Source organism: Choloepus didactylus, chromosome 3, assembly GCF_015220235.1.
Source record: "Choloepus didactylus isolate mChoDid1 chromosome 3, mChoDid1.pri, whole genome shotgun sequence".
NCBI classification, from domain to species: domain Eukaryota; kingdom Metazoa; phylum Chordata; class Mammalia; order Pilosa; family Megalonychidae; genus Choloepus; species Choloepus didactylus.
In genome coordinates, this window is record NC_051309.1 from 122856 (window position 1) to 244751 (window position 121896).

The window sequence follows — 121896 nt, forward strand, 5'->3', positions numbered from 1 at the left end:
TTAATCATCATTTTATTGAGATATATTCACATACCACGCAGTCATACAAAACAAATTGTACTTTCGATTGTTTACAGTACCATTACATAGTTGTACATTCATCACCTAAATCAATCCCTGACACCTTCATTAGCACACACACAAAAATAACAAGAATAATAATTAGAGTGAAAAAGAGCAATTGAAGTAAAAAAGAACACTAGGTACCTTTGTCTGTTTGTTTGCTTCCCCTACTTTTCTACACATCGATCCATAAACTAGACAAAGTGGAGTTTGGTCCTTATGGCATTCCCAATCCCACTGTCACCCCTCATAAGCTACATTTTTATACAACTGTCTTTGAGATTCATGGGTTCTGGGTTGTAGTTTAATAGTTTCAGGTATCCACCACCAGCTACCCCAATTCTTTAGAACCTAAAAAAGGTTGTCTAAAGTGTGCGTAAGAGTGCCCACCAGAGTGATCTCTCGGCTCGTTTTGGAATCTCTCTGCCACTGAAGCTTATTTCATTTCCTTTCACATCCCCCTTTTGGTCAAGAAGATGTTCTCCATCCCACGATGCCGGGTCTACATTCCTCCCCGGGAGTCATATTCCACGTTGCCAGGGAGATTCACTTCCCTGGGTGTCTGATCCCACGTAGGGGGGAGGGCAGTGATTTCACCTTTCAAGGTGGCTTAGCTAGAGAGAGAGGGCCACATCTGAGCAACAAAGAGGCATTCAGGAGGAAACTCTTAGGCACGAATACAGGGAGGCCTAGCCTCTCCTTTGCAGCAACCGTCTTCCCAAGGGTAAAACTTATGGTAGAGGGCTCAACCCATCAAACCACCAGTCCCCTATGTCTGTGGTCATGTTAGCAACCATGGAGGTGGGGTAGGCGAATACCCCTGCATTCTCCACAGGCTCCTCAAGGGGGCACTACATCTTTTTTTTTTTTTTTTCCTTGTTTGTCTTTTTTCTTTTCTTTTTTTTTTTTTTTTTAACTTTCCCTTCTTTTTTCAAATCAACTGTATGAAAAAAAAAAGTTAAAAAGAAAACAAACATACAATAAAAGAACATTTCAAAGAGACCATAGCAAGGGAGTAAGAAAAAGACAACTAACCTAAGATAACTGCTTAACTTCCAACATGTTCCTACTTTACCCCAAGAAAGTTACATACTATAGCAACATTTCAGTGAACTTGTTCCTACTACATCCATCAGAAATTAACAGACCATAGTCATTTCTGGGCATCCCCAGAACGTTAAATAGCTTATCTGTTCTTCTTGGATTATTGTTCCCCCTTCCTTAATTGCTCTCTACTGCTAGTTCCCCTACATTCTACATTATAAACCATTTGTTTTACATTTTTCAAAGTTCACATTAGTGGTAGCATATAATATTTCTCTTTTTGTGCCTGGCTTATTTCGCTCAGCATTATGTCTTCAAGGTTCATCCATGTTGTCATATGTTTCACGAGATCGTTCCTTCTTACTGCCGCGTAGTATTCCATCGTGTGTATATACCACATTTTATTTATCCACTCATCTGTTGAAGGACATTTGGGTTGTTTCCATCTCTTGGCAATTGTGAATAATGCTGCTATGAACATTGGCGTGCAGATATCTGTTCGTGTCACTGCTTTCCGATCTTCCGGGTATATCCCGAGAAGTGCAATCGCTGGATCGAATGGTAGCTCTATCTCTAGTTTTCTAAGGAACTGCCAGACTGACTTCCAGAGTGGCTGAACCATTATACAGTCCCACCAACAATGAATAAGAGTTCCAATTTCTCCACATCCCCTCCAGCATTTGTAGTTTCCTGTTTGTTTAATGGCAGCCATTCTAACCGGTGTTAGATGGTATCTCATTGTGGTCTTAATTTGCATCTCTCTAATAGCTAGTGAAGCTGAACATTTTTTCATGTGTTTCTTGGCCATTTGTATTTCCTCTTCAGAGAACTGTCTTTTCATATCTTTTGCCCATTTTATAATTGGGCTGTCTGTACTATTGTCATTGAGTTGTAGGATTTCTTTGTATATGCAAGATATCAGTCTTTTGTCAGATACATGGTTTCCAAAAATTTTTTCCCATTGAGTTGGCTGCCTCTTTACCTTTTTGATAAATTCCTTTGAGGTGCAGAAACTTCTAAGCTTGAGGAGTTCCCATTTATCTATTTTCTCTTTTGTTGCTTGTGCTTTGGGTGTAAAGTCTAGGAAGTGGCCTCCTAATACAAGGTCTTGAAGATGTTTTCCTACATTATCTTCTAGGAGTTTTATGGTACTTTCTTTTATATTGAGATCTTTGGTCCATTTTGAGTTAATTTTTGTGTAGGGGGTGAGGTAGGGGTCCTCTTTCATTCTTTTGGATATGGATATCCAACTCTCCCAGCCCCATTTGTTGAAAAGACCATTATGGCTCAGTTCGGTGACTTTGGGGGCCTTATCAAAGATCAGTCGGCCATAGATCTGAGGGTCTATCTCTGAATTCTCAATTCGATTCCATTGATCTATATGTCTATCTTTGTGCCAGTACCATGCTGTTTTGGCAACTGTGGCTTTATAATAGGCTTCAAAGTCAGGGAGTGTAAGTCCTCCCACTTCGTTTTTCTTTTTTAGAGTGTCTTTAGCAATTCGAGGCATCTTCCCTTTCCAAATAAATTTGATAACTAGCTTTTCCAAGTCTGCAAAGTAGGTTGTTGGAATTTTGATTGGGATTGCATTGAATCTGTAGATGAGTTTGGGTAGAATTGACATCTTAATGACATTTAGCCTTCCTATCCATGAACATGGAATATTTTTCCATCTTTTAAGGTCCCCTTCTATTTCTTTTAGTAGAGTTATGTAGTTTTCTTTGTATAGGTCTTTTACATCTTTGGTTAAGTTTATTCCTAGGTACTTGATTTTTTTAGTTGCTATTGAAAATGGTATCTTTTTCTTGAGTGTCTCTTCAGTTTGTTCATTTCTAGCATATAGAAACATTACTGACTTATGTGCATTAATCTTGTATCCCGCTACTTTGCTAAATTTGGTTATTAGCTCTAGTAGGTGTATCGTTGATTTCTCAGGGTTTTCTAGATATAAGATCATATCATCTGCAAACAATGACAGTTTTACTTCTTCTTTTCCAATTTGGATGCCTTTTATTTCTTTGTCTTGCCGGATTGCCCTGGCTAGCACTTCCAGCACAATGTTGAATAACAGTGGTGACAGCGGGCATCCTTGTCTTGTTCCTGATCTTAGAGGGAAGGCTTTCAGTCTCTCACCATTGAGTACTATGCTGGCTGTGGGTTTTTCATATATGCTCTTTATCATGTTGAGGAAGTTTCCTTCAATTCCTACCTTTTGAAGTGTTTTTATCAAAAAGGGATGTTGGATTTTGTCAAATGCTTTTTCAGCATCTATTGAGATGATCAATTGATTTTTCCCTTTCGAGTTTTTAATGTGTTGTAATACATTGATTGTTTTTCTGATGTTGAACCATCCTTGCATGCCTGGAATGAACCCCACTTGGTCATGGTGTATGATTTTTTTAATGTGTCTTTGGATTCGATTTGCAAGTATTTTGTTGAGGATTTTTGCATCTATATTCATTAGGGAGATTGGCCGGTAGTTTTCCTTTTTTGTAGCATCTTTGCCTGGTTTTGGTATTAGATTGATGTTAGCTTCATAAAATGAGTTAGGTAGTGTTCCATTTTTTTCAATGTTTTGAAAGAGTTTGAGTAAGATTGGTGTCAGTTCTTTCTGGAAAGTTTGGTAGAATTCCCCTGTGAAGCCATCTGGCCCTGGGCATTTATTTGTGGGAAGATTTTTGATGACTGATTGGATCTCTTTGCTTGTGATGGGTTGGTTGAGGTCTTCTATTTCTTCTCTGGTCAGTCTAGGTTGTTCATATGTTTCCAGGAAATTGTCCATTTCTTCTACATTATCCAGTTTGTTGCCATACAGTTGTTCATAATATCCTCTTATAATTTTTTTAATTTCTTCAGGATCTGCAGTTATGTCACCTTTTTCATTCATTATTTTGTTTATATGGGTCTTCTCTCTTTTTGATTTTGTCAGTCTAGCTAGGGGCTTGTCAATCTTGTTGATCTTCTCAAAGAACCAACTTTTGGTGATATTTATCCTTTCTATTGTTTTTTTGTTCTCTATGTCATTTATTTCTGCTTTAATCCTTGTTATTTCTTTTCTTGTACTTGGTTTAGGATTGGTTTGCTGTTCATTTCTAGCTTCTTCAGTTGATCCATTAGTTCTTTGATTTTGGCTCTTTCTTCCTTTTTAATATATGCGTTTAGTGCTATAAATTTCCCCCTTAGCACTGCTTTTGCTGCATCCCATAGGTTTTGGTATGTTGTGTTCTCATTTTCATTCGTCTCTATATATTTAGCAATTTCTCTTGCTATTTCTTCTTTAACCCACTGATTGTTTAGGAGTGTGTTGTTTAACCTCCAGGTATTTGTGAATTTTCTAAGTCTCTGATGGTTATTGACTTCTAATTGTATTCCATTGTGGTCAGAGAATGTGCTTTGAATAATTTCAATCTTTTTAAATTTATTGAGGCTTGTTTTATGTCCCAGCATATGATCTATTCTGGAGAAAGTTCCGTGAGCACTAGAAAAGTATGTGTATCCTGTTGATTTGGGATGTAATGTCCTGTAGATGTCTGTTAAATCTAATTCATTTATCAGATTGTTTAGGTTTTCAATTTCCTTATTGGTCTTCTGTCTGGTTGATCTATCTATAGGAGAGAGTGATGTGTTGAAGTCTCCCACAATTATTGTGGAAACATCAATTGCTTCCTTTAGTTTTGTCAATGTTTCTCTCATGTATTTTGTGGCACCTTGATTGGGTGCATAGACATTTACGATTGTTATTTCTTCTTGCTGAATTGCCCCTTTTATTAGTATGTAGTGGCCTTCTTTGTCTCTCAAAACATCCCTGCATTTGAAGTCTATTTTATCTGAGATTAATATTGCTACACCTGCTTTCTTTTGGCTGTAGCTTGCATGAAATATTTTTTCCATCCTTTCACTTTCAGTTTCTTTGTGTCCCTGTGTCTAAGATGAGTCTCTTGTATGCAACATATTGATGGTTCATTTTTTTTGATCCATTCTGCGAATCTATATCTTTTAATTGGGGAGTTTAATCCATTTACATTCAACGTTAAAACCGTGAAGGCATTTCTTGAATCGGCCATCTTATCCTTTGGATTATGTTTGCCATATTTTTCTCTCTCTCTATTAATATCCTTTATTGTACCCATACCGAATCTCTTTAGTACTGAACCTTTCTCCAAGTCTCTCTGTCCTGTCTTTGTTTCTCTGTCTGTAGGGCTCCCTTTAGTATCTCCAGTAGGGCAGGTCTCTTGTTAGCAAATTCTCTCAGCATTTCTTTGTCTGTGAAAAATTTAAGCTCTCCCTCAAATTTGAAGGAGAGCTTTGCTGGATAAAGTATTCTTGGCTGGAAATTCCTCTCACTCAGAATTTTAAATATATCGTGCCACTGCCTTCTTGCCTCCATGGTGGCTGCTGAGTAGTCACTACTTAGTCTTATGCTGTTTCCTTTGTATGTGGTGAATTGCTTTTCTCTTGCTGCTTTCAGAACTTGCTCCTTCTCTTCTATGTTTGACAGTGTGATCAGTATATGTCTCGGAGTGGGTTTTTTTGGATTTATTCTATTTGGAGTTCGCTGAGCATTTATGATTTGTGTATTTATGTTGTTTAGAAGATTTGGGAAGTTTTCCCCAACAATTTCTTTGAATACTCTTCCTAGACCTTTACCCTTTTCTTCCCCTTCTGGGACACCAATGAGTCTTATATTCGGACGTTTCATATTATCTATCATATCCCTGAGGTCCATTTCGAGTTTTTCAATTTTTTTCCCCATTCTTTCTTTTATGCTTTCATTTTCCATTCTGTCATCTTCCAGGTCACTGATTCGTTGTTCAACTTCCTCTAGTCTTGTACTATGAGTGTCCAGAATCTTTTTAATTTGGTCAACAGTTTCTTTAATTTCCATAAGATCATCCATTTTTTTATTTAGTCTTGCAATGTCTTCTTTATGCTCTTCTAGGGTCTTCTTGATTTCCTTCATATCCCGTACTAGGGTCTCATTGTTCATCTTTAGTTCTTTGAGTAGCTGCTCTAGGTGTGTCTCTTCTGGTCTTTTGATTTGGGTGCTTGGGCTTGGGTTATCCATATCGTCTGGTTTTTTCATATGCTTTATAATTTTCTGTTGTTTTTGGCCTCGTGGCATTTGGTGACCTTGATAGGGTTCTTTTAGGGTTTGTAGACCAGTTGAAGTCCTTATCTCTAATTTATCAGATCTACAGCTTCGTGGAGTACACTTTCTCTAACTAACCAGCAGGTGGCGTCCACGAGCCACCTGTTCTCCACAAGCCAGATCTCCCCTGCTTAGCCTTTTTGGTGAGTGGGGGAGTGAGTCTTGTGGGGCCCAATTGGTGTCCCAAGCTTGCATGTGTAGTTGGTGCTGCCTGCCCTGTATGTGGGGCGTGTTTCTGGGCAGTCGGGGAGGGGGGGTGGCCCTAACAATCAAATCTCCCTGATGATCCTAGAGTTTTAAAGCTACTGCAATAGTCTAATCCTTCAGTTCAGTCCTGCCACAGTTTGTCTCTGCCACTGACCCACAAGTCTTTGGTATTGGCGTATGGCTCCTGAGACTTGCAAGTGGGCCCCTCTTCCAGGCTGTGCACCCCGGGTCCTCTGTTGAGGGATGACTGTGCTATGTCACAGGTGAGTGCCGTCCCCCCAGGGCAGTTCTGGGCTGCTGGGCTGTGTTGGGAGGCTCCCAGTCTGCTCAAATGATGGCTGAATGGGGCTCTGTTAATTCACACTGCTCCCCCTTCCCAGCTCTGGGACATTCAGCTGAGGTTGCAGGGAAGGCTAATGTCCACGCCCAGTTTTGTGGTGTGTGCCTGTTATTTGAAGCACTTCCGTCACACTGGGTTGTCTGGGGCAGCTCTGGGCTATGGGGCTGGCGATGGGCAGGAGTGTTTCCTGTCCACCAGGATGGTGGCTGTGAGCGGACACCCCCCTTTTCTTGGGAAGTTGTGTTGTTTAGTGAATTTTCTCAGCCACTGGATTATTGCCTTTTGTCTCAGAGCTCTCTTAGTTCTGCTCTTGACTTAACGTGCCCAAATTTCAATTCTTTGAAGCTTTCTGTATTGAGCTTCTTAGAGTAATTGTTTTAGAAAAAGCAAAAAGGATTTAAAAAGAAAAAAAAAAAAAAAAAAAAAACGGCCCTCCTCAGAGATCTAATGGGTTATTGAAATGCTAATAGACAAAGCAACCAGGGCCATTAAGGAAAGGTGCCCAAGGCAGAGAGATCAGCCTTGCTTCGGGATTTGCATATGCGCCTCAAGGCCTGATCTCCGCCCTTCCCCTTTCTGTGTTCACCAGAACTCCAAAAATCCTCTGCTTTTACTTTGGAGCTTCTCGTGTTGTTTTCCTTCTATGCCCGTCTCCTCTCTGCTGGGCTGGCTGCTCTCAGAGTCTCTGGTGTCTGGCCTCAGTCTATCTATGGTTGGAGTTTGAATCAGTAGAATGAGTTTCCGATAAGAGCAGCCACTGCAATTCTCCCTTCTCCTTCCTGGAGCTGACAGCCCCTCCTCCCCCGGGACTGACCCTGGCAGGGAGGGGCGCGGGTCCCCTGGCCGCAAAAACTTACAGATTTCGCTGATCTCAGCAGTTCCACGTTTTCATGAGTGTTGTATGAAGTATGCCCAAAGACAGATTGCTCTGTGGTGTCCAGTCCACGCAGTTCCTGGCTTTTTACCCACTTTCCTGGAGGAGTAACTAAAACATACAGCTCACCAGTCTGCCATCTTGCCCCGCCTCGGGCCTTTGTCTTTTAAATAAATATTATAATCAGTTTGTCAATGTTGTTGGATATTTGGTGTGAATTTTGGGTGGAGTTTCATCATATTAATTTGATAAGTGGCATATTGCAAATATATTGAATCATATTCTTCATGTTTGTAGAACTGTGTAAATTTCTAATTATATTGCTCCTTTTACACATTGGAGGAAAACAATGAATGGCCCCTGTCTACCTCATTCTGTAGGATGGTGAAAACTGGGAAGGGTAAAGGACAAAAAGTAGATGAAGATTAAACTTGCCATTTATTACTACAGGGCATGTGAAGGACAAGTTTTGGATGTACCTCACTTCAGAGCAGACACCTCAAAAAGAAATATTTGGATACAGTAGACAGTGAGATAAGTTTTAGTATGTGTAATAGAGTCACAGCCATAGTTTTAAGATAATTTTGGAAATTTTTTATCATAAATATTTGATTCAAAGAAAATGAAGCTAATGACAAAATAATGCAAGAAAGAAAATTGTATAAAAAAGAAATTTATACACAGCCAAACTTAGAAATAAATAATGTTGGCATAATAATGCAAAAACGAATGAAATTAACTAAATTTATGTTATAATTATTTTGGAAGTATTGGGATCTGCAAAAATACTATGGGGGTGCTACATAGATGTAAATCTATTGAGAATTATTTGGGAAAGATAAACTAAAAAATGAATGCATGTAAAAAAATAAAATAAAAATTTTAAAAATGAATGTACATAATATAAACTTGGGATATAGACAAGAAGAATTTAAACTGTTAGGGCTGGGAAGTATGGCTAGAAATGTGGGGAAACAGCACAGATTCCTCTTTGTCATTCGAAGTCTGGTGTATTCAGTATTTTCAATGAAGAGTACTTTATTTTGAGCCTATACCAAAACCAAGTAAAGAGTTTGGTAATCTAGGGGACCTGGAACCAAGATCGGGGACATGATTGCTACAGTATAGGCGAAGTCCCTGAGATAAACTTACTTGAAGGTGTCTTGTTTGGATATGATCGGAATGAAGTAGTGGCAGAATCTTCATTGTTCCACACAGGATTTAAGCATGGGGAAATGGAACACTGGAATGAATTATGAACCAGTGCTGTTCATTCTTGAATGTACATATGAATCCCCCGGGATGTTGTTAAAATGCTGATCCTCATTTAGGAGGCCTAGTGTGGGGCTTTGGGTTCTGCTTTTCTACCAGTCTCTATCATGCCCATGCTGCAGAGCCACCGTGCATTCTCAGGCCTTGTTTGGGGTCTCAGCACCTTAAAGAAGTGGTTCTGCACATTGTATGTATTTTTAATAAAAATAAAATGATTTTCATATATATTAGCCTAGGCTTATATTTCTCACATTTTTATAGTGACATTTGCAACTGTATTCAGACCAAAAAAAAAAAAAAATCCACTAATACCAATTAATAAAAGTGAAATTCTTGAATTCCACTCAAGTATAAATTTCAGTTCTGCGATGGCATATAAAGGTATATAGTTCCTTGTGGTGGGACTTACTTAAAATTTAACTCTTCCTCATTTTTTCTCAGTGGACTCCAATATGCTTTAAACTGTTATCATTTAATTCTGCTACCCTTGAGAGTCTGGTTATCTCCACCTCAGTGAATCCCCTGAATGCCATGTCATCCTACAAGATTCTCCAACAAATACCCTGATTCCCTTCTTCAGCAATCTTTCTCTGCCCTGGTCTCCCAGCTCACAGTATTCACCTGGATTTCCCTGGCTCCACTTTCCAGGTGTTTGTGAGCTTTTTCTGAAACCTTAATTATTGGGACTCTGCCGGCCTCAGTCTCAGCCTTCCTTTCCTTCTGCCTCTCTTCCCAGGCAATATCTTCCATTCTTTGACCTCAGATATCATCTTTGTGTTTATAACGCTTATGTTTCCAGTCTGACTCTTATACCTGACTCCCAGACCGGAACATTTATTTTTCTAGTGGGATATTTCAGTTTCCTCTTCAGTAACAGAGATGGGCTCATCATGTTTTGAAAGCTGGCTCATCTGTAATAATTCACACTTTAGTAAGGGGCCTGACCTGTGACCAAGCACTTCTTTGTACAAAATACCTGCATTTCTAGGACAGTTTTCCATCTCCCAGTATGAAATAGTTCCAGATCGTGTATTCAAAGCATCCTTGATTTTTTTTTTCCTTTAAATGATCTCTTCTAATGTAGCTCGTAAAATCTACAGTTCTGGGCTGTTTTATTTGCTAGCATAACTTTGTACCCTTGGACAGGCCTAGTTCAGAGTCAATCTGCAACATCAATATATTCACATTTCTGACAAAAAAAGATCATCACTTGCCTCAAGAATGTTGTGGTGTAAATATGCTGAAACCTCCTAGGACTATATAAGAACTCCATGAAAATGGAGTCATTGATTACCAAAATACATACTAATAAAATAATAAAGAATACAACTTGTTAAATTTCAGAACAGTAAGTTTAAAAAAAGACAAAATATTACTTTAAAATCAAGTACCTGTATCTAAAATAAAGATACATTGCTTGATTTTGCTCCTGAAATATTTTTTTCTCTGTATCTCAAGATATGTCTGAAGTGTTTCATACCTTTAATTTAAAAGAAATGGTGCTGGATTATGATTTCTGTTTAGGGTGATTGGAAATGTGCTGTTAAAGGACACTGATGGCAACACAACATTTTGCATATGATTATCCCACTGAATTGTAAGCTGGGGAGCGGCTGAGATTGGAAAGTTAATGTTTTTATATATGTTTCCACAATTAAAAAAAGAAATTAAATAGACAGTGAAAATTAAATGCAATACATGATCCTGGATGGGTCTAGTAAAAATATCAGTGCACATCCTATTCGTAGGAAAAGCAATAGTAAAACTAGATAATTTACTCTGGGAATCTTAGTATTTTAAGGTTTATAGGATTTTAAAGTTTTTAGAACATCAGCTAAATCTAAGATGAAGAGATATGGTCTTTCCTTTGTTCAGCAGTAAAATAAGTATACTTAAAATCAGTGAAAATACTTTTCCTTGAATATATATTTGCAGAACTAAATTTATACTTACATGGACTACAATAATGCTCACATCCTTAGAGATTGTTGGAAGATTGCAAGTCCTCTTACAGATGAAGAGTAGTAAGGACCTCTTCCTGTAGATTCTCTAGAGTACTTGCACAGCATATCAAAATCCACAAAACGGTGAGATGTTTTGGTTCATTTGCAGACTTTTAAAGGAATTAAAGGACATGTGCGTGATTTATGTAATTTGATGGTAAAGATTGTGTTAAAGAATGCATGCTTCTATACTGTCATCTGAATTAACAAGGGTGTGTCTTCTGGATTATAGGACTGATGACACTATCAGCTGCATTAAAAGAGAGTCCTCCATGAAAATGGTGCTTTTTTGAGAGTGAGAAAGAACCTCTGAGCACTGGAATTTGGTGAAAGCATCATCAATAAGTCTTGATTTACTTGCATTTTTGGTCTATTTGGGCTCTGTTGAATAAGGAAGAGAATTTTTTTTCATTTTTTTATTGTGGACTATAACATATATACATAAAAGTGATAACTTTCCAAGTCCAATTGAACAAGTAGCTAGAGAGCAAATTTCAAAGAATGTTATGGGTTACAGTTCCACAGTTTCAGTTACTTCCTTACGTGAAATATAACATACACAGAGAGCTGATAACATTCAACATACAATTTAATGAGTAGCTATGGGACAAATTTCAAAAAATGTTTAGTTATAGCTCCACAATTTCAGTTATTCCCTTATTGTAAAATATAACATATATGCAAAAAGATGATAAGTTATAAAGTATGATTTAGCAAGTAGTTTTATAGGAAATTTCAAAGAATGTTTTGGATTAAAGTACCATAGTTTCAGTTACTTCCTTATTGTTTTTTTTTTTTTTTTTTTTTTTTTTTAATCATCATTTTATTGAGATATATTCACATACCACGCAGTCATACAAAACAAATTGTACTTTCGATTGTTTACAGTACCATTACATAGTTGTACATTCATCACCTAAATCAATCCCTGACACCTTCATTAGCACACACACAAAAATAACAAGAATAATAATTAGAGTGAAAAAGAGCAATTGAAGTAAAAAAGAACACTAGGTACCTTTGTCTGTTTGTTTGCTTCCCCTACTTTTCTACACATCGATCCATAAACTAGACAAAGTGGAGTTTGGTCCTTATGGCATTCCCAATCCCACTGTCACCCCTCATAAGCTACATTTTTATACAACTGTCTTCGAGATTCATGGGTTCTGGGTTGTAGTTTAATAGTTTCAGGTATCCACCACCAGCTACCCCAATTCTTTAGAACCTAAAAAAGGTTGTCTAAAGTGTGCGTAAGAGTGCCCACCAGAGTGATCTCTCGGCTCGTTTTGGAATCTCTCTGCCACTGAAGCTTATTTCATTTCCTTTCACATCCCCCTTTTGGTCAAGAAGATGTTCTCCATCCCACGATGCCGGGTCTACATTCCTCCCCGGGAGTCATATTCCACGTTGCCAGGGAGATTCACTTCCCTGGGTGTCTGATCCCACGTAGGGGGGAGGGCAGTGATTTCACCTTTCAAGTTGGCTTAGCCAGAGAGAGAGGGCCACATCTGAGCAACAAAGAGGCATTCAGGAGGAGACTCTTAGGCACAAATACAGGGAGGCCTAGCCTCTCCTTTGCAGCAGCCGTCTTCCCAAGGGTAAAACTTATGGTAGAGGGCTCAACCCATCAAACCACCAGTCCCCTATGTCTGTGGTCATGTTAGCAACCATGGAGGTGGGGTAGGCGAATACCCCTGCATTCTCCACAGGCTCCTCAAGGGGGCACTACATCTTTTTTTTTTTTTTTTCCTTGTTTGTCTTTTTTCTTTTCTTTTTTTTTTTTTTTTAACTTTCCCTTCTTTTTTCAAATCAACTGTATGAAAAAAAAAAGTTAAAAAGAAAACAAACATACAATAAAAAAACATTTCAAAGAGACCATAGCAAGGGAGTAAGAAAAAGACAACTAACCTAAGATAACTGCTTAACTTCCAACATGTTCCTAATTTACCCCAAGAAAGTTACATAATATAGCAACATTTCAGTGAACTTGTTCCTACTACATCCATCAGAAATTAACAGACCATAGTCATTTCTGGGCATCCCCAGAACGTTAAATAGCTTATCTGTTCTTCTTGGATTATTGTTCCCCCTTCCTTAATTGCTCTCTACTGCTAGTTCCCCTACATTCTACATTATAAACCATTTGTTTTACATTTTTCAAAGTTCACATTAGTGGTAGCATATAATATTTCTCTTTTTGTGCCTGGCTTATTTCGCTCAGCATTATGTCTTCAAGGTTCATCCATGTTGTCATATGTTTCACCAGATCGTTCCTTCTTACTGCCGCGTAGTATTCCATCGTGTGTATATACCACATTTTATTTATCCACTCATCTGTTGAAGGACATTTGGGTTGTTTCCATCTCTTGGCAATTGTGAATAATGCTGCTATGAACATTGGCGTGCAGATATCTGTTCGTGTCACTGCTTTCCGATCTTCCGGGTATATACCGAGAAGTGCAATCGCTGGATCGAATGGTAGCTCTATATCTAGTTTTCTAAGGAACTGCCAGACTGACTTCCAGAGTGGCTGAACCATTATACAGTCCCACCAACAATGAATAAGAGTTCCAATTTCTCCACATCCCCTCCAGCATTTGTAGTTTCCTGTTTGTTTAATGGCAGCCATTCTAACCGGTGTTAGATGGTATCTCATTGTGGTCTTAATTTGCATCTCTCTAATAGCTAGTGAAGCTGAACATTTTTTCATGTGTTTCTTGGCCATTTGTATTTCCTCTTCAGAGAACTGTCTTTTCATATCTTTTGCCCATTTTATAATTGGGCTGTCTGTACTATTGTCATTGAGTTGTAGGATTTCTTTGTATATGCAAGATATCAGTCTTTTGTCAGATACATGGTTTCCAAAAATTTTTTCCCATTGAGTTGGCTGCCTCTTTACCTTTTTGAGAAATTCCTTTGAGGTGCAGAAACTTCTAAGCTTGAGGAGTTCCCATTTATCTATTTTCTCTTTTGTTGCTTGTGCTTTGGGTGTAAAGTCTAGGAAGTGGCCTCCTAATACAAGGTCTTGAAGATGTTTTCCTACATTATCTTCTAGGAGTTTTATGGTACTTTCTTTTATATTGAGATCTTTGGTCCATTTTGAGTTAATTTTTGTGTAGGGGGTGAGGTAGGGGTCCTCTTTCATTCTTTTGGATATGGATATCCAACTCTCCCAGCCCCATTTGTTGAAAAGACCATTATGGCTCAGTTCGGTGACTTTAGGGGCCTTATCAAAGATCAGTCGGCCATAGATCTGAGGGTCTATCTCTGAATTCTCAATTCGATTCCATTGATCTATATGTCTATCTTTGTGCCAGTACCATGCTGTTTTGGCAACTGTGGCTTTATAATAAGCTTCAAAGTCAGGGAGTGTAAGTCCTCCCACTTCGTTTTTCTTTTTTAGAGTGTCTTTAGCAATTCGAGGCATCTTCCCTTTCCAAATAAATTTGATAACTAGCTTTTCCAAGTCTGCAAAGTAGGTTGTTGGAATTTTGATTGGGATTGCATTGAATCTGTAGATGAGTTTGGGTAGAATTGACATCTTAATGACATTTAGCCTTCCTATCCATGAACATGGAATATTTTTCCATCTTTTAAGGTCCCCTTCTATTTCTTTTAGTAGAGTTATGTAGTTTTCTTTGTATAGGTCTTTTACATCTTTGGTTAAGTTTATTCCTAGGTACTTGATTTTTTTAGTTGCTATTGAAAATGGTATCTTTTTCTTGAGTGTCTCTTCAGTTTGTTCATTTCTAGCATATAGAAACATTACTGACTTATGTGCATTAATCTTGTATCCCGCTACTTTGCTAAATTTGTTTATTAGCTCTAGTAGGTGTATCGTTGATTTCTCAGGGTTTTCTAGATATAAGATCATATCATCTGCAAACAATGACAGTTTTACTTCTTCTTTTCCAATTTGGATGCCTTTTATTTCTTTGTCTTGCCGATTGCCCTGGCTAGCACTTCCAGCACAATGTTGAATAACAGTGGTGACAGCGGGCATCCTTGTCTTGTTCCTGATCTTAGAGGGAAGGCTTTCAGTCTCTCACCATTGAGTACTATGCTGGCTGTGGGTTTTTCATATATGCTCTTTATCATGTTGAGGAAGTTTCCTTCAATTCCTACCTTTTGAAGTGTTTTTATCAAAAAGGGATGTTGGATTTTGTCAAATGCTTTTTCAGCATCTATTGAGATGATCAATTGATTTTTCCCTTTCGAGTTTTTAATGTGTTGTAATACATTGATTGTTTTTCTTATGTTGAACCATCCTTGCATGCCTGGAATGAACCCCACTTGGTCATGGTGTATGATTTTTTTAATGTGTCTTTGGATTCGATTTGCAAGTATTTTGTTGAGGATTTTTGCATCTATATTCATTAGGGAGATTGGCCGGTAGTTTTCCTTTTTTGTAGCATCTTTGCCTGGTTTTGGTATTAGATTGATGTTAGCTTCATAAAATGAGTTAGGTAGTGTTCCATTTTTTTCAATGTTTTGAAAGAGTTTGAGTAAGATTGGTGTCAGTTCTTTCTGAAAAGTTTGGTAGAATTCCCCTGTGAAGCCATCTGGCCCTGGGCATTTATTTGTGGGAAGATTTTTGATGACTGATTGGATCTCTTTGCTTGTGATGGGTTGGTTGAGGTCTTCTATTTCTTCTCTGGTCAGTCTAGGTTGTTCATATGTTTCCAGGAAATTGTCCATTTCTTCTACATTATCCAGTTTGTTGCCATACAGTTGTTCATAATATCCTCTTATAATTTTTTTAATTTCTTCAGGATCTGCAGTTATGTCACCTTTTTCATTCATTATTTTGTTTATGTGGGTCTTCTCTCTTTTTGATTTTGTCAGTCTAGCTAGGGGCTTGTCAATCTTGTTGATCTTCTCAAAGAACCAACTTTTGGTGATATTTATCCTTTCTATTGTTTTTTTGTTCTCTATGTCATTTATTTCTGCTTTAATCCTTGTTATTTCTTTTCTTGTACTTGGTTTAGGATTGGTTTGCTGTTCATTTTCTAGCTTCTTCAGTTGATCCATTAGTTCTTTGATTTTGGCTCTTTCTTCCTTTTTAATATATGCGTTTAGTGCTATAAATTTCCCCCTTAGCACTGCTTTTGCTGCATCCCATAGGTTTTGGTATGTTGTGTTCTCATTTTCATTCGTCTCTATATATTTAGCAATTTCTCTTGCTATTTCTTCTTTAACCCACTGATTGTTTAGGAGTGTGTTGTTTAACCTCCAGGTATTTGTGAATTTTCTAAGTCTCTGATGGTTATTGACTTCTAATTGTATTCCATTGTGGTCAGAGAATGTGCTTTGAATAATTTCAATCTTTTTAAATTTATTGAGGCTTGTTTTATGTCCCAGCATATGATCTATTCTGGAGAAAGTTCCGTGAGCACTAGAAAAGTATGTGTATCCTGGTGATTTGGGATGTAATGTCCTGTAGAAGTCTGTTAAATCTAATTCATTTATCAGATTGTTTAGGTTTTCAATTTCCTTATTGGTCTTCTGTCTGGTTGATCTATCTATAGGAGAGAGTGATGTGTTGAAGTCTCCCACAATTATTGTGGAAACATCAATTGCTTCCTTTAGTTTTGCCAATGTTTCTCTCATGTATTTTGTGGCACCTTGATTGGGTGCATAGACATTTACGATTGTTATTTCTTCTTGCTGAATTGCCCCTTTTATTAGTATGTAGTGGCCTTCTTTGTCTCTCAAAACATCCCTGCATTTGAAGTCTATTTTATCTGAGATTAATATTGCTACACCTGCTTTCTTTTGGCTGTAGCTTGCATGAAATATTTTTTTCCATCCTTTCACTTTCAGTTTCTTTGTGTCCCTGTGTCTAAGATGAGTCTCTTGTATGCAACATATTGATGGTTCATTTTTTTTGATCCATTCTGCGAATCTATATCTTTTAATTGGGGAGTTTAATCCATTTACATTCAACGTTAAAACCGTGAAGGCATTTCTTGAATCGGCCATCTTATCCTTTGGATTATGTTTGCCATATTTTTCCCTCTCTCTATTAATATCCTTTATTGTACCCATACCGAATCTCTTTAGTACTGAACCTTTCTCCAAGTCTCTCTGTCCTGTCTTTGTTTCTCTGTCTGTAGGGCTCCCTTTAGTATCTCCAGTAGGGCAGGTCTCTTGTTAGCAAATTCTCTCAGCATTTGTTTGTCTGTGAAAAATTTAAGCTCTCCCTCAAATTTGAAGGAGAGCTTTGCTGGATAAAGTATTCTTGGCTGGAAATTCCTCTCACTCAGAATTTTAAATATATCGTGCCACTGCCTTCTCGCCTCCATGGTGGCTGCTGAGTAGTCACTACTTAGTCTTATGCTGTTTCCTTTGTATGTGGTGAATTGCTTTTCTCTTGCTGCTTTCAGAACTTGCTCCTTCTCTTCTATGTTTGACAGTGTGATCAGTATATGTCTCGGAGTGGGTTTATTTGGATTTATTCTATTTGGAGTTCGCTGAGCATTTATGATTTGTGTATTTATGTTGTTTAGAAGATTTGGGAAGTTTTCCCCAACAATTTCTTTGAATACTCTTCCTAGACCTTTACCCTTTTCTTCCCCTTCTGGGACACCAATGAGTCTTATATTCGGACGTTTCATATTATCTATCATATCCCTGAGGTCCATTTCGAGTTTTTCAATTTTTTTCCCCATTCTTTCTTTTATGCTTTCATTTTCCATTCTGTCATCTTCCAGGTCACTGATTCGTTGTTCAACTTCCTCTAGTCTTGTACTATGAGTGTCCAGAATCTTTTTAATTTGGTCAACAGTTTCTTTAATTTCCATAAGATCATCCATTTTTTTATTTAGTCTTGCAATGTCTTCTTTATGCTCTTCTAGGGTCTTCTTGATTTCCTTCATATCCCGTACTAGGGTCTCATTGTTCATCTTTAGTTCTTTGAGTAGCTGCTCTAGGTGGTGTGTCTCTTCTGGTCTTTTGATTTGGGTGCTTGGGCTTGGGTTATCCATATCGTCTGGTTTTTTCATATGCTTTATAATTTTCTGTTGTTTTTGTCCTCGTGGCATTTGCTGAACTTGATAGGGTTCTTTTAGGGTTTGTAGACCAGTTGAAGTCCTTATCTCTAATTTATCAGATCTACAGCTTCGTGGAGTACACTTTCTCTAACTAACCAGCAGGTGGCGTCCACGAGCCACCTGTTCTCCACAAGCCAGATCTCCCCTGCTTAGCCTTTTTGGTGAGTGGGGGAGTGAGTCTTGTGGGGCCCAATTGGTGTACCAAGCTTGCATGTGTAGTTGGTGTTGCCTGCCCTGTATGTGGGGCGTGTTTCTGGGCAGTCGGGGAGGGGGGGTGGCCCTAACAGTCAAATCTCCCTGATGATCCTAGAGTTTTAAAGCTACTGCAATAGTCTAATCCTTCAGTTCAGTCCTGCCACAGTTTGTCTCTGCCACTGACCCACAAGTCTTTGGTATTGGCGTATGGCTCCTGAGACTTGCAAGTGGGCCCCTCTTCCAGGCTGTGCACCCCGGGTCCTCTGTTGAGGGATGACTGTGCTATGTCACAGGTGAGTGCCGTCCCCCCAGGGCAGTTCTGGGCTGCTGGGCTGTGTTGGGAGGCTCCCAGTCTGCTCAAATGATGGCTGAATGGGGCTCTGTTAATTCACACTGCTCCCCCTTCCCAGCTCTGGGACATTCAGCTGAGGTTGCAGGGAAGGCTAATGTCCACGCCCAGTTTTGTGGTGTGTGCCTGTTATTTGAAGCACTTCCGTCACACTGGGTTGTCTGGGGCAGCTCTGGGCTATGGGGCTGGCGATGGGCAGGAGTGTTTCCTGTCCACCAGGATGGTGGCTGTGAGCGGACACCCCCCTTTTCTTGGGAAGTTGTGTTGTTTAGTGAATTTTCTCAGCCACTGGATTATTGCCTTTTGTCTCAGAGCTCTCTTAGTTCTGCTCTTGACTTGACGTGCCCAAATTTCAATTCTTTGAAGCTTTCTGTATTGAGCTTCTTAGAGTAATTGTTTTAGAAAAAGCAAAAAGGATTTAAAAAAAAAAAAAAAAAAAAAAAAAAAAACGGCCCTCCTCAGAGATCTAATGGGTTATTTAAATGCTAATAGACAAAGCAACCAGGGCCATTAAGGAAAGGTGCACAGGGCAGAGAGATCAGCCTTGCTTCGGGATTTGCATATGCGTCTCAAGGCCTGATCTCCGCCCTTCCCCTTTCTGTGTTCACCAGAACTCCAAAAATCCTCTGCTTTTATTTTGGAGTTTTTCGTGTTGTTTTTTTTCTATGCCTGTCTCCTCTCTGCTGGGCTGGCTGCTCTCAGAGTCTCTGGTGTCTGGTCTCAGTCTATCTATGGTTGGAGTTTGAATCAGTAGAATGAGTTTCCCATAAGAGCAGCCACTGCAATTCTCCCTTCTCCTTCCTGGAGCTGACAGCCCCTCCTCCCCCGGGACTGAGCCTGGCAGGGAGGGGCGCAGGTCCCCTGGCCGCAAAAACTTACAGATTTCGCTGATCTCAGCAGTTCCACGTTTTCATGAGTGTTGTATGAAGTATGCCCAAAGACAGATTGCTCTGTGGTGTCCAGTCCACGCAGTTCCTGGCTTTTTACCTACTTTCCTGGAGGAGTAACTAAAACATACAGCTCACCAGTCTGCCATCTTGCCCCCTGAATCACTTCCTTATTGTTAAATATAACATACATACAAAGAGGAGATAAGTTTCATTTTGTTTTTTTAGCTTGAAGGTTATATATTTTTGAGATACATTCACATAGAATGCAGTCATACAAAACAAAGCATACATTCAGTTGCTCACCGTACCACCACATAGTTGTGCATTCATCACCAAAATCAATCCCTGACACCTTCATTACCATACTTACAAAAAATAACAAGAATAAAAATTAAAGTGAAAAAGAGCAATTAAAGTAAAAAAAGAACACTGGGTGCCTTTTTTGTTTGTTTGTTTGTTTCTCCCATTTTTCTACTAATCCACCCATAAATCCAATCTCAATCACATTGTCACCCCCATAAGCTATATTTTTATAAAATCGTCTTCAAGATTCACTGGATCTGGGTTGTAGTTCGATAGTTTTAGGTATTTACTGCTAGCTAGCTACTCCAATTCACTAGAATCTAAAAAGGGTTGTCTGCATTGTGCGTAAGAGTGCCCACCAGAGTGACCTCTCGGCTCCTTTTGGAATCTCTCTGCCGCTGAAGCTTATTACATTTCCTTTCACTTCCCCCTTTTGTCAAGAAGATGTTCTCCGTCCCACGATGCCGGGTCTACATTCCTCCTCGGGAGTCATATTCCACGTTGCCAGGGAGATTCACTCCTCTGGGTGTCTGATCCCACGTAGCGAGGAGGGCAGTGATTTCACCTGCCAAGCTGGCTTAGCTAGAGAGAGAGGGCCACATCTGAGCAACAAAGAGGCACTTGAGAGGAGGCTCTTAGGCACAATTATAGGGAGGCCTAGCCTCTCCTTTGCAGCAACAGTCTTCCCAAGCCCCTAACCCTAACCCCTAACCCTAACCCTAAATTAGAGACTATAGTTAAGAGAAACATTGCATTATGCTTCCCTTAATGTAACAAAGGCAATACACTAAAGCTAAATGCCTTTAAGAAGGTGACATAAGGGAGTGGTACGGGACTGTCACACTGGTGAAAAGTGATGAAAATGTTCCATAAATTGAAAAAAAAAATAATTGTGGTGATGGATTCACAGCTGTATGATGGTACCATGGGCAACTGATTGTGCGCTTTGGATCTTTGGATAATTGTATGGTATGTGAACAATATCAATAAAATTAATTTAAAAAAAAAACATATGGAAATATGCTCAACTTCACTGGCTATTAGGGAAATGTAAATCAAAAGCACAATGAGGTATCATCTCACACATATCAGAATGGACATTATAATAAAACAGAAAATTACAAGTGCTGGAGAGGATATGGAGAAAGAGGAACTTATTCACTATTGGTGGGACTATAGAATGGTGCAGTCACTCTGGAAGGCAGTGTAGCAGTTCCTCAGGGTGCTAAGTATAGAACTGCCATATGATCCAGGTATCCCATTACTAGGTATATACTCAGAGGAACTGAAAGCTAAGAAAAGAACAGACATTTGTAAACAAATGTTTATAGTGGCATTATTCACCATCGCCAAGAGGTGGAAACACCAAAAATGTCCATCAATGGATGAGGGGATAAACAAACTGTTGAATATACATACAATGAAGCATTGTGCAGGTGTAAGACAGTCACAGAGCGTATAACAACAAGGATGGTACTTGAGGATGTTATGCTGAGTGAAATTAGCCAAAAAGAAGCACAGATACTGTATGGTCTCACTAATATGAGCTAACATTAATGAGCAAACTTGGAGAGTTAATGCTGAAAACATAGATTATCAGGAGGTCAAAAGAGGGTAGAGATCAGGTATTTGATGCTGAAGGAGTACATAATGTTCAACAGGATTAATTGTATAGATACAGAAATGGGTAGCATAAAACTGTGTGATGGTAGCACAATATTGTAATTACACTGAACAAAAATGACTGTTAGTAACGTTGAAAGAAAAAGGCTAGGGACATGTATGACACCAGAAGGAAAGAGACGATAAAGACTGGGACTGAAAAATTTAGTGAAATTTAGAGTGCTCAATAATGGTGATTAAATCTATAAATATAAAAATGTTTTTACCTGTGGGAGAACAAATGAATATCAACTTTGCAAGGTGTTGAGAATGGGACGGTATTGGGGATAAAATATAGTCGAGTCTACAGTTAACTGTACCATTGTAATATGCTTCCATTGTAACAAAGGCAATATACCAAAGCTAAATATCTTTAAGAGGAGGATATAAGGGGGGGCTATGGGATTCTGGGTGGTGGTGGTGGTGTATGAATTTTTAATTATATTTTATTTTATTTTTATTTTTTCTTTTATCCTTATTCTTTTAATTTTTCTGAAGCAATGAATGTGTTCAAGTGGTGATGAATGCAAATGATATAACACTGTGAACAATTGATTGTACACCATGGATTATTGTATGGTATATTAGGGTTCTCAAGGGAAACAGAATCAACAAGAGACATCTGTAAATACAAGATTTTATAAAAGCGTTTCACACAAATGTGAGGATGCATGAGTCCAAATTCCATCGAGCAGGCAGCAAATGGGCAAACTCCATTGAACATGTTCAATGAACTCAAGAGACACTGGCTAGCCAAAGAAGTGAAGGTTCTCTCTTTCACTTAAAAGTCTTCAACTCATTTGATTAAATCCAGATGACTGAGTTCTCTCACTGCTGAAGACAGCCCTTCATTGAACTAATCAGTTCCAGATGCAGTCAATTGACTGATGATTTAATAAACCAGCCTTCTAGTTTGTTAATCAGCCACAAATATCCTTGTGGTAATGGATAGGCCAGTGCTTGCTTGATCAGAAAACTGGACACCATCACCTGGCCAAGTTGATACATGAACCTAACCATCACAGTCACCCCTTTCAACTTGGCAGTTATACACATCACCTTAAACTATACTTAATCTCTAAACAGAGCACAATAACAGACATATATTGCACCTAACACCAGCTGTCCTGCATACAACTGGAAATGCATTAAATCTCTCCAGAATAGGATACAAGTCCTTGGGTAACATTCACTCTTGATTTGCTATAACAAATACTGTGAAATTAACAGTACAGCCTATGTCATATGATAAGGGGATAAGATAGAGAAGAAAACAAAGACACTTGCATTATGGACAAATACAAAGATACTCATTACAAAACAAGGAGGAAATATTCATGCCATCATAATCCTCATTAATGTAACTGGTCATGTGGTCACAGTTCATATTTATCACTATCTTCTTCATTACCCATTCCATATTCCCTTTATGCTCAGCAAGCTCTTCAGCTGGCCATGGTTCTTTGCCTGGTGGGGTGACCCAAACCTCATTCCTGAAGTTTCTTGGCCATTGGTAGTCCTGCCTGGATTGGGTTGCAGTTTTCCATTGACTTGAATCACAGGGCATGGCAGTACTAAGAGATGCCCTAGGGGATATCCTGTATTCCAGGAAAACTCTTCTTTACTTCCATTGTGTAGTTGCAGTTCTCTTTCCCCTTAATATTCAGGGTCAGTCACCCCAGCCAGTACAGTAATCCCCTTCCTTGCCTATTGATTCAGAGGCATGGCCCAAAGTGGCCAGGTGGCAGTCTCAACTTTCAGTTCAATGAAATTATTGTTGTATCTCCTGGTGGAAGCACTCCTCCTTTTGAAACTAATACTTATGCAACAGCAGAGCTTAAGATTACAGGGACAGGAAGCAAAAATTTTCCTACTGGATCACTAGGAGTGATAGTGGTGCCACACCTGTTTCACACCTTGATTCCTGGACCCATGAATACTGGCTATGGGAGAAAGAGCCCCACACCATGGATGCTGATTCAGAGTCACACCTCCATAGAAAAAATCCAATGAATAGTCTAACTCACAGCCGACTGAGTCACATCTCATGAGAACACTGAACCAATAGGTTCTAAGCTAATCAACACTAATGTGTCTGCCCCCACAAGATGGCACCAGAGAATGTTTTTCCTGGGGGACATAATACATACAAACCAGCACATTCCACCTGCTCGACCCAAGGAAAATATATTCTTTCTAAATACAAAATAGATTCATCCCACCACAATATCACAAAAACTTAAATCCTGTCAGTAACAATAGGTGAATACAAGATGCCACCAAAATCAGTCACATGTGTGGTCTTGTCCTAAAGCAAAATTCCCCTCTGGCGGTGGACCTGTGGAACTTAGAACATGTTATCTGCTTCAAATACACAAAGGAGGGACAGTCAGGATAAACATTCCCATTGCCGTAAGGAGAAACAGTAAGGAAAACAGGGTTTAAGGGACCAAAACAGTTCCTAAAACCCACAGGACAAACTGCATTAGATTTCAAAGTCAGAGTCATTTATAGAACGACATTGTATCCTTGTGGCTTGAGAGAGCAGCAGTCCAACTATTTCCAAAGACTTATGTCGCAGGCCATTTCCTCTCCAAACATGGGTGAGTGCTCCAAAATATTCACACAGTGGAGAGACAACACTTTTTAGGCCCTACCCTCCTCAAACACTGGGGTGCCACCTGGACTCTGCCTCTCCAGGGCAAAAGCTCTCCCCTCTCTGAACAGTGGGGTGGCGGCCAGGCTCTCCCCAATCCCCAGGGAAAGTGTTTCACCCTCTCTGGGGCCTGGGGTGGCAGCACTCTTCCTGAGCACCAAGGCGGAAGGCCCGCCCTCAACCTCTGGAAAACTCCCCCATTCCACGTGCGTGGGCTGCTGCATTCTCCCAAGACCACTTGACTCCAAGCCTCAATCTCCATGGCCCTGTCTTTGAAGACATTTCTCCTTCAATTTGTTCCTCTGTCCCCTCCAGTCCAGACCAGCCATGGCTCCAGCTATACTGTTCTCTCAAAAATCTCATTGGTTTATCCTAAAGCACACAGGGGTCAAAATGATCAGACAATAGGACTTTCCACAGATCCTTTCTGGGTAACTCCATCTCCAATCCTGGCTTGTACTGAAATGGTGGTCGGGTGCCATGTTTGGTTACGTCCTCACGTGGGGCTGTAGTCTCTGGGGTCTCACTTTCTGGATGCCCACAATTCTCCAAACTGCCAGTCTCTGGTTTCTTTGTAGACAACAGTCCAGTTCTTAGTTTATCTCCCTCCACTCACATTTTACTATAACCTGCAAGGAGAAGCCAGGCCACACTCTTGATATTAAATGTCAAAATTTCTTCAGCTAAGTATCCCAGTTCGTCACTTTCAAATTCTGCCTTCCATCCAATACCAGGACACAGTTCTGCCAAATTCTCTGCCACTTTAAAACAAGGATCACCTTTCTTCCAGTTTGCAATGACACATTCATCATTTCTGTCTAAGGACTCATTAGAAGTATCTTTAGAGTCCAGGTTTCTGCCAACAGTCTCTTCAAAGCAATCTAGGCCTTTTTTTATCAAGCTCTCACAGTTCTTCCAGAATCTTCCCCTTATCCATTTAAAAAACTGTTCCAACATGTTTGGTGTTTGCAAGTTCAGCAGTACCCCACTTCCAGTACCAAAATCTGTTCTGGTTTGCTAATGCTCCCGTTTTGCAAAACACCAGAAATGGATTGGCTTTTATAAAAGGGGTTTCTTTGGTTACAAAGTTACAGTCTTAAGGTCATAAAGTGTCCAAGGTAAGGCATCAGCAAAAGGGTGCCTTCACTGAAGGATGGCCATTGGCATCTGGAAAACCTCTGTTTGCTCAGAAGGCACGTGGCTGGTGTCTGCTTGCTTCCATGTGGCATTTCAAAATGGCATTCTCCAAAATGTTGCTCTTGGGGTGTTTTGTCCTCTCTTAGCTGCAGCTCCTCTTCAAAATGTCACCCTCAATTGTTCTGCATTTGGGTTTGTGTGGCTCTTTTTTAAAGTTCTCCAGTGATCCAATAAAGACCCACCCTGAATGGGCAGCATAACATCTCCAAAGAAACAATTCAATGAAAGGTCTCACCTGCAGCCAACTGAATCGTATCTCCATGCAAACATTGAACCAATAGATTTCAACTTAATCAACACTAATACATCTGCCTGCACAAGACTGCACCAAAGAATATGGCTTTTTCTGGGGGACAAAATATATACAAGCCAGCACACCAGATCAATAGCTGCATACCAGGTACCATGGGATGTGTTGATTTCCTCAAGCAATGATACCACATCTGGAACAGCCGGTGCAATTGGGAGTCAACACCTGGTTAAGCTTACGATAATCCACTGTCATCTTCCAAGACCCATCTGTTTCCTGCGCAGGCCAAATAGGAGAGTTGAATGGGGATGTGTTGGGATTCACCACCCCTGTGTCCTTCAAGACCTTAAGAATGATATTAATCTCTGCAATCCCTTCAGGAATCTGGTGTTTCTTCTGGTTTACTATGTTGCTAGACAGGGCCAGTTATAATGGCTTTCACTTGGCCTTTCCCACCATAATAGCCCTCACTCCATGAGTCAGTGAACCAATGTGGGGATTCTGCCAGTTTTTGAGAATGTCTGTTCCAGTTATGCATTTTGAAACTGGGGAAATAACCACAGAGTGGGTCTGTGGACCAGCTGTACCCACTGTGAGATGGACCTGACCTAATACTCGATCAATCACCTGACCTACATAAGCCCCTCCTCTGACTGATGGACCAGTGATATTTCAGCTCTCCTTGAATTAATGTCACTTCAGAGCTAGTGTATAATAATTCCCAAAATATTTGATCATTTATTTTTTCCCAGTGCAGTTACCCTAGTAAAAGACCATAGGTCTCCTTGGGGAAGGCTGGAAGATTAACAGTATAAATTTTGGGCAGTGTAACAGGGTTCTTCCCCAAGGCACTCAGCCTTCCCACACTAATTCAAGGGGTTGTGTCTATAAACTGTCTCAATTATGGTAATTAAGGTGCCATGACTCTCTGTTTCTGTAATTCAGGTTAGACTTTTGTTCATTTGACCTAGAGTTCTGCTTATACAGATCAAATAAGAATTTAGTAGACTGCCCATCTATTTTACTTATGGGTACTCCATGATCTACTAGCCAACACCATAAGACTCTGGGAGTCAGATTATTTTGACTGCTGCTTTAAGCCTGATTCCAATTACGGTAGCCTTGCCCACCTTGTCTTTGGCAATTAACTGTTGCCCCATGGGTTCTCCAACTCGGGACCCAATTATCTCCATTGTGTTTAAGGATTCCTGCCCACTGACAGCAGTTCCTACAGTAATATCTGACCTACAGAGAAGGGCGACTACAGAGCTCTTCAGGGATGATGGAGCTAGTCTCACAAATTTATTCCTCACAGTCCTGGTAAAAGGTGTGTCCTCTGGACATTCCAGGGGTGTGTGAGCAGGTCTTCCAAGATTAATCCACTCTAACATTCCAAACTCGCTAAGCCTTTGGATCCCCTCCTCTTCATTATAACAGGGCAGTTCTGGCATTTTGACCTAAGTTAATGTCAGCTAATCCTTGTTTCTGCCAACCACACAGACTGTTAACACCCTTTCTAACCCCTTGAGCTACATCACTGAATGCAGAATATCTGCTTAGTGGACATGTATCAATAAATTCAGCTGATCCAATTTTATACTCCTCCCACTGTTATGCCACACCCTTGATATCCATTCCCACACATATTCCCTTGATTTCTGTTTATATAAATTTGAAAACTCATGCAGTTCTTTTGAAGTATAGCATACTTCTTCATGGGTCACACTTTCTACCTCACCCTTTGGGGCCTGTTGGGACTTTAGTTATAGGTCTTGAAGAAAAGAGTGGTGGGGGGAGTAGGTCATGAGAAGAATTAGGAGTACTCCTCAAGCCAATTACCTCAGGACATTTCATTGCGGTTTCATCTTGTGAAAGAGGATCATCTCCCGACAGTGGAGTAAGGGCTTGTTCCTCAGAGGCGGTGATTACAGGTTTAGCAGGGACTGAAAGGTTAATCTCTGTTTGTGGAGGTTTGAAAGCAGGCTCCTCAGGGTAGACTGGAGTTCAGGAAGCTGCTTCCTTAAAGCAGGCTGGAGGTTGGGTAGCTGTCTCTTCAAGGCAGACCTGAGGTGTGGGGCTGTTTCCTCAGAGCACACCACTACAGGTATATCTAGGAAAGACTCAGCAGATTGCAGGGTTCCAGTGTTCTCACTGTCATTATCATCAATCCATATGTCCCCATCACAAGTTTCAGGATCCCATTCTCTTCCAATCAATGCCTTTACTTTGACAGCTTACACCCTGCAAGACTGAGATTTTAGTTTATGTTGTAAACCTGCTACTTGCCCAATGAGACTCTGGGCCTGGTTTTCAGAAAACTCAAGTCTGCAGCCACAGGAAATAAGATTTTCTTTCACGGGATACAGAAACCTTTATATCTGTCATATGGCATTTAAGTTTCAAATTTGAAGCCTTTAGCGTATCCATTTCTAACTTTATCCAGCATATCTAAGAGCAGTAAACATCATTATAGCTAACTCCACAAGTCTGTTAAGGTGTCAAAAAACACTGTCACCCAGAGCCTTGCTTCATACAAGAGAATGATTAGGAGAATCAAATGGTGATATTTTGCATATCTCCATTGCCAAACTCATGCCATGGACTGTCAATGTCATGTTGATTATTGGAAATGCAGTCATTATTGCCTTTGAATCTACTCAGAGTAGAAAACCAACTATAAAAGTCCATTTTAAGATTCTGTTTCTAAAGAACCATGCCCAGCATCTAGATGTATTAGGGTTCTCTAGGGAAACAGAACCAACAAGAGATATCTGTAAATATAAGATTTTATAAAAATGTCTCATACAACTCTGGAGATGCATGAGTCCAAATTCTGTAGGGCAGGATGCACAAGTCCAAATTCCATAGGGCAGGCAGCAAATTGGCAACCCCAGTGAAGATGTTCAATGAACTACTCAGGAGATGCTGGCCAGCTAAAGAAGTGGAGCTTCTCTCTCTTTCTTCTTTAAAAATCTTGAACAGATTGGACTAAATCCAGTTGATTGAACTCTCATTGTGGAAGACATCCCCTTCATTGATGTAATCAGTTACAGGTGCAGTCAATTGACTGATGATTTAATAAATAAACCTTCTGGTTTATGAACTAGCCACAAATATTCTTGCAGTAATGGTTAGACCAGTGCTTACTTGACTGGAGACATGGACACCATCATCTGGCCAAGTTGACACATGAATCTAAACATCACATAAGGTATGTGAATATATCTCTATAAAATTGCAAGGGGAAAATAAACAGAGGGATACAAGTGCTGGAGAAAACATAGAAAGAGGGATGTAACTATTCACTGTTGGTGGGGAAGTAGAATGGCCAGCTGGAAGGCAATGTGGTGGTTCCACAAGAAGCTAAGTTTAGGGTCACCTTAAGATCCTGCAACCTCATTATTGTGTATATACTTGAAAGAACTGAGAGCAAGGGTACAGATGCACATTTGCACACTGGTATTTATGGTTGCAGTATTCATGACTTGCAATGAATGGAGGTGGCCGAAGGGTATACTGACTGATGAACAGAATGGTGAACTGTGGTGTATGCATAAAATAGAATACCTAGCAGCTGTAAGAAGTAATGAAGTTGTGAGGTATGCCACTAGATGAATGGATCTTGACATTTCGAGTGAAGTGAGCCAGAAACAAAAAGACAAACATTATAAAGCATCATAATAAGGACTAACTATAATGTGCAAACTCTGAGAATTGAATCTTAGAGCACACATTATCAGGGGAGGCTTATTTTCAAGTTCCCTATATTGTATGCTATTAGAGCAGTCACATTTGTTCCTGAGTTGTAATGGTTACCTCTAAAAACTGAGATGCTGAGCTCTTTTTCTATAACCTGTCTGGCCCTAGAACTTCAAGTATCTGTGTGACACCTAAGACTCAGAGCTAGAATTTGGCAGCTATGAATGTTACTATTATCCCATACAGCAACTGTTTTAAAAGCTGAAAAAGTTTAGAATTCAGTTAGATACTGTTTGTACCTCTAACTGATACCAAGCAGATCTGGGTAGTACTAAGGCAAGTCAGACTAAAGAGTAAAGGACGATATTGACTGCGTTTTAAAACTACAGAATCTGTGTGAGACCAAAGGCATAAATTTTTATTTGGTGCAAAATCTATATATTCTGTAGCACACCAGATAATTTAACTTGTACAGTAAGTTAACCCAAACTACGTAATTACATGGAGCTTTCAATATGGAGTGAGGCCTTGATGGTTTATACAGGTTAGTGTAAAACCCCAACACATCCCAAAATAATTTGGGAAGAGAATAAAAATGTGTTTGCAAAGCCCCCCTGAGGGATTTGGGGAAAATGCAGAAATATAAAACTTCCTCACCTGGGGTACTACTGATATTCTCATAAGCATTGGGGACTACTGATCTAGAAGGCCCAAGCACTCGATCTTGGGGCTTACCCTTATGAAGATTGTTAATGCAAATGGGAGGGAAATTCTACTTATAACTGTGCCTAAGAGTCACCCCCAGAGAAACTCTTTTGTAGGTCATACGTGGCCTCTCCCTCTAACCCAAATTGGCAGTTAAACTCACTGCCCTCCCCACATGGGACATGACTCCTAGGGATATAAATCTCCTTGGCAATGTGGGAAGTGACTCCCAGGAAAGAACCTGGACCCAGCATTATAGGACTGAGAAAACCTTCTTGACCAAAAGGGGGAAGAAAAATGAAACAAAATAAAGTTTTAGTGGCTGAGAGATTTCAAATGGAGTTGAGAGGTCATTGTGGAGGTTATTCTTATGCATTATATAAATATCCCTCTTTAGTTTTTAGCATGCTGGAGTAGATAGAAGGGTGTATCTGAAACTGTAGAACTGCAATCCCAGTAGCCTTGATTTTTGAAGGTTATATCACTATGTAGCTTACATGGTGTGATTCTGCAATTGTGAAATCCTTGTGGCTCACACTCCCTTTATCCAGTGTGTGTCAGATGTGTAGAAAAGTGGGAACAAAAATTAAATGTATAATGGGGGATGGGGTATGTGATGTTTTGGGTGTTCTTGTATTTTTATTCTTGTTTTTATTTTTATTTTTTTTTCAAGTAATGCAAATGTCCAAAATTTGGTTTTGGTGATGAATATTCATCTATATGATGGTACCGTGAGCAATTAATTGTACACTGAGGATGACCGTAGGGTATGTGAATGTATCTCAGTAAAACTGAATAAAATATAGAAATGGTATATCTAAGAGCAAGCTTCAGCAGAACCTCAGGGAGTTAAGTAACATGGAATGAAGAGCAATGGGATTTTAGAGCACAAAGCTACTAGGTGCAGCCCAGCACTACTCCTAAGAAAGACAACTTCTGGCATGCCATTGGGGCTTGCTGGAAATGGAAAGGAATTCAAAGAAGGGGAATCATATCTCCCTGAGGCTAAAAATCCTCAGGCAGTGCCAATGACAAAGTATCATCAAATGGAAGTGGTAAATTCAGGACTGAGCTTACTCAGATCCCCAGGAAGTGGCATGCTTGCATGAGGAGTTGGCAAAGGCACCCATCAAATGTGAGTCTACAATACAAGGACCTTCCCTGCATAGGAATCTAGAGGATCCTGATGTATGGACACCCCACCAGATGCTCAGGGGTTGTTCACTGATGGGTCAGCCAATCTGAAACCATTGGGAAGCAGCCACTTCCCTTACCTTGGGTCAGAAGATGTACCACCAATGGCACTGGGAAAAGAGACCAATGGACTGAACTGTGAGTGGTCCTAATAATCCTGAACACTTGGATCTAAGCACCCTGGTATTAGGGTTCTCTAGGGAAACAAACAAACAAACAAAAAAAAAACAGGAGATATTTATAAATATAAGATTTTATTGAAGTGTCTTACACAGCTGTGGGGATGCATCAGTCCAAATTCCAAAAGGAAGGAGACATGATTGTAAATTCTGTAGGGCAGGCAGTGAACTGGCAACTCCAATGAAGGTGTTCAACAAACTCCCCAGGAGATGCTGGCTAACAAAAGAAGTGAAAGTTCTCTCTTCTCCCTTAAAAGTCTTTAATTGATTTGATTAGATCCAGCTGATTGAATTCTCTCATTGCAGAAGACACACCCTTCATTGAAGTAATTAGTCAGAGATGCAGTCAGTTGACTGATGATTTAGTAACCCAGCCTTTTGGTTTATTAACCAACCACAAATGTCCTTGAAGTAACAGGCCAGTGCTTGCTTGACCAAACACATGGGCACCATCAACTAGCCAAGCTAACACATAAACCTAACCATCAAAACCCCCAAGTACATGTATTCTGCCTCATGGTAGACGTGATCACCAATGGCTTAGCAGTATGGTTAGCCTCTTAGACAGCATGTGACTGGAGAATCAAATATTCCCTACTATAGCAAAGGAACCTTTGTAAACAACTGGTGGTGTGGAAAGACACCATATATGTTACTCGTGTTTAAGATGTGGCAAGAGTCTTATTAGGATGGATATCTTTGGAATGACATAGTCAATGTGGGATACACTAAACTGCTTTTAACAACCTATGAGGCTGGAGATCCTGTTGGGAGAAGCTGAGAATGATCACCTCCTGGAACAGGGGGATAATGGACTTAATCTCAGTGATATCCACCAAACTGCTGAATTTCCAACGACAGTGTCCACGGTAGGTGGAACCACCACTGATCTGGACATGCAAATTCTGAGGACATGGAATTTGGAGCCCAGAAACATGGATACTTCCTTCTAACTATTCTAATAAACTAAAAACTAAAAATGGATATCCACGTAATGCACAACGGTTACCTCCAGAATGACCTCTTGACTCCAACTGAAATCTCTCAGACACTGAAACCATTTTGTTTCATTTCTCATTCTCCTTTTGGTTTGGAAGGCTTTCTCAATCATATGATGCAGGGTCCAGGCTCATGCCTGGGAGTCACATTCCACATTGCAAGGGAGATTTATATGCCTGGCAGTCATGTCCCACATAGGGGGAAAGGCAGTGTGTTTACCTGCTGAGTTGGCTGAGAGAGGACACATTTGAGCAACCAAAGAGGTTCTCTGGGGGTGACTCTTTAGGCACAATTACAAGTAGGCTTATCCTCTTCTTTGCAGTAACAAGCTTTGTAAGGGCAAGCTCCAAGATCAAGGTCTTGGTCCACTAAGCTGGTAGTCCCCAGTGCTTGTTAGAATATCAGGAACTCCCCAGCTGGGGAAGTTTAATATATCCACATTTTTCCCCAGTCCAAGGGGGCTTTGCAAATACTTTTTATTCTCTGCCCAAATTACTCTGGGTTGTACTGGGGCTTCATGCTAACCTGTACAAGCCAATAAGATCTCACTCCCTAGTCAAAGTTCCACATAATTATGATATTTGTGCAAACTGATCATACAAATTAAATTATATAGTGTGCTACAGAAAATATAGATTTTGCACCAAATAAACATCTCTTGCTTTGGTCCCACACAGAAGCCACAGTTTAAAAACACAGGGATTCAATTTTCACAGCTTCTTCAGGAATAGTCAGTATGCCCCAATTCCAATTTTCAGGATTTCATTCTTTCCCAAACTATAAATTTAAGAACAGATAACCTAAGAAGTTGGGGTTTCAATGTGAACTGTAATTCATATACTCACAAGATAGGACTCCAGGTTTAGTATTTGAAAACCTCAACTCAATTGCTAAAGGAGAAATGAGTATCTTTTAAGGCACACTCAACGTGCAGGACATTTTTGGGGCAAACAAGATCTAAATTTGTAGCCCTGAATATACTATTTACTTCTTTCACTTCCTATAGCATACTTAGAAGAATCCAAGCAATTTCATTTAATTGCTATTTTCCAGCCAAACTCTGGCTCAATGACACATTTGGGAAAGTGCTTCCTCAGCTGAGCCAGCCCTCCAGCCATCCCACGGCCAGGAAACGGCCACCATCTGCTGCTTCCCTCCAGGGTCAGGGAAGTGCTTTCAGACCCAGGGCTGGAAACACAGTCTCTGTCAACATTTTCTGTCTCTTTGTCCCTCACTGATCTGGGCCTTGATATGCTCTCCCCTGTCCACCAGGTCTTCAAACAGTGAGGGTATTTTTCAGGAAAGTAAGGGTCAAAGGTCCCAAATAGTTCCAAAACCTGCAGATAAACACTGTTAGATTTCAAAGTCTGAGACTCATCCATAGGAAGATGTTCTATCCTTGGAGCCTGAGAAAGTGGCAGTCCCACCCATTCTGAGTGCTTATACAGAAGCCCTGCTCTCTCCAAATACTGAGGTGAGGGTTCCCACATCTCCAAACTTTGGATAGACCATTATGTTGTCAGCTCCCCCACCCTGAAGCATCAAGGTAGTGCCCAGACTCACTGACATCTCCAGGGAACCCTCTCAACCCCCTTAGAACAGTGGAGTGGTGGCCAGGCTCTCCCCAGTCCCCAGGGAATGTGCTCCTTCCACTCTGAGACCTGGGGCGGGAGCATTCTTCCTGAAAAATTGGGCAACTAAGCTCCCCTCAATTCCTCAGACATCTGACAGACCTTGTGTGCTGTGATGATTAGGTTCATGTATCAACTTGGCCAGGTGATGGTACCCAGGTGACTGGTCAAACAAGCACTGGCCTAACCGTTACTGCAAGGACATTTGTGGCTGGTTAATAAACCAGAAGCTGGTTTATTAAATCATCAGTCAATTGGTTGCAGCTGTGACTGATGACATCAACAAAGGGCATGTCTTTCACAATGAGAGAATGCAATCAGCTGGATTTAATCCAATCAGTTGAAGACTTTAAAGCGAGACAGAGGATTTTCACTTCTTCTTCAGCTGACCAGTGAAGCGTTTCATAAGGAGTTCATCAAGTTGCCAGTTTGCTGCCTGAGGATTCACCGAACATCTTCATTGGAGTTGCCAGTCTGCTGCCTGCCCTATGGAATGTGGACTCGTGTATAACCACAGTTGCATGCAACAGTTTATAAATCTTATATCTATAGACATCTCTTGTTGATTGTTTGCCTAGAGAACCCTAATTAATACATGTGGTAACACTCTTCCTGATCAACTGGGAGGAACTCCTACCCTCTGAAAACTCCAGGGCAAATTCACCCTCTACACGTGCATTCATGAGTCCACTCTCTTGGACTGAGGCTTTTTGACTCCAGACATAAGCTTTGATGGTTCTGCCTTTGAAGTCATTTTTATTTCAATCTGTTCCTTTCTCTTCCTTTTTGTCCAGACTGGCAGTGGTTCCATTTATACAGACCCTGCAACAAACGTGTCAGTTTTGCATGCAGCACACAGATGTCCCAGCTGCCAGACAATAGGACTTTCCACAAATTCTTTCTAGATAACTCCTTCTCCAATCCTCATTTGCACTGAGATGGCTGACTGCTTAAATCCTCACATTGGACTCTATTGTCTGGAGACCCACTTTCTGGAAACTCAGAATATTCCAAGCTATCAGTTTCTGGTTTCTTTGTAACCAAGAGTTCAATTTTCAGCGTATACCTTTCCTCTTGCATGTTACGGTAAGTGCCAAGGAGAAGTCAGGCTGCACTTTTCACACTTAACGTGGAAATCTCCCCTGCCCAACATTCCAGCTCATTTCTTTCAAATTCTTCCATTAATATGACATCAGGAATCAATTTGTTTTTTTAAACATGATTTTATTGAGATACACTCACACACCATACAATCAATCCAAAGTGTAAAATCAATGGTTCCGAGTATCACCACACATGTGTGTACTCATCACTATGATTATTTTTAGAACTGCATTACTTGAGAAAAGGAAATAAAAAGAAAAAAGAGGACCCTAAACATCCCATACCCCTTAATCCCTCCTGGTTATTGATCACTAGTATTGCAATCTACCCAGTTTTAAGTCTTACAATAGAAGTAGGTTAAGTAAGACAGTATAGTATCGTCAGAGATAAATACATAGGTTAGTGGAAGAGAACAAAACATCCAGAAGTAGATCAATACAGACATGGGCAACTGACTTTTTAAAATTTTGCTATATAGTTCTACAGTCATTATCAAAGATCAAGGCTACTCAATTACAGCTCAACAACTTCAGGTATTTCCTCCTGGCTATTCTAAAACACTAGATACTAAAAATAAATATCTATATAATGAGTCAGCATTTGCCATCATTTGTTAAATAAATTGAATCATTTGTAAATTAAATCATTTGTAAAAAAAAATCATTTGTAATTTAAATCATTTGTAAATACACCTGCTCTCTCTCATTTGTTATTTCTCTCACTCTTCAGGGGTATCTGGGCAATGACCATTTTAACTTATTGCTGCAAAGGGGTGTTGACCTTATGGGGTAGAGGCATGTAACTGGTTTATGATCTTGGAGAGACTGGTACCTCTGGGTTTCAGGGTTTATCTGGAATAAGATAAATCTGGAAGCCTTAAGTTTCTGCAAATATAAACTTAAGAAAAACTTTTATGGAGATTTACAGCCCTGTGCATTGCACTCACTAGGGTCCTCAGAAATATTCTTGGTTGGGGTTTGGCATATTGTGATAGTTTGCAGAACTTGGTTTTGCCAAATTCTATGCCACCTTAAAACAAAGATCACCTTTCCTCCAGTTTGCAATGACATGTGTATCATTTCTGTCTAAAGGCTCATTGAAAGTGCCTTTAGCATCTCTATTTCTACCAACAATCTCTTCAAAGCAATCTAGGCCTTCTCTATCAGGTACCTCACATTTCTTCCAGATTCTTACCCTTATCCATTTATAAACCCATTCCAACATTTTGATATTTGCATCATGCAGTACCCCACTTCTCTGGCACCAAAATGTTTCAGTTTTCCAAAACTGCCAGAATGCAATATACCAGAAATGGGGTGGCTTTTTCACTGGGGATTTATTAGGTTACAAATTTACTGTTCTAAGGTCATGAAAATGTCCAAATTAAGGCATCAAGAAGAATATACCTTCTCTGAGGAAAGGCTACTAGCGTGGGTGGTTCCTCTGTCCCATGAGAAGGCACATGGGGTTATTTGCTGCTCCTTCTCTCCTGGGTTCTGGTTTCAATGGCTCTCTCTCTTTCTCAGCTCCTGTGTGTCCTTGCTTCTCAGGGCTATTCTCTCTGTAAGCATTCTCCAAATGTCTCTTTTAGCCTCTCATAAAGGAATCCAGTAAACAATAAAATCCACCTTGAATTGCATGGGTAACTTCCCAATTGAAACAATCTAACCAATAGGTCCCACCCACAGTAAGTCTGCACCCACAAGAATGGATTAAAAGAACATGGACTTTTCTGTAGTATATAACAGCTCCAAACCACCACAAATGGAGAGCAAAGGAAACTGAGTTATAGATATACATGAAAACAAAGAAGATAATTATTTCGCTATTTGTTCAGTGACATGGGAGGAGGAGTTTTGGATCAACACAAACAAAAAAGGTAAAGAATTATTTCTCCTATGAATGTCAGTCAGGGAGCTTCCACCTCAGAAGTGGTGAACAAGGGGTGCATAGGATGCTCAATGGATATAATGCAGCCATCATTTTGGCCAGCATCATGGCTTGCATGGTAAGTAATTGAGAGACCAGCCATGGCATCAGGCAATGCACGAGCTGCACTAGGGTTGGCAGGACTCGATGCATCCTCCAGTTCAGCATGTGTTAAAAGGAAAAGATATGATATATAGGTGGGACAGGGCAAGAAAAATTGCTTTAGATATTTTCTGATGTAGGTTTCTGTTGTAGGCAGTGAACTGATAACTCTGATGAAGGAGTTCAATGAACTCCCCAGGAGATGCTGGTTAGCCAAACAAGTGAAGGTTCTCTCTCTTCTCCCTTAAAAGTCTTCAACTGATTGGATTAAATCCAGTGGACTGAATTCTCTCATTGCAGAAGACATGCCCTTCATTGAAGTAATCAGTCACAGATTCAGTCAATTAACTGATGATTTAATAAACCAGCCTCTGGTTTATTAACCAGCCTCAAATGTCCTAGCAGTAACAGTAGGCCAGTGCTTGCTTGACCAGACACCTGGGTACCATCTCCTGGCCAAATTGACACATAAACCTAACCATCACAACCCCCATGTACATGTTTACTCCCTCATGGCTGAAGTGATCAATGGCTTAGCAGTCTGGTTAAATTTGTAGATAGAATGCAATTGCAGAATCAATTCCCTATTTTAACAAAGGGACCTTTGGAAACAACTCATGGTGTGGAAAGACACTGTATGGCGAGGGTCTTATTGGGAAGGGTATCTTTGAAGTGACACAGTCAATGAGGGATACACTAAACTGCTTTTAACAACCTATGAGGCTGGAGATCCTGTTGGGAGAGGCTGAGAATGATCACTTCCTGGAAGATGAGGATAATGGACTCAATCTCAGTGACACCCAAGAAATTGCTGAATTTCCCATGACAGTGTCCACTGAAGGTGGATACACCACTGATCTGGACATGCAAATTCTGAGGACATGAAATTCTGGGACCAGGAACATGGATTAACTCTCCTAATAAACTTCTAACATACAAAAATTGACTTTTATTTTTATTTCAGACACTGTGGCATTCCTAAAAGTAATAATGGCCTCTAGTTTTCTTTTGCAAATTTAATAGTTTCTATATACCAAAACATGTCATCTGCAAACAAAAAGTTTTGTTTTTTCCCCAAGTTTTCTGCTTTTTCTTTCCACTCTTTGACTTATTACACTACATAAGTCCACCACTATGTCCATAAATAATGGAAATTATGAGAAAAAAATCCTTTTCTTGCTCTCTTTTTAGGGTAAAGCTGTCAGTTTTTTGATATTTCATAAAACATAAGGTTTAGTGATGAGAACAGAAATACTTCTGGTGTCCCCAATTTTAGTAGCAAAAAATTCAGCAATCTCTTAAAATTATGAAGTTAGCTGAAAAGTTTTCATATATGCATGCTCTGTATCATACTTTTCCAAAATTAATGTCTAGGACTGGATTCCCACATCTGGACCATCATGACAGCATTGCCTATGGTCCCTGTACATTTTGGGACCTCTTTGGTTATTAAGATGATTCTTTCAGTGTGTTCTGAGTGATACTCCCTAATGGGCCATTAGTAAGGGGAAATGGGAATTATCTGGACCTCTGCTTGACTCAGCCAAGTACTGTGTGCAGAACCCTCTCACCCACTGATAAATATTGTTACCAAGATGAAGTTCTGTTCCCTCTAAGATCAAAAACAAACATATCTGTTCCTACACTTCAGATATTTAATCACTGACCAAAAAAAAAATGCCCATTACTGATCCATTGGAGGCAATAACAGAAGTATATTCATTTACCCTAGAAGACTCCAAAATGACAGGATTCACATTCTATCCCCTCACCAATAGTATTTCCACCAGTTATCTCCATAACTCAGCCACCAAATATCCAATAATTTGCCCAATCCCTTCAAACACTATCCCTCACTGAGACACAATAACTCATGAACACAACCACCTAAATTTCTAAGTAAATAATTTCCCCTGAATTTAGATTAAATACATTCCACATCATGAAATTTCTGTATCTCTCCAAAGGGGCACAATCCTCCTAATAAAGACTTTTCCCTCTTACTTCATGTTTTCATGATTTTCCCATCTTATTTCATGTTTTCATGGTTATTCCTAAATCAAGTATTTTTTAGCACATTAAGGCTTGTTTTTCACTGAATGATAGTGCATAGTAATTACAGACTTAATGTTTCATTCCTACAGAGACCACTTATTTTACTTAAAGGATGAATTACAAATTAAGGCACTTCTACATTGAGTACATAGAATTCCTCACATGTAATTTCTCTGGCTTGCTTATCAGTTAGAGTGGTAGATGAGGACCCTCCACTTCCATTAGATTTATATTATGAGTTCTCTCACATAACATATCAAACCATCCATTAAGGGTTTTCTACATAGATGACATTCATAGAGATTCTCTCCTGTATGAAATTCCTTATGTTAACTGAAATACTACGGGTGGCTAAAGGTACCTAGATTACAAACAGTATTTCTTAAGTATGTGAGCTCTCTGGTGTGTTTAAAGGTTAAAGCTATGTCGGAAATATCTTCCATATTCAAAATATGTGTAGTGTGAATCCTCTCATATCATCTAAGGTCATAATATTGACTGAAAGCTTTCCCACATTGATGACACTCACTGAATTCCTCTCAAGTTTGAGTAATTTCATGTTGTCTAAGAATATAAAAATTAAGATTTCCCATATAGATTACATTCTTATGGCCTCTGTCCACTATGTGTTCTCTTATGTTGCCTGAGGCTACTACGTTGAGCGAAAGCTTTCCCACATAGATGACATTCATAGGGTTTCTCTCCAGTGTGCGTTCTCTCATGTTCTCTGAGACAACAATATTGACTGAAGGTCTTCCTACAGGTTTGGCATTCATAGGGTTTCTCTCCACTGTGAGTTCTCTCATGCTGTCTAAGATATGAAGAATCACTGAAGGCTTTCCCACAGGTATGGCATGCATGGGGTTTCTTTCCAGTGTGTGTTCTCTCATGTTTTCTCAGATAACAACATTGACTGAAGGCTTTCCCACAGGTATGGCATTTATAGGGTTTCTCTTGACTATGAGTTCTCTTGTGTTTTAGTAGGACAGAAGAATTATTAAAGGCTTTCCCACAGATATGGCATTGATAGGGTTTCTCTCCAGTGTGTGTTCTCTTATGAACTCTAAAATAAGAATTATATCTGAAGGTTTTCCCACAGGTTTGGCATTCATAGGGTTTCTCTCCAGTGTGAGTTGTCTCATGTTCTCTTAGGACAGAACAATAATTGAAGGCTTTCCCACAGGTATGGCATTCATAGGGTTTCTCTCCAGTGTGTGTTCTCTCATGTTTTCTAAAATCAGAATAATGTCTGAAGGTTTTTCCACAGGTTTGGCATTCATAGGGTTTCTCTCCAGTGTGGGTTCTCTCATGTATTGTAAGACTATAATGGCTACTGAAGGCTTTCTCACATAGATGGCATTTATGGGGTTTGTCTCCACTGTGAGTTCTCTCATGTTGTTTGAGTTTAGAACAATTAATGAAGACTTTCCCACATGTATGGCAGTCATAGAGTTCCTCTCCAGTGTGTATTCTCTCATGTACACTAAGACGATAATATTGAGAATAGGTTTTACCACATAGACGACATCTGTAGGATTTCTCTCCAGTGTGAGTTCTCCCATGTTTTCTAAGACTAGAATGTTGACTGAAGGTTTTCCCACATAGATGGCATTCATGCGGTTTCTCTCCAGTGTGAGTTCTCTCATGTCGTCTAAGATTAAACTTTTTACTGAAGGCTTTTCCACATAGATGGCATTCATGAGGTTTCTCTCCAGTGTGAGTTCTCTCATGCCGTTTAAGCTGAAAATTTTGACTGAAGGCTTTTCCACATAGATGGCATTTAAGGGTTTTCTCAATAGTGTGCGCTTTTTCATGTCGTCTAAGTCTGGAATATTGACTGAAGGCTTTCCCACATAGATGACATTCATAGGATTTCTCTCCAGTGTGAGTTTCTTCATGGTGTCTAAGTTGAATAGGTCTAATGGAGGTTTTCCCATATAGAAGGCATTCATATGGTTTATTTCCAGTTTGAGTTCCATTGTATTGAAAAGATGACTGATCACTGAGGACTTTTTGAAGTCGTTTGCTTAAATATCGTTTCTTTCTCATGGGAGTCGATGCATTTGGAGTCACTGTGGATCTGAGAGTGGAATCTTCTTGCAAGTAATTACATTGAAAGGAATTGTTTTGAGTGTGAAATATCTGCTGTGGGGAATTAGATGAGAGACTGTAAAACATGTGTCCATATATAAAAATTTCTTCATTTCCCAACATGAATTCTTGACTAACCCTTTAGTGATACTCTCCAATTAAAGTTTTTCCCATGTTAGTTTCATATACACATCATTCAATCAGGCATTTATAAGAACTCAGTTTAGAGGTTTATGTTCAGTTTAATTTTTCCCTAAATTCAAACTATCACAGATTTTTATTGGATTATCATTTAACCCTACATTAATTACAGCTAAATTCTTAATTTATTCACTCTCCAGGTTTCTATTTGGAAAACTAATGTTCACACCAATGAAGCTTACCAATAACACGATGTAAGAATTGTCTTTCCTGCAGGCAAGGTGCATGAATGTCATTTCTTGCTTTTTATACTCACTTCTCCTGCCTATAATTATTGGGGAAAAGATACAGTAATTTGTTAGAGTAGCATTATGAGAATGAAAACATTGAATCCTCCCAACTATTCCTGTCAGTATGTTCAAACACAGATACATGGCTGGAAAGGAATATCAAATTAAGGAATACTCTAGGCAGAAGAAAACAGAAGATTTTCAGGATTAAAATGAGAAAAATTAAAAAGTTGGAATTTCAGGGAAGCAAAAAGGGAGAAAATCTTACAAGAGTCAGACCAGGATAAGGCTCATTATGTGAAAGTTTAACTCCAATTGTACATGAATATGGGTTTCCCAAAGCCAGACACTTGAATAGAGCTTGATAAAGTATACAAATTGACCACATATGAAGGAGATTTAGACCTTATGCTTGCCTATGTCTCAGAAATCATATTTTGCTTAAGGAAAACTGAAGTTGATATTTCCAAGGACTTACTCACTAACTGATGAGACTCTCCATTACCGATGCAGTTTCCTACAGCTCACCTGGACTCTGGGTTTGGAGAGATCCCATTTCTTCTGTCCATACTTCCTTTCCTTGTGACAACTGGGAAAGCACTTCTGATGTGCAGACCTGACATCCAGTTTGGAGGGAGATACCTGGATTTTGAGTTAAGTGTTAATAGTGCAGTATCAAGTCCATGGCAAGCTACCAAAGAAAAAGGTAAGCACTGAAGTTCAGCCAGGCAAAAGTACTTTGAAAACAGAACATTGATAATATTTCAGCAGCAAAAGGGTAACTCTTGATCGTCTTCCCATGGTTCCTGCTGCCCATGCACACATTCAAAGAGAGACTTTAGAGTCCTCAATAAAGGGAAGAAATTCTGTTTCCACAGTTGTTGATTATTTTCAAAAATAATCCAATAACCATAAATTCCACCAAAAAATCTAAATTCTATGTGGAAAACAATATATGTGGTGTTTTTACTAGTGTTCTGAACCCTCAGCATAGCCCTTAGAGCAGAATAATTATTTCAAAATATTTAGTCACCTATTTACCTATTCAAAAATTATTCATTAACTTCTCAGCACTGCTCTCAGTGTTGGAGACTGAGATTCAAGAAAGACATTAAGTTTATGTCAAAGAAAATTAGAGTCTACGGAGGTAATACAGATGTAAGAAAAAAGTTAGAAAACATTTCATTTGATTGTTTTTATGTGTTTTAAAATAATTTAAATGAATACACAATATAAAATATAAAACAAAAAATATAAAAATGTCATATAACATGGAGAAGCTGATTTAGATACCTGAAAGAAATAGAAGATGACATAGTAGAGATATGATATACATATCAAGGATAGATAAATTTTCAGAGACTCACCTACGGAGATCAGGTGATCGATATTCTCCAGCATCACTTCTCTGAACAGCTGTCTCTGGGATGCGTCTAGCAGTGCCCACTCTTCTTGGGTGAAGTATATAGCAATATCTTTGAAGGTCATTAACTCCTTAAAATATCACAGAAATTTGGGTTCACACAAAGCCATTGTTACTAAACTCCTAAAGCTCAAAGTGACAGCACTGATGAAGCAGAGACTTTGCTTATAAAGCTTTGTGTTGTGTATTGTGACATATACCTGGAAATTTCCCAATAGATTTACAGTTATGATTTCCTGATGCTAATTTTAATACGTGCTCTAGAGCATCCATAATTAAAATACTCTCTCCACCAATTACAATTAAATGTACAGACTCATCATAAGTTAAGAAATATCCATGATAGATCACTTTTTAAAAATGACTGTGGTAAGTTTTTTCTTGTGTATGGATGACCTCACTTGTTCTCATTTCCAAAATTGTTTAACGTTATGTTATGCATTTGAACAGATTCATGCACAATTGAGTAAAGTGCATTCTATCTAAATTCAATTCACTGGTCTATTATTCATAAAAATGGCAGAAGACTTTGAAGCAATGTCTAGAATTCTGGAGAACTGAACAGGTTTCAGACAAAACTCTGGGTCAGTAAGCACTGCCTCCCTCAAACCTATATAATTCAGTTGTTTGCTATACAGCTGGTTCAGGAATGCAAATCAGGGACCCTTGAGACGGTTGGACTGAAAGATGGCACTAGTCTGACCATTCCTGTGGTAGACCACCCATTCTCAACATTTTCTGGGGCCTATAACACTAGTTTTCACTTTCCGTCATATCTTCATTTCATCTGTCTGTCCAAGATTAAAATTAGCCCCTTCATTGCTTTTGATCTCTTCAAATCTTGAAAAATTTTCACAGTGCCATAAATTTTATTGGCCCTAAGGGAGCAATACTCCTACACATTGAATCCATTTATCAACTCTGAATAAAGTTGATTTACAAAATTTCCAGGTGGGCAACTGGGAACAACAGTTGTAAGGAAAATCATTGTTTTCTCTGAATATTCAAAATGCGCAAACTGCCCCATCTGCTGGCAACAGTGGTGTAATGTCAAAGAATTCCCTACTTACCTGTGGTTGCATTGTCAATAGCTCAGCTGACAAATGTCCTTCTCTGGATTTTCACTCAAAATGAGACAAAGAGAAGATCAGCAAGGCTGAGAAAGGAGATAGAAGCCTTCAGACTCACGTTCTGATCACAATTTCCCAACTCACATGTCATGAATCCAAACCCTTTACCTGGGAGTAAACCCAGGCCAATCAACAGGAACATGGAGTGTGCTCCAAGAGCAATATGGGGAGGTCTCTCCCAAGGTGAAGACATAGGAGTTCCTGGCTTCTCTAGCACATAATGAAGACATGGACATCTTGATTTTATAGATAAGAAAATAAAAATCACTGAATTGCAGTATTAATTATTCCTTGGTGTTCAGAGACTTTTAATTTCCTCCCTGATTACCAAATACAGAAACTCTTGGTTGATACACTAGCATTGGTTCTCCAACATCCATTTCTGTACCCTGAAATCTCCTTCCCTGCTTTAACTGGCACTTACCCTTCTAGGTATACTTGTCCTAAATGATATTGGTTGTTTCACATATCATGTATAACAATATAACACCCTCAACATTCAGTTCCAGATCTCAGCCCAAAGGATTTGGATATGAACCAAATGAATATGGGGTTGACCTATTCAATGTCTTGATCAATTTGGAGGGATCAATGGCTCCCATCATGCAAATCTAATCATGAATATCCCCTGCAACAGAAAAAGCAGAAGTATATAATGTCATTGTCATATCTCAAAATCCTCATAGGATAAGGAGGCACAGAAGATATAGAATGAAGAGATTTGGGAGAAAATCTATTTCCTGGGTCTGATAATTTTGTGACGTGGTAGCTGAAATCTTCTTACGTTAATCATCAGCTCCAACATCCCAAACTTCATTACTTACAATATGTGAACTGATATATATATAATGTAAATTTTCTTCTGAAAAATCATTAATAACTACATGCATTTCATGTACAAATAGTGACAATGTGTCACTAACAGAGGCAGGATTAACATCCATTTGTACCTGAAGTCCAGAGAAAAAAATGGTTGTATTAAATATACTTGGAGAATTACATATTTTTAAAAGTTTAATCCTCATTCTAACTCTGATGATAAAGGTTAATTTGCTTTATATACTTCCTGAGAACAATATTTCTGATGTCCCTGTATTTACCCTATCTGTCATTAAGCATCTGAGCATTTACCAAATGACTCTGATTATCAGTCTTGTCCATTACTGCATCTGACACAGCACATTACTAAGCTATTGCTTTAGGTTGAAATGCAGAGTCACGATTTCTAGGGCTTTCAGATATACTTTGATAATCGAATCATTCTTACACATTACATAATCATTTCAAGCCCTATAGTTTTTGAATCTCACATACTCTCATATTTCATATTTCAGTGCATAGATTAAACTCATAATAATCAGATGAATGATGTAATTTGCCAAATCACCTCAGTTTAGCACCAAAATCTCTACAATTGTTCCATCATTGGTATCTATTAGTTATTCTTTCTCATTGAAGGGGCAAGTTACCCCTGATTAAGTTGACTGTCTGCAATTGAATACCTGTCTTTTCTATTTCTTCAGAAACATATTAATGATTAAAATTGAAATCTTTACCAGCAACCTCTAATCTTATCACAATCAATCCCCTCATGACTTTAACTCATTTTCTCTTCTATTTTGAAACAAAATGTTCCAGTACAAATTTCCTCTTATGCCTCATACACTGTTCCTGCTTTCACAATCAAACAACACGAGCAATTTACCATTTCTTCACACTGCTTTAAATGATTTATTAGCATCACTAAAGATTCCTCTTCAAAACATCATGCGAACAGCTCAAATGACTTCCCCATAAATAAATCCAATCCATGGGTCTCAGTATATAATTTGGAAACAAAGAAGAATTGGAACATAACCTCCCTTTAGTAACTTTCTTTTTCCCAGAATTCTCTGACATCTCAGTCCTCTGAGTGTCTATTCTAGTCACTTCTTCCTCTTGTATTCTGCATTGTGCTCCTCAAACAATATCAAAACATCTCAAGACTCAAAGCTATCCTCTCTTCTCTTCCATTTCTAGACATTAACTGGGGAAGTAAAGAAAAAAAAAATCACATATCAATAAGATTTACATATTTTAAGATACTACTTTCATTGAAAAATATAAGGAAATTGATAGCAGCATTAATAAAATGGAAATGGGTAAGGCAAGCTCACATCTCATTGTTTCGGAAAATCTCCAAAATTCAAAAATAATAAGGGACATTGAAATCTACCCAATTCTGAAGCAAGTTTCACAGAATAGTACAACTTTGCTTTCCTCCCAAAGTTCTGAACTATTCAGCTTATTTCTCTATGGGAGAATTCAATCTGTATTTGCACTCCCTTTGTACAGGGAAAATTTAATAAATCTGAGTGGTACATTCCAGGGAACAAACCTTGATTGCAGATATCAAGCCTAATCAGCGTTTCATTTGGGGTACATCCTGTTCACCTTGAATTTACAAGATAAAAATTAAATCCTGATACAAGGTTGGAAAAGCTAATTAATTAATTAAATACTCTGCAGCTCATTCTTTGAAACAGGAAATTTACAAGTCTTGGAGATACAGCAGTGAACTAGATATGCTGGGTCTACATGGAGAAAGAACTAGAATTCCTGAAGGAAGTCTGGGATTAAAAATAAAGGGAAGATGAAGATATATGAAAATTTGTGATGGACATAAATGTAACAAAAATGACACAGATTACTGACATGGAGGATGGGAGAGGGAAGTGGTAGGGCAGAGGCCATATAATACTCACTAGAACTTGTTAAAGATGTTTCCTAACTCTCCCAAGATAAAACATAAGTGTTTTTTGCAGTGGTAAAAATTAAAATTTAAGTACCCACCACATGTACTACATACTTTGTTTTCTAAGGATTTGAATTTATATTTAAGTAGAATTCAAGGGTTCATTTTTATTAATACCCTATTTGAATACATTTTAAAATCTACACATTAGCAAATATCACTAGAAAAACACTGAGATATAAAAGCCTATGCTAATGTATACATGAAAGTAATTTTCCTTTATCAAAAAATAGGCAATTGTTTTCTTATGACTACTCACATATTTAATATAGAAGTTTCCCATCCTGCGTTGTATATTCTAAGGAATGCACTTCAGAAGCTACCTGCACAATGAAAACTGTATGCATTTTATTTCATTTTCTTTCCTAACTGCTCTGGCTAGAACTTTTCCTAAAATGTTGACAGGCAGTGGTGAAAGAAGGGATCCTTTCGCTCCTGACCTAGGGTGAATTCTTGCAATCTTTCACTACTCAGTATGCTACCTGTGGGTTTTTCATATATGTTTCCAATCATGTTGAGGAAGTCCCATGACTTTTCCAGTTTTTTTTGTTGTTGTTGTTATTTTAATATAGAAAGATTTTCCATGTCAAATGACATGACCATGTTGTTTATTCCTTTCATTCCTTTAAAGTGCTTTATTTATCGATTTTATGTTGTGCCACATTACATTGCTGGGATCAAGCCAAGTTGGAGATAGTGTATAATAATTGTAATGTGCAATTGGAAATGATTTGTGATAATTTTGCTGAGGATTTTTGTTTTACTATTCACTAGAGATATTGGACTATTGTTTGATTTTCTTGAGATGTCTTTTACTGACTTTATTATTAAAATGATGTACCTCATAGAACTATAAGATGTTACAGAGGGGGTTTATTTGGTTACAAAGTTACATTCTTAAGGCGATAAAGTGTTCAAGGTAAGTTATCAACAATTGGGTACCTTCACTGGAGGATGGCCAATGGCGTCCGGAAAACCTCTGTTAGCTGGGAAGGCACGTGGCTGGTGTCTGCTTCAAAGTTCTGGTTTCAAAATGGCTTTCTCCCAGGACGTTCCTCTCTAGGCTGCAGTTCCTCAAAAATGTCACTCTTAGTTGCTCTTGGGGTGTTTGTCCTCTCTTAGCTTCTCTGGAGCAAAAGTCTGCTTTCAATGACTGTCTTCAAACTGTCTCTCAACTGCAACTACTCTCTCAGCTTCTGTGCATTCTTCAAAGTGTCCCTCTTGGCTGTAGCAAAGCTTGCTCCTTCTGTCTGAGCTTATATAGTGCCCCAGTAATTTAATTCAGACCCACCCTGAATGGTTGGGGCAACACCTCCAGGGAAATTATCCAACCAAAGGTCTTATCCACAGTTGACTGAATCACATCTCCATGGAAACACCCAAAGGATTCCAAAATCTAATCAACACTAATATGTCTGCCCACACAAGACTGCATCAAAGATAATGGCATTTTGGGGGACATAATATATTCAAACCAGCACAGATGTTAATCTTTACTAATTTGGAAGGTTTTGAGAATGACAGACATTAGTTTTTTTAGAATATTTAGTAAAATTCACTGGTGAAGGGTTGGGCAATATAGCAGTAAGTTATCATGTGGAATTTAGTTATCCTCTAGGGCAGCTGGTAAATAGCTAGGAACAGTCTGGAACAACTGTTTCAGGGACTTCTGTGACCAGACACACATTGTACATAAGTATGGAAAGGGACAAACAGCTGAGATCACAGCAAAGAACTGGAAACTTTATATGGATTACACCCTCCTCCTGAGATCTTGGCCTGTCCAGACAGGGAAAATCTGAGTGGTGTCAATCATATTAGGGGGAACCTCCTCATAAAAAAGGTTATATAGAGGCAGGGCAAGAATCAGAAAAAACAAGAGCTGAAAAATTCTGATCAACTAATCAGAAGCTATGCTTGGTTCTAGAATAAGGTGAACCAAACACCAAAGAACAGAGAACAAAGCCAACCAACAAGAAAACCTTAGGTAAAGGGGCGCAAATGAGCTCCAGAATAAATTGATCAGGAAAATCAGATGCCTAAAAAACAAAAACTCATGAGCCAAACTCAGAAACATGAAAATATGGACCAGCCAAAGGAAATTAACACTACAAGTGAGATAAAGGAGTTGAAACAACTAGTTAAAGATGTTCAAAGAAATTTGCTAAATCAATACAAAAATCATATAAATGAGTTCAGGGAAGATATGGCAAAAGAGACAAAGAATATAAAGAAGACACTGAGCAATGAGGAAAAATTTATAAGTTTGAAAAAACAAATGGCAGAACTTATGGGAATGAAAGGCACAAAAGAAGAGATGAGAAACACAATGGAGACATACAACAGAGATGTGAAGAGGCAGAATAAAGAATCAGTGACCTAGAAGACAGGACATCTGAAATCATACATACAAAAGAACAGACAGGGAAAAGAATGGAAAAACACAAGCACGGGCTGAGGGAATTGAATGACAACATGAAGTGTACAAATATACATGTTATAGGTGTCCCAGGAGAAGGGAAAGGGAGCAGAAAGAATAATGGAGGAAATAATCACTGAAAATTTCCCAAGTCTTATGAAAGACATAAAATTAGAGATTGAAGAAGCGCAGCATACCCCAGACAGAATAGATATGAATAGACCTACTCCAAGACACTTATGGATCAGATTTTTACAAAGTCAAAGACAAAGAGAGGATTCTGAAAGCAGCAAAGTGATCCATCACACGCAAGTAAAGCTCGATAAGACTGTACCAATTTCTCCGCAGAAACCATGGAGGTGAGGAGGCAGGGAGATAATATGTTTAAGATACTGAAAGAGAAACAATGCCAGCAAAGAATTCTATATCAAGAAAAACTGTTCTTCAAAAATGAGGGGGAATTTAAAATATTTTCAGACAGACACTGAGAGAGTTTGTCAAGAAGAGATGTGCTCTAGAAGAAATACTGAAGATGTGCTACAGGCAAATAGGAAAAGACAGGAGGAAGAGATTTGGAGAAGAGTACAGAAATAAAGACTATCAGGAAGTGTAAGGCAAGACAGAAGAAAATAAAATAAGATATGACATATAAAACCCAAAAGACAAAATGGTAGAAGAAAGTACTGTCCTCATTAATAACATTAAATATTAATGGATGAAACTCCCAAAGACATATACTAGCAGAATGGATAAAAATCCAGATCAATCTATATGCTGTCTACAAAAGATTCACTTCACACACAAGGAGAAAAATAGGTTGAAAGTGAAAGGCTGGGAAAAGATATTTCATGCAAACAACAAACAGAAAAGAGCAGGGGTACATATATTAATAACAGACAAATTATAATTCACATGTCAAACATTGAAAAGAGACAAAGGACACTATATTAATAAAAAGGACAATTCATCAAGAGGACATAAACAGTAATAAATATGCACTTAGCCAGAGTGCCCCAAAATACATGATGCAAACACTGACAACACTGAAGGGAGAAATGGACACCCCTAAAATAATAGTTGGAAACTTCAATACACTGCTCTTGCCAACACAAAGAATATCTAGACAAAGGATCAATAAGGAAACAGAAATGTTGAATTGTATGATAAATGAACTAGACTTGACAGTCATTCATAGAACACTACACCTGACAAGGGCAGAATAAAGATTACTGTCACGTGCTCATGGATCATTCTCCAGGGTAGACTACATATTGGGTCACAAAGCAGGACTCAATAAATTTTAAAATACTGATATTATACAAAATACTTTCTCAGATAATAATGGAATGAAGTTGGAAATAAATAACAGGCAGAAGGCCAGACAATTCACAAATATATGGAGACTGAGCAACACACTCTTAAATAACAGTGGGTAAAGGCAAGATTTACAAGAGAAATTAGTAAATATCTTGAGGCAAACAATGGAAACACAACACATCAAAACTTATGGGATGCAGCAAAGGCAGTGCTGAGAGGGAAATTTATTGCCCTAAATGCCTACATCAAAAAGAAAAGCAAAAGTCAAGGAATTAACTGCTCACCTGGAGGAAGTAGAGAAAGAACCACAAAGGAAACAGAAGAAAAGAAATAACAAGAAAAAATAAATGAAATTGAGAACATGAAAATAATAGAAAGAACCAGAAATTGTTTCTTTGAGAAAATCAACTAAACCAATGGACCCTTAGCTAGGCTGACAAAGAAAAAAGAGAAAGGATGCAAATAAATATAATCATATACGGGGGCATAACTATTGACCCAGTAGAAATAAAGAAGATAATGAGAGGATACTATGAGCAACTATATGCTAACAAATTACACAACTTAGATGAAATGGACAACTTCCTAGAAAAGCATGAACAACCAACACTGACTCAAGAAGAAACAGATGACCTCAACTAACCAACAATAAATAAATAGAGTCAGTCATCAAAAAGCTACCAAAAAAGAAAAGTCCAGGACCAGATGGCTTCACATGTGAATTCTATGAAGCATTCAAGAAAGATTTAGTACCAGAGGCGGGGCAAGTGGCATAGAGAGGAGTGGAAGCTAAGTAGTCCCCCTGGAACAACTACAAAAAACCAGAAACAACTAGTAAATAATCCAGAATAACTGCGGGGGGACAAACAAGACCATCCACTCATCATACACCAACCTGAATTGGGAGGAATGCCCAAGAACACAGCATAAAATCTCTCAGTGGAGAAAGCCCCAGTCATATTCAGTTTCCAGGGCTGTGACTCTGGGAAGGGTGGAGACAGCACAAGCAGAGAGAGAGGCCATTGAAATGCTAATGACCTCCACCTGGGGGCTCTGTCTTCTCTAGGAGGAAAGGGGTGGGGCCCTTTCCATTCAGAACCAGACCCCAGAGCATGGGGGAACACGGCCATACCTCCTCACACCAGTCAAGAATTATAGGCTAACAGGCATCACCTGCTGGGCAGAAAAGCACAGTGACCTGAGGCATCAAAGGGTGGAGCAATTTTCTAAGACACACCCTCAGGGAAACCAGATACTGAATATTTCTTCCCTCTGGGACCTGAGCCTGTTCTGGTCTGGGAAAACCTGATTTGGATAACCAAGGAAACCATGCCTAGACAACAGAAAATTACAACCTACACTAAGAAAAACAAAGTTATGGCCCAGTCAAAGGAACAAACATACACTTCAGCTGAGATACAGGAATTTAAACTAATGCTAAATCAAATAAAAAAGTTTAGAGAAGATATTGCAAAAGAGATAGAGGCTGTAAAGGAAACACTGGACATATATATGGTAGAAATCGAAAGTTCAAAAAAACAACTAGTAGAATCTATGGAAATGAAAGGCACAACACAAGAGATGAAAGACACAGTGGAAACATACAACAGCAGATCTCAAGAGGCAGAAGAAAACTCTCAGGAACTGGAAAACAAAACACCTGAAAGCCTACACGCAAAGGAGCAGATGGAGAAAAGAATGAAAAAAAATATGAGCAACGTCTCCGGGAACTCAAGGATGAAACAAAGTACAATAATGTACGTATCATTGGTGTCCCAGAAGGAGAAGAGAAGGGAAAGGGGGCAGAAGCAATAATAGAAGAAATAATTAATGAAAATTTCCCATCTCTTACGAAAGACATAAAATTACAGATCCAAGAAGTGCAGCGTACTCCAAACAGAAGAGATATGAATACTTAATAATCAGATTATCAAATGTCAAAGACAAAGAGAGAATCCTGAAAGCAGCAAGAGAAAAGCGATCCATTACAAACAAAGGAAGCTTAATAAGACTATGTGCGGATCTCTCAGCAGAAACCATGGAGGCAAGAAGGAAGTGGTGTGATATATTTAAGATATTGAAAGAGAAAAACCGCCAGCCAAGAATCCTATATCCAGCAAAGCTGTCCTTCAAATATGAGGGAGAGCTCAAAATATTTTCTGACAAACAGACAATGAGAGACTTTGTGAACAAGACACCTGTCCTACAGGAAATACTAAAGGGAGCACTACAGGGTGATAGAAGACAGGAGTGCATGGTTTGGAACACAATTTTGGGAGATGGTAGCACAACAATGTAAGTACACTGAACAAAGGTAACTATGAATACGGTTGAGAGAGGAAGGTGGGGAGCATGTGAGACACCACAAGAAAGGAGGAAAGATAGAGACTGGGACTGTGTAACTTGGTGAAATCTAGAGTATTCAACAATTGTGATAAAATGTACAAATATGTTCTTTTACGAGGGAGAACAAGCAAATGTCAACCTTGCAAGGTGTTAAAAATGGGGAGGCATTGGGGGAGGGATGCAATCAGCATAGACTAGAGACTATAACTAATAGAATCATTGTATCATGCTTCCTTTAATGTAACAAAGGTGATTACCAAGGTAAATGCAGATAAGAGGGGGGATAGGGGAGGCATGTTAGACACTTGACATTGGTGGTATTGTCTGATTCTTCATTCTACTTTGATTTAAGGTTATTTTTCCTTTTGCTGCTTCCTAGCTGTCATTTTTTTTTCCTCTTTCTTTTGCCTCTCTACCTTGACTCTCCCTCCTGCCTTGTGGAAGAAATGCAGATACCCTTATATAAATAGTGGTGAAGGTGGTGAACACATAAATATATGACCATACAGAAAACCATCGATTATTTACTTGGGATGGAATGTATGGTGAGTGAACAAAACCATATTAAAAAAAAAATGGGTTGATGACAAAACCTCAAGGGCAATATACTGAGTGAAATAAGCCAGACACATAAGGACAATTACGGCAGGGTCTCACTGATAGGAATTAATTATAATATGTAAACTCATAGACATGAAATATAAGGTACCAAGATACAGGACGAGGTTTAAGAATGGGGAGTGGTTGCTTAGTATGAGCAGAATGTTCACTTAGGATGAACTTAAATGTTTGGAAATGAACAGGGGTGTTGGTAGCAAGATGTGAGAATAACTAACAGCGCCGAATGGTGTGTGAATGAGGTGGAAAGGGGAAGCTCAGAGTCATATATGTCACCAGAAGGAAAGTTGGAGGTCAAAAGATGGGAATGTATAAAACTGAATCCTATGGTGGGTAATGTCCATGATCAACTGTACAAATACTAGAAATCACTTCCATGAACCAGAACAAATGTATGACAATACAATTAGAAGTCAATAATAGAGGGGCATATAGGGAAGAAATATATACCTATTGCAAACTATATACTACAGTTAGTAGTATTTCAACATTTTTTCATAAACAGTAACAAATGTATTATACCAATACTACCAGTCAACAATTGAGGGGGGTTGGTTAGGGATAGGGGAGGATTAGAGTTTCCTTTTCTTTTTTTCTTTTTTCATCTTTCACTTTATTTCTTGTCAGAGTATTGAAAAGTTTCTAAAAACTGAACAAAAATTAAGTGTGATGGATGCACAGCTGTATGAGGGTACCCAGGGGCAAGTGATTGCACACTTTGGATCTTTGGATAATTGTATGGTGTCTGAACAATCTCAATAAAAATGAAAAAAATAAAAAAATAAAAAAAAAAGTGAGCATCAAAGGCGAAGAATCTTGGAGACACTGATGCACAAACTCTTATCAGTGATGGAACAGGCTTAGGCTGGTGGCAGCCTCCCTCCCTACATCCAGTGTTCTAACCCCTGGCCTGTTTTGGGTGCTTTAACCATAGAGGTAAAGGACAAGTGCTGAATGGAAATTCCACAGTTAGCTCCCAAGAGAACAAAGCAAGATCATCAACACCATCTGGTAGTGTTGGGTCCTTGAAAAGTTAGGTAGAGCTTGAGTGAAAGTGATAAAGTAATTCCTGTTTCAGATTAGCCAGGATGAAGGACTACAGATCTGGTGACCTTACGTTCTGTTTTGTGCCTGCTGCTGAGACATCCAGACATCACACTCTTTTACTCTCAAAAGGGATCAAGTCTGTCCAATTAATCCAACTATCAGACTTCTGGCTCCAGTCAAGACGGAGTAGCCCCATTCCTTGCTAGTACTCCCTCTTACAACAAAAAACCTTGGACACCATACAACAAATAAATATAGGAAAGAATACGAATGGTGGAAAGAAAACGGTGACTTGGTTAGGGACCTCAGAACTTGAGGGAAAATGTGGCTGAGTTCCCTGTGTCTCCCACATATCCCAAGTGGTGTGCCAGAGAAGCCTACAACCAAGAACCAACAGATGCAGAAAAAGAAGCCTGCCCCTCTTGCCAAATGACCAAGAAAAGGCACAACAAAAACATTTTTGATAATACCCACACACCCAAACAACAAAGAAAAGCTGTCCAAGTTGTTAGCTGGGCTGAACAGGGATCTGAATGTCCACCCCAACCGGCAACAAGCCAGAGTGTGGCGGCAGGGGTCTGTGGTCTTCTACTGCAGGGGCGGTGTCAGCAAGGCCCATTTGGGACCCGAACTTCCACCCTCAAACAGCAACAGTGCGGCAGAACGACTCAGGGCGAGGCAGTGCTAGGCAGACCTTTGCATTCCCCACCTCTGCCCACTTGCTCCCTGGTATCGTAACAGAAAAGTTAGGGTTAAAGGGATGATTATGATTACTGATTTACTGAACAGAGATTCCATTTTACTTCTTGGTATAGTAGAGTACATAGAGGGAAATACCTGAAATGTCTGAACTGTAATTCAACTGCCTTGATCTCTGATGCCTGTATAGCCTTTATCTTATGCGCTTGTGATTCTAAAAATCTTGTGACTAACTTTCACTTGTACCCATTTTATACAGTTTTTGACATACTCACTAAAGAAAACTCCTAATGTTTATTAATAAAGGGTCTTGGGTCAGCCCAGAACTAACCCACCACAAGTCCAAAGTTAACTTGATAACCGAAGCTGCAACTAACCAAAATGGGCCTGCCTTACATGTGCAGTAGCTCAGACTTTAATCTACAAGTCACCAACACCTCATTATATTACTAAAAATCATGGCCATCATCACATTAAGTCTGCCATTTTCTTACATACATTCTGTGATTAAGCATATAATCAATCTGCCCATGCTCAATAATTAGATTACCTCTAATTACATCATCTGGGGCCATTGTGCTCATTATCCTAAAACCTGCCCATCTTTTAATACTATAAAACTATCAGAATTATTGCAATTTTGGGGAGACAGATTTTGGGCTGATAGGCCATCTGCCCTCCTGCTTCGCACCTAGCAATAAAACTCTTTCTCTCTTTGAAACCCCAGTGTCTCAGGAATTGATCATTTGAGTGCATCAGTCAAAGAATCCATTGCCTTAGTCCATTAACAGTATCAGCAAGATTAAGCAGGGAGCTGAACATACCATCTGTTCGGGTTTGCTAATGCTGCTGGAATGCAAAACACCAGAGATGGATTGGCTTTTATAAAGGGGGTTTATTTGGTTACACAGTTACAGTCTTAAGGCCATAAAGTACCCAAGGTAAGTCATCAACAATGGGGTACCTTCACTGGAGGATGGCCAGTGGTGTCTGGAAAACCTCTGTTGGCTGAGAAGGCACGTGGCTGGCATCTGCTCCAAAGTTCTGGTTTCAAAATGGCTTTCTCTCAGGACATTCCTCTCTAGGCTCCAGTTCCTCAAAAATGTCACTCTCAGTTGCTCTTGGGGTGTTTGTCCTCTCTTAGCTTCTCTGGAGCAAAAGTCTGCTTTCAACGGCTGTCTCCAAAATGTCTGTGTAAGCTGAAGCTCCTCTCTCAGTTCCAGTGAGTTCTTCGAAGTGTCCCTCTTGGCTGTAGAAAGCTCGCTTCTTCCGAATGAGCTTATATACTGCTCCAGTAATCAATTCCCACCCTGAATGGGTGGGGCCATGCCTCCATGGAAATTATCTCATCAGAGTTATCACCTACAGCTGGGTGGGTCACATCTCCATGGAAACACTCAAAGGATTCCAATCTAATCAGCACTAAAACATCTCCCCCACAAGATTGCATCAAATAACATGGCTTTTTCTGGGGGACATAATACATTCAAACCGGCACACCATCCCACCTGTCAGCTACCAGGTGGGCTTGAGGAAGGGTAAGGAGAGGTGGAACCAGCCAAGTCCCTATTTTGTGCTGGGGTGGTGTCATGTAACCCCAGCAGGGAGCTGAACATCTCCCTCCAACTGGACCTGTATATTACACTTCAACAGGGTGACTGCAGGCAAAAAGAAGTATCAGTAGAATGTAAAATCACATAACGTAGTACTCAGTGTCCAGGGCACAATGGAAAATTACTTGTTATACCAAAAGCTCAGAAAATTTCAACATGAATAAGAGAAGACAGTCAATGGATGGCAACACTGAGTTGACACAGGTGTTGGAATTATTAAGAAGGATTTTAAATTGTATGTTTGCCCTAATTGTAAACAAAAGGCAGATCAGTTTCAAGCCTCTACACTGTTTTTGTTAAGCCTGCTATAAAAATTAATTCCAGATATTTTCATTTAAAATAGATATACATCAAAACAATTCAAGCCTTTGGGTACTTTCCTAAATTTTGCCAATTCATTGAAGCAAATAATATTTGGTATTTCAGCAATCGAAATTTGAAGACTATCTAAACTAGCCCTATTTAACTGAATCAAAGCATTTCAGACTTTGAGATATTTATATTTATGTTTCAGGTCACTTCCTGATTAGGATTTTTGCCCTAAGTAAACATGTCATGTACATCATCCTTTGATTTATTTGCTGCCTGGAATTTATTGGCATAAACAATTCACCCCAAATTCATCCTCATTAAATGAATCAATCAAATCACTGGGTTACTTGTGGGAAAGACGGGATGGTATGTGAGGCGGCCTGATCAAATTCTAGGGCCAAAAACACAAAGCAAAGAAGGCAGTTACTAAATAAGTCACAGGATCAACCTCATGTAAAAGTTTCAAAAACAATGCACAGGCAGATCTGGATTCTGTGTTAATAATTGCTCAATACCTGTACTGGCATGAATAAATGATTCATGTATTTTAGAGATTATGTCATTTAGATAGCAGCCAACTGATCACTGAATAAAATCTGTCACTGAATATAAATTTCAAAGATACTACCTGTTCCAGGCTTGCTATCAAATACATTCCTATCTGAGACTAATAATCTGAGTTACAAAGCCTAAGAGAATCCATTGTGAGCAGACTTGCCTTACAAGAAATACTAAAGGAAATCCTTTAACTTCAAAGGAAATGATACCAGACAGTATCTTAAATCCACTGGAAGAAACAGAGCAATAAAAATGGAAACTATGTGAGTAAATATGAAAGACAACATAAACACACTTCTTTCCTTTAATTTCTTTATAAGACATAATATTTCAGGTTAGCCTGATGTTGACTGTGATAAATTAAAATTAATATTGTCACCCTAGAGCAACTATTAAGAAACTAATAATGACGTAGTTAAAAAAAATCAACAGAGGGATTAAAATGCTAAACCCAAAGAAAATATTTGTTTAACACAGAAGACAGAAAGGAGGAACAGAGGGACAAACACACACACACACACAAGCACACAGACATAATCATGAGACAGAGGGGAACAGCAAATAGAAACCCATTTACCATAATCATATTAAATATGAATGGACCACCACTCCACTCAAAAGGCAGTATTGTCAGAATAGATAAATAGGCTCTAACTATATATTATATACAAGAGACTCCTTGGATTCAATAACATAAATAAGTTGAAAGTAAAAGGATAGAAAAAGATATGCCATGCAAATAGTAACTAATAGAGCTGGTGTAACTGTAACCAATATTGGACAAAGCTGACTTTAAGGCAAGAAATATTACTAGAGACAAAGTGGGAAACTCATAATGATAATATGCATGATTCATCAGGAAGATGTAACAACTACAAATGTATGCACCTAACCACAGAGCCCCTAAATCATGAAACAAAAACTGAAAGAACTGAAAAGAGAAATAAACAATTCAACAATTGCAGAGGTTTTAATACCTCACTCTCAATAAGTGGTAACAAGTAGACAATCAGACCGAAATTCAGCAACGATATAGGAAGACACAAAAAATACTATCAACAAACTTGATTAACTGACATTTATAGAACATTCCACTCAGTGGAAGGCACTTTTTTTTTAACACGCATGGAACACCAACAAGACAGACTAATGCTAAGTCATGAAATGTTCTCAATAAATTTTAAAATACTTGAGTATTTTCTCCAAATGCAATGGAATCAAATTAGAAATCAAAAACAGAAATGCATTAGGGAAATCCCCAAATATTTGGTAATTAAATTCTTACATCTCTATAACCTACAAGTTAAAAAAGAAATCTCAGGGGAAATTAGAAATTATTTTGAGCTGAGAACAAAAGAAAACAAAAGAAAAATTAAGGAAATGCAGCTAAAGCAGTACTGAGAGGGAAATGTATAGCTTTAAACACCTGTATTAGAAAAGTCTCATGAAAGTAATCTAAGATTTTCACTTAATAACTAGAAAAATGATACCAAATTAAACCCAAACAAGTGACAGGAATTCATAATGAGTAGAGGTGAATCAAAGACATACAACACTGAAAGATAATGGAGAAAATCAATGAAACTTTATTTGAAAAGATCAAATCGATTGTTAGGCCAGATGGTACAAGGGAAAAAAAGAGAGAAGACAAAATTTACAAAAATCAGGAACGAGAGGGGGAATATTATTAATAACCCAAGAGAAATTAAAAGGATGATAAGGTAACATTATGGATAACTTTATGCCAACAAACTAGACAACTTAGATGAAACAGACAAATTCCTAGGAAGACATATATTGCCAGAAGTATCTCAAGAAGAAAAGACAAACAAGTAAAGGTGTTGAATTAACAATTAAAAATATTCCCACAAACGCCTAAGACTGGATAGCTTTATTGGCGAATTTTATCAAATCTTTAAAGAAGAAATAATACCAATCCTACACAAACACTTTCAGAGAGAATACCCTAACTCATTCTTTGAGGCCAGTATTATCCTCACAACAAAGCCAGGAAAAGACATCACAAGAAAAAAATATTACAAACCAGCATCCCTCATGAAAAGGTACAAAAAAGTCTACGAAAAAATCAGGAAACCAAATTCAGCAACATAGAAAAAGGAAGAAAAAACATGACTGGGATTTATCCCAGGAATGAAAACTTCATTTAATATCTGAAAATAAATTAATGTAATACATCAAATTAACAAACTAAGGAAGAAAAACTGTATAATCCTCTCAAGAGATGCAGAAATAGCATTTGACAAATTCCACATCCTCTCATGGCAATAAACAACAATGATGACACAGAGCCAAGAATTATTGAGTACCCATGCCACTCTGTGAAAGTGCTTTTTATTTAGGTAAATTGCCTGAAAATCTCACAGGTAAAAAATGGCAATTCCGGCTTGAACCTTGACCTATCTGACACTAGAGCGCATGATTTTAAATGCCACTTTCTGCTGAAACAGCAAGGTGTTTTCAGACTGAAGAACTGTTACAGCCCCCAGAAGTCAGTGCAGATAGTCAGACAAAATTTGTAAATTGGAAAGACTTTATACATAGTTTCCAGCTCATTAGGCTTCTACTAAAAAGAGTGTTGCTAGGAACAGGGATGGAAAAATATGTATAATATACTGAGAAATTGTCCTAATAGAAAAGTGTACATGGAAAATACTTCTCAAGAACTGAGTGGCCTTAACATACATCCTTGAACAATATTACAGAATCTAGAAGCATTAAACTTATAACCAAGTTATTTCTAATTTGGAAGTAACTATGGCTGCAGTACTTTTTGTGGCCCTAGTATGACATAAGGCTGTGAGAGAAATTCGACAAAGGTCGCTTTAACCTGAATCCAGTCTTTAACTGGCTGGTCTTCCTCCAGTGAGGAGGCAGATTCCATAAACCTGGGACTTGGGCTCTTTCAGGCTCTTTCACTTTTTTCCTGCTCAATCCTCCTTTAAGTTCTCATCTTAATAGTTACCTCCAAAAGCCTTCTCTGTGGATTCCTGCATACCTTGTACTTTAGATGTATCATAGAATTTGTTACATTGTGCTGTAATTGCTGGGAATTTTTCCCATCACCCTCTAGACCACACCTTGTTCAGCTTTGTATCTCCAGCATGCATTCCACTGCCAAGCACAGAGCAGGTAGCACATAGTGAATGGATGAATCAATGAATGCATTTTGGACTTTCATTATATACTCTTAAAAATGTCTCTACACGGTTTAGATGACCCATATAATAGTCCAGGTGTTTTCAATCTTTATTAAGCAAATCAATTCCCTTGTTCATAACAAAACCTATGCAAATGTCCAATATGTAAGAGACTGATGTGAAGCTGCTCTGGAGGAAAGAGACGCTAGTGGGGAAGGGGAGTCTGAGACTAGATGGGCTCCAGAAAAAGCCTTTGGAGATCCTAGGACTTCACAGAACCCAGTTTGAAACCACAGCTTTAATCTATTACAGAAGGAAGAAAGCCAATAAAAATGAATACAGGAAAGATACATTGTGTATTTTACACTTTCATGTTCCGTGTTGTGTTGCTTTTTCTTTTAATTAAGTCTTTGAGAGCCTCCTGACTTAGGACATGTTAATTAAAAATCTAAAATAAAATAGGCAAACCATCATGGGTAGGAAGAATCCTTAAAATTACAAACCAGAATTCTTCTCATTTTATTTTCTCTTCTACTCACCTGCCAAGGAGGGATAAAAGTCTTCTCTGGATAAGACCAACTTGGATTAAACTGGAAAATACTGAAGCCCTTTTGAAATTCTATTGTTCACAAAGCCTTATCAATAAAACTTTTACAAGAACTGACCAGAAATCTGAAAAAGAGAAAAATGAGAGAGCAGAACTATACTGTGATTTATAGTTTAGCTGGCTCTGAATATGGTGTCTTTATCTATTACAAACATGGATTATAAAGAAGCCAGAGAAAAATGACTGTATAGACTTAAAATGTGTGCTCAAATGTCTAATGTTTTCTTGCTTTAAAATTTTAAAATCTTTGTGATATAGAAAAATCAATAAAACAAGAGAATTCTGTCAAGAAATTCAATTTGGAGAACACATACTTACAGACACATTTATTTTATTTTATAGTAAATAGATAAAATAGTAAGTGGACAGACTTCATCCTGGAAGTTGGTTTAAACATTTACATTTTAATAACTCAAATAGTTCATTATCAGCTTGTTTTTTTTTTATCAAGTCGTTGAAGTATAAGCAAAAAATGCACTCACATCATCTACAATGCCAAAGATTTGAAATGTCAAATATTTGAGTACAACAGTTCCAAATAACCAAATCATCCCTGAATAACCTACAAAAGAAAAATGAAACAAAACAAAAACAACTTGATATTTCCTATAACCATTCCATAGATGTAGCCTAGAAAGAAAAACATAAATGTTTTAATCAAGCATGAAGAAACCTCTATAACCAGAGAAAACGTAAAAATGCACCTTAAATTAATACAGAGTATTGCTCCAAAATTAAGAGACAGTAACTAAAAATAAAAATATACACACCTGATATTAATGTCACATTAATAGATTTTATAGGAGATTTATACAACAATTGTAGTTAAATTCCCCTTTCACTAATAGTTTCTCACCCATGCATGCACGGCCCCCAAAACATGGAGAAAAATAAATAAACCTGAATTCTTTAACTACCTACCCAATATTAATCTTCCCTGGCTTCATGAAAAGGTCAATTTGACACATTAAAATTGTGCCTTAATATGTGAAAAAGCTGTTCAACCCACTGCATTACACAGATCATTTCTTTAAAAGTAAAGCATAAAACCACTAGGATATTTTAAAGAAAAACTTACGCATGTGGCATCACCATGTGATAATTTCCATGTTCACTGATTTTGAGAAAAAGCCCTATTATATCCAAAGTAGATTAGGTCAGTTAGTGATTTTTGAAAGGTCGAAAACAGAATCACCATACATACATTTCTATGACTAATTAAACATATCTGATTTACCTAAGAATCAGGAGTTATATGATAATTCAGAGTTTTAGCCATCATCTAGGCCTAAGATTTACCTTAGGCTAATAATCATTAACTCTGAAAATAAAACTACAAGAGATTTTAATAGAGTAACAAAATGCTTCTCTGTCAAATCTGAAAGTCTTTCCAGGTACATATACTCCCAAAATATATAAACTATATGGATCAAAAGCTACTTCAAACTTGTCAAAAATATGATAGGTGATCAAAAGATCAATACTTGGATCCAAATTAAATATTTTCAGATGTTTCTGACTACCTGAGAACACAAGATGTGACATGAATCAGGTTTCAAAGTGGTAACTATAAATATGTGCAAATGTGTCTTTATACTTAAATATTCATAAACATTCTATATTGTTACCATTGACATCATTTATTTTTACGCACCAAAATAAATGAAAAATACATAAATATTCTTAATTCATATTTAAGACACACCTAGGTGGCAAGCTAGAGTCTAGGAGTAGCAGTGACCAGACACACTGTTTTCGCTCAATTGAACTGAAGACAAGTTTCCTACAAAATATACTTCAAGTAGATTTTATTCATATGAAACATTCAAGTCAATGGCTTCCCTATATACAGCTACTAAAAGCCACATACCTTCTCCTGGCTAACAGCAGTGCTTCCCCATGTAGGCATATAAAATACAGTCCAAGTACACTGTCAGATTTCCCAGTTCAGGACAGAGTTCACTGATTTCAAGAACTGTACTTATTAATCCTAAAGCACATAAGTCAGCTAAATATTATTTTCTGGTTGAAAACATGGTATCATCGCATAGTGTTAATGTCTGTGACTAAATGTATCCAAGTCACACAACTGAAAGAGGGTGGTGATACTTCTGTCAAAGATGTGTAACTTGAATGTGATCGTGTGAAAGTGTCACAAACACAAGCTGAGGGACATTCTACAAAATAAATGGCCTGTGATCTTCAAAAATGTCAAGGTTTTGAAAATCAAGGAAAGACTAAGTGCTTCCAGATTGAAGAAGAAAAAATAATGACAACAAGCAACATAATCTGATTCTGAACTGGTTCCTCTTGCTATAAAGGGCATTTTTGAGCCAATGAGTGAAATTTGAAGGTTTGAGGACTAGATGGTAGGATTACACTGATGTAAATTTCCTGATTTTGATGATTGTATTGCGGTTATTGTAGGAGAATATCCTTGTTTATAGGAAATATAAACTATTTAGGAGTGAGGAGACAACAGGTGAGCAACTTACTCTAAAATACTTCAGGAAAAAAAGCTCTTTGTATTATACTTGCAAATTTGTTATAAATGTAAGACACTTTTTCAAAAGAAAAAACAAAGAAAAATAAAAAAATTCCTCAATAAAGATGTGCAAAAAATATTCACAGCAACACTAGAAAGATTCTCTTTAAAACTGCAATGCTGATTTTCACTATTTATAAACAGTCCTTTCTAGAGGTCCTAGCCAAGACATTAAGTTGACCAAAGATTACCATTATTCAGAAATTAAATTAATCTCTAAAAATCCCAGAGAATCTACAGATAAATTTTTAGAATAAATGAGATTTTTTTTAATTATATACGTATACAAACAGAAGTTTCAGAAAATTTAGAATATTATTATTAGTAACATCTTTTCATCAAAAGACACTGTAAAGAAAGTGAAAACCAAGTCATAAACTGGGATAAGATATTTGTATTAACTGACTGAAGCATCAGTACCTAGACTATATGAAGAATTACAACTCATTTTTAAAAGGACAACAGATGAAAATAGGAAAAAGACATGAAAAAGCATGTCACAAAAAAGGAAATATGAAAGGCCCATGAATATTCCAAAATGTGCTCAGAATTACAAAAAAACAAGAGAAATGCAAATTAAGGTCACCAGATACCATTTTACACTTACCAGATTGATAAAATGAAAAAGGATATACAGTAGCATGAAGTATTATACATTGCTGTTTGAAGTGGATCTAGCATTTTGTAAAAACAATTTGGTATTAAATTATGATGCTGAACAATGCCAGAATTCATTACCCAGCAGGAAAATACCCCCAGAAAAACCCTTAATGTATAATCGCAGAAGAGATGTGTAGGAATCATGTCTGTTCCTTCTCTCTTCTAAGGCTGTCCACCTAGCTCCAGCTCCACAAGATTCCAACCTTTTTGCCTTTATAAAAAGCCTTTCCTATCATATTAAAGGGTTCTCCGGAGGAAGAAGAGGTAAACCTGCCATATTTAACAAAAGACTGTCTAAACTGAATTCTAAACTTTGCCAGGATTGACTTGCCCAACTGGGGAAGTCACTTTGTTGAGGTTTAGCAGGCCAACAATCTCGGGCGCCTGAGTTTACAGATCTGGCTTCTCCTGGGTCGGAAAACTGAATTCCACTCTTGGGACTGGGTCACCACATGGCAAACACCCAGAGCAGATTTTCCAAAACCACAGATGACCCCGCTGAACCTGTTAGAAACAGTTCGGGGACTAAGGGAACGCGGCCTGCATACCCTTCAAGACGGATTGGTTTCACACGCCCCATCAATTGGGCTGAAGTTCTACCTAACGTGTTTCATCAAATCTAAGATACCATCAGTTTTAAAATGCACTATTGTTTCCTTTTCCTGAGTCACCAGGAAAGAGAAAGTGCTGCCAATTCAACAAGAACACACCATTCATATGAGACTCAGCCCGATTTATTAGACAGTTAAAATGCAAAGAATATGCATATTAAAACCAGTGAAATATGGCGGTTCGTTAGTCATTTTTCTAACCTTGATGGTTTGGGGAGATGAGCTTCTGCGGCCGAATAGGCTCCTTTGGCCCCGGAATAGGTCGGGCGCTCTCCTCCGCTTCTCAGTGGTGAGAGCGAATGACGGACACCGGAAGCGGGTTCCTTCCTCCTCTCACGTCGCCGGAATAAGGTGTCGTTATCGCGAGAGTTCGGTACCCCCGGGAGATCCTGCCAGGGCCTGGTCGCGTTGAGACCGCAGAGGGAGTAGCGGCCTGGGGCACGCGTGGCAGCCGCGGTGTTCGCAGGATGGCGAGGGCGACCGTAGCTCTCAAAGCTCTGGAACGGGCGTCTTCCGTCCCTCGGGCGTCCCTCAGCTGGCGGGAGCGGGTCCCGGCGCGACCAGCGGCGCGGACGGTCCCCCAGCGGCGCGGATGGCGTTGGCCCGGTGGCCCTTCGTCGCGGGGGCGGGAATGCTCTCGCAGCCCCCGCCCGCGGATCCCGGGTAAAGTTTCTAATTGCATTATTTTATTTTCAGTCAGTGCAAATCAACTTGTAGGTATGTTGCCGTTCTAATAAATAATGCATTAAGATTTGAAAGAGATGGTATGTATTAAGAAAACTGTGAACACTCTCGTGTATTCCGGGTGATTGAAGGTACTTGTGTTGGTCTAGTGGATTGCTCGTTCATTTCTTCCTTATCGTTCTCATCGATTTACATACATTTTTCTAATTTGATAAAAATTTCCCAAAGGGGAGTTAGCCTTTATTTTGAAAGCATGGGAGGGTTATCAGGTCATAAAATATCTTACTTGAAACCTTAATATACATCATACAGAGTTCTATGTACTTTGAATGTACTAGCTCATTATTTCTCACAAAGTATTACATAGGAGGTAGTCATAATTATTGTTAACGGTGACAGAGGAGAAATCTTAGGCAAGGAGAGGATAACCATCATGATAAATTCTGACAATAAAAGTTGCCACTCAGAGTCATCCTCAGGGAGTCTCAGGATCAGGGGTTATAAGCTTAAGTAATAGGTAGGTCCCCTTACTGTACCCCAGGACTCAGACCTGTGCGTTATCCCACAACTTTCCAGCAGATTATCCTGCTTCAACTTTTGCAATGAAAAGGTTTTGGAATAGTACACCAACACTTAGTTCTCTTTTAACATTTGGGACTGGCATTTCATTTATCTCAGCTAATTACCATTTTGAAAGATACTAACATCCTGGTTCTATGAGGCATGGTCCTCATCATTTATTTGTTTTAGATCAGGTACGATGTTGCCAGGGAATGGGCCATCCAGAGCAGCTGCACCGTTCTGTGTTTCCAACAACAGTGAATAAGAGTACCTATTTGTCCACATCCTTTTCAGCACTTGTAGTTTTCTGTTTTTGTTTTTGTTATAAAGGCCATTGTAATAGGTGTGGAAAGTTATTTCATTGTGGCTTTGATTTGCATTTCCCTGACAGCTAGTGAAGTTGGGCATCTTTTCCTATGCTTTTTAGCCATTAGTATTTCCTCCTTGGAAAAGTGTTTATTCATGTCTTTTGCCCATTTTTAAATTGGGTTTGATGGTCCTTCTGTTGTTGAATTATAAGTTTTCTTTATATATTCCAGATTTAAACTCTTATCAGATATGTGGTTTCTGTATGTTTTCTCCCATTGAGTAGACTATCTTTTTACTTTTTTTATAAATTCTTACTTATTTTTGTTTTTTTAACAAATGCAATTTTGACACAAATTTCTATTTTATTAAGGGTTATTTTAAGTCATAAAAGGGTATTTAATATTGTCAAATGTCTTTTATTTTTCTATGGAGAAGATTATAATTTTTCTCCTCTGAATTATTAAAATGGTTAATTATATTAAAATGATTCCCATATAAATCACCCTAATGTTGATGGGATGAATCCCAATTGGTCATGTTATATTTTTCTTTTAATGTACTTACAAATATTATCTTCTAATAATTCTATATAAGTTTTAATTGAAATATATTTTGTTTTTCATGTGTGTTATTTTGGTCAGGTTTTAATATTAATATTATGCTGATGTCACATGCCCTGGAAAATTTTGCATATAATTGGAAGGTTTGGAACATTCACCTGTGAAACCATCTGGATTTGTCCATAATTTGAGGGTAAGTATAGCGAATTGTTCCTTGGGTAACATCCTCAAATTCTTCCATGGTTACGGATTTTTATTTCTCACGTCATTGAGTATGATGATATCTGTTGGTTTTTCAGAACTGCCCTTAAGCATGTTTGAGCAGGTTCCCTTCTGATCCTATTTTTTGTGTGTCTTTATCATGAAAGATTCTTAGATTTTTTTCCCAAATCCTTTTCTGTCGTTTGAGCTCATCTTGTTTTTCTTCTCCATCATTCCATTAATGTAGTATAATACATTGATTGGTTTTCTTATATTGTACCACCAGTGCATTCCTGGGGTAAGTCCTCTTTTGCCATGATGGAGCCTTTCAATATGCTGCTGAATTTGGATTTCCAGTATTTTTGTTAAAGATTTTTGCATTTGTATTCATAAGCAAAATTCGTCTCAAAGCTTCTTTTCCTGTGCTGTCTTTATCTGACTTGGTATCAGAGTAAAGCTAACCTCATGGAATAAGTTAGAGAATATTCTCTCCTCTTCAGATTTTTGGAAGAATTTGAGAAAGGTGTTGGTAATGGTGAATCTTTAGTAGAAATCACCACTGAAGCCATATGGTCTTGGACATTTGTTTTTGTTTACTGATTTGATCTCTTTACTTCATGTAAGTCTCTTGAGATTTTCTGTTTTTCTTGAGACACTTTGGGGTATTTGTGTATTTCTATAAATTTGTCTGTTTAGATTATCTAATTTGTTGGTGTACAGTTCTTCATAGTATTATTTTATAGTTCTCTATATTTCTGTAATATCAGTAATGTTACCAATTTGACTTCTGATTTTAGTTATATGTTTCAGACAGTAAAAAGGCTGCGCTTATTTCCCATAATACCCTCATGACTATTTAAGTTTGCTAAAGCTGCCAGAAATGCAATAACCAGAAATGGATTGCCTTTGTAAAGGCAATTTGTTAGGTATAAAGTTTACAGTTCTAAGGCCATAAAAGTGTCCAAACTAACGTGTCAACAAGAGGATACTTCACTGAAGAAAGGCAGATGGTATCTGGAACACCTCTGTCAGCTGGGAAGGCACGTGGCTGGCATCTGCTGGTCCTTTGCTCCTGGGTTGTATTGCTTTCAGCTTCTGATTCCAGTGGCTTTCTCCACAATGTCTCTGGGCTTTGGTCTTAGCTCCTCTCTCTCAGCTCCTGAGTCCTTGCTTGTTTTTCCCAGGGCTTCTCTCTCTGCATCTGGAGTTCCTTCTTAGCTTATCTGTGGCAAACTCTGGGCTTCATCTCTTAGCTTAGCATCTCCAAATATCCATCTGTTTGCATCTCCAAGCATCCAGGTCTGTGTCCACTCTGAGCTCTCTTGAGGAATCCAGTAAATTAATCAAGATGCACCCTGAATGGTTGGGGTCACATCTCCATGGAAAAAAACTAATTAAAGAATCCCACCCACAATAGGTCTGCCCCCACAAGAGTGGTTTAAAAACACAGTCTTTTATGAGGTATATAACAGAGTCAAACCAGCACAACTACCAAGTTCACAGTTGTTTCTGGTAACTCATCTCCTTATTTCTTCTCAGTATATTTTCAAAATATTCCCATTATATATACAATTATGTTTCCCCAATGAGTTCTGTAATCTATTACATTTGTTCATTTATCCATTCATTCAGCACAAATTATTGAGTATCTGCCATAGTGTAGGCATTGTGCTTGACCTTGGGGATATACTGGTTAGCAAAACAGTAATGATTCTGACAAAGACTTTTTCTTTCTCTTGACCAAGCTGCCAGCCTTACTCCTTTCCTGCCACTACCTGCTCCCTCCCCGTTCCTGACTACCTTGAAACCAGTCTTGCCCATGTGGGACTGTAGTGAAAAGCAACCCAGATAGCTGAGAAAGAGAAAAAGGAAAAAAAACATGTCAGATACTAAGTATTCTAAATATCAAACTCTCCCCCACCTTCCCCTCCCTTCTCCCCCTCACCATGGCTACCCAGGCACATGACAGGCTCCTGCATGGGTAGCTTCTTATCACCCTTCTCTTTCCTTCCCGTTATGTTCTAGGACTGTTTTGTTTTCTTCCAAAAAAAAAGGTTGTTTGAATATATTGAAAAATGATCTGTAATATATTCTATGATATCTGAATCTTGTCCTTGGTTTATGATGACCGTATTTTTAGAGAGTCACCACAGGACCCTGCTAAACCTGAACGACCTCAACAAGCCCCAATCCTAGTGTAATGTAAAATAATTATATGCAGATGCATTGGTACTCAAATTTAAAATATGTAGCATAGATTTTATTTGATATTATGTATGATCAGATTATTTTCTATATCATAAATACTACTAAAAACAATAGGACTAGTTAGCAGAAAGAATTAATAGTAATTTAAAGTAGGAATGATTAAAGAAAAGGTATGTGTTAGGACAAATATAACAATGTGTTATAATGTATTTTTATCAAAGAATATTTTCGGAGTTACAGAAAAAATATATAGATAGTACAGAGATTTATCATGTAAAGAAGTTCTAGTTTCCTCTCATCATTATTTATCAGCATTGTAATTTTGTTACAATTAATATCAATATACGTAATTATTAACCACAGTCCATTGTTTCTCCAGATTTCCTTAGTTTTATCTTTTTCTTTTCCACATCCCATTCCAGGATACCACATTGCATTTAGTCCCCATGTCCACTTAGGCTCGCCTTGTCTGTGTGATTTTCTCAGACATTCTTTGTTTTTATAACATCCTTGAAAATACTCAGAAGTACATGTCAGCAGTTTTGTGGAATGTGCCCCAACTGAGATTTACCTAATGCTTCTCCATGATTAAGCTGTGATACTTCTTTGGGAAGAAGACCACAGAAAGTGCCACCCTCATTACTCTATATCAAGGGCACAAACTCTTGTTCTGATTTATCATTGTTGATGTTTTCCTTCTTCAGCACCCATTTGAGGTATTATTTGTCAAGTTTCTCCACTGTAAAGTTACTCTTTTCCCCCTGCCCAAATTATGCACTTTTTGGAAGGAAGTCACTATACACAGCCCAGCCCACCCTTTAAGGAGTGGAGAATTTAGTTCACAATCCTTGGTTGGATAAGTATCTATATCAATAAATTGGAATTTTGGGGATGGGATAATTCCAGTCTTCCCCATTTATTCATCAGTTTAATCATTTGTATCATCCTGGGCTTTGTATATTCATCTTTCGGTTATAATGCAATTCCAAGGAATTTATTTTGTTGGTCAAATTATTCCATATTGGGTCATTGGGAGCTCTTTCAGTTGGCTACCGTTTTACACATTATTTGCAAGTGTGTATATTTGTGTTTTGTCATTACTGCTTCTTAATTCCTTACTTTTGGACACTAGAAGACTGCCTTTTATATTTCCTCCCCAGAATTAGATTCAGCCTTTTCTGGAGGAAGAACTGGCTCTTTTTATTGGAGAATAGCATAAAAAACCTGGGTCTAGTAGCTTAAGAGGACTGTCCCTCATCTCCACCCTCTCAGCTAACAGTGTCAGGAAACTTAGTGGCTATCCTAAGCTGTATATATACACCTAACTTCCATAAATATTTCTATATGGAATAATCTGTATTAAACTAATCATGAGGTCATACCTATATCTCAAACTCTAATCCATCACCAAATGGATCTTCTAGCTTTCTCCTATGACTTACCATTAATCTTACACTCCAACCGTGAGAAACCTGTCTCCCACCATCTGCCGTCTATTGATTTTTGTTCACTTTGAACAAGTACCCTGGTGGCAGTGACTTTATTAGAGACCAGTGCTTACACGCAGTTCCTTTTGTCCATAGTCTTACAGATTTCCCTTCATAAATGTATAATTCAGTTCAATTCTTAACTCACATTTGAATTTCATCTTCTAAATTCATTTTTAAAACTTCGTGTACATTAAGAATTACTCTTTGTTCTGTAAAGTTCTGTGGATTTGGGGAATTCACAGTGGCAGGTATCCACCATTAAATATCCTACAGAATCCTTCACCTGTGCAGTCCTCTGCCCTACCACCATGAATCCTTGGCAGTAACCAATCTGTTTACCATCTCTGTAATTTTTTTCCTTTTTCATGGTATAATAGATGTTCCCTTGTCATATAGTTTGTAGATTTTCCAACTGGCTTCTTTCCCTTGCTATTGTGCATTTGAGATACATCCATGACTTTATGTGGCAGGATAGAGCTTTTGTTTTTATTCCTGAGTAGAACCACAGGGCATGGTTTTATCACAGTTTGGTTATCCGTTCACCTAGTGGAGAACATTGTGGTTTCTTCTAGTTTCTAGTCATAACGAAAACTTGCTATAACTGTGTATATGCTTTTTTTTATATGGACATTCACTGTCAAGCATAGTTGGGAAAATACCCAGGAGTGCGATTGATGAGTCATATGCTGAGATGTGTTACTTTGTAAGAAATGCCAAAAGGTCTTCCAGAGTGGCTTTACTATCACGCATCCCGCTTCCCCCAGCAATGAACGAGAGTTCCTGTTCCACAAAGCCACTACGAATTGTTACTGTCTTTTTTTTTTTTTAATTATCCATTCCAAAGGGTATGTAGTGTTTTTCATTGTGGTTTTAAGTTGCTCTCCCATAATGACAGTTGATGTTGAGTAGCTTTATCTGTGCTTATTTACCAAGTGTATACCTAATTTGGTGAGGTATCTATTCAGTCCTTTACCCATCTTTTAATTTGGTGGTTAGTTTTCTTATTGTCAAGCTGTAGGTCATTTGTATATTTTGGTACAATTCATTTTTAGATAAATGTGTTTTGCAAAGATTTCTCCTACTGCATGGCTGATCTTTTCATTTTGTTAGCAGTGTCTTCCACATTGCAGGATTTAAAAAAATTTAGTAAAGTTAGATTAACTTCTTTTTCCTTTCATAACTCTTTCTTTAGATGCTACATATAAAAACTCATTAGCATGTCTATTGTCATGTAGATTTTCTCTTTTATTAGCTTCTAAAATTTTTATAATTTTTCATCTTATGCAGAAGCTTGAAAATTATTCTAAGTGAATATTTGCATAAGATATACAGTTTGTCTTTTAAATTTTTTTTTCCTATATAGCTCTTCAGTTTTTCCATCACCATTTATTGAAAGGACTGTACTCAGTTGAGTATATTTTCAAGGGTCTGCATGTACTTTCCATTTTTCTGTGTGCCACGATCACACATTTTTAAGGTACCTTTAAGGTATTTAATGAACTTTTATGATAAGTTATCTGTATGCTCTTCTAGGATGAGAAACAGTTTGTGAATGTCTACAAAATATCTTGCTGGGAATTTGACTGAGATTGCATTGACTCCAGCGAACTCATTGGGAACAACTGACTCTTAATTAAACACTCAGTCTACTGACCACGAAAAAAAGTATTACTCCACTTATTTAGACGTCCTGTTCTTTCTTTCATGTTTTTCACAGTTTATATGGTGAAGAATTTACATATATTTTTGGTTTAAAACAAACGAGTTCATTCTGTGTGTTTATTATTATGAATGCATTTGTTTGTTTTTTACTTTATTTTTTGTTCATTGCTAGGAATTGGAAATCAGTTGACTCTTTTTTCAATTCATTTTTTGAGATATATTCACATGCCCTACAATCATCCACAGGGTACAGTCAGTTGTTCACAGTACCATCATATAGTTATGCATTTATCACCAAAATAAATTTTTGAGCGTTTTCATTACTCCAGAAAAAATTAAAAATAAGAATAAAAATAAAAGTAAAGAAGAACACTCAAAGTATCCCATCCCTCTAGCCCCTTATTGTTCATTTAATTTTGTTCCATTTTTCTACTCATCTGTCCATACACTAGATAAAGAGAGTGTGAGCCACAAGGTTTTCACAGTCACAGGCACACCATGTTAGCTACATAGTGTCCTACAGTAATCTTCAAGAATCAAGGCTACTGGGTTGCAGTTCAACAGTTTGTTATTTCCTTTAGCTATTCCAATACACTGAAACCTAAAAAGTGATATCTATGTAACACATAAGAATAACCTCCAGAGTGACCTATGACTCCATTTGAAATCTCTCAGCAACTGATACTTTATTTTGTTTCAAATATCTTCTCCCTTTTGTCAGGAATCCTGTCTCAATCCCATGGTGCCGTGTCCGGGCTCACCCTGGGAGTTATGTCCCACATTGCCAGGGAGATTTATGCCCCTGGGAGTCATGTCCCATAGAGGGGCAGGGCAGTGAGTTTACCTGCTGAGTGGGCTTAGAGTTAGAAAGGCCCCATCTGAGCAACAAAAGAGGTTCTCTGGGGGAGACACTTAGGCAAAATGCTAAATAGGCTTAGCCTCTCCTTTGCAGTAACAAGCTTCCTAAGGGCAAGCCCCAAGATCGAGGATTTGGCCTTCTAAATTGGTAGTCCCCATAGCTTGTGAGAATATAAATAATTCTCCAGGTGATGAAGCTTGATATTTCTGCCTTTTTTCCCAGACCTTCAGGGGGACTTTGCAAATACATTTTTTTCTGTGCCCAAATTACTTTGAGATGTATTGGAGTTTCACACTAACCTGTAAAAAAAAAAAAAAACAGATCTCACCCCGTATTCAAAGTTCCATGTAATTATGGTGTTTGTATAAACTGACCATATAAGTTTCATTATTTAGTGTGGTACAGAAAATATAGATTTTGCACCAAATAAACATCTCTTCCTTTGGTCTCACAGAAGTTGAAGTTTGAAAACATAGTCAATATCATTCATTTCCCTTTATTCTGATTTGCCTTATTCCTAACCAGGTCCACATCATTCAGCTCTCTAATTGAAGTCTGAACTCTTTTTCAGCTTTTTTAACAGTTGCTGTAAGGGGTAATATCGACATTCATAGCTGTGAACTCTAGCTCTGAGTCACAGGTATCATACAGATACCCAAGAGTTTCGGAGACTGACCAGGTTATACACAAAGAGCTCAGCATCTCAGGATTTAGAGATAACCATTACAACTCAGGAATAGATGCGACTGCTGTAAGAGCTTACGACATAGGGACCTGTAATAAGCCTTCCCCAGATAACCTGTGCTCTAAGATTCAATTCTCCGAGTTTGCACATTATTGGTAGTCTATAGTAGTGAGGCATTATAATGTTTGTCTTTTTGTTTCTGGTTTATTTCACTCAAAATGCTGTCGTCAAGATCTGTTTACCTAGTTGCATGCCTCACAATGTCATTCCTTCTTGCAAACACTCAGTATTGTTTGCATACACCACAGTTCACCATACTGTTTATCCATCGAGGTACCCTTAGGCCACCTTCATCCGTTACAAATTGTGAATACTGCCTCCACAAACACCAGTGTGCAGATGTCCATCTGTATCCCTGCTCTCAGTTCTTCCAAGTATGTACCAATAATGAGGTTGAAGGATCTTATGGCAACTGCATACTTAGCTTCTTGTGGAAACACCACACTCCAGATGGGCTGCACCATTTTATTTCCCCACCAACAGTGAATAGGTACATCCCTTTCTCCACATTTTCTCCAGTACTTGTATCCCTCTGTTTTTCCCCTACAATTTTATAGAGATATATTCACATAAAATACAGTCATCCACAGTGTACAATCTGTGTTTCACGGTATTATTAATAACTACAATTAGCCCTTGAACACTTTTGTTACTTCACAAAAATTAAAATAAGAATAATAAAACAGAAGAAATATAATTAAAATAAAAGACAGTAAAAAGATCAGGAAACAACTCAGCCACCAAGAATCCCATACCCCTCCCTTATATTCCCCTCTTATAGCCAGTCAGCTTTGGTATATTCCCTCTGTTATGATTAGTGGAAGGATATTACAATGTAACTGTTAACTATAGCCTCTAGTTTTTTATTGATTGTATTTTTTCCCCAATACCATCCCATTTTCAACACCTTGCAAAGTTGATTCATTTGTTCTCACACATGATTAAATTTGTACATTTAATCTACATCATTGACCATTCTAGGTTTCACTGAGTTATACAGTCCCACTCTTTTTCTTCTGTCTTTCATTCTGGTGTCATACATGTCCTTAGCCTTCCTCTTTCATCTTTACTCACAGTCATTTTGTTCAGTTTACTTACAATATTGTGCTACCATCACACAGTATTGTGCTTTCCATTTCTACATATATACAGTCAATCCTGTTGAACATTATATACTCTTTCAGCATCACATGCCCAATCTCTACCCTGTTTCTATCTCTTGGTAACCTGTGTTCTCTGCTTTAACTCTCAACATTTGCTCATTAATGTTAGTTCATATTAGTGATCCCATACAGTATTTATCTTTTTGTTTCTGGCTAACTTTGCTCAACATAATGTTCTCAAGGTTTATCCATGTTGTTATATGCTACGTGAATTTTTTGTCTTAGAACTGCATAATATTCCATTGTTATATATATACCACAGTTTCTTTATCCACTCATCCATTCATGGACACTTGGGCTGTTTCTCTCTTTTCGCAATCATAAATAATGTCACTATAAACATCAGTTTACAAATATCTGTTTGTGTCTCAGCTTTCAGATCTTCTAAGTATACACCTAGTAATGGAAGTGCTGGATCATATGGCAACTCTATACTTAGCTCTCTGTGGAACCACCACACTGTCTTCCAGAATGGCTGTACCATTCTACGTTACCAACAATGACTAAGTGTGCCAGTTTCTCCATGTCCTCTCCAGCACTTGTAATTTTGTGTTGTTGTTTTTTTTTATAATGGCCATTTTAATATGTGTGAGATGATATCTCATTGTGGTTTTGATTTGGATTTCCCTAATAGCCAGTGAGTTGATGATCTTTTCATACGTTCCTGAGCCATTTATATTTACTCTTCAGAAAAGTAACTGTCCATGACTTTTGCCTATTTTTTAATTGGGTTGTCTTTTTGTTGTTGAGTTGTAGGATCTCCTAATATATTCTGCATATTAGACTCTTATCTGATATGTGGTTTCCAAATATTGTCTCCCATTGTTTAGGCTGCGTTTTTACTTTTCTCACACAGTCCTTTCATGTACTGAAGTGTTTAATTTATAGAGATCCCATTTATCTATTCGTTCTTTCATTGCTCGCACTTTGTGCACAAGGTCTAGAAAACTACCTCCTATCACATGATCTTTAAGATATTTCCTTACATTTTATTCAAAAAAATGTTATGCTTTTTTTCTCTAATGATTAGGTCTTACATCTGTTTCAAGTTAATTTTTGTATAAGATTGAGATAGGAGTCTTCTTTCATTCTTCTGGATATGGATAACCAGTTCTTAAAATGCCATTTTTGAAAAGGGTACTGTGTCCCAGTTGCATTGGCTTGGCTGCGTTATCAAAGATCAGTTGTCCATAGATGAGAGGGTCTATTTCTGAACATTCAGTTTGGTTCCATTATTCGGCATATCTAGTTTTATGGCAATACCATGCTGTTTTGACCACTGTAGCTTTGTAATACTCTTTAAAGTCAGGTAGTGTGAGACATCCCACTTCATTCCTGTTTCTCAAGATAATTTTGGCTATTTGGGGCACTCTTCCCTTCCAAATAAATTTAGTTACTGGTTTTTCTATTTCTGCAAAGTAAGTTGTTGGCAGAATTTTGGTAGAATTCACATGTTATCTGTCTTTAATCTTCCAATCCATGAATGTGCTATGTTCTTCCATTTTTTTAGGTCATATTTGTTTTTTGTTTTTTTTTAGCAATTTCTTGTAGTTTTCTCTGTATAGGTTACGTTTATTCCTAAATACTTTGTTGTTTTGGTTGCTGTTGTAAATGGAATTTTTTTTTCTTAATTTCCTCCTCAAGTTGCTCATTTTTGCTGTATAGGAACACTACTGATTTTTGCCTGTTGATCTTGTACCCTGCCACTTTGCTGTATTCATTTCTTAGCTCTAGTAGCTTTGCTGTAGATTTTTTCCAGATTTTCTACATATAGGATCCCAGCATCTTCAAGCAGTGAAAGTGTTACTACTTCCTTTCCAGTTTGAATGCCTTTTATTTCTTTTTCTTGCCTAATTGCTCTAGCTAGACATTCCAGCACAGTGTTGAAAGTGTGACAGTGGGCCTCCTCATCTTGTTATTGATCTTAGAGGGAAAGCTTTCAGTTTTTCCCCATTGAGTATGATGTTAGCTGGGGTTTTCCATATATTGCCTTTATCATATTGAGAAAGGTCTCTTCTATTCCTATCCTTTTGAGTGTTTTCATCAAGGAAGGATGTTGAATTTTGTCAAATGCATTTTCTGCATTGCGGTCGCGTTTACTGCTTCAGAGGGGCGGCCGGTTGCTGAACCCTCGGCTCTTGGACTTGCTCGGAGGGTACCGGCGGCGGGGGCTCTTTCCCGGAGGCGAGGGCGAGGCGGGGGACTTGGCCAGGTCCCCGGCGGTGGCGTGCAAGGTGTGGAGGGCGGCGCGAGGAAACAGGTGGGACGCTTTTCTCAGGAGGGTAAAACCAAGAGCCTTTAATCAGGGGTGAGCACAAGTTATATAGGCTGGCATAGAGGGTGGGGGTTGTTTGAAAAAGGGGTGGGAGTTGCTCTGGCAACGGTGCATGCGCACTGGCGGTGGCGGGAGTTGCTCTGGCAACGGGGGTGGCGGGCAAGATAAGGGGGGCGGTTTTCTCTGGCAAGCTTCCCTTAACGATTGTATTTTGGGTGAGGAAATGGGGCCTGCATCTGGCCTCACTTTCTCAGGCCCGGGGGGCTGTGGAGGGCGCTACCGCCCGTGCCCACCACCCTCCCCAGGGGCGGATCCGGTCCCCCGGCCCAGGCCCGCCAAGTTGAAGCACGTAATCAGTATCCCGCACTGCATCGATTGAAATGATTGTGTGGTTTTTCAGCTTTCATTTATTGATGTGGTATATTACATTAATTCATTGTCTTGTGTTAAACCAGCCATGCATATCTGGAATAAATCCCACTTGGTCATGGTGTATAATTCTTTTAATGTGCTGCTGGATTTGATTTACGAGTATTTTGTTGAGGATTTTTACATCTATATTCATTAAAGAGATTGCTCTATAATTTACTTTTTTTTATGTCTGTCTGACTTGGGTATTAGGGTGATGTTGGCTTCATAGAATGAGTTGGGTAACTTTCCCTTCTCTTCAATTTTTTTTGGAAGAGTTTGAGGAGGATTGGTACTGATTCTTTCTTGAATGTTTGATTGAATTCACATTTGAGTTCCCGGACTTGTGTTTTATGGGGGCTTTTTATTACTGACTCAGTCTCTTTACTTGTGATTGGTTTGTAGAGGTTGTCTATTTCTTCTTGACTCAGATGTTGTTCATGCTTTTCTAGGGTGTTGTCCATTTTGCCTAAGTTGTCTAGTTTATTAGCATTAGTTGTTCCTGATATCCTCATTATCTCTTTTATTTCTGTGTGGTCAGTAGTTCTTTCCCATTTCTGATTTTATTTATTTGCATATGGTCTTTTTTGTTGTTGTTGTTAGCGTTGCTAAGGGACCATAGATTTTACTGATTTTCTCAAAGAACCTACTTATGAGTTTTGTTGATTCTCTATTGATTTCATGTTTTCCATTTCTTTTATTTCTGCTCTAGTCTTATTTCTTTCCTTCTGTTTGTGTTGGGGTTAGATTGGTATTCTTCTCTCTTTTCTCCAGGTAAACAGTTAATTCCTCAATTTTTCTCCTCTCCTTTTTCTTCTCTTTTAATAAAGGCATTTAAGGCAATAAATTCCCTCTCACCACTGCTTTTGCTGCACCCCATATATTTTGATATGTTGTTTTCATTTTCATTTGCGTCAAGATATTTACTAGTTTCTCTTGTAATTTCTTCCTTTAGCCACTGGTTGTTTAAGAGTGTGTTTGTTAGCCTCCATATATTTGTGAATTTTCCCACCTTCTGCCTGTTACTGATTTCCAACTACATTCGATTATGTTTTGAGGAAGTGCTTTGTATAATATCAATATGCTTAAATTTCTTGAGAGTTTGTTTGTGACCCAAGATCTGTTCTGTCCTTGCGAATGATACATAAGCATTTGAGAAAAATGTGTATCCTGCTATTGAGGGATGTAATGTTCTATAAATGTCTGAGAAGTCTAGTTCATATATCCTGCAATTCAACATTTCTTTCCTTACTGATCCTGTTTATTATAAATGATCTATCCAAAATTGAAGGCCCCTGGCAATTTCTCCCAGAGGTTTGAGATTCAGGTATGTGCTTTGCCCATGATACGTGGAAATGAATGAAATTTTAAGCACCTTGATATCTGATACTCAGTTTTGATAATCATGTGACTTCATTATTTCATTTTGAGGATTATATGCTATTAATGATGCCAGTTGTTTCTGCTCTGGCTTCTGGAAAGACATAGCCAAGAGCTTGCTAATTTTAAGGTTTTGTTTCTGTAGAAAGCCACTGACAGGTTTTGAAGTCATGGTTTCTTGTTTGCTATGGCTTTTTTTTTTGTTAACTTTATTTATCAAAAAATTAAAAAACAAATGATAAAAAAACATTTTAAGCAAAACCAAAACAAAGGAATAAGAAAAACAAATAACCTAAAATAGCTACATTGCTTCCAACATGTCCCTACCTTACTCCAAGAAAATTAATAAACCATAACTGAACGAAGGAATGAGAAAAACAAGATAACCTAAAATAATTACATTGCTTCCAACATGTTCATTTTACCATTCCTGATACTCTTCATTTCTACACTCTTCTCCAAACCTCTCTCTTCTGTCTTTTCCTATCAGCCTGTAGCAATCCCTTTAATATTTCTTCTAGAGCAGGTCTCTTATTCACGAACTTTCAGTGTCTGTTTATCTGAAAATATTTTAATCTCTCCTTCATTTTTGATGGGCAGTGTTGCTAGATATACAATTCTTGTTTTGGCAGTTTTTGTCTTTCAGTATCTTAATAATATCAAACCACTGTCTTCTTGCCTGCATGGTTTCTACAGAGAAATGTATACATAGTCTTATTGAGCTTCCCTTTTATGTGATGGATCACTTTTCCTGCTTTCAGAATTCTCTTTGTTTTTGACATTGGACAACCTGATAAGTGAGTATACTGGAGTAGATCTTCTTGGATCTATTCTGTTTGAGGTATGCTACCATTCTTGAATCTGTGATTTTATGTCTTTCATAAGAGTTGGAAAATTTTCAGTGGTTATTTCTTTTATGATTCTTTCTGCCCCTTTTCCCTTCTCCTCTCCTTCTGGGACACCCATAACATGTATATTCATGTGCCTCCTGTTGTCATTCACTTTCCTAAAACCCTGCTCATATTTTTCCATTCTTTTCCCCATCTGTTCTTTTATTTGTATGATTTCAGTTGCTTTACCTTCTTGTTCATGGAGCCTGTCTTCTGCCTTTTCAAATCTACCATTATATGTCTCCATTGTGTTTTTCATATCTACTATTGTGCCTTTCTTTCCCATAAGTTCTGCCATTTGTTTTTTCAAGCTTATTTATTCTTCTTTATTTTCATCCAGTGTCATCTTTATATCCTTCATCTCTTTTGCCACATTTTCCTTTAGCTTGTTTATTTGTTTGAACATCTTTGATTAGTTGTTTCAATTCCTGTATCTCAGGTGAAGTGTTAGTTTATTCCTTTGGCTAGCCCATATTATCATGTTTCCTTGTATGGCTCATGATTTTTAGCTGTCTAGGCATCTGATTTTCTTGATTAGTTTATTCTGGAGCTCATTTTCATTTTTTTCCTAGGGTTTTCTTGTTGGTTATCTTTGTTCTCTATCTGTTCTTTGGCATTTGGTTCAACTTATTCTAGATCTCTAACATAGCTCTGTTTCATTGATCAAAATTTTTCAGCTCTTGTTTTTCTGGTTTTTGCCCTGCCTCTGTGTAACCTTTTGGTGAGGGTGCCTCCCTGAGTTCATATTAAATACAGTCGCTACTTCTGCCCAGACTAGGAGGAACTGCCAGATTGTGAAGTCCCTTGTAGTTGTTACGTGAGACTCGTTCAGGAGATAGCTGCAGTGCCTGTGTCTTGCTTGTGAAAAGATGGAAGAAACTGGCAGCAGGATCAAAAAAAAAAACTGGAATTATGTGGTAGATGCAAGGGCAGGACCCAGTCTAAAGACTACATTGAAACCAAAGGAAGTGAAAACTCTGTCTGGAAACAGAATAAAAAGCAACCAGAACAGTAAACTACAGAAAGAATGTAAACGTCACAATTCTGATGCTCACAGTACCACTTCAAGGGCCTCCCCAGCCCAGTCTCCTCGTTACAGTAACCGGTCAGATGATGGCTCAGATGCCGAGATGGCTTCTGGCTCTAACAGAACACCAGTCTGTTCTTTTTTAGATCTCACATCCTGGAAAAGACAGAAAATATATTGTGGGATTATCTATAACAGCCGTTTTGGGGAAGTCCTCATTGACACACATCTATTCAAGCCTTTTGCAGCAATAAGAAAACAACTGCTGAGAAGCCGGAGGAGCAGGGGCCAGAGCCCCTACCCATCTCCACTCAGGAGTGCTGACTGAGGTTTATGTAGAAGGGAAACAAAAAAAAATTTTTTTTGAAAGACAACAAAGTGACCCTATTTTTAACTTGGATACTTGCTGTTCTGCCAAAAGACAATTTTTAGAATGGTTTTGAATAGGTTATTTTCCCCCTAGTTTCACAAACTCTGAAGCCAGAGTCTAGCTCACTAAAAGAAAAAGAGAAGTGTATATAATATTTAATTTAAGATGCTGAGTATTTCATAGGAAAGCTGAATGCTGCTGTAAAGTGCTCTTTAAGTCTTTTTTAAATCCCCTTCTCATGAATGTAATTAGGGGAATTTCAAGGGTCAGAGATGGGATTTGCTGTATGATAAACCATATGTAGTTTTAGTCTTTTCTATATTGAGAAGTAGTGGTTGGGGCATGTTTTAAGATGGCTGGCTACACTTGTTTTCCCTCATGATAGTAAATTTGTTATAATTCAATAATATAGACTTGCCCCTAGAGGTATTTGTTTATAATTTTGAAATATTAAGGTCTTGCCAAGGTTCTGATGATTCAGACCTGTACTACTGAAATATTAAGCAGGACAGACTAAGCTTTCTGGTGCATATACCTTGAAAGAAAAAGTAATTACTAAATATACAGGGAGGTAATTTGACTGTATATGTTGCATTCTGTGTCATCTCCCTTCATATTAATATTTGCTAAAGATTTTAATTTATAGGAAACTTCTAAAGCAGAATCAAAGCTTCTCTTGGGGAATTAGCAAGGCTTCAGGATAAGCAATCTTGTATGAATAGTACCAAAGCATTACCACACAGTAGAGAACACACACTATTAAAATTGTCTGAAAAATAAAGTGTGCAAGTCTTCAAGATGGCACAAAACAAAGGTTAATGCTTCCTGGGGCACATTTCTTAGAGGGCTTGCCTAGTCTGTATGTAATTGACTTTTGTTTGTGTTATAGGACTGTTTGGTGACTTCATTGAAGATCTGCACAATTCAGTTTTAGCTCTGGATTACTTCAGTTGAGCATTGTGAAGGTTTTATCTGTGTCGAGTGGGTGTTAGACTTGTTTTAACCTATTGGGTTTTTTTTTTTTTTTTTCTTTTCAATATTTAAAGTAAAATTCCACTAGAAGAAAAGAGGTGTGTGTTAATGCTGAGTGGGTTGGTTTTTAGTCTGGCTTCTTTTAGTCAGACTTTCTGAACATTGACATGTTAGGTGATAAATAAATCCTGAACATGGAGCTCTTCAATTCTGAAATCTCTGTTAAGAGCCTCTAACTTGAATCCAAACCAAAGTATTCTCATTGCCTCATTTCTAAAATTTCAGGGAAAAAAATATCACCTTCCATGAGGGGAGGAGCATTTTCGCCTGCCTTCTTGTGGTAACATGACTCAGTGCTTATTTTTAAAACTGGATTTTAAAAGTTGGATGGTATGAGTAACAAGGAGTGAGCCTTATAAGAGTTTTATAGCTCTTAATCTAAACTTAAGATTCTGTATTTCTTCCTTTTGGAAAAACCTACATGCTACATGCCACCAAATGCACAGACCACACAGTGAGTTGGGTCAGCTCTCCCACAGCCTTTGAGGTTATTACAGGAGTCCCAGCCATTACCATTGTCCTCCTGAGTTATATTTGAAATGGTTTTGTTTTGTTTTGTTTTTTTGTACATTTTGACTGCAGTATTAGTGGCAGAATATACTGTAATATGGATCATCTCTACTTCTGTATTTATTTATTTATTACTAGACTTCAACCACAGTCTTCTTTTTCCCCTTCCACCTTTCTTTGCCTGTAGGATGTACTGTATGTATGTAGTCATGCACTTTGTATTAATATATTAGAAACCTACAAATCTTTTATTTACTTTTTATACCATTGGATACTTATAATCAAAACTTTTACTAAGGTTTTGAATAAATGTAGTCTTATTAGAAAATAAATAAAATAAGGTAAGATATAAAATAATAATAAAATAAAATATAAAATAAAATAAATACGGGGATTCTGGGAAGATGGCGGCATAGAAAGAAGTGGAAGACTTAGTCTCCCCCAGAACAATTCATAAATGAACGAAAAACGAGTAAATAACCTGGAATGGTAGCGGGGAGACAAACGTGACAGGACACTCAACTTCCACCGACATGAATTGGGAGGAATGCCCGAGATCACAGCATAAAATCTGTAAGTAAAATTGTGGACCCGCGCTGAGAGCCGAGAACCTAGAGTTGGGAGCCCCTCACTCACGGAAGCCGCGCTGTGCACTTTCTCAGCCCAGCTCCAAGTGAGCTTTTAATAATAACTGCTCAATACAGACAGCGAATCCTCAACAAGCAGACAGAGGCTTTTGGTGACAACTGACCTTGGGAGAATTGGGGGAAATATTCTGTCTCTCACTCTCTCTCTGTGGAGAAAACCTCAGCTGCTCTCAGCACACAAGGCGTTGCAGTAAAGACAGCCTCACACATTCTGCATTCTGAAACGAGCTGAGATCCCCGCGGCACAGTCAAGCGGCCCAGGGCTTCCCTAGAGGGACGGCGCACACTGATGACGTAGCACGGCATCCCTCTCGGCTGAGGGAGGATCGCGGCTGGGAGGGGGATCCGCTCGGAGAACCCAGGGGCGCTACGCCAAGTCTGGTGGTTTAGGGGACACCGAGAGAGAGCTGCCCTTCCTCTCTGGCCACCCTTGCACATGCCCCACATTCAGGACAGGCGACTCCAGCAGCGCGCCCAGTCTGAGCTCTCCAACTGAACATACAAGAATCATTTCCCCTCACTACATGAGAACTGACTGGAGGGATATAGGTGGCTCACAGACGCCATCTGCTGGTTACTTAGAGAAAGTGTACGTCACCAAACTGTCTGAAAAATTAGATTGATATCCCTTTTTTTTGATACAACTTGAAAGAACCCTATCAAGCAAAACAAATGCCAAGAGGCCAAAAACGACAGAAAATCTTAATGCATGTGATAAAACCAGATGATATGGAGAATCCAGCTCCAAACTCACAAATCAAGATTTCGGAAGAAACGTTTTATCTCGCAAATTTAATTAAAGAACTACAATCAAAGAACAAAAACATGGCAAAGGATTTAAAGGACATCAAGAGGACCATGGCCCAGGATATAAGCGCCATAAAAAAGACCCTAGAAGAGCATAAAGAAGACAGTGCAAGAGTAAATAAAAAAATAGAAAATCTTATAGAAATAAAAGAAACTGTTGGCCAAATTAAAAAGACTCTGGATATTCACAAGACTAGAGGAAGCTGAACAACATCTCAATGTCATAGAAATCCACAGAACAGAAAATGAAAGAACAAAAGAAAGAATGGAGAAAAAAATTGAAAAAATCGCAATGGATCTCGGATACGATAGATAAAATAGAACGTCCAAACTTAAGACTCATTGGTGTCCCAGAAGGGGAAGAGAAGAGTAAAGGTCTAGAAAGAGTATTCAAAGAAATTGTTGGAGAAAACTTCCCCAACCTTCTACACAATATAAACACACAAAGCATAAATGCCCAGTGAACTCCAAATAGAATAAATCCAAATAAACCCACCCCGAGACATATTCTGATCAGACTCAAATACTGAAGAGAAGGAGCAAGTTCTGAAAGCAGCAAGAGAAAAGCAATTCACCACATACAAAGGAAACAATATAAGACTAATTAGTGACTACTCAGTGGCCACTATGGAGGCGAGAAGGCAGTGGCATGACATATTTAAAATTCTGAGAGAGAAAAATTTCCAGCCAAGAATACATTATTCAGCAAAACTCTCCTTCAAATTTGAGGGAGAGCTTAAATTTTTCACAGACAAACAAATGCTGAGAGACTTTGCCAATAAAAGACCTGCCCTACTTCAGATTCTAAAGGAAGCCCTACCAACAGAGAGACAAAGAAAGGAGAAAGAGATATAGAGAATTTTAACAGACATATATAGTACCTTACATCCCAAATCACCAGGACACTTATTTTTCTCTAGTGATCACAGTTCTTTCTCCAGAAGGGACCATAAGCTGGGACATAAAACAAGCCTCAAGAAATCTAAAAAAAAAAAATTGAATATACTCAAAGAACATTCTCCAAACACAATGGAATACAAATAGAAGTCAATAATTTTTGAACTATAACTCCACTATTTACTTCCTACATGATAAAAAATACACAAACTCTAAGGACAAATCAGTGGTTTTGAACTCAGTGTAAAATATGTAATTTTAGACAACTATATAAAGGTGGGGGAATGAAGGAGTATAGGAACATAGTTTATGTGCCCTATTGAAGTAAAGGTGGTATCAAAGAAAAACAAGACTGATAGGGATTTAAGAGGTTAATTTTAAGCCCCACGGTAAACACAAAGAAATTATCAGAGAATATAACCATAAAGATGAAATTAGAGTTTGGATTAAGAGAAATGGGGGAAGGGGCAATGGGAAGTTAAGAAAGGAGTGTAGGGTTGGTGTTTGAGGTGAAGGGAAATTTCTAGCAATGGATGGTGGGAAAGAGCATAACATCATTCTAAATGTGATTAATCCCACTAATGGAAGGGTAGGGAGGGGGTGGAGTGGGAAGATTTAGGCTGTATATATGTTTCCACAATTGAAAAAAGGAAAAAAAAAAAAAAAAGACAGTCTAACTAGATGACAATTGAATGCTTAGGATGAACTTGGATGGGATTGGAGGGTGGAGGACAGGTGGCTCAAAGGGACACAGTTGAGACATAAGGAAAAGGAAATATAGAATGTAAGCATTGTATCATTGTTGAATCTCTTATACTTCTTAGCTGTGCTTAATGGAATTACATAAAACAATGTTCTTGTTCATGGGAAGTACATATGTGAATTACAGTGTATGTTCAAGGATGTGTGCAGCTAACTCATGTTCAGAAGACAGAAATATATGATGGAAGACAGGAATAAATAAGGATGATAGGGAGGGAGGGAAAGAAATAGTGATGTGACAGCAGGTTAAAGTTGGTGGATTGAGCTATCGGGGGAGGGGGGTCAGGGTATGATGGAATTCTGTGTATGGGGCTAGGATTGTTTTTGCAACTATTCATGTAACTGAATTTATTTCAAAATAAAATAAAAATAAATTAAATAAAATAAATACAATATACATCAGAAAATTTCTGGATCTCTCCGAAGGGGTACCATCCTCCTGATAAAGACTTTTCCCTCTTTGTTTTTGTGATTTTCCCATCTTTTTTCATGTTTTCATGGTTATTACTAAATTCAGTATTTTTTAGCACATTAAGGCTTGTTTTTCACTGAATGGTAGTTCACAGTAACTACAGACCCAGTGTTTCATTCCTTTGGAGACCATTTATTGTGCTTAAAGGATAAATTACAAATTAAAGCACTCCTACATTGAGTACATATAATTCCTCACATGTAATTTCTCTGGCTTGCTTATCAGTTAGAATGGGAGATGAGGACCCTCCATGTTGATTAGATTTATATTATGAGTTCTCTCACATAACATATCAAACCATCCATTAAGGATTTTCTACATAGATGACATTCATACAGATTCTCTCCTGTATGAATTTCCTTATACTAACTGTAATACTACGGGTGTCTAAAGGTACTACCACATAGATTACAAACAGTATTTCCTAAGTACATGTGTTTAAAGGTTAAACCTGTCAGAAATCTCTTCCATATTCAAAATGTGTGTAGTGTGAGTCCTCTCATATCATCTAAGGTCATAATATTGATTGAAAGCTTTCCCACATTGATGAAACTCATTGGGTTTCTCTCAAGTTTGAAAATTTTCATGTTGTTTAAGAATATAAAAACCACAGTTTTCTTATACAGATTACATTCTTATGGCTTCTGTCCACTATGCATTCTCTTATGTTTCTAGAGGCCACTATGTTGAGTGAAAACTTTCCCACATAGATGACATTCATAGGGTTTCTCTCCAGTGTGTGTTCTCTCATGTTGTCTAAATATGAAGAATCACTGAAGGCTTTCCCACAGGTATGGCATCCATGGGGTTTCTTTCCAGTGTGTGTTCTCTCATGTTTTCTAAGATAACCATAATGACTGAAGGTTTTCCCACAGGTTTGGCATTCATAGGGTTTCTCTCCAGTGTGTGTTCTCTCATGTCTTCTAAGATAAGAATATAGACTGAAGGTTTTCCCACAGGTTTGGCATTCATAGGGTTTCTCTCAATTTTCTCACGTTGTCTTAAGCCAGAACACTTAATGAAGGCTTTCCCGCAGGTATGCAATTCAAATGGTTTCTCTGTAGTGTGGGTTCTCTCATATTGTCTAATATATGAAGAATCACTGAAGGCTTTCTAACAGGTATGACATACATGGGGTTTTTTTCCAGTGTGTGCTCTCTCATGTTTTCTAAAATAACAATAATGACTGAAGGTTTTCCCATATGTTTGGCATTTATAGGGTTTCTCTCCAGTGTGAGTTCTCTCATGTTCTCGAAGATGTGAAGAATCACTGAAGGCTTTCCCACAGGTATGGCATGCATGGGGTTTCTCTCCAGTGTGTGTTCTCTCCTGCCTTCTAAGATAAGACTATAGACTGAAGGTTTTCCCACAGGTTTCTCATTCATAGGGTTTCTCTGCCATGTGAGTTGTCTTATTTTCTCTTAGGATAAAACAGTAATTGAAGGCTCTCCCACAGGTATGGCATTTAAAGGGTTTCTCTCCAATGTGGGTTCTCTCATGTTGTGTGAGTTTAGAACAATTAATAAAAACTTTCCCACATAGATTACATTCATAGGGTTTCGCTCCAGTGTGACTATCCTCATGTTATCTAAGTTGGAAAAGTCTAATGAATGTTTTCCCACATAGAAAGCATTCATATGGTTTATCTCCAGTGTGAGTTCCATTGTATTGAAAAGGTGACTGGTCACTTGAGGACTTTTCCAAATAGTTTGCTTAAATATGGTCTGTTTCTCATAGGAATCTATACATGTGGAGTCACTAGATCTGAGACTGGAATCTTCTTGCAAGTAATTACATTGATATCTGCAGCAACATGATGTTAGAATTGTCTTTCCTGCAGGTAAAGTGCATGAATGTCATTTCTTGCCTTTTAGAGTCAGTTTTCCTGGCTGGACTCTGGGTTTGGAGAAATCCCATTCCTTCTGTCCATAATTCCTTTCCTTGTGCCAACTGGGAAAGTACATCTGATGTGCAGACCTGACATCCAATTTGTAGGAAGATACCTACTGAGATGAGATGATTGATATTCTCTAGCAGAACTTCTCTGAAAAGCTTTCTCTGGGCTGTGTCTAGCAATGCCAGTCTTCCTGCGTGAAGTATACAGCTACATCTTTGAAGGTCATTAACTCCTGTGGTTGCATTGTCAATAGCTCAGCTGACAAATGTCTTTCTCTGGATTTTCACTCAAAATGAGACAAGCAAAAGGTCAGCAAAGCTGGTATCCGCAGCTGGGTGCTGCCAGAGCACTCCTTCCCCGACCCACATCACCACTACAAAGGGCCATGTGGGCTCACACCATTGTGTAGCAGTTGCCGTGCCTCTGGGGGACCATCTACACCACTGTTTGGGCCAGCAACCCCCTCTAGCCAGCAGATGGGAGGCGGATGGAAGGGTGGACCCATGTTGGAGAGCTATGGTCGCCGTCACTATCCTGCACCCATCAGTGCCACCTTGCGTGCTGCAGGCTGCTGCACCCTCTGTGGTCTCAGCGTGATCCGGATGCCAGCAGAAGCTCCTGGTAGTATGGAGCTCTCGCGATGATAAGCCCAAGATGATTGTTCTTAACAATGAGCGTAGAACCTTTCATTTTCTGCTTTGCTCCTGTGTGGTTTATTCTTTATTTTCTCAAGGAGTACTTTAGCAAAAGTTATGCGAATTTATGATCAAGGCATGCTACGGTATCTTTCACAAATTCAGGATAGTTTTTTTCCAAAATTCTGATAGATTTAGGGAGTGGGAAAGCATATATAATCATGACATGAATATACAAAACTTTGGGATCTTCCAGTTGGGTAAGTTGGGCAGTCTGGTGTGAGATTTGCCTTATTGAATTGTGAAGAGAAAGGGAACATGGGTATCTCTGTTTACATGCTTTTTAAATTTTTAATGAGCAATAATTCCTGGAAGTTTGTATTTGTGAAAACTATTGAAACTTGGGAAGTAGGTGTAATTTAAAGTAAAACAATATTTTAAGTTTAAATTTTATATATAACAGATCAGTATGTATTTTAATAATAATGTCTTGAATTTACTGAAAATGAACTTTTCAGTAATTTTTTTTAATTTTACTGTGTTGCTCATCTCATTCTCAATTGGCATAATAGCAGTGTTTAACAATTTCTCTTGAACCAGGAATGGTGATAAATAAGTTTTCATTAATGGTAGCTTCTTAAAATGTTTTTCCAAGGCCCCCTTCCTTCAATGTATTTCAGTGATGTTTTGTAGTTTTCAAGTTATAAATCATGTAATTCCTTGGTAAAATTACTTCCTAAATATTTTACTATTTTGGTGCTGTTGTAAAATAAATTGTTTTATTAAATTCCTGTTCAGTTTGCTTGTTCTTATTTCATAAAAATATAACAGATTTTTGTGCAACTTTGCTAACATTATTTATTAGGTCTAACAGGATTTTTATGAATTCTAGATAATTTTTCTGTGTACAAATCATAGAATTTGCAAGTAGAGTTTTACGTCTTCCTTTCCAAGTTGGATGCCTATTTCTTTTTCTTGCCTGATTGCTCTGGCTGATATATCCAGAACTATGATAAATAGCAGTGATAAAAGAAGTCATCTTTGATTTGTTCTTCATCCTACTCAGAAAGCATTCAGTCTTTCACCACTGAGTATGAGGCTAGATATGTATTCCTAGTTTTGTTTGCTTATTTCTTTCTTTGTAATCATCAGCAGGTATTGGATCTTGTCAGCTAGTTTTATTGTGGTGGAAAACATGATCACAGATTTTTTCTTTGTTGATTTAATGTTGCATGCTATTTTGTATTTTTATTACACTTTATTTTAATTTTTTTTATTTAAGAAGTTATAGGTTTACAGAAAATTAATTTATAAAGTACAGAATTCCCATATATCCTGTTCCAGTTTGCTAATGGTGCCGTTAAGCAAAATATCAGAAATGGATTGACTTTTATTAAAGGGAGTTTATTTGGTTACACAGTTACAGTCTTAAGGCCATAAGGTGTCCAAGGTAATGCATCAATGATCGGGTACCTTCACTGGAGGATGGCCAATGGCATCCAGAAAACCTCTGTTAGCTGGGAAGGCACATGGCTGGTGTCTGCTCCAAGTTCTGGTTTTAAGTGGCTTTCTCCCAGGATGTTCCTCTCTCAGCTTCAGCTCCTCAAAAATGTCACTCTTAGTTGCTCTTGGGGTATTTGTCCTCTCTTAGCTTCTCTGGAGCAAGAGTCTGCTTTCAACGGCCATCTTCAAACTGTCTTTCATCTGCAGCTCCTCTCTCAGTTCCTGTGCATTCTTCAAAGTGTCCCTCTTAGCTGTGGCAAGCTCGCTCCTTCTGTCTGAGCTTATATAGGGCTCCAGTAAAGTAATCAAAGCCCACACTGAATGGGCGGGGCCACAACTCCATGGAAATTATCCAGTCAGAGTTGTCACCCACAGTTGGGTGGGTCATATCTCCATGGAACAACCCAATCCAAACGTTCCAAATTAATCAACACTAGTATTTCTACCCCCAAAATAATGCATCAAAGAACATGGCTTTTTCTGGGGGACATAATATATACAAACCTGCGGGACACTGATTACGTGCCTTAACTTGGCGGGCCTGGGCTGGGGGACCGGATCCACCCCTGGGGAGGGTAGTGGGTACGGGTGAGTGCGCCCTCTACAGCCCCCCGGGCCTGAGAAAGTGAGGCCGGAGGCAGGCCCCATTTCCTCACCCAAAATATACCAAATGTTAGGAGAGGCTTGCCGGAGGGAACCGCCTTTTCCCCACCCCCTTATCTTGCCCGGACACTCCCCGTTGCCAGCGCAACTCCCATCACCACCGGTGCGCATACATTGTTGCCGGACACCGTTACGGGAGCAACTCCCGCCCCTTTTCAATCAACCTCCGCGCCCTCTCAGAACCAATCCAAGCCTTTAACCCTTGCAGCTACCCCGCCCTCTAAATGCCCGATATAAACTTGTACTCTCCCCTAATAAAGCTCTCTCTCTCTTGGTTTTCATCATCCTTAAAAGAAATCGTGTCCCGCCTGTTCCTTTCTCGCCGCCCTCCATACTTGCACGCCTCCCGCCGGGGACCTGGCCAAGTCCCCCGCCTCGCCCTCGCCTCCGGGAAAGAGCCCCCGCCGCCGGTACCCTCCGAGCAATCCTGGGAGCCTAGGATTTAGCAACCGGCCGCCACCCTCCCCCAGACGAATCAACTGCGACCGCAAAACCGGTACACATCCCTTTCATACTCCCAGTTTTCTCTATTATTAACATTTTGCATTAATATGGTAATTTTGTTAAAATTGATGAAGCAATATTATTTGAATTACAGGGTTATCTGTTGTCCATGGTTTACATTAAGGTTCACTGCTTTTGTTGAGCAGATCTATGATTTAAAAAATTTTGTTTTGGTAAAATATATACCACTTAAAGTGTACCATTTTAACCACTTTGAAATATACAATTACGTAGTGTTAACTACATTCACAATAATTCCATTATAGAATCATGCAGAGTAGTTTCACTCCCCTAAAAGTGTCAACGTTCCACCAATGCATCCTAACCTCCCTTTCCCTGTAACTCTGGCAGCCACCAAAATTTTTGCTATTCCTGTATTGCCTTTTCTAGAATGTCATATAGTTAGAATTTTCACTTAGCAATATGCATTTAAGTTTCCTCGTGCATTTTCATGGCTTGGTAGCTCATTTCTTTTGATCCCTGAATAACACTGCATCGTGTGGATGTGCGACAGATTGTTTATCCACGCACCTGCTGAAGTATGTTATTGGTTATTCCCAATTTTTGGCAGTAATGAATATGCTGCTATAAAGATTCTCGTGCAGGTTTTTCTGTGAACATACGTTTTCAACTCATTTGGATAAATATTTAGTGGCACAAGTGCTAGATATTGTGGTGAGCTATGTTTAGCTCTATAAGAAACTGCCAGATGGTCTTTCAAAGTGGCTGTACCATTTTGCTTTACCACTTGCAATGAATAAGATTCCGTATTGTTCCACATCCTTGCCAGCATTTGGAGTTGTCAGCCCTTGGGGCTTTCACCAATCAAATATCTGTGTAGTAGTATCTCATTTTTTTTTAATTTGCATTTCCCTAATGACAAATGATGTTGGGAATTGTTTCATGTTTGTCATCTGTATATCTTTTTCCTTGAGGTGTCTGTTCTGATCTTTTTGTCCATTTTTTAAGTAATTTGTTTTCTTATTGTTGGGTTTTAACTGTTCCTTGTATATTTTGGGTATAAATCCTTTATCAGATATGTGTTTTGCACATATTTCCTCCCAGTCTGTATCTTATCATTACATTTTCTTAATAGTGTCTCTTGTAGAACACACTTTTAAAACTTTTAATGAAATCCAACTTGTAAGATTTTTATCTTTCAAAAATAATCCTTTTAGTGTTCTGCATAAAAGTCATTGCTAAACCTGCCCCTCAGCCCACAGCCTGCAGCCCGCACCCTCCTGGCCTCACAGGAAGTAGCAAACCCGGAGCAAGCACCGGAGGCCTGGCAGCGTGGTGGCTGGGCCCAACCTAAAGCAGTGGGAGAATTGGGGGGCCCCAGTGTTGCTGGGCATCTCCCACCCCTCCCTGGGTGCTCCCTCCAGGAAATGGAAGAGGTGAGGGGAGCCCCCCATGCAGGCTGTGGAAACCCACAGCCCAGACTGGGGACTGGGGACCCTGGGCATGTGAGGTGAATGCTCCCCAGGAGGATTCGGATACGGAGTCAGGAGCAAAGGTCTTCAGCCAGACACCAGCCTTGGGGACCCTGGACCATTATCATGGAGACAGAGCCAGCAGAACTCCACTCCGTCTCCAGCTCAGGGTCAGCTCGCAGTGCCAGGGAGCTTGAATGTCACTGTATGCATGGCAAGCAGTACATGTTCTGTGAGCACTGCAGAGGCAGCTTGAAGTGGCTCAGTATTTTCACCAGTTCATACTTGCGATGGTTAGGTTCATGTGTCAACTTGTCCAGGTGATGGTGCCCAGGTGGTCTGGTCAAGCAAGCACTGGCCTAACCAATACTGCAAGCACTCTCTCGTCTCCCATAAAAGTCCTTCTGGCTGGTTTACTAAATCATCAATTGATTGCATCTGTCACTGATTAAGTGCACAGAGAGACTGTCTTCAACAATGAGAGAATGCAATCAGCTGGATTTAATCCAATCATTTGAAGATTTTCATGGGAGACGAGAGAGGAGTGCTTCCATTTCTTCTTCAACCAAACACCCTGTCCTGGGGAGCTGAGCTAACCGACTCTACATCTAGGAAAGCGCTGATGGGGCTCAGTCAACAAATAGATGTTGTGTGCCTATTATGTGCAGAGCATTTCTAAATTTAGCCTGATTGGAGAAATAAGGCAGAAAAATATCCCATTCTCCTGGGCTTCCATTCCATTGGGGTGTCAGACAGTGACCCTAGACCTCAGGGGCAAGGAGGGAGCACAGCACTCAGATGTGACGTCCTTACGACCCCTCTAGGCATGGACTGCTCATTCAAATCGAAAGTGTGGCCGATGCTGGGACCAGCTGAACATGTGAGTGGACTCCAGGTGAAGAACGAGGGGCTCCTTCCTCCAGAGTCGATGGGAAGTGTGGGGTGGGGGGCAGTAGGTGGGAGGAGCAGGTCACACCCCTGGGTCCCCCACAGCTGACGATTCCTACCTTCCCTCTGTCACCCGATTGTGGTTGACTTGTCCCCCTTCTCGCCTCCAACCTGAGATCCAAGGTCCCAGGCTGGGAGGTGGTGAGCATCCTGCTCCCCCATCTGCCTGGGTCCTCAGTCGTGGGTGCTGAGCTGCAGGCTTGGGGGGCCAGGCTGTGGCCCTGGTGCCAGGAGGACAGTGTCGGAGGGATGAGACCCCCACAGGCACAGAGAGTTAAGACAGCGCTTGGCGCACGAGCTTCAGGTCGAGGTGCAATGAGGGCCCTGGGAAGGCAGGGGTGGGAGGCCCCATCCCCCAGGGAGCACCCACTGTTGCAAGCACAGTGCAGTGAGCAGAGAAGACCCTGCCCCTCCCTGCCCTGCTGGTGCGGAGATTCCTGAAGGGAGGGGGCAGGGGAGGCAGACACGTGTGTGTGAGGGTTCCCTGACGAATGGGAGATTTGTTCAGAAGGCGGATCGCACACCCCTGTGATTAATCATCTTCATTAGGCCCCTGGCTGGTGACAGGATGGCTAGTGCCAGGACTCCCAGGGAGGGGTTGGGGTGGGACGTAAGGCCAGGCCACTGATCTGCTGCCCGTGCTCCTCCCCCAGCACCATCTGCTCCATCCTAGCCACCTGGACGGACCAGGCCACGGGGAACGTCCCTCAGCCCCTGCGGTCCCCTGGCCTCGAGGTGCTGGTGGGCTACTGGAGAATCACCATCCTGGGAGGGGTGCCCATTTCTCCTGTGCCCACCTTCAGTCAACGGAGGCTGCACTGGAGGGTCAGAGGACTGGGGTGGGTGCCTGTGAGCCCGAGGGGAGGACATGGGGGGGCACCCAGGGAAGAGCCCCCAGGGCTGGTGTTGGGCCAGGAGCAAAGAGGAACGTCAGACTGGTCATCTGGTGGACCCCTGTCTGGTAAGGACTCCTGGATTGGGAATCATGGGTTCTGGCATCACAGGGAGCGGGATATTTTCTGATTTTGGAGAATTCCCTAGGGAGGCCGTCATGGTGGTGAATATATTCCTCCCCTTGCAGCGCCAGCACCTGCTGCACTGCTGGCTCCACCTCTTGCTCTCCCACCAGCACTAGAGCAAGAAACAACTATGGAGCTAGAGCCCCTCCAGGTTTTGCCCAAGCTCTGGAGCTGGATCCAGGTGCACTGGCAGCTCGAGGGTCAACTCCAGAGCCAGCATCGGTGCTGCCACCAACTGGGAATCTGGAGGCAGCTCCAGAGCTGGAGCCCATGAGACGACCACGGCCAGATGCACCGCCAGTCACCGCTCGTCAGTGAGCCCTCCCCAGGGAGAGCATCTCCACCCCAGGGAGAGGCGGCTGACGGGCACAAGCCCACTCAGGGGCCCAAAGATGCTCCAGCCGGGGCCTGCTCTCTCCCCATCTTACTTAATATTTTATTTTTTCTATTGTTTTATATTTTAGTTTTAAGATATAGTTAAATTTTTTTGTTATTGTTACCTTTGAAGTGTGCATATCTGTCTTGGGTACATTGCAGTGCTGTGCAAACCTCATCAGTATCATCCAGATCATCTCTTCACCCCAAACAGGAACTCCGCCCCACTCAGCAGTCACTCTCCATTCTTGCCTCCTCCGGACCCTGGGAACCATGGATCTGATTCTGTCTCGTGTCCCTGTGCCCCCAGCCCTGGCTTGAGTGCATGGAGGGAGCCGTTGTCCTCATTTCACAGATGGGGCAGCCTGCCCGGGGAGTGTGAGCAGCTTGTGCAAAAAGTCCCAGCTGGAAGGTCAGGGACCAGGGACTGGGACACAGACCCAGGCTCACAGCAGGGCCTGGCATCCACAGCCTGCACCACTCACTGTGGCTCGGACCCTCCCGCCTTCTGCTCAACACCACACACCTTATCCAGCTGCACAAGGTTTTGCTCCCCAGCCTCTGAGCCTCCATGTGGAAGGAGCTCTGAGCATCAGTGCACTACGTGACCACAGGGCTTCCTGGGCACCTTCCACACCGTTGGCAAGACAAGCCCTCCCCAGGGCAGGGCCAGTCAAGGCTGGTCACCTCCCACAGGTGGGGGATCCCTGATGGAGCCTGGCAGGGTCCGAGTTCAGGAGGTGGGGCTTGGAGCCTGAGGACAATGGGGTAGAACTACAGGGCAGAGGACCCGAGGGAGGGAGCTGCAGGGAGAAAGACAGGAAGAAGGCTCAGGAGAGAGAGAGAGAGAGGGAGGGGGAGAGAAGGGGGAAGGGAGAGGGAGGGGGAGAGAGAGATGGGAGGAAGGGGGAGGGAGGAAGTGCCACAGGCTGTGCAGAGGGGCTCCCCTCGGGCTTCAGCTGAGTGCGGGGGGGCGCCACCCAAGGCCTCGGGGACACCCGTGAGAGAGGAACCCGGGAACCTCCCTGGCTCTCCTGCGGCGCAGGCAGTAGCTCCTGTTCCCACCGGCCAGAGCAGAGAAACCCCCTAACTCACGGACCCCAGGGTGGGAACTCAGAGGGCGCTCCCTCAGGGGTCGGGAGTAATCAGGGAAACCAAGCATGTGAAGCGGTTCGGTGGTTGCTGTGCCGCCCCGTTAGCCTCCCAGGCTGCTAAAAGCAGAGTCCATGCAGTGGGTCGGCTTTGAACGATGGGAATTTGTTAGCTGACAGCTTTGAGGCTGATCAAATGGGCACATCAGGGTGTCGGCAAGGTGGCGCCTTCTTCTTTGAGCCGCCGCTGGGCCCTGCGCTCCGCGGCCACGTGGCCGGGCCCTGGGGCCTCTGCTGGTCTCTCCCTTCCCTTCCAGGTTTCCTAGCTTTCAGCTTCTTGCCTCCGTGGCTTTTCCTTTCTCTCTCTGTGTTCATCCCATTTATAAAGGACTGAAGAAAGGAGATGAAGACGCACCCTGGACCCCACCGTAACTGAAGTGGCCTCATCAGGGTCCTCACGGTGGGTTCACTCCCACAGGGATCGACTCGCTTTAAGAGCATGGTCTTGGGGTACCTACAGTTCCAAACCACCACAACCACTAAAAACAAAGGAGAGCTAATCATCAGGCATGTTTGTATTATCAAAAATGGACAATCAGAAATAGAAATTAAGAAACAAATCAATTAGCATCTAAAAGAATAAAATCTCTAGTAACACACTGAAAGAAGGTGAAAGGTTGGGGCAGTGAAAACTACAGAGCACTGCTAAAAGAAATTAAAGACAACATATTGTGCTGGTTTGAAGCTGTAGGTACTCCAGAGAAGGTCGTGTCCTAAAACAAATCCATCCTGTGGATGAGCTTTCCCTACTCGGGATGGGACACCCCCTTCACCCCGTCACTTGGACACAAACCTGAGAGTCCTCCCGGGCTCCTCACCCACATCCTCCAAAATGAACCCTGGACCCACCAGCCCCGGCTCCCCGCAGCAGCCTCCTCTCTGCCCTCCCTGTCCCCTCTCTGCTGGCCACAGCCAGCCGGGACAAATGCCACCACCACCCGCAAGCTCTGCTTTCAGATTCCCCCCCAGCTCGGGGTGGCCCAGGAGACTCAGCACGAGGCCCCCAGGGCAGCTGTTCTCATTCTCCCTTTCTCCATGGCGGAGCTTGCACTGAGCTCCAGCACATTTCTTTCCTCCCTGGTACTTCACTGCCTCTGTGAGTTCAGCCACTGGGGTCGTCTTCCTTCCTTGGTCCAGGTGAGGAAACAGAGGCCCTGAAAGGGGCAGTGAGCTTCCCAAGGCCCCCAGGGGAAAGAGGAGAGCCAGGCTTCTCCTCCCAGCCCAGGCCCTGTACAAGCTGCCTGCGACCCACACACCGTCCCACCACCACTGAGCGGGGTCCTGGCCTCTGGGCCTTCTGGGGCGGCATGGGGACCCCAGCTTGGCCGAGCCTTTAGGTAGAGAAGGGCACCAGTGTCTCGGGGTCCTAGTTGAGTGGCTCCTGCCTGAACTAGTCGCATTGGGGTCTCTGCCTCCAGGCTGGGCCCAAAAAATGCACGGCTGCACCTCCCCAAGGAACACGTCAGGAAGCTCCCCCTGCAGGGAACTCTGTCTTAGTCCACTCAGGAGTAGGACTCCCGAGGGGCCACTGCTAACCTAGGCAGGGGCAGCCAGCAGCTCTGGGCAGATACGATCTGCTTCCTCTTTTACAGGGAAGCTTCTGCAGCGAGGTCTCAGGCAGGACCCTCCCAGAATCGGCTCGTCCCAGATCCCTTCCATAAGCCTCTGGGGCGCGGGCCTTACTCACAGGCCCCGGGAGGAGAACCCGAAGGCTGTGAGGAGCAGTGTCTGCTGTGGGGGACCCAGGACCAGGACGGCCCTTTGGCCGCCTGGCCCCTGGAATCTCCCCAGCTGCTGTGGTCAGGGGGCCCCTCCCCTTGGAGTTGCTCTGGCTCCCTGCAGACAGACTGGGCTGGTGTGGGGGAAGGAAGGACCCCCCATCTCCTCCCCACGCTCCCACAGCCTGGAGAAAGGACCAGCGTTGAAGCCGGGGAACTGCTAATCTGGCCGCCCACCCACCCCGCTGGGAAAAGCTCGGCTGCCACCACTGCACTCCGCACCAGGGGCCTCCTGCCCCAAACTGCCCCCACCTCATGCGAAAGAAAGCAGTAAAGGAGGAACAGAGGAATGAAAAAATATGACACACGTTTTATATAAAATCAACCTACATCCATAACAACATTAAATTTTGAATGGATTGACCGTCAGACCGGACAAAAAAAAACGAGACAAACTCTCTACCCCTTACAGGAGACACTTTAAGAATCAAAGATACAAACAGATTGAAAGTAAAAAGACAGTAAAAGATGTATCACCCAAACAGGAACCCCATAAAAGCCGGAGTGGCTAGACTAATAACAGATAAAATATAACTTGAAGCAAAAAACATTACTAGAGATAAAGAAGGACATTTTATAACAGTAACAGGGTCAATCCATCAGGAAGATATAACAATTATAAACATACATGTACATAATAACAGAGCACAAAATTATAGGAAGCCAAAACTGACAGACGGGAAAGGAAAACTAGATAATTCAACAACAATAATAGTTGAAGCATTTGATAATCCACTCTTACTAATGAATAGAACATCTAACCAGAAGGTCACCAAGAAAATAGGAACTTAAGCAACACCAAAATCCTACTAGGCCTCACAGACATTCACGGAACACTCCATCCAACAAGAGCAGATCAGACGTTCTCAGGTGTACACGGAACTTTCTCCAGCCCAGACCCTATACTAAGCTACAGGACACCTCAATAAATTTAAAAACATGGAAAAAGTTCAGAGTATGTTCTCTGAACACAAGGTAGTGATGTTAGAAATCAACAACAGGGAGGCGGGGCAAGATGGCGGACTGGTGAGCTGTATGTTTTAGTTACTCCTCCTGGAAAGTAGGTAGAAAGCCAGGAACTGCGTGGACTGGACACCACAGAGCAATCTGACTTTGGGCATACTTCATACAACACTCATGAAAACGAGGAACTGCTCAGATCAGCGAAATCTGTAAGTTTTTGCGGCCAGGGGACCCGTGCCCCTCCCTGCCAAGCTCAGTCCTGTGGGAGGAGGGGCTGCCAGCTCCGGGAAGGAGAAGGGAGAACTGCAGTGGCAGCCCTTATCGGAAACTCATTCTACTGATCCAAACTCCAACCATAGATAGACTGAGACCAGACACCAGAGAATCTGAGAGCAGCCAGCCCAACAGAGAGGAGACGGGCATAGAACAAAAGCAACATGAAAAACTCCAAAATAAAAGCGGAGGATTTTTGGAGTTCTGGTGAACATAGAAAGGGGAAGGGCAGAGCTCAGGCCCTGAGGCTCATATGCAAATCCCGAAGAAAAGCTGATCTCTCTGCCCTGTGGACCTTTCCTTAATGGCCCTAATTGCTTTGTCTCTTAGCATTTCAATAACCCATTAGATCTCTGAGGAGGGCCCTTTTTTTTAATCCTTTTTTCTTTTTCTAAAACAATTACTCTAAGAAGCCCAATACAGAAAGCTTCAAAGACTTGCAATTTGGGCAGGTCAAGACAAGAGCAGAACTAAGAGAGCTCTGAGACAAAAGGCAATAATCCAGTGGCTGAGAAAATTCACTAAACACCACAACTTCCTAAGAAAAGGGGGGTGTCCGCTCACAGCCATCATCCTGGTGGACAGGAAACACTCCTGCCCATCACCAGCCCCATAGCCCAGAGCTGCCCCAGACAACCCAGTGTGACAGAAGCGCTTCAAATAGCAGGCACACACCACAAAACTGGGCGTGGACATTAGCCTTCCCTGCAACCTCAGCTGATTGTCCCAGAGTTGGGAAGGTGGAGCAGTGTGAATTAACAAAGCCCCATTCAGCCATCATTTCAGCAGACTGGGAGCCTCCCTACACAGCCCAGAAGCCCAGAACTGCCCTGGGGGGACGGCACTCACCTGTGACATAGCACAGTCATCCCTCAACAGAGGACCCGGGGTGCACGGCCTGGAAGAGGGGCCCACTTGCAAGTCTCAGGAGCCATACGCCAATACCAAGGACTTGTGGGTCAGTGGCAGAGACAAACTGTGGCAGGACTGAACTGAAGGATTAGACTATTGCAGCAGCTTTAAAACTCTAGGATCACCAGGGAGATTTGATTGTTAGGGCCACCCCCCCTCCCTGACTGCCCAGAAACATGCCCCATATACAGGGCAGGCAACACCAACTACACACGCAAGCTTGGTACACCAATTGGACCCCACAAGACTCACTCCCCCACTCACCAAAAAGGCTAAGCAGGGGAGAACTGGCTTGTGGAGAACAGGTGGCTCGTGGACGCCACCTGCTGGTTAGTTAGAGAAAGTGTACTCCACGAAGCTGTAGATCTGATAAATTAGAGATAAGGACTTCAGTTGGTCTACACATCCTGAAAGAACCCTATCAAGTTCAGCAAATGCCAAGAGGCCAAAAACAACAGAAAATTATAAAGCATATGAAAAAAACAGACGATATGGATAACCCAAGCCCAAGCACCCAAATCAAAAGATCAGAAGAGACACAGCACCTAGAGCAGCTACTCAAAGAACTAAAGATGAACAATGAGACCATAGTACAGGATACAAAGGATATCAAAAAGACCCTAGAAGAGCATAAAGAAGACATTGCAAGACTAAATAAAAAAATGGATGATCTTATGGAAATTAAAGAAACTGTTGACCAAATTAAAAAGATTCTGGACACTCATAGTACAAGACTAGAGGAAGTTGAACAACGAATCAGTAACCTGGAAGATGACAGAATGGAAAATGAAAGCATAAAAGAAAGAATGGGGAAAAAAATTGAAAAAAATCGAAATGGACCTCAAGGATATGACAGATAATATGAAACGTCCAAATATAAGACTCATTGGTGTTCCAGAAGGTGAAGAAAATGGTAAAGGTCTAGGAAGAGTATTCAAAGAAATTGTTGGGGAAAACTTCCCAAATCTTCTAAACAACATAAATACACAAATCATAAATGCTCAGCGAACTCCAAATAGAATAAATCCAAATAAACCCACTGTGAGACATATTCTGATCACACTGTCAAACACAGAAGAGAAGGAGCAAGTTCTGAAAGCAGCAAGAGAAAAGAAATTCACCACATACAAAGGAAACAGCATAAGACTAAGTAGTGACTACTCAGCAGCCACCATGGAGGCAAGAAGGCAGTGGCACGATATATTTAAAATTCTGAGTGAGAAAAATTTCCAGCCAAGAATACTTTATCCAGCAAAGCTCTCCTTCAAATTTGAGGGAGAGCTTAAATTTTTCACAGACAAACAAATGCTGAGAGAATTTGCTAACAAGAGACCTGCCCTACTGGAGATACTAAAGGGAGCCCTACAGACAGAGAAACAAAGAAAGGACAGAGAGACTTGGAGAAAGGTTCAGTACTAAAGAGATTCGGTATGGGTACAATAAAGGATAATAATAGAGAGAGGGGAAAAATATGACAAACATAAACCAAAGGATAAGATGGCTGATTCAAGAAATGCCTTCACGGTTATAACGTTGAATGTAAATGGATTAAACTCCCCAATTAAAAGATATAGATTCGCAGAATGGATCAAAAAAAAATGAACCATCAATATGTTGCATACAAGAGACTCATCTTAGACACAGGGACACAAAGAAACTGAAAGTGAAAGGATGGAAAAAAATATTTCATGCAAGCTACAGCCAAAAGAAAGCAGGTATAGCAATATTAATCTCAGATAAAATAGACTTTAAATGCAGGGATGTTTTGAGAGACGAAGAAGGCCACTACATACTAATAAAAGGGGCAATTCAACAAGAAGAAATAACAATCGTAAATGTCTATGCACCCAATCAAGGTGCCACAAAATACATGAGAGAAACACTGGCAAAACTAAAGGAAGCAATTGATGTTTCCACAATAATTGTGGGAGACTTCAACACATCACTCTATCCTATAGATAGATCAAACAGACAGAAGACCAATAAGGAAATTGAAAACCTAAACAATCTGATAAATGAATTAGATCTAACAGACATATACAGGACATTACATCCCAAATCACCAGGATACACATACTTTTCTAGTGCTCATGGAACTTTCTCCAGAATAGATCACATGCTGGGACATAAAATAAGCCTCAATAAATGTAAAAAGATTGAAATTATTCAAAGCATATTCTCTGACCACAATGGAATACAATTAGAAGTCAATAACCATCAGAGACTTAGAAAATTCACAAATACCTGGAGGTTAAACAACACACTCCTAAACAATCAGTGGGTTAATGAAGAAATAGCAAGAGAAATTGCTAAATATATAGAGACGAATGAAAATGAGAACACAACACCAAAACCTATGGGATGCAGCAAAAGCAGTGCTAAGGGGGAAATTTATAGCACTAAACGCATATATTAAAAAGGAAGAAAGAGCCAAAATCAAAGAACTAATGGATCAACTGAAGAAGCTAGAAAATGAACAGCAAACCAATCCTAAACCAAGTAGAAGAAAAGAAATAACAAGGATTAAAGCAGAAATAAATGACATAGAGAACAAAAAAACAATAGAGAGGATAAATATCACCAAAAGTTGGTTCTTTGAGAAGATCAACAAGATTGACAAGCCCCTAGCTAGACTGACAAAATCAAAAAAAGAGAAGACCCATATAAACAAAATAATAAATGAAAAAGGTGACATAACTGCAGACCCTGAAGAAATTAAAAAAATTATAAGAGGATATTATGAACAACTGTATGGCAACAAACTGAATAATGTAGAAGAAATGGACAATTTCCTGGAAACATACGAACAACCTAGACTGACCAGAGAAGAAATAGAAGACCTCAACCAACCCATCACAAGCAAAGAGATCCAATCAGTCATCAAAAATCTTCCCACAAATAAATGCCCAGGGCCAGATGGCTTCACAGGGGAATTCTACCAAACTTTCCAGAAAGAACTGACACCAATCTTACTCATACTCTTTCAAAACATTGAAGAAAATGGAACACTACCTAACTCATTTTATGAAGCTAACATCAATCTAATACCAAAACCAGGCAAAGATGCTACAAAAAAGGAAAACTACCGGCCAATCTCCCTAATGAATATAGATGCAAAAATCCTCAACAAAATACTTGCAAATCAAATCCAAAGACACATTAAAAAAAAATCATACACCATGACCAAGTGGGGTTCATTCCAGGCATGCAAGAATGGTTCAACATAAGAAAATCAATCAATGTATTACAACACATTAACAAGTCAAAAGGGAAAAATCAATTGATCATCTCAATAGATGCTGAAAAAGCATTTGACAAAATCCAACATCCGTTTTTGATAAAAACACTTCAAAAGGTAGGAATTGAAGGAAACTTCCTCAACATGATAAAGAGCATATATGAAAAACCCACAGCCAGCATAGTACTCAATGGTGAGAGACTGAAAGCCTTCCCTCTAAGATCAGGAACAAGACAAGGATGCCTGCTGTCACCACTGTTATTCAACATTGTGCTGGAAGTGCTAGCCAGGGCAATCCGGCAAGACAAAGAAATAAAAGGCATCCAAATTGGAAAAGAAGAAGTGAAACTGTCATTGTTTGCAGATGATATGATCTTATATCTAGAAAACCCTGAGAAATCGACGATACAGCTACTAGAGCTAATAAACAAATTTAGCAAAGTAGCGGGATACAAGATTAATGCACATAAGTCAGTAATGTTTCTATATGCTAGAAATGAACAAACTGAAGAGACACTCAAGAAAAAGATACCATTTTCAATAGCAACTAAAAAAATCAAGTACCTAGGAATAAACTTAACCAAAGATGTAAAAGACCTATACAAAGAAAACTACGTAACTCTACTAAAAGAAATAGAAGGGGACCTTAAAAGATGGAAAAATATTCCATGTTCATGGATAGGAAGACTAAATGTCATTAAGATGTCAATTCTACCCAAACTCATCTACAGATTCAATGCAATCCCAATCAAAATTCCAACAACCTACTTTGCAGACTTGGAAAAGCTAGTTATCAAATTTATTTGGAAAGGGAAGATGCCTCGAATTGCTAAAGACACTCTAAAAAAGAAAAACGAAGTGGGAGGACTTACACTCCCTGACTTTGAAGCTTATTATAAAGCCACAGTTGCCAAAACAGCATGGTACTGGCACAAAGATAGACATATAGATCAATGGAATCGAATTGAGAATTCAGAGATAGACCCTCAGATCTATGGCCGACTGATCTTTGATAAGGCCCCCAAAGTCACTGAACTGAGTCATAATGGTCTTTTCCACAAATGGGGCTGGGAGAGTTGGATATCCATATCCAAAACAATGAAAGAGGACCCCTACCTCACCCCCTACACAAAAATTAACTCAAAATGGACCAAAGATCTCAATATAAAAGAAAGTACCATAAAACTCCTAGAAGATAATGTAGGAAAACATCTTCAAGACCTTGTATGAGGCGGCCACTTCCTAGACTTTACACCCAAAGCACAAGCAACAAAAGAAAAAATAGATAAATGGGAACTCCTCAAGCTTAGTTTCTGCACCTCAAAGGAATTTCTTAAAAAGTAAAGAGGCAGCCAACTCAATGGGAAAAAATTTTTGGAAACCATGTATCTGACAAAAGACTGATATCTTGCATATATAAAGAAATCCTACAACTCAATGACAATAGTACAGACAGCCCAATTATAAAATGGGCAAAAGATATGAAAAGACATTTCTCTGAAGAGGAAATACAAATGGCCAAGAAACACATGAAAAAATGTTCAGCTTCACTAGCTCTTAGAGAGATGCAAATTAAGACCATAATGAGATACCATCTAACACCGATTAGAATGGCTGCCGTTAAACAAACAGGAAACTACAAATGCTGGAGGGGATGTGGAGAAATTGGAACTCTTATTCATTGTTGGTGGGACTGTATAATGGTTCAGCCACTCTGGAAGTCAGTCTGGCAGTTCCTTAGAAAACCAGATATAGAGTTACCCTTCGATCCAGCGATTGCACTTCTCGGTATATACCCGGAAGATCGGAAAGCAGTGAAACGAACAGATATCTGCATGCCAATGTTCATAGCAGCATTATTCACAATTGCCAAGAGATGGAAACAACCCAAATGTCCTTCAACAGATGAGTGGATAAATAAAATGTGGTATATACACACGATGGAATACTACACGGCAGTAAGAAGGAACAATCTCGTGAAACATACGACAACATGGATGAACCTTGAAGACATAATGCTGAGCGAATTAAGCCAGGCACAAAAAGAAAAATATTATATGCTACCACTAATGTGAACTTTGAAAAATGTAAAACAAATGGTTTATAATGTAGAATGTAGGGGAACTAGCAATAGAGAGCAATTAAGGAAGGGGGAACAATAATCCAAGAAGAACAGATAAGGTATTTAACGTTCTGGGAATGCCCAGGAATGACTATGGTCTGTTAATTTCTGATGGATATAGTAGGAACAAGTTCACAGGAATGTTGCTATATTAGGTAACTTTCTTGGGGTAAAGTAGGAACATGTTGGAAGTTAAGCAGTTATCTTAGGTTAGTTGTCTTTTTCTTACTCCCTTGTTATGGTCTCTTTGAAATGTTCTTTTATTGTATGTTTGTTTTCTTTTTAACTTTGTTTTCACACAGTTGATTTAAAAAAGAAGGGAAAGTTAAAAAAAAAAAAAAAGAAAAACAAGGAAAAAAAGATGTAGAGCCCCCTTGAGGAGCCTGTGGAGAATGCGGGGGTATTCGCCTACACCACCTCGATGGTTGCTAACATGACCACAGACATAGGGGACTGGTGGTTTGATGGGTTGAGCCCTCTACCATAGGTTTTACCCTTGGGAAGACGGTTGCTGCAAAGGAGAGGCTAGGCCTCCCTATGGTTGTGCCTAAGAGCCTCCTCCCGAATGCCTCTTTGTTGCTCATATGTGGCCCTCTCTCTCTGGCTAAGCCAACTTGAAAGGTGAAATCACTGCCCTCCCCGCTATGTGGGATCAGACACCCAGGGGAGTGAATCTCCCTGGCAACGTGGAATATGACTCCCGGGGAGGAATATAGACCCGGCATCGTGGGACGGAGAACATCTTCTTGACCAAAAGGGGGATGTGAAAGGAAATGAAATAAGCTTCAGTAGCAGAGAGATTCCAAAAGGAGCCGAGAGGTCACTCTGGTGGGCACTCTTATGCACAATTTAGACAACCCTTTTTAGGTTCTAAAGAATTGGGGTAGCTGGTGGTGGATACCTGAAACTATCAAACTGCAACCCAGAACCCATGCATCTCGAAGACAGTTGTATAAAAAGGTAGCTTATGAGGGGTGACAATGGGATTGGGAAAGCCATAAGGACCACACTCCACTTTGTCTAGTTTATGGATGGATGAGTAGAAAAATAGGGGAAGGAAACAAACAGACAAAGGTACCCAGTGTTCTTTTTTACTTCAATTGCTCTTTTTCACTCTAATTATTATTCTTGTTATTTTTTTGTGTGTGCTAATGAAGGTGTCAGGGATTGATTTAGGTGATGAATGTACAACTATGTAATGGTACTGTGAACAATCGAAAGTACGATTTGTTTTGTATGACTGCGTGGTATGTGAATATATCTCGATAAAATGAAGATAAAAAAAAATCAACCAGTAAAGAGTAAACTCTAAGTTAAAACATGGACTATAATTAGTAGTACAATTATAAAAATGTGCTTTCATCAGTTGTAACAAATGAACATACCAATGAAAGATGTTCATAATAGGGTGGTATATAGGAACTCTGTATTGTATGCATGATAAAAATTTATATTAAAAAAACCAATCAGAAAAAAAAAAAGAAAGAAATCAACAACAAAAGAAATTGTTTATTGAACATATATTTGGAAACAAAATCAACACACTCCTAAATAACCAATGAGTCAAGGAAGACATCAAACAGAAAATCACCAAATACTTTGTGATAAATGAAAATGAAGACACAAGATATCAAAATTATGGGAGGCAGCTAAGCAGTGCTGAGAGAGAAATTTATAGCTGTAAATGCCAACATTAAGAAAGAAAAAAGATACCAAATCAATAATGTAAGTTTTGGCCTTAAAATACTCAGAAAAAAAAAAAAAAAGAGAAAAATAAAGAGAAGGGAGGAAATAAAGATTACAGCAGAAATGGATGAAACAGAGAACAGAAAGCCAATAGTAAAAAACAATGAAAACAAAAGCTGTTTTTTTAAAAATATCAACAAACTCCATGATGTCTTGATTAGCTTTAGCTAGATTGACCAAGAAAAGAAAAAGAAGACTCAAATTACTAGAATCAGAAATGGAAGATGGAACCATACTGCTACCTTGACAGAAATAAAAAGGATTATAGAGAATAAAATAAACCATTGTATGCCCATAAATTATACAACTTAGGTGAAATGGAGGAATTCCTAGAAAAACACAAACTACCAACAAGTAGTACTCAAGAAGACATAGACAATCTGAATAGATCTACAACAAGGGAATAGATTGAATTAGTAGTCAAAAACCTACCCTTAAGGAAAAGCCCAGAACCAGGTAGGCTGCATGCTGAGTTCCACCAAACATTTAAAGAAAAATGAATACCAAATCTTCACAAATTCTTCTAAAAAAGTTGAGGGGGCAGGAAGAGAAGTAGATTGGATCAGCCCCCACCCTGAAAGACATGCTCTCGATATTAATCTGTGGGTGTGAATAGGACCCTTTGAGGATGAATTTTCAGTTAAGGTTGGGGGCTCATTTGTGAACAGGATCTGCTAAGAGCCCACTGACATGTGGCCAAACCGAATGGGGCTGGAACTTCATCCCTGAGAGTGGAGGCCGTAGAAGAGAAGTCAGGAGTCGGAGAAACCCGGAGAAATGGGGAGACCCAGGACTTGCCAGGGATGCGGGACCACCATCACCAGGACACCACGGGGTCCAGGAGAAAGCATGGCCTCGTCATGCCTGGGTCTTGGACATCAGGTCTCCCAACCATGAGCCAAGAAATTTCTGTTGTCAAGTTAACCAGTCAGTGGGATTTGCGATCACAGTCCCTGCGCACAATGGCAGGAACATCTGCGACTCATTTCATGCCACCCTCACAAGGGCAGTGCAGGCCAAGGACATCCAGGTGTGAGCCGGCAGCCCCCACCCCAGGAGAACACCTGCCGGGGTGGGGGACGGCCTCCACCTGACACCTGGGTCTCCCAAGGGCCAGAAGCATCATCTCACTCACCTTCCCACACCCCTCCAGCTCCTGCTCCTGGAAGGAACCCCCTCATCCCAAAGCTGCAGGTGGGGTGTTTCTGGGAGACCGCAGGCTGACTTTCCAGAAACCAGCACAGAGGAGGGTAGAGGGGAGCACAGGAGGCTCTCCCCGTGGTCCCCAAGCCTGGAGCAGGGCAGCCCTTTGCAGTGCCCCTCAGGCCTCAGCCATATGGAATCCCCTCGGCTCGGGGGGCAGTGAGCGTCCCGTCCCACAAGCTCTGAGTCCCGTGGGGAGGAAGGGATGCCCCCTGAGCCCTGCTTCCCCAGCAACTCCTGCAAGTTCCATGGGAAAGAACAGAAGCTGCTTCCAGACCTAGGAAGCTGGAGTTGAATCCTGAGGTCCAGGAGCTCCTGGGTAGCTGTAGCAAAATTAAAGACGCTGTCAGCCAGACAGAGAGACAGCAAGACAGGCAGCCTGAGACCCAAGGAGAGCCGGGAGAGGCAGGGACTGAGAAGTCCTGTAAATGAGATGGGAAGTTGGACACTGGGGTGGAGCCAGTATTGCGGAGAATCTCTTGACTGAGGAACCTGCTGATGAGAACACTGATGCTTTCTCTCTGTGCTGCTCTCAGAGTCCACCTGATGCTTCCTGCTCTGATAGGGAAGAACCAGTTACTCCTTCTGATATAGAAGCATCTTTAACAGAACACTTGCCAAAAAATACTCAAGTACAATTTCCAAATGATAAAAGGTAGACAGGCCTTACTATACTAACTGGGACAGACATTTCATACCCTTCAACTCCTATATTAGAAGATTATACTGAAGGGGAAGCTAAACAGTTAAAAGAACTGTGAGTATTTTTTAAGAAAGCAGAAAGGCCCTCTCAGCCTTCTTAGACATAGATAACATGTAATCTCCTGGGCCTCTGTGGAAACAGGATGGGCTGCAGCTGTTACTTTAATCACAGAGAAGTTGTAAACAATGTAGCAAGGTTCATTACAGTCCAAATCAAGTGAATGTTTATCAATATGATATAATGGTTAAACTAATCAATAGGATAGAATAAAAAAAATTTAACAAGTTAGAGAAAAGTAATAGTAATCTCTTTTCTAATTTTTATACAAGTAAAAGTATTACTCTTACAGAAATCGTAGCTTAATTAGTAAAAACATTATCAGTAGAGTTTTAAGGGCATTCAAGGCTACGTCTCTGATAACATGGATACCCTCCTTTGATCTTGAACCATTTGTTTTCACGAAGCATCATTTAATGTAAAAAGAGAATATGATTTAATTGAATGTAACTCAAAAATGCTATAAATTCTCTGTAACTGAAAAAGGGGGAGCTCTCTGATCTCATGTCCAGCTGCGTCCGGAGGAGTGGGGGCTCCCAGGCTTGGTAATGTATCAGTTAATTTTCACATTGTAAACTTGTTCCTTTTACTTTAAGTGCTCCTTTTAGTAAAAATGTGTTAAAGGTGAATTCTTGTCTTTGAGTGCTCTTTACTTTAAACTATTGTCTGGCCCTATACTCTTAATTGAGTGGGGGGGGGGTGCTAAAAAGAAGCCCAAATCCATTGAATCATGACCTGATTAGGCTTAGGACTTTTCTGATGGAAATCATAGGTTTAAGGTGTCAAGAGGTGAACTCGTGACACAGGACAAAGGATTACTAAACTAGAAGACAGGACATCCAAAATCCTAAACAAAAAAGCACAGATAGGGAAAAGCAGGGAAAAATACGAGCAGGGTCTCAGGGAACCAAATGACAACATGAAGTACATGAACAGACCTATTATGGGTGTCCCTGAAGGAGAAGAGAAGGGGAAAGGGGCAGAAAGAATAATGGAGAAAATAATAAATAGAAATTTCCCAACTCTTATGAAAGAAATAAAATTACAGGTCCAGTGTACCCAAAACAGAATAGATCCAAATAGACCTACTCAAAGATACTTACTAAGCACAATCTCAAGTGTCAAAGATACAGAGCGAATTCTGAAAGCAGCCAGAGAAAAGCAATCCATCACATACAAGGAAAGTTCAATAAGACTTACTGTGGAAACACTTGAGTATTGTCCTTCAAGGAAAGAAATGATAATGGAAGGGATGATGCAAGACAAGAAACAAGCTAAGCAACCCTGGGAGGGGGCAGCACCAGGTGGTTGTGGTCACCAGGCACCAGGCAAGAGGGAAAGGAGGCTGGAGACGTCCGGCACAGGGATAGACTCCGTCCCAGCTACAGCAGCACCAGCTGAGACTCCCTGTGGACGCCCAGGTCCTGAGCAGCAACGACCCACTGGCTCCCACGCTCTGTTGAGGCCCTGGAGGCCCCAGCCCCACAGCGGCCCCAGCCCATCCCCACAAGAGCCGCCACCACCACCACCACTGCCGCAGACCCTGGGGGTGTCACCGGGGCTTGTCGGAGGGCGACCTGGAGATCCTGATGGGTCAGGAGCCCTATACCTGTGCCCAGATGCCCGAGCTGCTGGACTGCCAGCACACCTTCCATTCACCTGCCTGAAGCACCTGCTGTGTGTGCATCTGGTTTATCACCTGTCCCCTGTGCCATAAGGTCACCGCCATCCCCAGGGGCCTCGTTTGCAGCCTGCATGACCAGGAGACGGCCGTGGGTCAGCTGGCCTGGCACAGCCTGGAGGTGTGGCTCTGTCCTCAGGGGCTGGCGGATCCTGCCACCTTGGCAGCAGGGCAAACAGGCTCGGTGTGGGAGGATGGGCAGGACTAGGTGAGTGCCAGCTGTGTGGCTCCTGCTGGCCCTGCTCACCTTCCTCATCCTCCCCTTTGTCTACCCAGGTGTTACCTGTGGGCAGCTTGCCTTTGTCATCAGCCAGGCCCTGCTCAGGTCCACCCTCTTCTGCTGCCACCCCAGCAGCCAGGGCAGCTGCCAGAACCCCCCACCCCTGAGACTCTCTTCTGCAGAAAGCAGCAGCACAGCCAGTGCCTGAGTGCATCCCAGTCGGGCAGGCCTGCAGCACCCCAGGGGCTCCTTGGGCCCCCAACACTTTTACAACAACCAGAGTAAGGGGCTATGAACTAAGACGGACTCTTTGGGAGTTGAAAGGCCATTGGGCTTGCAAGCCAAAACCAGAATGGCTGTGTTGGGTCAGGAATGACGTACTTGGACAATAGGGTTTATGCCTTCCTAGATAGGACACAGCTCAACTGTCTGGGGGTGGGGGGAGGAGGAACAAATGACTCTGATGCTACAAGGGGCCCCCTGCCTTCTCATTCCAGGGCTCATAGTTCTCCTTTATGGCTTAACTAAAGTACTGCAATCTTGAACCTATTGCAGAACACCTTTTATTTTGCAAAAAACAAAAACAAAAACAGAATGAAAATGAAAGTTTGGCAAAAAATATTTCATGCAAACAACAAAAAGAAAAGAGCAGGAGTAAATATACTAACATAGATAAATTAGACTTCAAATGTAAAACAATTAAAAGAGACAAGGAAGGACACTATGTATTAATAAAAGGAACAATCCGTCAAGAGTACATAACAATCATAAATATCTATGCACTAAGCCAGAGTGCCCCCAAATGCAGAAGGCAAATGCTGACAACACTGAAGGGAGAAGTAGACAACTCTACAATGGACAGAACATCTACACGGAAAATCAGTAAGGAAAAACAGATTTTGAATAATATGATAAATGAACTAGACTTAACAGACATCTACAGAACACTGCTGTGCCAGTTTGAATGTACTGTGTCCCCCAAACGCCATTATCTTTGAAGTAGTCTTGTGGGGCAGACGTTTTGGTGCTGATTAGATTTGCTTGGAATGTGCCCCACCCAGCTGTGGGTGATGACTCTGATGAGATAATCCCATGGAGGCGTGGCCCTGCCCATTCAGGGTGGGCCTTGATCAGTGGAGCCATATAAATGAGCTGACTCAAAGAGAAGGGACTCAGTGCAGGTGTGAGTGACATTTTGAAGAGGAGCAAGCTTGCTAGAGAGGAACGTCCTGGGAGAAAGCCATTTTGAAAGCAGAACTTTGGAGCAGACGCCAGCCACGTGCCTTCCCAGGTAACAGAGGTTTTCCGGACGCCATTGGCCATCCTCCAGTGAAGGTACCTGATTACTGATGTGTTACCTTGGACACTTTCTGGCCTTAAGACTGTAACTGTGTAGCCAAATAAACCCCCTTTTTATAAAAGCCAATCCATCTCTGGTGTTTTGCGTTCTGCAGCATTAGCAAACTAGAACAACCGCACCCAACAACAGCAGGACACACATTTTTCTCAAGTCCTCATGGCTCACTCTCCAGGATAGACCCCATGTTGCATCACAAAACAGGTCTCACTAATTTTAAAAAGTGCAAAATTATACAAAACATTTTCTCAGACCACACTGTCAAAAATCAATAACAGATGGGAGGCTGGGAAATTCACAAATATATGGATGCTACAAAACAAACTTCTAAACAACCGGTGGGTCAAAGAAGAAATTACAAGAGAAATCAACAAATATCTAGGGGCAAATGAAAATGAGAACTCAATGTATCAAAACATGGGATGCAGCATAGGCAGTGCTGACAAGGAAATTCATTGCACTAAACACTTATATTTAAAAAAAGAAAGAGCAAAAATCGAGGATTTAACTGCTCACCTGGAGGAACTGGAGAAAGAACAGCAACCTAACCCCAAAGCAAACAGAAGGAAAGAAATCACAAAAATTAGAGAACAACTAAATGAAATTGAGAACACGAAAACAATAGGGCAAATCAACAAAACCAGAAGTTGGTTCTTTGACAAAAAATCAATAAAATCAATGGCCCACTAGCTAGGCTGATAAAGAGAAAAAGAGAGAGGATGCAAATAAATAAAATCAGAAATGGAAGGGGGGACACAACAAATGACCCCACAGAAATAAAGGAGATAATGAGAAGATACTATGAACAACTATGTACTAACAAACTAGACAACTTATATGAAATGGACAACTTCCTAGAAAAGCATAAACAACAAACATTGACTTGAGAAGACTTAGAAGACCTCAACAAACCAATCACAAGTAAAGAGGTTGAATCAGTCATCAAAAAACTCCCAAAAAAGAAAAGTCCAGGACCACATAACTTCACATGTGAATTCAACCAAGCATTCAAGAAAGAATTAATACCAATCCTACTCAAACTCTTCAAAAAACTTGAAGAGGGTAAGCTACCTAACTCATTCTATGAAGCCAACATCACCCCAATGCCAAAGTCAGACAAAGATACTACAAGAAAATAAAATTACAGACCAATCCCTTTAATGAAAATAGATGCAAAAATCCTCAACAAAATACTTGCAAATCGCATCCAGCAGCACATTAAAAGAACTATACACCATGACCAAGTGGGTTCTATTCCAGGTATGCAAGGGTGTTTCAACACAAGAAAATCAAGTAACATGATACACATCAATAAATTAAAGAAAAATCACATGATCATCTCAATTGATATAGAAAAGGCATTTGACAAAATTCAGTATCCTTTCTTGATCCTTGAACACGTCAAAGGATAGGAATAGTAGGAAACTTCCTCAACATGATAAAGGGAATAGTTAACATCATATTCAATGTGGAAAGACTGAAAGCTTTCCCTTTAAGATCAGGAACAAGACAAGATGCCCACTGTCACCATTATTATTCAACATGGTGCTGGAAGTTCTACCTAGAGCAATTAGGCAAGAAAAATAAACAAAAGGCACCAAAATTGGAAAGGAAGAAGTAAAACTTCCACTGTTTGCAAATGACATGATCCTAGATGTAGAAAATCCTGAAAAATCTGCAGTAAAACTACTAATAAATGAGTACAGCAAAGTGGCAGGGTACAAGATCAATGTGTAGAAATCAATAGTGTTTCTATGTGCTAGTAAAGAGCAATCTGAGGGGGAAATTTAAAAAATTCCATTTACAATAGCAACCAGAAGAATCAAATATCAAGGAATAAATTTAACCAAGGACATAAAAGACCTAAACACAGAAAACTTTAAAAATGCTAAAAGAAATCAAGGAAGACCTAAATAAATGTAAGGACACACCATGTTTATGGATTAGAAGATTAACTATAGATAAGATTTCAATTCTACCCAAATTTATTTTTAGATTTAATGCAATAGCAATTAAAATCCCAACAACTTACTTTGCAGAAATAGAAAAACCATTAATCAAATTTATTTGGAAGGGCAGGGTGCCCTGAATAGCTACAAATATCTTAAGAAAGAAAAATGAATTGAGAGGTCTCACACTACCTGACTTTAAAGCATATTACAAAGCTACAATGCTCAAAACAGCATGGTACTGGCATAAAGATAGGTATAGTGACCAGCACAATCACATTGAGTATTCAGAAACAGACCCTCTCATCTATGGACAATTGATCTTTGATAAGGCAGTCAAGTCAACTCAACTGGGAAAGAGCAGCCTCTTCAACAAATGGTGCTTGGAGAACAAGGTATCCATATCCAGAAGAAGGAAAGAAGACCCCTATCTCACAACTTATATAAAAATTAACTTAAAATGCATCAAGGACCTAAATATTAGAGCTAAGACCATACAATTTTTAGAAGAAAATATAGGGAAATATCTTAAAGATCTTGTGATAGGAGGTGGTTTCCTAGACTTTACACCCAAAGAGCAAGCAGTGAAAGAAGAAATAGATAAATGGGATCTCCTCAAAATTGAAAATTTTTCTGCATCAAAGAGCTTTGTCAAGAAAGTAAAAAGGCAGCCTACACAATGGGAGACAATATTTGGAAACCACATAACATATAAGGGTTTAATATCCAGAATATATAAAGAAATTCTACAACTCAACAACAAAAAGAAAAATGACCCAATTAAAAATGGGCAAAAGACATGGACACTTTTCAGAAGAGGAAATACAAATGGCACAAAAACATATGAAGATGCTCAACTTCACTGGCTATTAGGGAAATGCAAATCAAAACCAAAATGAGATATTATCTCACACTTACTAGACTGGCCATTATAAAAAACAAACAAACAAACAAACAAAAAACCCAGAGAACTACAAGTGTTAGAGAGGATGGAGAGAAACAGGTACACTTATTCACTGCTCTGGAAGGCAGTTTGGCGATTCCTAAAGAAACTAAGTGTAGAATTGCCATATGATCCACCTATCCCATTACTTGGTGTATACTCAGAAGGACTGAAGGCTATGACACAAATGGACATTTGTAAACTGATGTTTATAGTGGCATTATTCATGATTTCCAAGAAATGAAACACCAGCCCAAATGTCCATCAGTGGATGAATGGATAAACAAACTATGGTGTATATATACAATGGAGAAATGCCAAGCCTGTTTATAATCATGTGTAAGAGTCACCCCCAGACAACCTCTTTTGTTGCTCAGATGGGGCCTCTCTCTCAGCCAACTCTGCAGATAAACTCACTGCCCTCCCAGCTATGTGGAAGGTGACTCTCAGGGGTGAAAGTCTCCCTGGCAATGTGGGACATGACTCCCAAGGATGAGCCTGGCCCTGGCACTGTGGGAATGAGAATGCCTTCTTGACCAAATTTGGGAAAAAAATGAAACAAAATTAAGTTTCACTGGTTAAGAGATTTCAAATAGAGTCAAGAGGTCATTCCCAAGTTATTCTTACACATTATGCAGATATTCCTTTTTACCTAGAAGGAAATACCCAAATCTGTTGAACAGTAACCCAGTAGACTTGATTCATGATGATGACTGTATAACTCTATAGCTTTTATCATGTGACCGTGTGATTGTGAAAACCTTGTGACTGACGCCCTTTCTCCAGTGTATGGGCAGACGAATAAAGACAAAAAATATATAATTAATGGGGGGGGGGGTAAGGGGTATGGGATGTTTGTGTTGTTCTTTCTTACTTTATTTTTTTGTCTTTATTTTGGAGTAATGAAAGTGTTCTAAAATTGGTTGTGGAGATGAATGCACAATTATCTGGTGATACTGTGACTCACTGATTGTGAACTTTGGATGGATTATATAGTGTGTGAATATATCTCAATAAAATTGCATAAAAACTGTACCAATAGTCTTTTATTTAAAAAAGAAAATAAAGGAGAGAAGAGAAAAGGAAAAGAGAAAAGGAAAGAAAAACCCTTATCAACATCAGATAAATGAGATAAAGATGCAGGAAAGATCAGTGCATTTTCAAGGAAAAACAAGTGGAATAAAAAGGAGAAGAAAGATCACAAATCAACCTAACTGCACACCTAAAGAAACCACAAGAAGAAGATGAAATTAAACTCAAAGTGAAAGAATGCCACACTAAAATATTCAAAACATTGCTGAAAAACATTAAAGAAGACCTAAACAAATGGAAATATACCCAGTATTCATGAATTGGAAAATTTAATATTGTTAAGATGTCAATACTGCCTAAAGTAATCTACAAATTTAATGCAATCCCTTTCAAAATTCCAGCAGCTTCTTTTGCAAAAATGGTAAAGCTGATCCTCAAATTCATACAGCCCTACAAGGGGCCTCAGATAAGCAAAACAATCTTGAAAGAAGAACGAAGTTAGAGGACTCACACTTCTTGATTTCAAAGCTTAGTATGAAGCTACAGTAATGAAAAATGTGTGGAATACATGGATAGATATATATATCAATGGAATAGAATTTACAGAACAAACAAAAATCCAAACACTGGGAGACAGTTGGTTTTTCACCAATGTCCAAGAACATTCACTTGGGAAAAAGTAGTAGCTTCAAAATATGGTACTGGTACAATAGGAAAACCATATGCAAAAGAATGAACGTGGACCCATAGTTCCCATCACATACAAAAATCCAAATAGATCAAAGACCCAAATATAAGATCTAATACCATAAAATTCTTAAAAGAAAATGTAGGGAACTATCTTCAGGACTTTAAAGTAAGGAATGATCTTTAGATTTTACACCAAAGACACAAACCACTAAAGAAAAATGGCTGTTATTAACCAATCAGAAAATAACAAGTGTTGGTGAGGATGTGGAGAAATAGGAACCCTAGAACCTTGTCAGTGAGAATGTAAAATGGTGCAGCCAGAAAGTTAAACATAGAATTGCCATATGAGCTGGCAATTCCTCTCCTACCTCTATTCCCAAAAGAATTGAGAGCAGGGACTGAAACAGATATTTGTACACCAATATTCATGACATCATTGTACACATAGCCAAAAGGTGGGATTAACCCACAGTCCATGATCAGTACATGAATGGATAAGCAAAATACGGTGCATCTATACAATGGAGTATTATTCCGAAATAAAACAGGAATGAAGTGCTGGCACATGCTAAAACACGGATGAACCTTGAAGACATGAAGTTGAGTGAAATAAGTCAGACACAAAAGGCCAAATATTGTATGACTGCTATTTTATGAAATACATAGAATAAACACATTCATAGAGACAAGAAGCTGAATAACAGTTTCCAGAGGTGCGTAAGGGGAAGGAATCAGGAATTATTGCTAAATAGGCATGAGTTATGGTTTGGGATGATGAAAATAGTTTAGAAATAGACAGTGATCAGTGTTACACAAAATTGTCAATGTACTTAATGTCACAGTATTGCCCACTCAACATGATTACAATGATTTTTAAGTGTATTTTTCCACAATTGAAAAAAATTTTTAAATCAACCAAGAAAATAACCACATTTATAGAATGAAGGACAAAAACCACATGATCATCTCAATTGACTCAGAAAAATTTTTGAAAAATTTCCACACTCATTCCTGATAAAATCATTCAGAAAGCTAGGAATAAAACACTTCCTCAACATGAAAAAGGGAACTGATGACAAACCCACAGTTAAAATAAACTCAGTGATGAAAGACTGAAATATTTCCCCCTAAGTTAGGAACAAGACTTCATCAAAATGGAAAAAAAAAAAAATTTTGCCCATAAAAGTACATTATCAAGAAAGTAAAAAGAAAACCTAAGATATTGGGAAAAATACTTGTAAATAATATATATGATAAAAGTTTCATGTCCAGAATGAATAAAGTACTACAAAAAGTCAACAACAAATATACTAATTTTATAACAGGAATACAATTGAATAGACATTTCTCCAAAAAAGATAAACCAATGACAAATAATCACATGAAAAGTTGCTAGACATAATTAGCCATTGATTGCATTGGCTAATTACACATTAGAGAAATGTAAATCAAAAGGAAGAGCTACCACCATTCAAAAAATGGAAAATAAGTATTGGAGAGGATGTAGAATAACAGAAACCCTCCTACATTCCTGGTGGGGATATAAAACGGTGAAGCAACTGGAATCCAGTTAAGCAGTACCTCAATTACTTAAACATAGAATGACCATAAGATTTAGCAATTCCACTTCCACGTGTATACTGAAAAGAAGCAAAAAGACATATTCAAACAAAAACTTGTACACAAATTGTCTTAGCATCTTTATTTTAAAAAGCCAAAGATGGAAGCAATTAAAAGTTCCATCAAATGATAAATGAACAAAATAGTATATACTACAGTGGAATATTATTCACCTGAAAAAAAGGAATGGAGTTGTGGTACAGTTGAAACATGGATGAACCTTGAAAACATTACGTCAGACAAAACTGTGGCATAGTTGCACTTACAGGAATTATGTAGAATAAGGAACTACATGGAGACAGCAAGCAGATGACCGGCCATCAGGGGTTTGGGGTGGGTGGTGGGGAGTCACTGATAACTGAGGAGAGTTTCTGTGTTGTGTGATGAAAAAGCTTTGGTGATGGAAGGAGGAGATAACTGCACAACACTGTGAATGAAAACAAGACCACTGAACTGTACACTTGCAAACGGTTAACATGGAGAAAAAGAGGACAAGGCAAAGGATGAGAAGGTGCTCAGCTGTGGCTGTTTATTCACGGACTCAGTCCCCAGTGTGTATTGGAAGTGACTGAGAAATCACCGTCTTGCATAGTTTGTGTGGAATTACTTATGTATAGGTGAGACTATTTTCAAAGACATAGATAAAACACTAACTTAATATTACCTGAAGTGAAATCTGCTGACGTGTTATAAGTGATGGTGTTAAAAATATGTATGGAGCAGGAAAAAGCTTATTTAGACAAATTGTGCAGCTAGTGAAAATGTAAGGCATTTAAAGCTATGGCTTTTTATTTTCTTATTCATCAGGAAGTATTTATGGGAAATGTTTGAATCTCTCATGTTTGAAGAACCAGTAGGGTCAACACACACTTTAATTTGCTCTCGTGCACACAACCAGCATTGACAGATGCACATTTGCAATCATTTTTGAAGACAGGGAGCACTTACTTAGATGCTCAGTTAAGTGAAATGGTGATGTCCATTATTCTCATTATAAGACGTGTGTTGCAAAACATAATACTCAATTATTGTTATGCTATGAGTACTGTCAATAAAACTTATGTTTTTAGTTTAACTTGATGTAGTACAAATGTTAAGATAAAATATAAATTCACAAAAACTTGAGGAAATTTGAATACTCTGCACTATATACTATCTGCACAAGTGATCTGCTAACCTAAAACTGCTTTATAGAAATAAAATATAATTAACAGTACTGAATTATATATGAGAATGTGGTTAAAAAACATAGGACTGGAAAACACAGTGAACCCTATTGTAAATGTTGGATTATAGTTAATAGTACAATTATAGAAATGTTCTTTCATGAATTATAATAAATATACCACAATAATGCAAGGTGTTAGTAATAGGGTGGTATATGGAAACTGTTTTTTACACATTTTATGCATGACATTTATGTAAACCTACAACTTCAACTTCTCTAACAAAAACATTATTTAAAAAATTAAATATAATTTTTAAAGTAAAGGTGTTCAGGATACATTATAAAGCAGAAATTCCTACCAACGATTAGATTGTAACAGTGGAGACAGAAAGAAAAATCCCTGATTTCCTGCAGCTTACTTTCTAGTATTAATAAACAGATTACCTAAGTAAATAATAGCTTATTGGAAGGTAATGAGTCGTATGGGAAGAAATAAACAGGGAAGCAGGATAAAGAGGGAGGTGGGGGGGCTGGAACTGTAAATACTGTCACGTTTAAATAAAGACGGTCTACCGTGTGCAGAGGCCCAGGAGCGCACCTAGGTGTGAACAGCATCGCTGTGGCCGAGAAGGGGGAGCTGGAAGGGGGATGCCGCCCAGGAGGTCCCGGGGCTGAGCTTCCCCTGGTGACGGGACAGAGAGCGTCTGGGTTC

At 39.6% G+C, this 121896-nt stretch overlaps 1 protein-coding gene and 2 pseudogenes across 10 annotated transcripts; 2 read left to right on the top strand and 1 right to left on the bottom strand.

Moving 5' to 3' along the window:
- Positions 1–37412: 37412 nt before the first annotated feature.
- On the bottom strand, positions 37413–65792 carry ZNF595 (zinc finger protein 595). 10 transcript variants are annotated; one of them, XM_037829165.1, is made up of 9 exons: positions 65684–65792; positions 62149–62228; positions 61599–61731; positions 44287–46204; positions 44119–44204; positions 42993–43119; positions 42154–42267; positions 41578–41660; positions 37413–41248 (listed from the first exon to the last, which is right to left on the bottom strand). In XM_037829165.1, exons 5-9 carry the CDS (start codon positions 44128–44130, stop codon positions 39710–39712), a joined length of 1875 nt encoding a protein of 624 aa, XP_037685093.1. In that variant the 5' UTR covers positions 44131–44204; positions 44287–46204; positions 61599–61731; positions 62149–62228; positions 65684–65792; the 3' UTR covers positions 37413–39709. The 10 variants fall into 10 exon arrangements, with proteins under 10 accessions (XP_037685093.1, XP_037685088.1, XP_037685089.1 ...); XM_037829160.1 differs by adding an exon at positions 62745–62799 and having other exon boundaries at positions 44119–46204; positions 62149–62296; positions 65684–65745; XM_037829161.1 differs by adding an exon at positions 62745–62799 and having other exon boundaries at positions 44119–46204; positions 65684–65741.
- A 4368-nt stretch (positions 65793–70160) lies between these two features.
- On the top strand, positions 70161–83271 carry LOC119529113 (annotated as a pseudogene).
- Positions 83272–96292: 13021 nt separating this feature from the next.
- Positions 96293–112720, top strand: LOC119529114 (annotated as a pseudogene).
- The last annotated feature ends 9176 nt before the right edge of the window (positions 112721–121896 follow it).

Bases quoted from the DNA above. Each gene is read 5' to 3' on its own strand.
- ZNF595 (XM_037829166.1), bottom strand. The intron at 41,661-42,153 runs GTGAGCTGTAGG...CAATAATTATAG, and splicing joins TCTCCAAACCCAGAGTCCAG to GCAGGAGAAGTGAGTATAAA. The intron at 41,249-41,577 runs GTAAGCTTCATT...AATTCCCCACAG, and splicing joins ATTCTTACATCGTGTTATTG to CAGATATTTCACACTCAAAA.